This window comes from Oncorhynchus nerka, linkage group LG12 (assembly GCF_034236695.1).
Source record: "Oncorhynchus nerka isolate Pitt River linkage group LG12, Oner_Uvic_2.0, whole genome shotgun sequence".
Taxonomy (NCBI): Eukaryota; Metazoa; Chordata; class Actinopteri; order Salmoniformes; family Salmonidae; genus Oncorhynchus; species Oncorhynchus nerka.
This window is the reverse complement of record NC_088407.1, coordinates 21,877,808-22,016,847: the sequence shown is the minus strand read 5'-3', so window position 1 is coordinate 22,016,847 and position 139,040 is coordinate 21,877,808. Positions and strand designations below refer to the sequence as shown.

Below are 139,040 nucleotides of genomic sequence, written 5' to 3'. Positions count from 1 at the left end.
GATGGCTGGAAGCTTGGCCCCAGTGATGTACTGGGCCGTACGCACTACCCTCTATAGTGTCTTTCAGTTGGAGGCCGAGCAGTTGCCATACCAGGTAGTGATGCAACCAGTCAGGATGCTCTCGATGGTGCAGCTGTAGAACCTTTTGAGGATCTGAGAACTCATGCCAAATCTTTTCAGTCTCCTGAGGGGGAGTAGGTTTTGTCGTGCCCTCTTCACGACTGTCTTGGTGTGCTTGGACCATGTTAGTTTGTTGGTGATGTGGACACCAAGGAACTTGAAGCTCTCAACCTGCTCCACTACAGCCCCGTCGATGAGAATGGGGACATGCTCGGTCATCCTTTTCCTGTCGTCCACAATCATCTCCTTGTCTTGATGTCGTTGAGGGAGAGGTTGTTGTCTTGGCACCACATGGCCAGATCTCTGACTTCCTCCCTATAGGCTTTCTCGTCATTGTCGGTGATTAGGCGTTAATGTTATAAAGTATAATAATGTAGATTATGTAGGTAATATAGAAGTAGGTAATGTAGATGTAGGTCATGTATATAATGTACAGTAGATAATGTAACTATTTGTGTATGCTGAGGCTACAGTGTAAACGTGTGTTTAGTTTACGTCATTCTAGTTTATCTTTGACAGTCTCACAACAAAACATCAGGGTGACATTAACACTCTGATTATGAGTCAAGTTGGCTTGTCTCCAGTACTTGCCCATCTTTCACTGTCTGTCAAACAGAGATGACACATTCTACACCTTCATCCCAAGTTGGCCGAACCGCCTACCCAAAGAGCCCATTGCAACCTAAACTCCTTATACACACAGCCCATCCCACCACTAACACTGAGACTGTCTCTCACGCACGCGCACACACGCACGCACACACACACACACACACACACACACACACACACACACACACACACACACACACACACACACACACACACACACACACACACACACACACACACACACACACACACACACACACACACACACACACACACACACACACACACACACACACACACTATCTCTGCCATGGGGAGGGCCCTTCCCTCCCCTGTATATAAGTGGATGCAGAGGGTCCCCATACAGAGCCAGTAGCAGATTTATGTGTGAGAGAGACACACTCAGCCGACTGAGGAACAATTCTACCAGTCTACTGCAACCTTCCCCTCTTCAACTTCTACAGAGGTGAGTTTAGTATTCACTGGTCACTGCAAGACCTTTAATTCGGCCCGTGTCTCCATCTCTCGATTTTGTTACATACTACAGCACCTTTAAATTTTTTCTAAATGCTAATAAAATCCCATTTTAATGTGGGGACCTGGGGGCTTATGAAAGTCCTAAATGGAATGTTCCAGTTCCAGCATGAGAACAGAGTGCTGGTTTGAATGGTTCCTTATTCCACACCATGATCTGGCTCAGTTTATTCCACACCGTGATCTGGTTCAGTTTATTCCACACTGTGATCTGGTTCAGTTTATTCCACACCGTGATCTGGTTCAGTTTATTCCACACTGTGATCTGGTTCAGTTTATTCCACACCGTGATCTGGTTCAGTTTATTCCACACTGTGATCTGGTTCAGTTTATTCCACACCGTGATCTGGTTCAGTTTATTCCACACTGTGATCTGGTTCAGTTTATTCCACCGTGATCTGGTTCAGTTTATTCCACACTGTGATCTGGTTCAGTTTATTCCACACTGTGATCTGGTTCAGTTTATTCCACACCGTGATCTGGTTCAGTTTATTCCACACTGTGATCTGGTTCAGTTTATTCCACACTGTGATCTGGTTCAGTTTATTCCACACCGTGATCTGGTTCAGTTTATTCCACACTGTGATCTGGTTCAGTTTATTCCACACCGTGATCTGGTTCAGTTTATTCCACACTGTGATCTGGTTCAGTCTATTCCACACTGTGATCTGGTTCAGTTTATTCCACACTGTGATCTGGTTCAGTTTATTCCACACTGTGATCTGGTTCAGTTTATTCCACACTGTGATCTGGTTCAGTTTATTCCACACTGTGATCTGGTTCAGTTTATTCCACACTGTGATCTGGTTCAGTTTATTCCACACTGTGATCTGGTTCAGTGTATTCCACACTGTGATCTGGTTCAGGTTATTCCACACTGTGATCTGGTTCAGTTTATTCCACACTGTGATCTGGTTCAGTTTATTCCACACCGTGATCTGGTTCAGTTTATTCCACACTGTGATCTGGATCAGTTTATTCCACACCGTGATCTGGTTCAGTTTATTCCACACTGTGATCTGGTTCAGTTTATTCCACACTGTGATCTGGTTCAGTTTATTCCACACTGTGATCTGGTTCAGTTTATTCCACACTGTGATCTGGTTCAGTTTATTCCACACCGTGATCTGGTTCAGTTTATTCCACACTGTGATCTGGTTCAGAATCAGGAATATTTGATGCTTCTGCGTCGTTTGTTGTAAAATGCTGTTACACTATTAATGCAGGAGTCACGTTTGCACAAGTGTGTATATTTAATGCATGTACACACCACACTACATACAACTGTATGGGGACATTTTTGTAGTGCAAAGTGGAAGAAATTATATATATATTTTTTATTTTATTTTTTTATTTCACCTTTATTTAACCAGGTATTTAACCATGTAGGCTAGTTGAGAACAAGTTCTCATTTGCAACTGCGACCTGGCCAAGATAAAGCATAGCAGTGTGAACAGACAACACAGAGTTACACATGGAGTAAACAATTAATGTTAGTTTGTTGGTGATGTGGACACCAAGGAACTTGAAGCTCTCAACCTGCTCCACTACAGCCCCGTCGATGAGAATGGGGACATGCTCGGTCATCCTTTTCCTGTCGTCCACAATCATCTCCTTGTCTTGATGTCGTTGAGGGAGAGGTTGTTGTCTTGGCACCACATGGCCAGATCTCTGACTTCCTCCCTATAGGCTTTCTCGTCATTGTCGGTGATTAGGCGTACCACTGTTGTGTCATTGGCAAACTTAAGGATGGTGTTGGAGTCGTGCCTGGATGTGCAGTCATGAGTGAATAGGGAGTACAGGAGGTCACTGAGCACGCACCCCTGTGGGGCCCCCGTGTTGAGGATCAGCGTGGTGGATGTGTTGTCACCTACCCTTACCACCTGGGGTCGGCTCGTCAGGAAGTCCAGCATCCAGTTGCAGAGGGAGGTGTTTAGTCCCAGGGTCCTTAGCGTAGTGATGAGCTTTGAGGGCACTATGGTGTTAAATGCTGAGCTGTAGTCAACGAATAGCATTCTCACATAGGTGTTCCTTTTGTCCAGGTGTGAAAGCGCAGTGTGGAGTGCAATAGAGATTGCATCATCTGTGGATGATCGACTTACAGTATGTGTCTAGAGACTTAATTTACTTCCATGGTTTTGATGTTAGTCCCTATTAGATGGAAGCTTGTGGCTCAATGGAGTTTGAACTAATCCAACATTAGTAACTTTGCACCACTGCTTGTAGTTTATGATGGGGTCTAATAGCTTGTAGTTTATGATGGGCTCGGTCTAATAGCTTGTAGTTTATGATGGGGTCTAATAGCTTGTAGTTTATGATGGGGTCTAATAGCTTGTTGTTTATGATGGGGTCTAATAGCTTGTAGTTTATGATGGGGTCTAATAGCTTGTTGTTTTATGATGGGGTCTAATAGCTTGTTGGTTATGATGGGGTCTAATAGCTTGTTGTTTTATGATGGGGTCTAATAGCTTGTAGTTTATGATGGGGTCTAATAGCTTGTAGTTTATGATGGGGTCTAATAGCTTGTAGTTTATGATGGGGTCTCATAGCTTGTTGTTTTATGATGGGGTCTAATAGCTTGTTGTTTTATGATGGGGTCTAATAGCTTGTAGTTTATGATGGGGTCTAATAGCTTGTTGTTTATGATGGGGTCTAATAGCTTGTAGTTTATGATGGGGTCTAATAGCTTGTAGTTTATGATGGGGTCTAATAGCTTGTTGTTTTATGATGGGGTCTCATAGCTTGTTGTTTTATGATGGGGTCTAATAGCTTGTAGTTTATGATGGGGTCTAATAGCTTGTTGTTTATGATGGGGTCTAATAGCTTGTAGTTTATGATGGGGTCTAATAGCTTGTAGTTTATGATGGGGTCTAATAGCTTGTAGTTTATGATGGGGTCTAATAGCTTGTAGTTTATGATGGGGTCTAATAGCTTGTTGTTTTATGATGGGGTCTAATAGCTTGTTGTTTTATGATGGGATCTAATAGCTTGTTGTTTATGATGGGGTCTTGTAATAGCTTGTTGTTTATGAGGGTTTATGATGGGTCTAATAGCTTGTTTTTATGATGGGGTCTAATAGCTTGTAGTTTATGATGGGGTCTAATAGCTTGTTGTTTATGATGGGGTCTAATAGCTTGTTGTTTTATGATGGGGTCTAATAGCTTGTAGTTTATGATGGGATCTAATAGCTTGTTGTTTTATGATGGGGTCTAATAGCTTGTTGTTTATGATGGGGTCTAATAGCTTGTAGTTTATGATGGGGTCTAATAGCTTGTTGTTTTTATGATGTCTAATAGCTTGTTTTTATGATTGGGTCTAATAGCTTGTAGTTTATGATGGGGTCTAATAGCTTGTAGTTTATGATGGGGTCTAATAGCTTGTAGTTTATGATGGGGTCTAATAGCTTGTAGTTTATGATGGGGTCTAATAGCTTGTAGTTTATGATGGGGTCTAATAGCTTGTAGTTTATGATGGGGTCTAATAGCTTGTAGTTTATGATGGGGTCTAATAGCTTGTTTTATGATGGGGTCTAATAGCTTGTAGTTTATGATGGGGTCTAATAGCTTGTAGTTTATGATGATGGGGTCTAATAGCTTGTTGTTTTAATATGATGGGTCTAATAGCTTGTTGTTTAGTTTATGATTTATGATGGGTCTAATAGCTTGTAGTTTTATGATGGGGTCTAATAGATGGGGTCTTGTAGTTTATGATGGGGTCTAATAGCTTGTAGTTTATGATGGGGTCTAATAGCTTGTAGTTTTATGATGGGGTCTTAGCTTGTTGTTTATGATGGGGTCTAATAGCTTGTAGTTTATGATGGGGTCTAATAGCTTGTATTTATGATGGGTCTAATAGCTTGTTGTTTTATGATGGGGTCTAATTTAGCTTGTAGTTTATGATTGGGTCTAATAGCTTGTTGTTTTATGATGGGGTCTAATAGCTTGTTGTTTTATGATAGGGTCTCATAGCTTGTTGTTTTATGATGGGGTCTAATAGCTTGTAGTTTATGATGGGGTCTAATAGCTTGTTGTTTTATGATAGGGTCTAATAGCTTGTTGTTTTATGATGGGGTCTAATAGCTTGTTGTTTTATGATAGGGTCTCATAGCTTGTTGTTTTATGATGGGGTCTAATAGCTTGTAGTTTATGATTGGGTCTAATAGCTTGTAGTTTATGTTTTATGATTTTATGATGGGGTCTAATAGCTTGTTGTTTTATGATAGGGTCTCATAGCTTGTTGTTTTATGATGGGGTCTAATAGCTTGTTGTTTATGATGGGGTCTAATAGCTTGTAGTTTATGATTGGGTCTAATAGCTTGTTGTTTTATGATGGGGTCTCATAGCTTGTTGTTTTATGATGGGGTCTAATAGCTTGTTGTTTTATGATGGGGTCTAATAGCTTGTTGTTTATGATGGGGTCTAATAGCTTGTAGTTTATGATGGGGTCTAATAGCTTGTAGTTTATGATGGGATCTCATAGCTTGTTGTTTTATGATGGGGTCTCATAGCTTGTTGTTTTATGATGGGGTCTAATAGCTTGTTGTTTTATGATGGGTTTTATGATGGGGTCTAATAGCTTGTAGTTTATGATGGGGTCTAATAGCTTGTTGTTTATGATGGGATGGGGTCTAATAGCTTGTTGTTTATGATGGGGTCTCTTGTAGTTTATGAGCTTGTTGTTTTATGATGGGGTCTAATAGCTTGTTGTTTTATGATGGGGTCTAATAGCTTGTAGTTTATGATGGGGTCTAATAGCTTGTAGTTTATGATGGGGTCTAATAGCTTGTAGTTTATGATGGGGTCTAATAGCTTGTTGTTTATGATGGGGTCTAATAGCTTGTAGTTTATGATGGGGTCTAATAGCTTGTAGTTTATGATGGGGTCTAATAGCTTGTAGTTTATGATGGGGTCTAATAGCTTGTAGTTTATGATGGGGTCTAATAGCTTGTTGTTTTATGATTTAATAGCTTGTTGTTTATGATGGGGTCTAATAGCTTGTTGTTTTTATGATGGGGTCTAATAGCTTGTAGTTTATGATGGGGTCTAATAGCTTGTAGTTTATGATGGGGTCTAATAGCTTGTAGTTTATGATTTATGATTGTTGTTTTATGATCTAATAGCTTGTTGTTTATGATGGGGTCTAATAGCTTGTTGTTTTATGATGGGGTCTAATAATATGCTTGTTTTTTATGATGGGGTCTAATAGCTTGTAGTTTATGATGGGGTCTAATAGCTTGTAGTTTATGATGGGGTCTAATAGCTTGTTGTTTTATGATGGGGTCTAATAGCTTGTTGGTTATGATGGGGTCTAATAGCTTGTTGTTTTATGATGGGGTCTAATAGCTTGTTGTTTATGATGGGGTCTAATAGCTTGTTGTAGTTTATGTTTAATAGCTTGTCTAATAGCTTGTTGTTTTATGATGGGGTCTTGTTGTTTTATAGCTTAGCTTGTTGTTTATGATGGGGTCTAATAGCTTGTTGTTTATGATGGGGTCTAATAGCTTGTTGTTTATGATGGGGTCTAATAGCTTGTTGTTTGGGGTCTAATAGCTTGTATGATGGGGTCTAATAGCTTGTAGTTTATGATGGGTCTAATAGCTTGTAGTTTATGATGGGGTCTAATAGCTTGTTGTTTATGATGGGGTCTAATAGCTTGTTGTTTTATGATGGGGTCTAATAGCTTGTTGTTTATGATGGGGTCTAATAGCTTGTTTTATGATGGGGTCTAATAGCTTGTTTATGATGTTAATAGCTGATTTATGATGGTCTAATAGCTTGTTGTTTTATGATGGGGTCTAATAGCTTGTTGTTTATGATGGGATCTAATAGCTTGTTGTTTATGATGGGGTCTAATAGCTTGTAGTTTATGATGGGGTCTAATAGCTTGTTGTTTTATGATGGGGTCTAATAGCTTGTAGTTTATGATGGGGTCTAATAGCTTGTAGTTTATGATGGGGTCTAATAGCTTGTAGTTTATGATGGGGTCTAATAGCTTGTTGTTTATGATGGGGTCTAATAGTTTAGTTTATGATGGGGTCTAATAGCTTGTAGTTTATGATGGGGTCTAATAGCTTGTAGTTTATGATGGGGTCTAATAGCTTGTAGTTTATGATGGGGTCTAATAGCTTGTAGTTTATGATGGGGTCTAATAGCTTGTTGTTTATGATGGGGTCTAATAGCTTGTAGTTTATGATGGGGTCTAATAGCTTGTAGTTTATGATGGTTTATGTCTAATAGCTTGTTGTTTATGATGGGGTCTAATAGCTTGTTGTTTATGATGGGGTCTAATAGCTTGTAGTTTTTATGATGGGGTCTAATAGCTTGTTGTTTTATGATGGGGTCTAATAGCTTGTTGTTTTATGATGGGGTCTAATAGCTTGTTGTTTATGATGGGGTCTAATAGCTTGTAGTTTATGATGGGGTCTAATAGCTTGTTGTTTTATGATGGGGTCTAATAGCTTGTTGTTTTATGATGGGGTCTCATAGCTTGTTGTTTATGATGGGGTCTAATAGCTTGTTGTTTATGATGGGGTCTAATAGCTTGTTGTTTATGATGGGGTCTAATAGCTTGTTGTTTAATAGCTTGTTGTTTATGATGGGGTCTAATAGCTTGTAGTTTATGATGGGGTCTTGTAATGATAGCTTGTTGTTTTATGATGGGGTCTAATAGCTTGTTGTTTATGATGGGGTCTCATAGCTTGTTGTTTATGATGGGGTCTAATAGCTTGTTGTTTATGATGGGGTCTAATAGCTTGTAGTTTATGATGGGGTCTAATAGCTTGTAGTTTATGATGGGGTCTAATAGCTTGTAGTTTATGATGGGGTCTAATAGCTTGTTGTTTTATGATGGGGTCTAATAGCTTGTTGGTTATGATGGGGTCTAATAGCTTGTTGTTTTATGATGGGGTCTAATAGCTTGTAGTTTATGATGGGATCTAATAGCTTGTTGTTTTATGATGGGGTCTAATAGCTTAGTTGTTTATGATGGGGTCTAATAGCTTGTTGTTTTGATGATGGGGTCTAATAGCTTGTAGTTTATGATGGGGTCTAATATGAGTTTATGATGGGGTCTAATAGCTTGTTGTTTATGATGGGGTCTAATAGCTTGTTGTTTATGATGGGGTCTAATAGCTTGTAGTTTATGATGGGGTCTAATAGCTTGTTGTTTATGATGGGGTCTAATAGCTTGTAGTTTATGATGGGGTCTAATAGCTTGTTGTTTATGATGGGGTCTAATAGCTTGTAGTTTATGATGGGGTCTAATAGCTTGTAGTTTATGATGGTTTTATTGAGTTTATGATGGGGTCTAATAGCTTGTAGTTTATGATGGGGTCTAATAGCTTGTTGTTTTATGATGGGGTCTAATAGCTTGTTGTTTTTATGATGGGGTCTAATAGCTTGTTGTTTATGATGGGGTCTAATAGCTTGTTGTTTTTTATGATGGGGTCTAATAGCTTGTTGTTTAATATGATTTATGGGGTCTAATAGCTTGTAGTTTATGATGGGGTCTAATAGCTTGTTGTTTATGATGGGGTCTAATAGCTTGTTGTTTATGATGGGGTCTAATAGCTTGTTGTTTATGATGGGGTCTAATAGCTTGTTGTTTTATGATGGGGTCTAATAGCTTGTAGTTTATGATGGGGTCTTGTTGTTTTTATGATGATTGTTGTTTATGATGGGGTCTAATAGCTTGTTGTTTATGATGGGGTCTAATAGCTTGTTGTTTATGATGGGGTCTAATAGCTTGTAGTTTATGATGGGGTCTAATAGCTTGTTGTTTATGATGGGGTCTAATAGCTTGTTGTTTATGATGGGGTCTAATAGCTTGTTGTTTATGATGGGGTCTAATAGCTTGTAGTTTATGATGGGGTCTAATAGCTTGTTGTTTATGATGGGGTCTAATAGCTTGTTGTTTATGATGGGGTCTAATAGCTTGTTGTTTATGATGGGGTCTAATAGCTTGTTTTTATGATGGGGTCTAATAGCTTGTTGTTTTATGATGGGGTCTTAGCTTGTAGTTTATGTTTATGGGGGTCTAATAGCTTGTAGTTTATGATGGGGTCTATAGCTTGTTGTTTATGATGGGGTCTAATAGCTTGTAGTTTATGATGGGGTCTAATAGCTTGTAGTTTTATGATGGGGTCTCATAGCTTGTTGTTTTATGATGGGATGGGGTCTAATAGCTTGTAGTTTATGATGGGGTCTAATAGCTTGTAGTTTATGATGGGGTCTAATAGCTTGATTTTATGATGGGTCTAATAGCTTGTAGTTTATGATGGGGTCTAATAGCTTGTTGTTTATGATGGGGTCTAATAGCTTGTAGTTTAGCTTGATGATGGGGTCTAATAGCTTGTTGTTTTATGATGGGGTCTAATAGCTTGTTTTTATGATGGGGTCTAATAGCTTGTATGTTTATGATGGGGTCTAATAGCTTGTTGTTTATGATGGGGTCTAATAGCTTGTTGTTTTATGATGGGGTCTAATAGCTTGTTGTTTTATGATGGGGTCTAATAGCTTGTTGTTTATGATGGGGTCTAATAGCTTGTAGTTTATGATGGGGTCTCATAGCTTGTTGTTTTATGATGGGGTCTAATAGCTTGTTGTTTATGATGGGGTCTAATAGCTTGTTGTTTATGATGGGGTCTAATAGGTAGTTTATGATGGGGTCTAATAGGGTCTAATAGCTTGTAGTTTATGATGGGGTCTAATGCTTGTTTTATGATGGGGTCTAATAGCTTGTTTTATGTTTTATGATTTATGATGGGGTCTAATAGCTTGTTGTTTATGATGGGGTCTAATAGCTTGTAGTTTATGATGGGGTCTAATAGCTTGTTGTTTTATGATGGGGTCTAATAGCTTGTTGTTTTATGATGGTTTAATAGCTTGTTGTTTATGATGGGGTCTAATAGCTTGTTGTTTATGATGGGGTCTAATAGCTTGTTGTTTATGATGGGGTCTAATAGCTTGTAATGATGGGGTCTAATAGCTTGTTGTTTATGATGGGGTCTAATAGCTTGTTGTTTTATGATGGGGTCTAATAGCTTGTTGTTTTATGATGGGGTCTAATAGCTTGTAGTTTATGAGTTCTAATATGTTGTTTTATGGGGTCTAATAGCTTGTAGTTTATGATGGGGTCTAATAGCTTGTTGTTTTATGATTGGGTTTATGATCTAATAGCTTGTTGTTTTATGATGGGGTCTAATAGCTTGTAGTTTATGATGGGGTCTAATAGCTTGTAGTTTATGATGGGGTCTAATAGCTTGTAGTTTATGATGGGGTCTAATAGCTTGTAGTTTATGATGGGGTCTCATAGCTTGTTGTTTATGATGGGGTCTAATAGCTTGTTTATGTTTATGATTTATGGTCTAATAGCTTGTTGTTTATGATGGGGTCTAATAGCTTGTTGTTTATGATGGGGTCTAATAGCTTGTTGTTTATGATGGGGTCTAATAGCTTGTTGTTTTATGATGGGGTCTAATAGCTTGTAGTTTATGATGGGGTCTAATAGCTTGTAGTTTATGATGGGGTCTAATAGCTTGTTGTTTATGATGGGGTCTCATAGCTTGTTGTTTATGATGGGGTCTAATAGCTTGTAGTTTATGATGGGGGTCTAATAGCTTGTAGTTTATGATGGGGTCTAATAGCTTGTTGTTTTATGATGGGGTCTAATAGCTTGTTGTTTATGATTTATGATGGGGTCTAATAGCTTGTAGTTTATGATGGGGTCTAATAGCTTGTAGTTTATGATGGGGTCTAATAGCTTGTTGTTTTATGATGGGGTCTAATAGCTTGTATGATGGGGTCTAATAGCTTGTAGTTTATGATGGGGTCTAATAGCTTGTAGTTTATGATGGGGTCTAATAGCTTGTAGTTTATGATGGGGTCTAATAGCTTGTAGTTTATGATGGGGTCTCATAGCTTGTTGTTTTATGATGGGGTCTAATAGCTTGTAGTTTATGATGGGGTCTAATAGCTTGTAGTTTATGATGGGGTCTAATAGCTTGTATTTAGATGGGGTCTTGCTTGTTTATGATTTAATGATTTATGATGGGGTCTAATAGCTTGTAGTTTATGATGGGGTCTCATAGCTTGTTGTTTTATGATGGGGTCTAATAGCTTGTAGTTTATGATTTGGTCTAATAGCTTGTTGTTTATGATGGGGTCTCATAGCTTGTTGTTTTATGATGGGGTCTAATAGCTTGTTGTTTATGATGGGGTCTAATAGCTTGTTGTTTTATGATGGGGTCTCATAGCTTGTTGTTTTATGATGGGGTCTAATAGCTTGTAGTTTATGATGGGGTCTAATAGCTTGTTGTTTATGATAGGGTCTAATAGCTTGTTGTTTTATGATGGGATCTAATAGCTTGTTGTTTTATGATGGGGTCTAATAGCTTGTAGTTTATGATTGGGTCTAATAGCTTGTTGTTTTATGATGGGGTCTCATAGCTTGTAGTTTATGATTGGGTCTAATAGCTTGTTGTTTTATGATTGGGTCTAATAGCTTGTTGTTTTATGATGGGGTCTAATAGCTTGTAGTTTATGATTGGGTCTAATAGCTTGTTGTTTTATGATTGGGTCTAATAGCTTGTAGTTTATGATGGGGTCTAATAGCTTGTTGTTTATGATAGGGTCTAATAGCTTGTTGTTTTATGATGGGGTCTAATAGCTTGTTGTTTATGATGGGGTCTAATAGCTTGTTGTTTTATGATGGGGTCTCATAGCTTGTTGTTTTATGATGGGGTCTAATAGCTTGTTGTTTATGATGGGGTCTCATAGCTTGTTGTTTTATGATGGGGTCTAATAGCTTGTAGTTTATGATGGGGTCTAATAGCTTGTAGTTTATGATGGGATCTCATAGCTTGTTGTTTTATGATGGGGTCTAATAGCTTGTTGTTTTATGATGGGGTCTAATAGCTTGTTGTTTATGATGGGGTCTAATAGCTTGTAGTTTATGATGGGGTCTAATAGCTTGTTGTTTATGATGGGGTCTAATAGCTTGTAGTTTATGATGGGGTCTAATAGCTTGTAGTTTATGATGGGGTCTAATAGCTTGTAGTTTATGATGGGGTCTAATAGCTTGTAGTTTATGATTTGGTCTAATAGCTTGTTGTTTTATGATGGGGTCTCATAGCTTGTTGTTTTATGATGGGGTCTAATAGCTTGTTGTTTATGATGGGGTCTAATAGCTTGTTGTTTTATGATGGGGTCTCATAGCTTGTTGTTTTATGATGGGGTCTAATAGCTTGTAGTTTATGATGGGGTCTAATAGCTTGTTGTTTATGATAGGGTCTAATAGCTTGTTGTTTTATGATGGGATCTATGATAGCTTGTTGTTTTTTATAGCTTGTTGTTTTATGATGGGGTCTAATAGCTTGTAGTTTATGATGGGGTCTAATAGCTTGTTGTTTTATGATGGGGTCTAATAGCTTGTTGTTTTATGATGGGGTCTAATAGCTTGTAGTTTATGATGGGGTCTAATAGCTTGTTGTTTTATGATGGGGTCTAATAGCTTGTTGTTTATGATGGGGGGTCTAATAGCTTGTAGTTTATGATGGGGTCTAATAGCTTGTTGTTTATGATAGCTTGGTCTAATAGCTTGTAGTTTATGATGGGGTCTAATAGCTTGTTGTTTATGATGGGGTCTAATAGCTTGTTGTTTATGATGGGGTCTAATAGCTTGTTGTTTATGATGGGGTCTAATAGCTTGTTGTTTTATGATGGGGTCTAATAGCTTGTTGTTTTATGATGGGGTCTAATAGCTTGTTGTTTATGATGGGGTCTAATAGCTTGTTGTTTTATGATGGGGTCTAATAGCTTGTTGTTTATGATGGGGTCTAATAGCTTGTAGTTTATGATGGGGTCTAATAGCTTGTAGTTTATGATGGGGTCTAATAGCTTGTTGTTTATGATTGGGTCTAATAGCTTGTTTTATGTTTATATGATGGGGGTCTAATAGCTTGTTGTTTATGATGGGGTCTAATAGCTTGTTGTTTTATGATGGGGTCTAATAGCTTGTTGTTTATGATGGGGTCTAATAGCTTGTAGTTTATGATGGGGTCTCATAGCTTGTTGTTTTATGATGGGGTCTAATAGCTTGTAGTTTATGATGGGGTCTAATAGCTTGTAGTTTATGATGGGGTCTAATAGCTTGTAGTTTATGATGGGGTCTAATAGCTTGTTGTTTTATGTAGTTTATGATGATTGGGTCTCATAGCTTGTTGTTTTATGATGGGGCTCTAATAGCTTGTAGTTTATGATGGGGTCTAATAGCTTGTTGTTTATGATGGGGTCTAATAGCTTGTAGTTTATGATGGGGTCTAATAGCTTGTAGTTTATGATGGGGTCTAATAGCTTGTAGTTTATGATGGGGTCTCATAGCTTGTTGTTTTATGATGGGGTCTAATAGCTTGTAGTTTATGATTTGGTCTAATAGCTTGTTGTTTTATGATGGGGTCTCATAGCTTGTTGTTTTATGATGGGGTCTAATAGCTTGTTGTTTATGATGGGGTCTAATAGCTTGTTGTTTTATGATGGGGTCTCATAGCTTGTTGTTTTATGATGGGGTCTCATAGCTTGTTGTTTTATGATGGGGTCTAATAGCTTGTTGTTTATGATGGGATCTAATAGCTTGTAGTTTATGATGGGGTCTAATAGCTTGTAGTTTATGATGGGGTCTAATAGCTTGTAGTTTATGATGGGGTCTAATAGCTTGTTGTTTATGATAGGGTCTAATAGCTTGTTGTTTTATGATGGGATCTAATAGCTTGTTGTTTTATGATGGGGTCTAATAGCTTGTAGTTTATGATTGGGTCTAATAGCTTGTTGTTTTATGATGGGGTCTCTTGTTGTAGCTTGTTGTTTATGATTCTCATAGCTTGTAGTTTATGATTGGGTCTAATAGCTTGTTGTTTTAATTGGGTCTAATAGCTTGTTGTTTTATGATGGGGTCTAATAGCTTGTAGTTTATGATTGGGTCTAATAGCTTGTTGTTTTTTTGGGTCTATGCTTGTTGTTTATGATGGGGTCTAATAGCTTGTTGTTTATGATAGGGTCTAATAGCTTGTTGTTTTATGATGGGGTCTCATAGCTTGTAGTTTATGATGGGATCTAATAGCTTGTTGTTTTATGATGGGGTCTAATAGCTTGTTGTTTTATGATGGGGTCTCATAGCTTGTTGTTTATGATGGGGTCTAATAGCTTGTAGTTTATGATGGGGTCTCATAGCTTGTTGTTTTATGATGGGGTCTAATAGCTTGTAGTTTATGATTGGGTCTAATAGCTTGTTGTTTATGATGGGGTCTAATAGCTTGTAGTTTATGATGGGGTCTAATAGCTTGTTGTTTTATGATGGGGTCTCATAGCTTGTTGTTTTATGATGGGGTCTAATAGCTTGTTGTTTATGATGGGATCAATAGCTTGTAGTTTATGATGGGGTCTAATAGCTTGTAGTTTATGATGGGGTCTAATAGCTTGTTGTTTATGATGGGGTCTAATAGCTTGTAGTTTATGATGGGGTCTAATAGCTTGTAGTTTATGATGGGGTCTCATAGCTTGTTGTTTTATGATGGGGTCTAATAGCTTGTTGTTTTATGATGGGGTCTAATAGCTTGTAGTTTATGATGGGGTCTAATAGCTTGTTGTTTTATGATGGGGTCTAATAGCTTGTTGTTTTATGATGGGGTCTCATAGCTTGTTGTTTTATGATGGGGTCTAATAGCTTGTTGTTTTATGATTGGGTCTAATAGCTTGTTGTTTATGATGGGGTCTAATAGCTTGTAGTTTATGATGGGGTCTAATAGCTTGTTGTTTATGATGGGGTCTAATAGCTTGTTGTTTTATGATGGGGTCTAATAGCTTGTAGTTTATGATGGGGTCTAATAGCTTGTTGTTTTATGATGGGGTCTAATAGCTTGTTGTTTTATGATTGGGTCTAATAGCTTGTTGTTTTATGATGGGGTCTAATAGCTTGTTGTTTATGATGGGGTCTAATAGCTTGTAGTTTATGATGGGGTCTAATAGCTTGTTGTTTTATGATGGGGTCTAATAGCTTGTTGTTTTCTGATCGGGTCTAATAGCTTGTAGTTTATGATGGGGTCTAATAGCTTGTTGTTTTATGATGGGGTCTAATAGCTTGTTGTTTTATGATCGGGTCTAATAGCTTGTAGTTTATGATGGGGTCTAATAGCTTGTTGTTTTATGATGGGATCTAATAGCTTGTTGTTTTATGATGGGGTCTAATAGCTTGTAGTTTATGATGGGGTCTAATAGCTTGTAGTTTATGATGGGGTCTAATAGCTTGTTGTTTATGATAGGGTCTAATAGCTTGTTGTTTTATGATGGGGTCTAATAGCTTGTAGTTTATGATGGGATCTAATAGCTTGTTGTTTTATGATGGGGTCTAATAGCTTGTTGTTTATGATGGGGTCTAATAGCTTGTTGTTTTATGATGGGGTCTCATAGCTTGTTGTTTATGATGGGGTCTAATAGCTTGTAGTTTATGATGGGGTCTAATAGCTTGTTGTTTATGATGGGGTCTCATAGCTTGTTGTTTTATGATGGGGTCTCATAGCTTGTTGTTTATGATGGGGTCTAATAGCTTGTAGTTTATGATGGGATCTAATAGCTTGTTGTTTATGATGGGATCTAATAGCTTGTTGTTTTATGATGGGGTCTAATAGCTTGTTGTTTATGATGGGGTCTAATAGCTTGTTGTTTTATGATGGGGTCTCATAGCTTGTTGTTTTATGATGGGGTCTAATAGCTTGTTGTTTATGATGGGGTCTAATAGCTTGTTGTTTATGATGGGGTCTAATAGCTTGTAGTTTATGATGGGGTCTCATAGCTTGTTGTTTTATGATGGGGTCTAATAGCTTGTAGTTTATGATGGGGTCTCATAGCTTGTTGTTTTATGATGGGGTCTAATAGCTTGTAGTTTATGATGGGGTCTAATAGCTTGTAGTTTATGATGGGGTCTCATAGCTTGTTGTTTTATGATGGGATCTAATAGCTTGTAGTTTATGATGGGGTCTAATAGCTTGTAGTTTATGATGGGGTCTAATAGCTTGTAGTTTATGATGGGATCTCATAGCTTGTAGTTTATGATGGGGTCTAATAGCTTGTAGTTTATGATGGGGTCTAATAGCTTGTTGTTTATGATGGGATCTAATAGCTTGTAGTTTATGATGGGGTCTAATAGCTTGTAGTTTATGATGGGGTCTAATAGCTTGTTGTTTATTTGATGGGATCTAATAGCTTGTAGTTTATGATGGGGTCTAATAGCTTGTAGTTTATGATGGGGTCTAATAGCTTGTAGTTTATGATGGGGTCTAATAGCTTGTTGTTTATGATGGGGTCTAATAGCTTGTAGTTTATGATGGGGTCTAATAGCTTGTAGTTTATGATGGGATCTAATAGCTTGTAGTTTATGATGGGGTCTAATAGCTTGTAGTTTATGATGGGGTCTAATAGCTTGTAGTTTATGATGGGGTCTAATAGCTTGTAGTTTATGATGGGGTCTAATAGCTTGTAGTTTATGATGGGGTCTAATAGCTTGTAGTTTTATGACTGCTGGACCTGCGCTAAATGCAAAGCCCATTTCGTGAACTGTCAGGTTTGGACTTGTATATAGTTTGTTCATTTATATTATAACCGCCTACTTACTCTTATTACCTCCTACTTGTAAATCTGTTCCATAATATTACTTAAGTTTACCACAAATACTGGCATATTTTTATTGGTACATATTCTTTTTCACTACATGCCCAAATGACCAAAATGACCCACCGCAAATGGAATGTTTTTACTTTTTTTTTTTTATGAATCCAACATGTTGATTCTAAACAAAGAAATGTGATGACATCACTGTTGTCACCCCCAGCTGACACAAAATCAGGGATGATTCAAGTTTAGAATTCCTTGATGGTTAACAACCATTCTTTCGATTTAATTTGTTCAGCTGAACTGCACAGTTTAATGGCACTCAGAATAACACAACGCCAAAACAAACAACACAAAAATGTTTGACTTTGCCAACCGCTTTTTGGAATTGCGCCCTCGTTTTATTTATACAGCACATAAATAAACAACAAGACAAAAACAAACACAGGCTCCTCTCAGTGAAACCACAAAGCATTTCATTCCTAAGTTTGCTGATCTAGTCACTGATATGCAAATATTTTATATATATATATACACACGTGGCTTGTGTTAAAGTTTGCGTGTGTCTCGTCCAGCTCCGTACTCACGTTCACTACAGCTGCCATAACTCAATGTGAAACAGATGGTTGTCGGAACAGTTAATCCCTTAGCATCCACAGTACAACTGTCCTCTCAAAGGGTTAGCTGAATACGAATGGAGTTGTGATATGCTACCATGGATGGAATTCAGGACCGGTGTTCATTAAGCATCTCAGATTGCTGATCTGGGATCAGATCCCCTCCTGCCCATTTAATATTATTCTTTATGAACTTCTGAACTGTTCTGTGGTATATTATAACATTATCACTCTGTCTGTCTGTCTGTCTGCCTGCCTGTGTGTCTGCCTGTCTGTCTGTCCGTCCATCTGAATGTGTCCCAGGCCTGTGAGGTGACATTTCAGCGCTAGTACCATGTCTAACCCGGAGCCCGCAGCCCAGGTGTCCCACCGCGGCCGCAGCGCCGCCCCCATCGCCAGCTCCAATGCAGAGGGGGAGGAGGTGCCTGAGTTCGATTCCTTCGGCATAATTGGACCCCGAGGACCTCCTCCACTCAGGGGTGAGGAGGAGAATGAGCTTGTGTGTGTGTGTGTGTGTGTGTGAGGAGGATAAGGAGGCACTGTGTGTGTGCCCCCTCAGATGTGTGCGGTTTTAAAACAAATACTATAGCCACCTAGCAATTTTATGAAGTTTGCTTTAGCTAGCCCAGATAGGTTCCCAATCTCCTAACTAGCTACCAAGAAGACATTTCAGGCTATCAATCAAGTTAGAGTAGCTAGCTTGTTTAACTATCTTAGCTGGCATGCCTGCTGGCAAGGTTGGTAGACTTTAGAAAAGCAAGCAATAACTAAATGTACTGAACAAGACTCAAATTCCTTTCAATATTTTACCCAGATTTTAGCAGAGATGCAGAAAACCCTTTTCTTTTTTATATATTATATATATATTTTTTTAAAGAACCAGCAGTCAGGAGGACACAGACAGCACAAGAGGTATGCATAGATATGCTGAAATATATACATATTATTTACTTAAAATTAAGCATAACGATTATGGCTCTAGATTACAGGAAAGGGCTGTTTCAGGTGTTTGAAAAATGCAAAATTCTCAAATTTATGGATGTGGGGGGGCATAGCCCCACATTCGGACCACTTCGAACAACACTTCCCACTCTTAATGTGGGGTCTTAATTTGAGTAAATTTGCTACTGCAAGAAAATAATCCTGCAGCAACAGGAAATGTGAATTATGTGGATTATAAATAATTGACATTTTGGAAATTACAAACTTTCAGAAGCCTTTTTAAATCTCAAAAACACTTCAATCGATTACAGGCTTAACTGAATGACAACAAAGATTGAATAGTTTGGGGTATGGCCTCGTCTCCGAGGAAGCATCCTTGGAGCCAGATAATGATAACAGGTTGCCCTATGCTAGTGAATCAACATGAACACTCCCATATAAATACCTGCTATGCTTATGAGGTAACATTATAAACGCTACCACATTTGACATTTCCCACATTGCATCCTGCGTCTGTGTTTCAACTGTATCCCATATAGCCATAAATGTAGGGCCCAGAGTTTTCCATGACCACCTAACTTGACCAGGAAAAACTCAGGGCCCAAGTTATTATGACAAAAGTCAGTAATTCCAGTCTTCTTCAAGTCTCTCCTCTTCCCTTATACACTTATATATTCTCTCCCTCTCTCTCCGCCCCTCCCCTCTATCTCTCTCTCCTGCCCCCCTCTCCCACCCCCTCTATCTCTCCCTCTCCCCATCTCTCTCTCTCCCCCCTCCCCCCCTCACCCCCCTCTCTCCTCCTCTCTCCCCGCCCCGCCCCCTCTCTCTCTCTCTCACCCGTTCTCCCGCCCCCTCGCTCTCACTCCCGCCACCTCTCTCCCGCTCTCCTGCGCCCTTTCTCTCTCTCGCCCATCTCTCTCTCTCTTTCCCATCTCTCTCACTCTCCCTCTCTCCCTCCCTCCCTCCCCTTCTCCCTCCCTCCAGAGTTCTTGGACATCTGGGACGTGAACATGCTGCGGAGGCCAGATGAGGTCAATACGCCACAGCACAGCACACACCTGTATGCCAGTGACCACCTCATCATCCGTAGGGGCCAGGAGTTCCAGCTCAAGGTGACCTTTGACCGTCCTTACAAACCCTCCGATGATCAGTTTGCTGTGGAGTTCGTCATTGGTGAGATAAATAAACCCCCACCTAAAAAGCTTCCCAGAATCAAAAACATCTCACTCTGTATGCATAGTTACTAGTTTAGAAGCGGTTCAAAAGTAATGTCATGAAATAAATATACACTGTTAAATGCTCCTGCAGTTTTTAATCTAACAGTTTGAAACATAATCAAACTAAGGAGGGATTCAACAGTGTGCATGTAGTACTGTATTTATCTTTCTTTCTTGAATCAGTGGTTAGGTCTACCATAGCTCGTCCAGGGTTTACCGTAGCTCTCGTCCAGGGTATACTGTAGCTCTAGTCCAGGGTTTACCGTAGCTCTAGTCCAGGGTGTTACCATAGCTCTCATCCAGGGTTTACCGTAGCTCTAGTCCAGGGTGTTACCGTAGCTCTAGTCCAGGGTGTTACCATAGCTCTAGTCCAGGGTGTTACCATATCTCTAGTCCAGGGTAATACCCTAGCTCTTGTCGAGGGTGTTACCATATCTCTAGTCCAGGGTGTTACCATGGCTCTAGTCCAGGGTGTTACCATGTCTCTAGTACCACATCTCTAGTCCAGGGTGTTACCATAGCTTAATGCGAAGGCTCGGTGTAAGGTGAAGTTGCTGATCTGGGGTCAGTTTTGCATACTCCCCACTAATGGTTAAAGGTCCAAAGCAGCCATTTGTATCTCAATATCAAATCATTTCTGGGTAACAATGAAGTACCATACTATGATTGTTTTCAATTAAAATTGTCAAAAAAATACAAAATAGCTTCTCAGCAAAGAGTAATTTCTCAAACAAGAATTTTGCTAGAACTGTCTGGGAGTGGTCTGAGTGGGGAGGGGAAAACTGAAAATGAGCTGTTATTGGTAGAGAGGTTTGGAACTCTCTTTCTTAGTGGTCTATTAACTCATTTACCACATGGTGATGCTGCCATGGAAAGCCAAAAACCCCATCCCAGCAAAAGAGGCAGAAATGTAAAACATTTTCAAACAGTTCTTACACTAAAAGGACATTATCATAATTTTCACAATTTCACAGTATTATTCCATCCTCATAGCATGGAAATATGTATAAAATGCAATAAAATCTAGTTTTTGACTGAATTGGGCCTTTAAGGTTACAATTGGGGAAGGGGGAGCTGATCCTAGATTAAACTTCACCCCCGGAGCGGAAGTCTCAGTGTTAGCAAGCTAGCAAGACTTGTCATTCCTCTTGTTCCACCAATCCACCAGGGGGCAGTCCCCAGTTCAGTAAGGGCACCTACATCCCCGTGTCTGTGGCCAAGGACCGCCAGAGCCCGTGGGCTGGCCGGGTGGTGGACAGCACCGACAACGTGGTCACAGTGGGCATCACCCCCGCGCCAGACTGCATTGTGGGAAAGTGGCGCACGTACGTGGCGGTGGTGACGCCCTACGGAATCCGCAGGACCAGGAGGGACGAGAGTCGAGACCTCTACGTTCTCTTCAACGCCTGGGCAACAGGTCTGTGATCGACACTGACTGATGACAGCTATTCCACTAGTCTGGTCCCACATCAGTTGTTTGTGCTGATTGATTGATTGATTGATTGATTGATTGATTGACCTCTATCTTGTTTAAAAACATACAGTTGAAGTCGGAAGTTTACATACCCAAATACATTTAAACTCAGTTTTTCACAATTCCTGACATTTAATCCTAATAAAAATTCCCTGTTTTAGGTCAGTTAGGATCACCACTTTATTTTAAGAATGTGAAATGTCAGGATAATAGTAGAGAGAATAATTTATGTCAGATTGTATTTCTTTCATCACCTTCCCTGTGGGCCAGAAGTTTACATACACTCAATTAGTATTTGGTAGCGTTGCCTTTAAATGTTTAACTTGGGTCAAACACAAGCTTCCCACAATACGTTGGGTGAATGTTGGCCAATTCCTCCTGACAGAGCTGATGTAACTGAGTGAGGTTTGTAGGCCTCCTTGCTCACACACGGTTTTTCAGTTCTGCCCACAAATTTTCTATAGGATTGAGGTCAGGGCTTTGTGATGGCCACTCCAATTCCTTGAATTTGTTGTCCTTAAGCCATTTTGCCACAACTTTGAAAGTATGCTTGGGGTGGCAGGTAGCCTAGTGGTTAGAGTGTTGGACTAGTAACCGCAAGATTGAATCCCTGAGCTGACAAGGTAAAAATCTGTTGTTCTGCCCCTGAACAAGGCATTTGACCCACTGTTCCTAGGCCGTCATTGAAAATAAGAATTTGTTCTTTACTGACTTGCCTAGTTAAATAAAGGTAAAATATGCTTGGGGTCATTGTCCATTTGGAAGACCCATTTGTGGCCAAGCTTTAACTTCCTGACTGATGTCTTGAGAGATGTTTCTTCAATATATCCACATAATTTTCTTCCGTCATGATAACATCTATTTTGTGTAGTGCACCAGTCCCTCCTGCAGCAAAGCATCCCCATAACATGATGCTGCCACCCCAGTGCTTCATGGTTGGGATTTTGTTCTTCAGCTTACAAGCCTCCCCCTTTTTCCTCCAAACATAATGATGGTCATTATGGCCAAATAGTTATATTTTTGTTTCATCAGACCGGAGGACATTTCTCCAAAAAGTACGATCTTTGTCTTCATGTGCAGTTGCAAACCGTAGTCTGGCTTTTTTATGGTGGTTTTGGAGCAGTGGCGTCTTTCTTGCTGAGCGGCATTTCAGGTTATGTCGATATAGGACTCATTTTACTGTGGATATAGATACTTTTGTACCCGTTTCCTCCAGCATCTTCACAAGGTCCTTTGCTGTTGTTCTGCGATTGATTTGCATTTTTCGCACCGAAGTACATTCATCTCCAGGAGACAGAACGCATCTCCTTCCTGTGCGGTATGACGGCTGTGGTGTTTATACTTGCGTACTATTGTTTGTACATATGAACGTGGTACCTTCAGGCACTTGGATATTGCTCCCAAGGATGAACCAGACTTGTGGAGGTCTACAATTTCTTTCCTGAGGTATTGGCTGATTTCTTTTGATTTCCCCATGATGTCAAGCAAAGAGGCACTGAGTTTGAAGGTGGGCCTTGATATACATCCAAAGGTACACCTACAATTGACTCAAATTATGTCAATTAGCCTATCAGAAGCTTCTAAAGCTATGACATAATTTTCTGGAATTTTGCCAGTTGTTTAAAGGCACAGTCAACAGTGTATGTAAACTTCTGACCCACTGGAATTGTAATACAGTGAATTATAAGTGAAATAATCTGTCTGTAAACAATTGCTGGAAAAATTACTTGTGTCATGCACAAAGTAGATGTCCTAACCGACTTGCCAAAACTATAGTTTGTTAACAAGAAATTTGTGGAGTGGTTGAAAAACAAGTTTTAATGACTCCAACCTAAGTGCATGTAAACTTCCGACTTCAACTATACATTCTGAACATAGAATTTTGAATTCCATTCTAAAGTTCTGTTTTCCTTCCATCAGGTGATTCTGTGTTCCTGGATGATGCCGATGAGAGGGAGGAGTGTGTTCTCAACGAGGTGGGGGTCATCTACCACGGGGCATATGACGACATGTCTGAGCGGCCCTGGAACTTTGGTCAGGTACACATCATTTTACATTGTTTGGACAATCATTTCAAAACACAATTTCATAGTGTATGTCTGTTAATAAAGCCCAAGAAGCCATGCTGTGTTGTGAATATAGTCACAGATAAATTGGGTTGGTTGGCCCGACGTGTAACAGAGAATTCCCACACATGTTCCACACAAGATGTTTTCCACGCATGTATTACTTTGAATACAAAGACTGACCATCAAATCCTCAGATGCATATTTACAAGTTAATCCTCAGTTTTAAAAGTTGCTTGTTGCAGTTTGACTATGGGGTGCTGGATGCCTGTCTGTTCATCATGGATAAAGCTGCCGTGCCCATCACCAACCGGGGCGACGCCATCAAAGTAGCCCGGAAGGCCTCCGCCATGGTGAGGGTTACGTGGTTACCACCAGTCAATACAATACAGAGAACCAATTCAGATAACATTCTTACAACCTTTTCACATAGTGCAAGTAAAACTCAATGGAGAAATGAAAAAGCCAAATTAGAAGACAGATTTGAACAGAAGAGAGATTTGTACAGAAGAGAGATTTGTACGGAAGAGAGATTTGTACGGACGAGAGAGTTGTACAGAACAGAGATTTGTACTGAAGACAGATTTGTACAGAAGAGAGGGATTCCCTATAAAGGGAATTGGGTGCCATTTCAGACTCAAACTACAGCATATTTACCTCTCTTTCTCACAGCTGAACTCTCATGACGACGATGGGGTGCTGGTGGGGAACTGGAGTGGTGATTACACCTACGGAGTGGCACCCACCTCCTGGACAGGAAGCACTGAGATCCTCCTCAACTACTCCAGCAGCAAGACACCCGTCTGCTACGCCCAGTGCTGGGTCTATGCTGCCGTCTTCAACACCTGTGAGACTCGCAACACCACCGTTCATCCCTTAGTACAGTGTTTTCCAAGACATTCATACTAAGGTATCCTGGTCCAGGGGACCCAAAAGGGGTGCACATTTTTGGTTTTGCAACTAGCACTAACACACCTGATTCTAATCAAAGGCTTGATGATGAGATGATTAGTGGAATCAGCTGTTTTAGTACTCGATCAAAAACTAAAATGTCCACCGCTTTGGGTCCCCAGGACCAGGATTTGGAGACATTGCCTTAGTATGAATGGCTATACCACCCATTATTAGAGGATGAAGAGTGTTAGAATAGGGTCGGGGTTCAGTAGTAGTCTACGGTTTGGAGTGACAAGCTGCTGCTGTTTACTTTATTGTAACAAACATCATTGAAATAACTTATTCCCCTCTTTGATGTGCAGAATTCCTTATATTTCTTTTGTATTTGCTGATGAAATCATTTCCCTTCCCTTCCCACTCTCCAGTCCTGCGCTGTCTGGGCATCCCCGCCAGGGTTGTCACCAACTTCTTCTCTGCCCACGACAACGACGGCAACCTGAAGACTGATGTTATCCTGGATGAGAATGGCAGAATTGACAAGCACCGCACCAAGGACTCCATCTGGTAGAACTGATTCAGAGTGACAGACGACAATTGAAATCATTTGACAATCAGTGTTATTGAATGTAACACCATATTCTGTGTAACAATTGATAGTTTGGAAAATAATCTTGATTTTTAATGCTGGTAACCCGTTGTATAAAAGCAATAATACACTTGAGGCCTTGTGTTATGGCATTTTATCATGGCTGTGGTGGTCTAGCTGCTGCTTTTGCAACAGCTAATGGGGATCCCAATACAATAACATAGCCTCGTGGCTATGACCACATCACAGTCATGATAAAATGTCATAACACACCGCCTCATGTTTTATTGCTTAATTAAGTAGTTCATTACCACGTTTCTGCGCTGAACTAGCTTGAATATTTGCTTAATGAACACTACAACTCCCTTCAGCCAGCATCCCACGTAGTTCAACTTTTTTTTGTTGTGAACTATTGTAAATGGAAGAAAGTAACCCTCCCAAAAAACAACATTTTGGTGAATCGCTCAACACTACTTCATTTGGTAGAACTGATTCAATGACAGACAATGCTTGAAATCACCTTCTGATTTGAATTGACCATTTAAAAACATAATTAATCCACAAGACTACATACACTGCATTTAAAGACTACATACACTGCGTTTAAAGAGTACATACACTGCATTTAAACACTACATACACTGCGTTTAAAGAGTACATACACTGCATTTAAAGACTACATACACTGCGTTTAAAGAGTACATACACTGCGTTTAAAGAGTACATACACTGCATTTAGAGTACATACACTGCATTTAGAGTACATACACTGCATTTAAAGAGTACATACACTGCATTTAAAGACTACATGCACTGCATTTAAAGGCTACATACACTGCATTTACAATCATTGGATGTTACAGTGAAATGATGGGATGGTTATGTTGCCATAGGAACTACCATTGCTGGAACGAGTGCTACATGAGCAGGCCGGACCTTCCTCAAGGGTTTGGGGGCTGGCAGGCTGTGGATGCTACACCCCAGGAGACCAGCGATGGTGAGATGCGCACACACACACACATGCGCGTGTACACTTTTACTGATCTTGCTGACCATGTTTAAGAGGTAGTAACTATGTTATACTGTACTAATACGTATTTGTAATAAAATACCTAATGTGTCTTTCCATAGGGATGTACAGGTGTGGTCCTGCATCTGTCCAGGCCATCAAACACGGACAGATCTGCTTCCCGTTCGATGCACCATTCCTGTTTGCTGAGGTAAAGACTACAACGACGAGCCACCCTAGTGGAGCAGGGCACTAACTGCACAGGACAGTATACAAAATGTTACCCTTACTGACCACTTACCAAGAAAGCTAATTTAAAGATAGAATTAGTGAACTGTTAGTCTAACAGTGAATATACAGTAACTATACATATTTGGGGGGTTATTACTATGGTAATATATATATACAGTGGGGCAAAAAAGTATTTAGTCAGCCACCAATTGTGCAAGTTCTCCCACTTAAAAAGATGAAAGATGCCTGTCATTTTCATCATAGGTACACTTCAACTATGACAGACAAAATGGGAAAAAAAATCCAGAAAATCACATTGTAGGATTTTTAATGACTTTATTTGCAAATTATGGTGGAAAATAAGTATTTGGTCAATAACAAAGGTTTACCTCAATACTTTGTTATATACCCTTTGTTGGCAATGACAGAGGTCAAACGTTTTCTGTAAAAGTCTTCACGAGGTTTTCAAACACTGTTGCTGGTATTTTGGCCTATTCCTCCATGCAGATCTCCTCTAGAGCAGTGATGTTTTGGGGCTGTTCAACTATGTCTGTCATAGTTGAAGTGAACCTATGATGAAAATTACAGGCCTCTCTCATCTTTTTAAGTGGGAGAACTTGCACAATTGGTGGCTGACTAAATACTTTTTTGCCCCACTGTATATATATATGGTAATACATATGGTTATGTATATGGTAATCAATCAATCAAATGTATTTATAAAGGCCGTACATCAGCTGATATATCAAAGTGCTGTACAGAAACCCAGCCTAAAACCCCAAACAGCAAGCAATGCAGGTGTAGAAGCACGGTGGCTAGGAAAAACTCCCTAGAAAGGCCAGAACCTAGGAAGACACCTAGAGAGGAACCAGGCTATGAGGGGTGGCCAGTCCTCTTCTGGCTGTGTCGGGTGGAGATTATAACAGAACGGCCAAGATGTTCAAATGTTCATTAATGACCTGCAGGGTCAAATAATAATAATCACAGTGATTGTCAAGGGTGCAACATATATAGATATATATATGGTTATATATGGTAATACATATGGTTATATTTACATTTAACATTTAAGTCATTTAGCAGACGCTCTTATCCAGAGCGACTTACAAATTGGTGCGTTCACCTTAAGACATCCAGTGGAACAGCCACTTTACAATAGTGCATCTAAATCTTTTAAGGGGGGGTGAGAAGGATTACTTTATCCTATCCTAGGTATTCCTGAAAGAGGTGGGGTTTCAGGTGTCTCCGGAAGGTGGTGATTGACTCCGCTGTCCTGGCGTCGTGAGGGAGTTTGTTCCACCATTGGGGGGCCAGAGCAGCGAACAGTTTTGACTGGGCTGCGCGGGAACTGTACTTCCTCAGTGGTAGGGAGGCGAGCAGGCCAGAGGTGGATGAACGCAGTGCCCTTGTTTGGGTGTAGGGCCTGATCAGAGCCTGGAGGTACTGAGGTGCCGTTCCCCTCACAGCTCCGTAGGCAAGCACCATGGTCTTGTAGAGGATGCGAGCTTCAACTGGAAGCCAGTGGAGAGAGCGGAGGAGCGGGGTGACGTGAGAGAACTTGGGAAGGTTGAACACCAGACGGGCTGCGGCATTCTGGATGAGTTGTAGGGGTTTAATGGCACAGGCAGGGAGCCCAGCCAACAGCGAGTTGCAGTAATCCAGACGGGAGATGACAAGTGCCTGGATTAGGACCTGCGCCGCTTCCTGTGTGAGGCAGGGTCGTACTCTGCGGATGTTGTAGAGCATGAACCTACAAGAACGGGCCACCGCCTTGATGTTAGTTGAGAACGACAGGGTGTTGTCCAGGATCACGCCAAGGTTCTTAGCGCTCTGGGAGGAGGACACAATGGAGTTGTCAACCGTGATGGCGAGATCATGGAACGGGCAGTCCTTCCCGGGAGGAAGAGCAGCTCCGTCTTGCCGAGGTTCAGCTTGAGGTGGTGATCCGTCATCCACACTGATATGTCTGCCAGACATGCAGAGATGCGATTCGCCACCTGGTCATCAGAAGGGGGAAAGGAGAAGATTAATTGTGTGTCGTCTGCATAGCAATGATAGGAGAGACCATGTGAGGTTATGACAGAGCCAAGTGACTTGGTGTATAGCGAGAATAGGAGAGGGCCTAGAACAGAGCCCTGGGGACGCCAGTGGTGAGAGCGCGTGGTGAGGAGACAGATTCTCGCCACGCCACCTGGTAGGAGCGACCTGTCAGGTAGGACGCAATCAAGCGTGGGCCGCGCCGGAGATGCCCAACTCGGAGAGGGTGGAGAGGAGGATCTGATGGTTCACAGTATCGAAGGCAGCCGATAGGTCTAGAAGGATGAGAGCAGAGGAGAGAGAGTTAGCTTTAGCAGTGCGGAGGGCCTCCGTGATACAGAGAAGAGCAGTCTCAGTTGAATGACTAGTCTTGAAACCTGACTGATTTGGATCAAGAAGGTCATTCTGAGAGAGATAGCGGGAGAGCTGGCCAAGGACGGCACGTTCAAGAGTTTTGGAGAGAAAAGAAAGAAGGGATACTGGTCTGTAGTTGTTGACATCGGAGGGATCGAGTGTAGGTTTTTCAGAAGGGGTGCAACTCTCGCTCTCTTGAAGACAGAAGGGACGTAGCCAGCGGTCAGGGATGAGTTGATGAGCGAGGTGAGGTAAGGGAGAAGGTCTCCGGAAATGGTCTGGAGAAGAGAGGAGGGAATAGGGTCAAGCGGGCAGGTTGTTGGGCGGCCGGCCGTCTCAAGACGCAAGATTTCATCTGGAGAGAGAGGGGAGAAAGAGGTCAGAGCACAGGGTAGGGCAGTGTGAGCAGAACCAGCGGTGTCGTTTGACTTAGCAAACGAGGATCGGATGTCGTCGACCTTCTTTTCAAAATGGTTGACGAAGTCATCTGCAGAGAGGGGAGGAGGGGGAGGGGGAGGAGGATTCAGGAGGGAGGAGAAGGTGGCAAAGAGCTTCCTAGGGTTAGAGGCAGATGCTTGGACTTTAGAGTGGTAGAAAGTGGCTTTAGCAGCAGAGACAGAAGAGGAAAATGTAGAGAGGAGGGAGTGAAAGGATGCCAGGTCCGCAGGGAGGCGAGTTTTCCTCCATTTCCGCTCGGCTGCCCGGAGCCCTGTTCTGTGAGCTCGCAATGAGTCGTCGAGCCACGGAGCAGGAGGGGAGGACCGAGACGGCCTGGAGGATAGGGGACATAGAGAATCAAGGGATGCAGAAAGGGAGGAGAGGAGGGTTGAGGAGGCAGAATCAGGAGATAGGTTGGAGAAGGTTTGAGCAGAGGGAAGAGATGATAGGATGGAAGAGGAGAGAGTAGCGGGGAGAGAGAGCGAAGATTGGGACGGCGCGATACCATCCGAGTAGGGGCAGTGTGGGAAGTGTTGGATGAGAGCAAGAGGGAAAAGGATACAAGGTAGTGGTCGGAGACTTGGAGGGGAGTTGCAGTGAGGTTAGTGGAAGAACAGCATCTAGTAAAGATGAGGTCGAGCGTATTGCCTGCCTTGTGAGTAGAGGGGGAAGGTGAGAGGGTGAGGTCAAAAGAGGAGAGGAGTGGAAAGAAGGAGGCAGAGAGGAATGAGTCAAAGGTAGACGTGGGGAGGTTAAAGTCGCCCAGAACTGTGAGAGGTGAGCCGTCCTCAGGAAAGGAGCTTATCAAGGCATCAAGCTCATTGATGAACTCTCCGAGGGAACCTGGAGGGCGATAAATGATAAGGATGTTAAGCTTGAAAGGGCTGGTAACTGTGACAGCATGGAATTCAAAGGAGGCGATAGACAGATGGGTAAGGGGAGAAAGAGAGTTATATAAGTTATATATATATAAGTTATATAATACATATGGTTGTATATATATATATATGGTAATACATATGGTTATATATATGGTAATACATATGGTTATATATATGGTAATACATATGGTTATATATATGGTAATACATATGGTTATATATATGGTAATACATATGGTTATATATATGGTAATACATATGGTTATATATATATGGTAATACATAAGGTTTTATATATATATGGTAATACATATGGTTTTATATATATATATATATATGGTAATACATATGGTTATATATATGGTAATACATTTGGTTATATATATGGAAATGCATATGGTAATATTCAGTGCATTCAAAAAGTATTCAGACCCCTTGACATTTTCCACATTTTGTGATGTTACAGCTGTATTCTACACTGGATTAAATCTGGGGGGTTTCTCATCAATCTGCACACACTACCGCATAATGGGCAAATGTATAAAAAAGCAACAACTGAAATATCACATTTACATAAGTATCCAGACCCTTTACTCAGTACTTTGTTAAACACCTTTGGCAGAGATTACAGCCTTGAGTCTTCTTGGGTATGACACTACAAGCTTGGCACGCCTGTATTTGGGGCTTTCTCACATTCTTCTCTGCAGATCCTCTCAAGCTCTGTCAGGTTGGATGGTGAGGCCTCTGGCTGGGCAACTCAAGGACATTCAGAGACTTCTCCCGAAGCCACTACTGCATTGTCTTGGCTGTGTGCTTAGGGTCGTTGTCCTGTTGGAAGGTGAACCGTTGCCCCGGTCTGAGGTCCTGAGCAAGTTTTCATCAAGGATCTCTCTGTACTTTGCTCCGTTCATCTTTCCCTCGATCCTGTCTCCCAGTCCCTGCCGTTTGAATTTAGATTGTTTTTAAATTGAACCTTTATTTAACTAGGCAAGTCAGTTAAGAACGAAGTCTTATTTTACAATGATGGCCTACCCCGGGTCAAACCTACCCCTAACCTGGACAATGCTGGGCCAATTGTGCACCACCCCACAGCATGATGCTGCCACCACCATGCTTCACCGTAGGGATGGTGTCATGTTTCCTCCAGAAGTGACGCTTGGCATTCAGGCCAAATAGTTAAATCTTGGTTTCATCAGACCAGAGAATCTTGTTTCTCATGGTCTGAGAAGTCATTTAGGTGCCTTTTGGCAAACTCCAAACATACTGTCATGTTCCTTTTACTGAGGAGTGGCTTTCGTCTGGCCATTCTACCGTAAGGCCTGATTGATGGAGTGTTGTAGAGATGGTTGTCCTTCTGGAAGGTTCTCCCATCTCCACAGAGGAACTCTGGAGCTTTGTCAAAGTGACCATCGGGTTCTTGGTCACCTCCCTGACCAATGCCCTTCTTCCCCCGATTGCTGAGTTTGGCCGGGCGGCCAGCTCTAGGAGTCATGGTGGTTCCAAACTTATTCCATTTAAGAATGATGGAGGCCACTGTGCTCTTGGGGACATTCAATGCTGCAGAAACGTTTTGGTACCCTTCCCCAGATCAGTGCCTCGACACAATCCTGTCTCAGAGCTCTAAGGACAATTCCTTTTACCTCATGGCTTGGTTTTTGCTCTGACATGAACTGTCAAATGTGGGACCTTATATAAACAGGTGTGTGCCTTTCCAAATCATGTCCAATCAATTGAATTTACCACAGGTGAACTCTATCAAAAGTTGTAGAAACATCTCAAGGATAATCGATGGAAACAGGATGCACCTGAGCATGCACATGTGATATTTCAGGTTTTTCTGTTTTTGCTTCGTCATTATGGGGTATTCTGTGTAGATTGATGAGGGGAAAAAATATTAAATAGATTTTAGAATAAGGCTGTAACATAACAAAATGTGGAAAAGGGGGTCTGAATATTTTCCGAATGCACTGTATATTACCATATATTACGTTATTACAATAATGACTAAATATATGAGCAAATATATGACTAATTGACTAATGACTGGTTTTACATGATGAATGTGTTCCATTCTTCCTGTTCTGTAGGTGAACAGTGATGTGGTGTTCTACTCACGGAACCCCAGAGACGGAACTCTGGAGCCGGTCAAGGTCAACAGCAGCCATGTTGGCAGGATGGTGGTGACCAAAGTGCCCGGCCAGGATGCTCGCCGTGACATCACTGATCAGTACAAGTTCCCTGAGGGTAGGAGAGGAGGGGTGGAGGGAGGGAGAGTCACAGAGCAAACATTTAAAGCAACGGTTTCCCAGACACAGATTAAACCTAGGACTAGGCTTTGTCTAGGTCCGGGATACCTGCGCAAAAAGTGTCAGTCTTTGTCAGTTCCTGCTTACTCCCGTGTCATAAAAAGTATTAACACCCTGCCATATCTGACTTTCCATCACGGGAATCTTACCCCCGTGGTGGTTAATTTCTTTACTATCAAATGAGGAGAGACAAACTTATCACACAAGTCAGAGTTATACTTAAACTAAATCTTTGTTTACTTATTAATAAGGGAACAAGTCAATACAACGCACACATATAATGTTAATCGATTGAGTGCTATACGTTACTGAAGGCTGGTCGATGAATCATTCGTTGAGAGCCCCGAGACAAATGTACAAAGGTATTTTATAGCCAAGATACACGCTCTTCAGGCTACATGACGAACAACAGATGTATGGAATGGGTCACAAGGTTAAAATTTGTATGAAAGATACTTATAATTCACAGCTTCCCAGCTGCTGCAAAAACAGTTCTCATTGTGTAGAGAGCAAGGTCTGGCCCTGGAGTCATCTCTCCCTGTTACCTTATGGGGCGGCAGGGTAGCCTAGTGGTTAGCGCGTTGGACTAGTAACCGGAAGGTTGCAAGTTCAAACCCCCGAGCTGACAAGGTACAAATCTGTCGTTCTGCCCTTGAACAGGCAGTTAACCCACTGTTCCTAGGCCGTCATTGAAAATAAGAATTTGTTCTTAACTTAACCTCTTACCTCTACCTGGGACGCAAGCTCTGGAAATGCAAATGTGCTACGCTAAATGCTAATAGTATTAGTTAAAACTCAAAAGTTCATTAAAATACACATGCAGGGTATCAAATTAAAGCTACACTCGTTGTGAATCCAGGCAACAAGTCAGATTTTTAAAATGCTTTTCGGCGACAGCATGAGAAGCTATTATCTGATAGCATGCACCAATACACTACAACAGAAAAGCACAGCAGGGGACGTAAACAAAATAATTAGCATTTCGGCGTTACACAAACCGCACAATAAAATAGAAAACAGTCATTACCTTTCACCATCTTCTTTGTTGGCACTCCTAGATGTCCCATAAACACTATTGGGTCTTTATTTCGATTAAATCGGGCCATATAAAGCCAAGATATCGTTATATGTAGACTGTGTGATAAACGAAAAACAGCGATTTCACAACGTAACGTCATTTTTTTAAATTCAAAAAGTAGACGATAAACTTTCACAAAACACTTCGAAATACGTTTGTAATGCTACTTTAGGTATTAGTAAACGTTAATAAGCGATAAAATTCATCCGTAGGCGATGTACATATCATTAGCTGTCGTTTTGGAAAAAATTTCAGGAGAGAGCTCTTCCGGAATGATCTGGGCGGAGACCGGAGGTACGTCGTGCCCCTCTTTCGGTTCAACCAAGAATCAAAGAGGATTAAATTCACAAGATACTCGACTACATGGGGATGCTGTGGGAGTTGAATGCTCGGTTTTATCTAATTCGGCTCACTGTTAACAATTGCTGGAAGTGGCGCAAGGATATTTATTTCCATTTTCTGTGATCAGGTTTTCCTGCGCTTTCCGATGTAACGCACGTTATGTAATAGCCACAGTCGTGATTTAACCAGTTTTAAAAACGTCCGAGGGTTTCCTATACACACACAACCATATGAACGTACTATATTCCTGGCATGAGTAGCAGGGCGCTGAAATGTTGCGCGATTTTTAACAAAATGTTCAAAAAAGTAGAGGGTAGGAGTAAGAGGTTAACTGACTTGCCTAGTTAAATAAAGGTCAAAATAAAAAAATTTAAAAAAATAATAGAACAGAAACATTAACTCATGCTCTGGAATGCGGTATCACCCAAAGACATCGTAAATCTTCCAGACTCCCCTCCTCAGTAGAACACACACAGATCAGTGTTCTAACAACCCCTATTCTGCTGCATAAAACAACCATTTGATGCAATAACAGCATTATAACATAATCTTGTCATTTCTGTTCTGACACCCACTAAAGAAGGTAACAAAATGGAAAAACAAGGGGTTTTGTCTCTTTGCAAATGGGGTACCACCACTCTAGAAACTTCTGTGAGAGGCCTTATACTCTCTCCCTCTTGTCATATCAACAGGTAGTCCCGAGGAGCGCACGGTGCTGGAGAAGGCAGAGGAGTACGGCTGTCATCGTGAGAAGGCCACCCCTCCGGAGGCTGACGTGGAGCTGGACATGCCCCTGATGGAGGTGAGGGTGGGGGATGACTTTGAGCTCAAGCTGGAGTTCAACAACACGAGTGACCAGGCGCGTACCGTGGACGTGTACGTCAGTGGCAATGTGGTGTATTACACTGGAGTCACCAGCTCTGAGTTCCTCTTCAAAACACCTAGAGTGATTCTGGATCCCAAGAAAGGTAGGTGGGTTGAGGAGGGGCTGAGGAAGGTGTGTGTATGTCCGTATGTGTTAACCGCTCTAGGGGGTGTGGGACGCTACCGTTCCACCTGGCCAACATCCAGTGAAATTGCAGAGCGCCAAATTCAAAAACAGAAATACTCATTATAAAAATTCATAAAACATATAAGTGTTATACATCGGTTTAAAGATGAACTTCTTGTTAATCCAAACACGGTGTCAGATTTCAAAAAGGCTTTACAGTGAAAGCATACCATGTGATTATCTGAGAACAGTGCCCAGCAGACAAATCCTTACAAACAGTTACCAGCCAAGTAGAGGAGTTACACAAGTCAGAAATAGTGATAAAATGAATCACTTACCTTTGATGATCTTCATATGTTTGCACTCACATGACTCCCATTTACTCAATAAATGTTCATTTTGTACGATAAAGTCCCTCTTTATATCCAAAAACCTCAGTTTTGTTCACGCATTTTGTTCAGTAATCCACAGGCTCAAAGGCAGTCACAACAGACAGACGAAAAATCCGAAAAGTATCAGTAAAGTTCATAGAAACATGTCAAATTATATTTATAATCAATCCTCAGGTTGTTTTTAGTCATAATAGTCAATAACATTTCAACCGGACAATAGCTTCATCAATATTAAAGGAAAACAAGAAAAAAAACAAGAAAGGCAGGACACTGCAGTGTCCACTCATTCAAAGTGGTTTTACACCCTCATTCTTCAGAATACAAGCCTGAAACAATTTGCTAGAATATGCATATACAGTAATTGACAGCTTAGGATAGAAAACAATATAAAGTTTCCAAAACTGTAAAAATATTGTCTGTGAGTACAACAGAACTGATATTGCAGGCGAAAGCCTGAGAAAAATCCAATCCGGAAGTGACTCATGTTTTGAAAGCTCTGCGTTCCCATGCGTCCCTATTGAGCAGTGAATGGGCTATCAACCAGATTACTTTTTCTCCGTATTCCCCAAGGTGTCTACAGCATTGTGACGTAGTTTTACGCATTTATGTTGAAGAATACCTGTAAGCGGCTACATTGCGCAAGTGGTCACCTGATGGCTCTCAGAGTGATTCTCGCGTAAAATACAGAGGTAGCCATTATTCCAATTGGTCCTACTGAAAAACCAATTGTCCCGGTGGATATATTATCGAATAGATATTTGAAAAACACCTTGAGGATTGATTATAAACAACGTTTGCCATGTTTCTGTCGATATTATGGAGCTAATTTTTAATATCTTTTGGCGTTTTCGTGACTGCAATTTCCAGTCGATTTCTCAGCCAAACGTGAACAACAAACGGAGCTATTTCGCCTACAAAAATAATATTTTTGGAAAAAAGGAACATTGGCAATCTAACTGGGAGTCTCGTGAGTGAAAACATCCAAAGCTCATGAAAGGTAAACGATTTAATTTGATTTATTTTCTGATTTCCGTGACCAAGTTACCTGCTGCTAGCTGGACAAAATGCTATGCAAGGCTATCGATAAACTTACACAAATGCTTGTCTAGCTTTGGCTGTAAAGCATATTTTGAAAAACTGAGATGACAGGGTGATTAACAAAAGGCTAAGCTGTGTCTCAATATATTTCACTTGTGATTTTCATGAATGGGAATATTTTCTAGGAATATTTATGTCCGCGTTATGTGAATTAGTGTCAGTCAATGATTACGCTCCCGGACCCGGGATGGGGAGTCATTAGAGGTTAACCGTTTTGGAAAATGTAGAGTGTTTTCTATCCAAATCTACAAATATATCTAATTATATGCATATCCTAACTTCTGGGCCTGAGTAGCAGGCAGTTTACTTTGGGCACGCTTTACATCCGGAGGTGAAAATAGTGGCCCCTACCCTAGTGAGGTTAAGGGGTGCATGTAAGATCAACATTCTCTACTAGCAGCACGCTAGTTGCTCTGCAATATTTCTTAAGCAGGTGCCCCAGAAAATACATGAAAATTAAAATAAAACTCATGGAGACAAAGCATATCCTAAGTCATCTCTGTGTTTTCCCAGCTGAGAAGCAGGTGATGGAGGTGCGTTCCCAGGACTACATGAGAAAGCTGGTGGAGCAGGCCAACCTCCACTTCATCGCCACCGGGAAGGTCAAGGAGACCGGCCAGATCATCACCAGCATGAGGGTCGTCACCCTACACACCCCCAAACTCTCTGTAGAGGTAGGTAATATAATGCTACATTCCCCAAACTCTCTAGAGGTAGGTCATATAATGCTACATACCCCAAACTCTCTGTAGAGGTAGGTCATATAATGCTACATTCCCCAAACTCTCTAGAGGTAAGTCATATAATGCTACATACCCCAAACTCTCTGTAGAGGTAGATCATTTCCTGCTACATACCCCAAACTCTCTAGAGGTAGGTCATATAATGCTACATACCCCAAACTCTCTGTAGAGGTAGGTCCTATAATGCTACATACCCCAAACTCTCTAGAGGTAGATCATATAATGCTACATTCCCCAAACTCTCTAGAGGTAGGTCATATAATGCTACATACCCCAAACTCTCTGTAGAGGTAGGTAATTTAATGCTACATGGAGCAGGCCAACCTCCACTTCATCGCCACCGGGAAGGTCAAGGAGACCGGCCAGATCATCACCAGCATGAGGGTCGTCACCCTACACACCCCCAAACTCTCTGTAGAGGTAGGTAATATAATGCTACATTCCCCAAACTCTCTAGAGGTAGGTCATATAATGCTACATACCCCAAACTCTCTGTAGAGGTAGATCATATCATGCTACATACCCCAAACTCTCTGTAGAGGTAGGTAATTTAATGCTACATACCCCAAACTCTCTGTAGAGGTAGGTCATTTAATGCTACATACCCCAAACTCTCTAGAGGTAGGTCATATAATGCTACATACCCCAAACTCTCTGTAGAGGTAGATCATTTCCTGCTACATACCCCAAACTCTCTAGAGGTAGGTCATATAATGCTACATACCCCAAACTCTCTGTAGAGGTAGGTCCTATAATGCTACATACCCCAAACTCTCTAGAGGTAGATCATATAATGCTACATTCCCCAAACTCTCTAGAGGTAGGTCATATAATGCTACATACCCCAAACTCTCTGTAGAGGTAGGTAATTTAATGCTACATGGAGCAGGCCAACCTCCACTTCATCGCCACCGGGAAGGTCAAGGAGACCGGCCAGATCATCACCAGCATGAGGGTCGTCACCCTACACACCCCCAAACTCTCTGTAGAGGTAGGTAATATAATGCTACATTCCCCAAACTCTCTAGAGGTAGGTCATATAATGCTACATACCCCAAACTCTCTGTAGAGGTAGATCATATCATGCTACATACCCCAAACTCTCTGTAGAGGTAGGTAATTTAATGCTACATACCCCAAACTCTCTGTAGAGGTAGGTCATTTAATGCTACATACCCCAAACTCTCTGTAGAGGTAGGTCATTTAATGCTACATACCCCAAACTCTCTAGAGATAGGTAATATAATGCTACATACGTCAAACTCTCCATCCAACCAATGTTCAACAATTAATTTATATTGGATTAAATTACATTCAATTAAGAAAATGTATTAATCCACATAGGGGACATTTTTGCTGACAGTCATCTGAGGCTGAGAATTTTTTGTTGTGACCTGACCTGGTTTGATGGACTTTTTCCTGGTCTGGTCACCTGGTGGTAACTTTGTGAACATTGTGGAAAGCACAAAATGAATCAATTTGTACTGTATATAAAGTACACTGGATTTTACAAATATGCTGCATTTCTCGATCCTAGCTGGGTCTTCACGGCTAGGGTCAGGACCGTTCTAAACTGTCATCCGCCTCCCTGTAGGTGTCTGGTCTGGCCAAGGTGAGTGAGGAGATGATGGTGACTGTGGAGTTCACAAACCCATTCAAGTTTAATCTGGAGGATGTGTATGTTCGTGTGGAGGGGCCAGGAGTCATGCCACCCAAGTATAAACATTACAGGTGAGCAGTGTATGTGTGTGTGTTGGTATCTGTGTGTGGGTATCAGTGTGTGTGTGTGTATCTGTGTGTGTGTGTGTGTGTATATCAAATCAAACTTTATTTGTCACATGCGCTGAATACAACAAGTGTAGTCCTTACCATGAAATGCTTAGGTGGTGTACAGAGGCCCATTATCCGCAACCATCAGTCCTGTGTGCCAATGGCACGTTGTGTTGGCTAATCCAAGTTGATCATTTGGAGGCGGCCCATCAGGAAGTCCAGGATCCAGTTGGAGAGGGAGGTGTTTAGTCCCAGGGTCCTTAGCTTACGTGGGTGTGTGTATGTGTGCGCTTGTGTGGGATTGCACTCATGTACTGTATGTATGTTTCTATTCCAGTCTGATCACGGCAGGCTCATCCCTGACGTGGACGGAGGGTTTCACCCCCCGTAGGGCGGGGCCAACAAAGCTGATTGCCAGTCTGGACTGTGCTGCCCTCAGACAGGTGTACGGACAGGCCCAGCTCACCGTCAAGCCCTGAGCAACACAGGAGACAACACATCTACAGCCCTTGTTACAGCCCAACTAGCAACAGTTTAGAGATTAGGGGCTCTATTCAATCCGCATCTCGGAAATTGAGCTTTACTGCGTGATTAAAATTGAAAAGGCAATGTTACCCTTTTAGTGGAGTCTGCAATCACGTTAAACACTGCATGTCGGCTCAATCGGAAATGACCTTATCGCGGAGTCTATATCGCTTTTGTTAACTTTAGTACACTGATCATGTAGCTTCACAAAATATATATATTTTCTAACTCTGCAACATTTACTGTAATTCAATGCAGTTGTTTTGTTTTCACATGACTTCTATAGCCTAGAAGTAAAAAACAACTACATCATACATGTAGCTACTATAACCCATTTACCAACAGTTTAGAGATTGGGTTGCTTTGTTGTTAAATATTAGTGAATGCATCTATGATCATGTTGTTTCACAAAATAGAACTACAGTATTTAATGTAATGACGTTAAGGACAAGTTAAGTGTCATTGTTTTGTTTTTACTTTTGACTTCTAGCACATTTTTTATATCACACAAATAAAATAATACACGATGGTTTGGAAATATTCTGTGCACTTCTATTTGTAAAACAGTGATGTACACATGTAAATGAAGCAACAAAGTGATTCATCATAGTATAAAGTGAAGTTTTATGATGGGAGGCAAAGTGAAAGATCCTTTACAAACTCTAGCAACTAGAAAAACTAAATTAAGAATAGTTGTCCATTATTTTGATCACAATGGATTCTTGCAATTATGAGAAGAAGACTTAAGGTGACCTTCTATGGTGAGTGCCTGTTTATTGTGTTATCCTTCTATGTTCAATCCGAAAGCATATCAAATCAAATCAAATGTATTTATATAGCCCTTCGTACATCAGCTGATATCTCAAAGTGCTGTACAGAAACCCAGCCTAAAACCCCAAACAGCAAGCAATGCAGGTGTAGAAGCACGGTGGCTAGGAAAAACTCCCTAGAAAGGCCAAACCTAGGAAGAAACCTAGAGAGGAACCAGGCTATGTGGGGTGGCCAGTCCTCTTCTGGCTGTGCCAGGTGGAGATTATAACAGAACATGGCCAAGATGTTCAAATGTTCATAAATGACCAGCATGATCGAATAATAATAAGGCAGAACAGTTGAAACTGGAGCAGCAGCACGGTCAGGTGGACTGGGGACAGCAAGGAGTCATCATGTCAGGTAGTCCTGGGTCATGGTCCTAGGGCTCAGGTCCTCCGAGAGAGAGAAAGAAAGAGAGGAGAGAATTAGAGAACGCACACTTAGATTCACACAGGACACCGACACATAAACTACTGCAGCATAAATACTGGAGGCTGAGACAGGAGGGGTCAGGAGACACTGTGGCCCCATCCGAGGACACCCCCGGACAGGGCCAAACAAGAAGGATATAACCCCACCCACTTTGCCAAAGCACAGCCCCCACACCACTAGAGGGATATCTTCAACCACCAATTTACCATCCTGAGACAAGGCTGAGTATAGCCCACAAAGATCTCCGCCATGGCACAACCCAAGGGGGGGCGCCAACCCAGACAGGATGACCACATCAGTGAATCAACCCACTCAGGTGACGCACACCTTCCAGGGACGGCATGAGACAGCCCCAGTAAGCCAGTGACTCAGCCCCTGTAATAGGGTTAGAGGCAGAGAATCCCAGTGGAAAGAGGGGAACCGGCCAGGCAGAGACAGCAAGGGCGGTTCGTTGCTCCAGAGCCATTCCGTTCACCTTCCCACTCCTGGGCCAGACTACACTAAATCATATGACCCACTGAAGAGATGAGTGTTCAGTAAGGACTTAAAGGTTGAGACCAAGTTTGCGTCTCTGACATGGGTAGGCAGGCCGTTCCATAAAAATGGAGCTCTATAGGAGAAAGCCCTGCCTCCAGCTGTTTGCTTAGAAATTCTAGGGACAATAAGGAGGCCTGCATCTTGTGACCGTAGCGTACGTGTAGGTATGTCGGCAGGACCAAATCAGAGAGATAGGTAGGAGCAAGCCCATGTAATGCTTTGTAGGTTAGCAGTAAAACCTTGAAATCAGCCCTTGCTTTGACAGGAAGCCAGTGTAGAGAGGCTAGCACTGGAGTAATATGATCACATTTTTTGGTTCTAGTCAGGATTCTAGCAGCCGTATTTAGCACCAACTGAAGTTTATTTAGTGCTTTATCCGGGTAGCCGGAAAGTAGAGCATTGCAGTAGTCTAACCTAGAAGTGACAAAAGCATGGATTAATTTTTCTGCATCATTTTTGGACAGAAAGTTTCTGATTTTAGCAATGTTACGTAGATGGAAAAAAGCTGTCCTTGAAATGGTCTTGATATGTTCTTCAAAAGAGAGATCAGGGTCCAGAGTAACGCCGAGGTCCTTCACAGTTTTAATTGAGACGACTGTACAACCATTAAGATTAATTGTCAGATTCAACAGAAGATCTCTTTGTTTCTTGGGACCTAGAACAAGCATCTCTGTTTTGTCTGAGTTTAAAAGTAGAAAGTTTGCAGCTATCCACTTCCTTATGTCTGAAACACATGCTTCTAGCGAGGGCAATTTTGGGGCTTCACCATGTTTCATTGAAATGTACAGCTGTGTGTCATCCGCATAGCAGTGAAAGTTAACATTATGTTTTCGAATAACATCCCCAAGAGGTCAAATATATAGTGAAAACAATAGTGTAGCATAGGCTACCTCTGTCGGTTCAAATATTTTTCCACTGTAACAACAAGATGGCGGCGGCATTTTAGACTTTATAAACTACTACTACTTCTACATGGGATTTATATAGCGCTCTTCAAAAACCCAAAGATGCTTTACATTAGTTAAAAAGAAACACAAGAAACACAAAATCTAAACAAAACGTGAAAGTGTGAGTGCATGAGTGAGCGAGTGCGTGTATGCGCATCATCGTGTGTGTGTGTTTTACTGCCACTTTTTTTATCTAGGAAGCCAAGGACACCATAAAACGACAGGCATAGCAACTGATTTTCAATCTGTTGTATCGTGTCCCCAATGTATGAAACAACAATTTAAAAGCTAGCCAAAATATAAACTTAAAATCAGATTTAAATTACAGTATTCTAGAATCTTTAGCTATTCATTGCAACACTTCTAGTTATAAAACAATGATATACTCATGCAAATGCAGATCAAGCAACAAAGTGATTTGTAAAAGTGCAAAGTTCAGTTTTATGATAAAAGCATAAACCTTTACAGCTTCAAGCTACTGTTGCTGTTTTCATAACACAAACCACACATGTTGTGCAGAGGGTTTTGAGAAGCAACGTTATTATGGTGAAATACAGAAAGGACAAAACAGATTTCCTAAATGGAAGAACGATAATCTGATATTTGACAATCATTTGGTATGGTTGAGCTCAAATAAACTGGAAAACTTTACAATGCCTAGTAAGTCTACACGCCCCTTGCATTGTCATCATATTTTGCTGCCTTCAAATTAAATCGAAAATGAGATTAAGTTGGATTTCTTTCCCTACAGATTTACACTACCTTCTCTACATTTTCAAAGTGAAAAAGTTCCAAAGAAATTCTGGTGTGTCTTTGGCATAAAAATATGTGCAATTGTCTCTCTGAAAAATGAAACTATATCCTAGGGTTAGGTTCCGTTCGTTCCATACTGGATTCGAGGCGTCGGGCGAGGGGCCTTCAGTACCTTGTGGAGTGGGAGGGGTATGGTCTGGAGGAGAGATGCTGGGTTCTGGTGGAGGACGTGTTGGACCCTTCATTGCTGTGGGAGTACCACCATCACCGTCCGGATTTCCCTGCACCTCGCCCTCCGGGTCATCCCCGAAGCCGGTGTAGGTGCGCTCCTGAAGCCACGCATCAAGGGAGGGGGGGTACTGTCACGACTCCCGCCGAAGTCCGTCCCTCTCCTTGTTCGGGCGGCGTTCAGCGGTCGACGTCACCGGTCTTCTAGCCATCGCCATTCCACCTTTGTTTTGTCTTGTTTTCCCGCACACCTGGTTTACATCCCCTCATTACTCTACCTGTATATTATCTTCTGTTTCCCCCCATGTCTGTGTGTGGTATTGTTCGTTTGTTACATGTGTGACGCTACAGGCTGGTTGAGGGCCGGGTATTGTTGTACCTATGGTTCTGTATTTTGTACCATTTTGTGTATTTGTGCGCTATCGCTTTTCCCTTAGGCCGGAGTGTTGAGACACAGTTGAATGTGGCTGTTTTTTTCCTCTGCCTAATTAAAGTGTGCTTGTTCACTCATCTCTGCTCTCCTGCACCTGACTTCCTTCGACCAGTTACGCCCATTGTGACACCCCTCCTATCTCTTTTTCTAATAATAACTTTTTTAGGACCCTTTAGGTATGCCCAACAAAATTATAAAAAATATTCGGTAGAATATTGAATTTGGCCTGTACTTACTATAGCCCGTAGAAACGCATTGAATAAACCATTCATAAATTGCAATAAAGACAGTCAACAAAATAAATCAAAAGGTTTTAAATGTCTGTCCTATGTCTAGAAGAAAGAAGAAAGCTCAGGATATATATACATCTTCTTTTTTTTTTACACATATTGAACCCCTCATTTTTATTGGCACAAAACTACCTCCATACTTCCATTCCTTTGTATTGTTTACCATAAGAGGAGTCCCGTGACACTTGTGGGTAGAGCAAACCGGAAAACACCATTGTGTTTGTGAGAGTCTCCCATTTCCACAGTGGGGTGTTTTGTTTGTAGCCCAAATGGTTAGGACACTACAGACAGAAGTTGGCACATCAGCGTTACCGACTTTAGATGAGTCCCATGGGGCTTGTGGGGATCGTAGAGCAAAACGGAGAACACCATCATGTTCGGGAGAGTCTCATCTTTCCATACGGTACAAGCGTTTTTGTGAAAAGACAGATTTTCAGGATATCTCATGATCTGACAAACACTGCTGTAGCTTGGCCACCTTCCAACGCAGAAGAGGGGGCCAACATAGGCAGATGCAGTGGATTGAGACGGAGCCCATGAAAAAAACACACCTCTAGCTTAAACTGACGCGTTTGGATGGGTATGTTTTTATGATGTTACCTAGATTGATGCATGGGTGCGTCAAGACTCTTAAGGATATCTTAAACCCCTGTTCATAAAGGGCTAAAAACAGCAACAATATATGACATATGTTTTTCACAAATCAAGTGCAGTAGCTTGACAAGGGTCTTCACTGTTGAAGCATTCCTTGATTTTGTCTGATATGCTTATGTATTATTTTCTGTTGTGCACGCTCTTCCTCCAGATCAATATCTCTGAGAGCTCTTTGAACTCATTAGGAATTCTTGACGTCTCTGGTTTCCATGGTTATTGCAACTCACCTCTGCTATTTCCTGTATTTGTATTTGGTTGGGAGGAAGGGGATATGAGATTTAGGTCTAAGCATAGTGTGCCCCGTCGGCAACTTTTGAGTAACTCTGTGATGAGAAGAAGACTTAAGGTGACCTTCTATGGTGAGTGCCTGTTTATTGTGTTATCCTTCCATGTTCAATCCAAAAGCATAGGCTACCTCAGTCGGTTCAAATATTTTTCCACTGTAACAACAAGATGGCGGCGGCATTTTAGACTTTATAAACTACTACTACTTCTACATGGGATTTAAAAAAACCTCTCTGCTCTTCAAAAACCCAAAGATGCTTTACATTAGTTAAAAAGAAACACAAGAAACACAAAATCTAAACAAAAAGTGAAAGTGTGAGTGCATGAGTGAGCGAGTGCGTGTATGCGCATCATCGTGTGTGTGTGTTTTACTGCCACTTTTTTATCTAGGAAGCCAAGGACACCATAAAACGACAGGTATAGCAACTGATTTTCAATCTGTTGTATCGTGTCCCCAATGTATGAAACAACAATTTAAAAGCTAGCCAAAATATAAACTTAAAATCAGATTTAAATTACAGTATTCTAGAATCTTTAGCTATTCATTGCAACACTTCTAGTTATAAAACAATGATATACTCATGCAAATGCAGATCAAGCAACAAAGTGATTTGTAAATGTGCAAAGTTCAGTTTTATGATAAAAGCATAAAACTTTACAGCTTCAAGCTACTGTTGCTGTTTTCATAACACAAACCACACATGTTGTGCAGAGGGTTTTGAGAAGCAACGTTATTATGGTGAAATACAGAAAGGACAAAACAGATTTCCTAAATGGAAGAACGATAATCTGATATTTGACAATCATTTGGTATGGTTGAGCTCAAATAAACTGGAAAACTTTACAATGCCTAGTAAGTCTACACGCCCCTTGCATTGTCATCATATTTTGCTGCCTTCAAATTAAATCGAAAAAGAGATTAAGTTGGATTTCTTTCCCTACAGATTTACACTACCTTCTCTACATTTTCAAAGTTCAAAAGTTCAAAAGAAATTCTGGTGTGTCTTTGGCGTAAAAATATGTGCAATTGTCTCTCTGAAAAATGAAACTATATCCTAGGGTTAGGTTTTCAGAAGAATGCAAATTAGGCCAAAAATGTATGTCTTTGTTGTGTTTTCTTTCAGTATAATGTTGTGACTTTAGTCATAAACTGTTCTTTCTGCTACCGCATGGCAAGCAGTACCGGAGCGCCAATTCTAGGTCCAAGAGGCTTCGACTGTTGATGAATGTGACTTTTTTTTATTGATATGGATGTTCGGTTTATGTCCCAGGCTCAATGGCGGTCATGACTATTTATTTAAAAGTAATTTACAACTTACTCTTCAGAGCCATTTGTTGAGTAGCCTACCTGATGGAACGAGAATGGTGTAATTGCGGCCTGCAAATCAGGGTGTTTCCTGCATGTGGGCATTCCTGCAAACCGTCTTCAGACTTAGGTGGGGCTGCTACAGTACAGTAGGTGGTGGTAATGAACCATAACGTTGGATGTCTGTCTAGCTCAAACTCTGATAATGCTTTTTCCCCCGTTTGATCCACATTTTAATCGCATCGTAGACAATCAGGGGAAATACAGAAAATCAAAAGTTCAGGTTTGCGGCCCGGGAGTCCGCACCTTTTTTTGGGGGGGGGGGGGGTTCTGTCACACCCTGTGACTAGGTGGGTACGCTAGTTTTTGTATTGTCTAGGGGTTTTATATTTTCTAGGGTTTTTGTATGTCTAGGGTTTTGTAAGTCTAGGTGATTTGTATGTTTATGGTGGCCTGATATGGTTCCCAATCAGAGGCAGCTGTTTATCGTTGTCTATGATTGGGGATCATATTTAGATAGCCATTTCCCTTTGGTGTTTGTGGGATCTTGTCTATGTGTAGTTGCCTGTCTGCACTATCCATATAGCTTCATGGTTCGGTTTGTCAGTTTGTTCAGTGTTCATTCGTTAATAAAATAGAATGTACACATACCACGCTGCACCTTGGTCTCCTTTGTACGACAAACGTGACATTCACCTTTCATTCAGAATCTAAAATGAACCTAACTGCATCGTCTGGAAACTACGTATTTTTTGGGAGGTTGCTTCAGAACACTAGGTATACAATTATTCAATTGTCAAATGTTGTAAAAATGTCAGGTTCTAGGTCTGGGGTGGGCAGGCAGAGTGAAGCAGAGGCAAACAGCAAAATACTTGTATTTAAAAATGTATATATTTTTTGACAATTCCGTTTCAACACAATTCCGTTCAATTGCTTTGGTTCATAAATATAATTGTCTCTTTTTATTCTAAAAACCACGCTATTTGATATCAGACAAACATCCAAACCCAAACCAGGAAATTAAAAGGGCAGAGGAAGTGATTTGTCCATTTTCTTAAAGGTCTCACTTCAGCTCAAACACACTCCATTAGCCATGTGCTCTCATCAACTGAAGCCGTTACATGCTCAGACAAAACCTGGTATCCTTCTTGAATGTAAACCTTGACATTTTTACTCTTTATAAACATTTAACTCAATATTTATCTTCAGTACTTCATGAATGTAGATTTAAAAATATATATTTCATACAATATTTGATTTGATCTTAACAGACAATTCAAAACAAAACTAGAAATTACTATATCCTCAGTTGTACATGTATGTTTGTGTTGTACACAGTCATCATGCAGTTTCTTATCAACTGAACTATAAAACCAAACCACGCCCTTGGACTTACTAGGCAAGGTAATGTAAGAGACAATGATTATGCAACAACATTTACTGTAACTGCTGTGGGGAAAATATCAGTGGGCAATAGCTGGTTGAATCAACGTTGTTTACACATTTAATTCCCCAAATTTCTATGTGGTGACATTGAATCAACATGGAAAACTGATTAGATTTGCAAGTCATCGACGGCTAGTTGACAACTCAACCAAATGTAATTCAAAACTATAAGGTGAACTGACGTCTGTGCCCAGTGGGTAGGTGCTGTATCACATTTAAAGACACCAAGGAGATAAACAACTATAATTCTAAAGCTTTCTTGACTAACTGTCAATTATTATTTATATTATCTCCCAGGATTAACATAACATGGAGAAGAACAGGATGGCATTGTGATGGATTCAAATACCGGTAGACACTGCAGCAAATAGTGAACACAGTGCTTTTGAAAGCAATGGGAGTCCTACATGGTATCGCAGTGGCTTAAAATGGGATCCGGGTCAAGTGGTAGGTTTCTTTACTTAGTTGCCACCAACATGTTCATTCATTTTTTAAAATATACTTAACCATACTCTGTCCTCGCCATAGCTTCTGATAAAATTCCATTGGTTGAAAATGATGAGTCAAAAGAGGATGGTATGAACTTGTTATATTGTTTAAATCATTAAATTCTTAATCTCTTTAGAAAAAAACATAATAAAAAAATAATCTAACACTATTTTTGGTTTGTCATTACCCTGTCACCAACAGTTGTCCTTTTTGAAAAACTGGATTTTGTGATTATTGGCTACCATGGTGCTGGAAAGAATAAAGCAGGAAATATCATCCTGAACAAAAAGGAATTCAGTTACTGGACATCATGGAGCAAACAAGCTGTGAAGAAAGAGTCCAACTCAGGCAATCATAAAATTACTGTGATCCGCACTCCAGGTTGGTCTGGGAAATTAAGTACGGAGACAAAACAGCAGATTCTAAAATCTGTCCAGTCGTCATTTACAGATGGACCTAACGCTCTCCTCTTGGTTATTAAAATCGGTTGTACAGACTCTCTAGCTATTTTCACAAATGAAGAAGGAAAAAGCATGTTTGAAGAAATGTTCACTGAAAATGTATGGGAAAATATAATAGTGCTGTTCACAAATGAGAAAGGATTGATGAAAGAAAATATGCCTATTGACGAATACATTACTAAACTTAAACTTGACTGGTTGATAGAGAAATGTGAAGGAAGGTATTTTTGTCTTTCCGACATAAATTCATGGAAGGTTCAGAGTAGGGAGCTGATCTACAATTTAGAGGTAAATATAGCTGAGAGCAAAAATGAGAATTTCAACATGGAAGATATTGCCACAGAGAATAAACTGAAGAAAAAGACATCGCTGAAAGAAAACCTTGAAAAGAAGTACAACCAACTTAAATCACATCTGCCAAGCTATAGGAAGAATAAGAAAAAATGTGAATCCATTGAGATTAAGATAGAAAAACTGGAGAAGATCATTAAACAGAAGACTGAAGAAATACAAGAGTTACAGGCTCAAATTGATCAGTTAAGTTCCAAAGTAAAGAAAAAGACAGAAGAGGACAAAGAAACAAAAGAAGAGTTGAAGCAAACAAAAGAAGAGTTGAAGCAAACAAAAGAAGAGTTGAAGCAAACAAAAGAAGAGTTGAAGCAAACAAAAGAAGAGTCGAAGCAAACAAAAGAAGAGTCGAAGCAAACAAAAGAAGAGTTGAAGCAAACAAAAGAAGAGTTGAAGCAAACAAAAGAAACGTTGAAGCAAACACAAGAAACGTTGAAGCAAACACAAGACAAGTTGACATCAACTGAAGAAATGTCCACTAATAGTAAGTATGCTTATTGGTTTGCTATGATGCTGAGGAATGGAGCTTACTCAATTTTAATACCTCCATTCATAAATGTTTACTTAACCCACAACTAAAATCTTGGGTAATTTGGTATTGTTAAAAACAAGAATAGTTTGTACTTGCTTCAGCTGTCCAACATTATTTTTAGGCCCGTGGAAGAAGTTTAGAAGTTGAAATTGCTAGAGGCTAGTGTTGAAACATGTAGGTTAGTGTCATAATAGGAGTAATAAACATATTGTGCTTTACCGTTATGTTGTATTTTTCCAGTGGTGGAAATTGTCATTCTTGAGTAACAGTAAACATACCTTAATAGAAAATGACTCAAGTAAAAGTGAGTCACCCAGTAAAATACTACTTGAGTAAAAGTCTAAAAGTATTTGGTTTTAAATATACTTAATTAAGTATCAAAAGTAAAAAAGCATTTCACATTCCTTATATTAAACAAATCAGATGGCACGATTTTTAAAATGTATTTTATTACGGATAGCCAAGGGCATGCTCCAACACTCAGACATCATTTATAAACAAAGCATATGTGTTTACTGAGTCTGTCAGATAAGAGGCAGTAGAGATGACCAGGATGTTCTCTTGATGTGTGTGAATTGTACCATTGTCCTGTCCTGCTAAGCATTTGGGTGTCAGGGAAAATGTATGGAGGAAAAAGTACATTATTTTCATTGGGAATGTAGTGAAGTAAAAGTAAAAGTTGTCGAAAATATAAATAGTAAAGTACAATACAAATACCCTAAAAACGAGTTAACTAGTACTTTACATTTTTTTTTACCTAAGTACTTTACACCACTGTATTTTTTGAGAAGATTACATCAAATAATACAATACAGTTATTGTACAGGAGGCCTAGTTATACTCAAAAAGTATTTGATGCTGTTATTTTAGTCAAACAAAAACATAATATAGAGTTCAAAATTATAATCCTATATTTCTATCATATTAGGAATCACCAAAAAGGGGAAGTGGCAGAACACACTTCACAACATCTTGTGTGAACTCCTTGAAGATGAATTCAAAAAACTGAAGCACTTTTTGACTGAAATCCCCAGCGGAAAACTGGAACATGCAAAACAACTGGATGTAACAGATATGATGATAAAAGCCTTTGGATTTAATGAATCAATCACAAAAACACGAGACCTCATGAAGAAGATACCACGCAATGACCCAGCTGTGCAAGACATGCTGGAGCCCTTCCTGTCAGCAATAGGAGAAGCATGGTGATTTAAACATAATTAATTAAATACACTACATGCTCGTTGAACATCTCATTACAAAATCATGGGCATTAATATGGAGTTGGTCCCCCCTTTGCTGCTTTAACAGCCTTTACTCTTCTGGGAAGGCTTGCCACTAGATTTTGGAACATTGCTGCAGGGACTTGCTTCCATTCAGCCACGAGACCAATAGTGAGGATGTTGGGCACTAATGTTGGGTGATTAGGCCTGGCTCACAGTCGGCGTTGCAATTCATCCCAAAAGTGTTGAAGTTGAGGTCAAGGCTCTGCGCAGTTCAGTCAAGTTCTTCCACACCAATCTCAACAAACCATTTCTGTACGGACCTCGCTTTGTGTACGGGGGCATTGTCCTGCTGAAACAGGAAAGGGCCTTCCCCAAACTGTTACCACGATGTTGGAAGCACAGGATTGTCTAGAATGTCATTGTAAGCTGTGGTGTTAAGATTTCCCTTCACTGGAACTAAGGGGCCTAGCCTGAACCATGAAAAACAGCTCTAGACAATTATTACTGCTCCACCAAACTTTACAGTTGGCACTATGCATTCGGGCAGGTAGCGTTCTCCTGGCATCCGTCACACTCAGATTTGTCTGTCAGACTGCCAGATGAAGCATGATTCATCACTTCAGAGAACTAATTTCCACTGCTCCAGAGTCCAATGTAGACAAGCTTTACACCACTCCAGCTGACGCTTGGCATTGCACATGGTGATTTTAGGCTTGTGTGTGGCTGCTCTGCCATGGAAACCCATTTCATTAAGCTCCTGACGAACAGTTCTTGTGCTGACGTTGCTTCCAGAGGCAGTTTTGAACTCATAGTGAGTATTGCAACTGAGGACAGATGATTTTTACACACTACGTGCTTCAACAGTTGGCGATCCAGTTCTGTGAGGTTGTGTGGGCTACCACTTTGCAGCTGAGCTGTTGTTGCTCCTAAACATTTCCACTTTACAATAACAGCACTTAGAGTTGACCTCTAGAAGACCAGAAATTTGATGAACTGACTTCTTGGAAATGTGTCATCCTATGTCGGTGCCACGTTGAAAGTCACTGAGCTCTTCAGTACAGGCCATTCTACTGCCAATGTTTGTCTATGGAGATTGCATGGTGGTGTGCTCGATTTTATACACTTGTCAGCAACAGGTGTGGCTGAAATAGCCAAATCCACTAATTTGAGGGGATGTCCACAGACTTTGTAGTGTATGTGCTACTCACTTCAGACTCAGTTCATTATTGGCAACAGTCAATGTCATGGATCTTTGTCATCTTTTCGGTTAGATTTGTTTATAGTCATATATGTAAATGAACCCTTTTCTTGTTAATATTGTAACTATAAGCAATATCAGTTTCCTTTTCCGTATTAAATTTTGATATTGCCCTATTAGCCATTTGATAGTTTTCTAAACACAAAGATGTGTCACTGCTTGTGTATAAGTGTTCCGGAATAACAGGCCAGAGACAAAAAAGAAAATTAGACAAAAAAGAAAAAAAGAAAACAAGTCAAAATGTTATGGATGACTTTGATTTAAGATAAGAAACTCAAGCAACTGTTCAGAGACAATGGTACAATACAATGGTGCCAGGGTTGCCACAGTGGATTGAGGAGAGATGAGGAAAATGAACTCTGACAAAGACATGGAGAAGATCAATTTTCAGATAAGGATCAACTCTGGTGGAGGTCGCTTCAGGGATAAAGACGGTAAGGAGTTCAATTTAATTGTGTGTGTGTGTGTGTGTGTGTGTGTGTGTGTGTGTGTGTGTGTGTGTGTGTGTGTGTGTGTGTGTGAGAGAGAAAAAAAACACTAACTAACCATTACAAACATCATGTTCCTCTCAGCATTATGAGAACCCAATCAAAATCCATCATAAAAGGCATCGGGTAGAAGTAAATTCAAATATAATTTGACATACTGTATATCTTAAATGACTGCGTTTTCAGTCATTTCATTCTATAATCTTGAACTGCTCAATTTGACCTTGTCCAGGGGTGCCTCCAGGGGTCACTGCTGAGGGAGAGGGAGCTGGAAGAGGTGTACACCCGCGTGGCATGGTGCATCCTGGGAAGGTGGGGAGACAAGGAGAGGCTCCCAAGGAGACCATTGACAGGTTGGATGGACAGAGAGGCTGGTGAGCCGTGGTTGTGAGGAGGATGGAGGCGACTACCACTGCTCAGGGTTCGAAACACATCATCAAGCTGAAACACCCGGAGAACCTTGTCGGTGAGGAGCTAAATTATTTAAATCTCTGACCTCTGCTCAATCTTCTTCTCTAAAAGTGCTTTATCACTTCCCACACACACCTTTAGCCATTAGATTATTATTGTCCAAACAAATGTCTAACAGTACTTACAATGTTACTTTGGCAATGGGAAACATAAACATTTTGTCTTTGAGCATTCTGCCGATACAAAATTAAAGCATTTCTTCACACATCCTCTTTATTTTCATACGTCTGGAAGTGTCCATTGACAACTAATGAATCTATTTTGGATTTGTACCAGACTACACAGAGTATCAGAGAGTGAATGAGGGCTTCAGGAAGACTGCCATGTGCTTAAGGTGGGTGAGCTCGCATCAAAGGGATTGGCTCTTCGGTACGGAGCCACACAGTGGAGGTGTCATAATATCCATAAAACCTAGCGGTCAAACAGGGAAATGGTTACAATAGTTTTTCCACTATAGATTTTTCCCAAAGTGATTTTTCCCAAAACTACAAATCCCTGCAAGCTCCTGCACGTCATATCTAGCTGACACCTTTGCTGACAGGTATCATTATTTTGATTGCCGATTTTCTCCATTTATCAGAGTGCCGTCAGGTAGCCTGATTTCAGATGTGTCCATGTAAACAAGATTGTTAGGGAAATCATTTTTCTTGCAAAGCATGTAAACAAACTATTATATTAATCAGACTATTCACAATTATCTCAATATTGTGTGCATGTAACCATACTCAATGTAGATGAAGGGGAGGAAACAGTTTAAAGAAGGATTTTTAAGCATTGAAAAAATTCATAGATGGATTGTGTACAGTATGTGTGCCATTCAGAGAGTGAGAGACACACTTTTTAAGTCCATTTGAACGGGGTATGATAGTGGTATGGTAGTAGGGGGCAGGCGTACCGATTTTGGTCAAGAACTGCAACGCTGCTGGGTTTTTCACGCATAACAGTTCACCATGTGTATCAAGAATGGTCCAACATCCATAGGACATCCAGCCAACTTGAAAACTGTGGGAAGTATTGGAGTCAACATGGGCCAGCATCCCTGTGGAACACTTTCAACACCATTTCAAGTCTATGCCCCACGAATTGAGACTGTTCTGAGGGCAAAAGGGGGTGCAACTCAAAATTAGGAATGTGTTCTTAATGTTTTGTACACAGTATACTAGGTGAAACCATGAAACATGTGACATGTTTATAACCTAAACAACAGTGTTTAAAACTGAAACATTTAGATTTGCCAATAAGTGTTCTCATCTTAAACACAGGCATTTAGGATGTAAAAGATTAAACAGAATAGTCAGCTTGTAACTGCGTTCGTCTGTTGAAGGAAGAGAGTCGACCGAAATGCAGCGTGTTGGTTACTCATGACTTTAATGAATGAAATGCGGTACATGAAATAACTGAAAGACGAAAACAACAAACGGAACGTGAAACTATTACAGCCTATCTGGTGAACACTACACAGAGACAGGAACACTCACCCACGAAATACAAAGCGAAACTGAGGCTACCTAAATACGGTTCCCAATCAGAGACAACGAGAATCACCTGACTCTGATTGAGAATCGCCTCAGGCAGCCAAGCCTATACAACACCCCTAATCAGCCGCGATCCCAAATACTACAACCCCAATACGAAAAACAACATATAAACCCATGTCACACCCTGGCCTACCCAAACATATAACAAAAACACAAAATACAATGACCAAGGCGTGACACAGCTTTTTCCAGTCAGTTTTACAATCAATGCACATTGATTGATTCATTTTGCTTATACTATACAAAGATAAACAACTGACATTTTTCTAAATTAATCCAATCTGTAAGGGGTTGTACTTATTATACCCATTCCTGAGATGGTTGTTCCAATTTAGATGGTTTAGGTAGTCTTGCTTGTGAAGTCCTTCACCATAGCAGTCATTCCAAGTGCAGGCTGTGGGTGATAAAATATTACAATAAATCAAATCAAACGTTATTTGTCACATGCGCCGAATACAACAGGTGTAGACCTTACGGTGAAATGCTTACTTACAAGCCATTAACCAACAATGCAGTTCAAGAAGAGTTAAGAAAAGATTAACCAAATAAACTAAAAGTAAAAAATAATAAAAAGTAACAATAGCATAACAATGTCGAGGCTATTGTAAGGAATTGCTATTTCGTATGCAGGTGACTAAACTTACTGCTAATTACATGGCTACAACTCACAGTAAAAGCCTGTGGGGTCCCCTACAGGATAGCTCCCACATTACACACATAATCTCCCTTTTTTAACCGAACACTGTGCCCGAAGAAGATCCTACGATGACGGACAGACAACTGAGCCAATGGCGGAAGACTACAGACTACAACCAGCTGAACCAATCCGGAGATCCGATCTTCCTAGGGTCAACCTACTTTCTGTGACGTATATAAGGGCTGTGCTGACTGTTTACGCTCTCTGCCTGCTGTTCCAACACGAACTAACGGAAGAGCCGTATTTACGTGTACCAGATATTCTCCCTCTGAAATAAACTGTCGCTTGTCGTACAATTTTAACACCTGGTCTGAATCGATCCTTAACCGGCTCACCCTTCTAATATCCTTTTATCAACACTATACACAGGGGGAACCGGTACTGAGTCAGTGTGCGGGGGTACAGGTTATAGGTAATATATACATGTAGGTAGGGGTGAAGGGACTATGCATGGATAACAAACAGCGAGTAGCAGCAGTGTACAAAACAAATGGAGGGGGTAGGGGGTGGGGTCCATTTAATAGTCTGTTGGCCATTTGATAAATTGTTCAGCGGTCTTATGGCTTGGGGGTAAAAATCAAATCAAATCAAATGTATTTGTCACATACACATGGTTAGCAGATGTTAATGCGAGTGTAGCAAAATGCTTGTGCTTCTAGTGCCGACAATGCAGTAATAACCAACGAGTAATCTAACCTAACAATTCCAAAACTACTACCTTATACACACAAGTGTAAAGGGATAAAGAATATGTACATAAAGATATATGAATGAGTGATGGTACAGAACGGCATAGGCAAGATGCAGTAGATGGTATCGAGTACAGTATATACATATGAGATGAGTAATGTAGGGTATGTAATCAAAGTGGCATAGTTTAAAGTGGCTAGTGATACATGTATTACATAAAGATGCAGTAGATGACAGAGTACAGTATATACATATACATATGAGATGAGTAATGTAGGGTATGTAAACACTATATTAAGTAGCATTGTTTGAAGTGGCTAGTGATATATTTTACATCAATTTCCATTATTAAAGTGGCTGGAGTTGAGTCAGTGTGTTGGCAGCAGCCACTCAATAATAGTGGTGGCTGTTTAACAGTCTGATGGCCTTGAGATAGAAGCTGTTTTTCAGTCTCTCGGTCCCTGCTTTGATGCACCTGTACTGACCTCACCTTCTGGATGATAGCGGGGTGAACAGGCTGTGGCTCGGGTGGTTGTTGTCCTTGATGATCTTTATGGCCTTCCTGTGACATCAGGTGGTGTAGGTGTCCTGGAGGGCAGGTAGTTTGCCCCCGGTGATGCGTTGTGCAGACCTCACTACCCTCTGGAGAGCCTTGCGGTAGTGGGCGGAGCAGTTGCCGTACCAGGCGGTGATACAGCCCAACAGGACGCTCTCGATTGTGCATCTGTAGAAGTTTGTGAGTGCTTTTGGAGACAAGCCGAATTTCCTCAGCCTCCTGAGTTTTAAGAGGCGCTGCTGCGCCTTCTTTACGACGCTGTCTGTGTGGGTGGACCAATTGAGTTTGTCCGTGATGTGTATGCCGAGGAACTTAAAACTTACTACCCTCTCCACTACTGTCCCATCGATGTGGATAGGGGGGTGCTCCCTCTGCTGTTTCCTGAAGTCCACAATCATCTCCTTTGTTTTGTTGACGTTGAGTGTGAGGTTATTTTCCTGACACCACACTCCGAGGGCCCTCACCTCCTCCCTGTAGGCCGTCTCGTCGTTGTTGGTAATCAAGCTACCACTGTAGTGTCGTCCGCAAACTTGATGATTGAGTTGGAGTCGTGCATGGCCACACAGTCGTGGGTGAACAGGGAGTACAGGAGGGCTCAGAACGCACCCTTGTGGGGCCCCAGTGTTGAGGATCAGCGGGGTGGAGATGTTGTTACCTACCCTCACCACCTGAGGACAGCCCGTCAGGAAGTCCAGTACCCAGTTGCACAGGGCGGGGTCGAGACCCAGGGTCTCGAGCTTGATGATGAGCTTGGAGGGTACTATGGTGTTAAATGTTGAGCTGTAGTCGATGAACAGCATTCTCAAATAGGTATTCCTCTTGTCCAGATGGGTTAGGGCAGTGTGCAGTGTGGTTGAGATTGCGTCGTCTATGGACCTAATTGGGCGGTAAGCAAATTGGAGTGGGTCTAGGGTGTCAGGTAGGGTGGAGGTGATATGGTCCTTGACTAGTCTCTCAAAGCACTTCATGATGACGGAAGTGAGTGCTACGGGGCGGTAGTCGTTTAGCTCAGTTACCTTAGCTTTCTTGGGAACAGGGACAATGGTGGCCCTCTTGAAGCATGTGGAACAGCAGACTGGGATAAGTATGATTGAATATGTCCGTAAACACACCAGCCAGCTGGTCTGCGCATGCTCTGAGGACGCGGCTGGGGATGCCGTCTGGGCCTGCAGCCCTGCGAGGGTTAACACGTTTAAATGTTTTACTCACGTCGGCTCCAGTGAAGGAGAGTCCGCAGGTTTTGGTTGCGGGCCGTGTCAGTGGCACTGTATTGTCCTCAAAGCGGGCAAAAAAGTTATTTAGATTGTCTGGGAGCAAGACATCCTGGTCCGTGACGGGGCTGGTTATCTTTTTGTAATCCGTGATTGACTGTAGACCCTGACACATACCTCTTGTGTCTGAGCCGTTGAATTGTGACGGTCATGTTTCCGGTCACCTTGCCCTGGTTAAAAGCAGTGGTTCGCGCTTTCAGTTTCACACGAATGCTGCCATCAATCCACGGTTTCTGGTTTGGGAATGTTTTAATCGTTGCTATGGGAACGACATCGTCAATGCACTTTCTAATGAACTCACTCACCGAATCAGTGTATTCGGCAATGTTGTTGTTGGAAGCAATGCGGAACATATCCCAGTCCACGTTTAAAAAAATTGTTATTTTTATTTATTTTACTAGGCAAGTCAGTTAAGAACAAATTCTTATTTTCAATGACGGCCTAGGAACAGTGGGTTAACTGCCTGTTCAGGGGCAGAACGACAGATTTGTACCTTGTCAGCTCGGGGATTTGAACTTGCAACCTTACGGTTAGTAGTCCAACACTCTAACCACTAGGCTACCCTGCCGCCCCGTGATCAAAGCAGTCTTGAAGCGTGGAATCAGATTGGTCGGACCAGCGTAGAAGATGTTAAGGAGCCTTTTGGTCATAGGTCTGGTGCTCCAGGACCGCTTTCCGTGCAGTATAAGAGAAAACAGTCTATGTCTTGGGTGACTGGAGTCTGACAATTTTATGGGCTTTCCTCTGATTGCAGGAAGCTTGGCCCCAGTGATGTACTGGGCTGTACGCACTACCCTCTGTAGCACCTTATGGTCAGATGCCGAGCAGTTTCTATACCAGGCGGTGATGCAACCGGTCAAAATGCTCTCGATGGTGCAGCTTTTGAGGATATGGGGACCCATGCCAAATCTTTTCAGACTCCTGAGGAGGAAAAGGTTTTGTAATTCCCTCTTCACAACTGTCTTGGTGTGTTTGGACCATGATAGATTGTTGGTGATGTGGACACCAAGGAACTTGAATCTCTCGAACCACTCCACTTCAGCCCCATTGATTTTAATGGGGGCCTGTTCGGCCCGCCTTTTCATTTAGTCCACGATCATCTCCTTTGTCTTGCTTACATTGAGGGAGAGGTTGTTGGCCTGGCACCACACTGACAGGTCTTTGACCTCCTCCCTATAGGCTGTCTCATCGTTCTCGGTGATCAGGCCTACCACTGTTGTGTCGTCAGCAAACTTAATGATGGTGTTGGAGTCGTGTTTGGCCCCGCAGTCGTGGGTGAACAGGGAGTACGGGAGGAGACTAAATACACACCCCTGAGGGGCCCCAGTGTTGAGGATCAGCGTGGCAGACGTGTTGTTGCCTACCCTTACCACCTGCGGGCGGCCCGTCAGGAAGTCCAGGGTCCAGTTGCAGAGGGAGGTGTTTAGTACTAGGGTCCCAATAAGTGATAATGCCAGAGAAGCTGGTGTTTGGAGGATATATTGCCACGGGTGTTAGGCCCGAGATGAAGTCGAGTCAGAAGTGTATGGGTCGGACTCGAGCCCACGTCGACTCTGGTAGCAGGGCACCAAAAAAATGCAACAACTGACAGGTGGTACCAAACGGTTTCAAAACAATCATTAAAAACTACCCAAAACATTAACTTCATCATATTACACTATTCCTGTATCTTTAAATATCCAAGGCTTATCCAAAATAATAATCCAATATGTATAATCCAATACTTATATTAGCAAAACAATTATCAACACATGCAAATTAAAGAATAGTAATTCATATTTGAGCAACGTGCAGTTTTATGGAGGGCAGTGAAAACAAAGATGTTTTACAGACTCTAGCAACTGTTTCTAAGTTCATGATGATACAAACCACAATATGTGTCTGGGAGGATATGAGAAGTCATGTGATTATGGGGAACTACAGAGAGGACACTATAGAAGATGGCTGTGTTTTTTTACTAGAAGATGTTCCCTCTGCTATCATTTTCTCCCCTCCACAAATCTGATAGGACTGGAAATGTAAAAACTAGATGGAGGAAACTAGATGGAGCTGCTTACACCTTACCAGTTGTCTCATATCGGTGAAGAGGACTGAAAGAAGGCAGTAGGAGAGAAAAGCACATGCAGACAACACAGTTTCAAAAGGTTCAACAACAACCACACCCTTCCTTCCTCATAGAGAAAACATTTGAGCTCTGTTTATACATGGTGCTAAGATGTGACCCTTGTCCTGATTGTGCCCACATTTGTAGACTGGTGTACATGATCAAAAAGGCACATTTTGAGATGATTAGGATCAGAACTTCACACATCCTGTATGGGTATCTCACAAGTGTGAATAGGGGGTACTTATATCTGTCCTGTTGTGTAAAATGTACAAGTGTGTGGTGTGAAATGGAAATGTGTTTTTTGCATAACCCACTCCCCCTGAAACACCCTCAGAGAGTTGGGTCACAGCCAGGGATCAGCTATTATTGACATCGACCCTGGAGCAATTAGGGTTAAATGCCTTGCTCAAGGGCAGATTGACAGATTTTTCACCTAGTTGGCTCAGGATTCGAACTTGCATTCAAATGCTCTCACCGGTAGGCTACCTGCCAGCAGACAGATCTGGACAGTGAAACCATTTAAATCATCATTATCCCGCAACTATAAAAACATTGACTGTTGGCACCATTGGCTTATAACATCAATATGTGTTGTAAAATGATTTTAAAGGAATATCTGTCAAATAATTTGCATACAGGGAGTGACAACAAGGATATCTGGTCACAATGCAGACACAGTGGGTGGGTAAGAGACACTTTAATAGCGTGTGTAAACACAGACCTGAAAATGTGGTCTAATTCAGAATGACTAAAAGATCAGGACCAAGGAAGCATAACAGCACCAAGTAAAAGCAAAGCTTTTGGCACAGCTGAATGGATTGAACAGATGACTGTAGAATACCGGATATAAAACATTGCTTTAAAAAACCTCATGAAGTTTTAATGTTCATGTTCTGTTATAGTAGAGGACACTTATCTTCATGAGAAGATGGCTTCACTGTCTGGTGAGTGCCTGTTGATCACCACATAATTAAGTACAACACATTATATATAACTGTCTTTTGGAGAACCGATGCTCTAATGACTGAGGAGTCTTTTCACTCTTCTTGGTTCATTTACAAGCTTAGTTAATAACAAAACTATATCATATTAAGAGAAACGAGCTTAGTTAATAACAAAACTAATCATGTTAAGAGAAAAGAACCAAACCAAAAGTGTTTAAGGATGTTACCCATAGACAATATGCATATAATATAATTATTGAACATAATTATTTAAATAATTATAGAACTTAAACTAAAGCTTACCATAGTCTACTTTCAGTTAGTTTAAACTACTATTGGAACAATTTGTAAAGTTCATCTAACATTGTTCATAAAAAGGCAGAGTGTCGACTCAAATCAACTACACTACTGGTCAAAAGTTTTAGAACACCAACTCATTCAAGGGGTTTTCTTTACTATTTTCTACATTGTAGAATAACAGTGAAGACATTAAAACTATGAAATAACACATATGGAATCATATTACCCATAAAATATATTATATTATAAAATATATTTTATATTTGAGATTCTTCAAATAGCCACTCTTTTCCTTGATGACAGCTTTGCACACTCTTGGAATTCTCTCAACCAGCTTCACCTGGAATGCTTTTCCAACATTCTTGAAAGAGTTCACACATATACTGAGCATTTGTTGGCTACTTTTCCTTTACTCTATAGCCCGACTCATCCCAAACCATCTCAATTTGGTTGAGGTCGGGGGATTGTGGAGGCCAGGTCATCTGATGCAGCACTCCATCACTTTCCTTCATGGTAAAATAGCCCTTACACAACCTGGAAGAATGTTGGGTTATTTTCCTGTTGATAAATGATTGTCCCACTAAGCGCAAACCAGATGGGATGCATTATCACTGCAGAATGCAATGGTAGCCATGCTGGTTAAGAGTGCCTTGAAATCTAAATAAGTCACAGACCGTGTCACCAGCAAAGCACCCCCACACCATAACACCTCCTCCTCCATGCTTTACGGTGGGAAATACACATGCAGAGATCATCCAGAGATCATCCATTCACCCACACCGTCTCAAAAAGACACGGTGGGTGGAACCAAAAATCTCAAATTTGGACTCCAGAAGAAAGGACAGATTTCCAGCGGTCCAATTGCTCGTGTTTCCTGGCCCAAGCAAGTCTCTTCTTATTATTGGTGTCCTTTAGTAGTGGTTTCTTTGCCGCAATTCGACCATGAAGGCCTGATTCACACAGTCTCTTCTGAACAGTTGATGTTGAGATGTGTCTGTTACTTCTGTGAAGCATTTACTTGGGCTGCAATTTCTGAGGCTGGTAACTCGAATGAACTTATCCTCTGCAGCAGAGGTAACTCTGGATCTTGTATTCCTGTGGCGGTCCTCATGAGAGCCGGTTTCATCATAGCACTTGACGGTTTTTGCGACTGCACTTGAATTTCTTGACATTTTTCGTATTGTCTGACCTTTATGTCTTAAAGTAATGATGGACTGTTGTTTCTCTTTCCTTATTTGAGCTGTTCTTGCCATAATATGGACTTGGTCTTTTACCAAATAGGGCTATCTTTAACACAAGTGATTGGCTCAAATACACTAAGAAGGAAAGAAATTCCACAAATTAACTTTTAAGACACACCTGTTAATTGAAATGCATTCCAGGTGACAACCTCATGAAGCTAATTGAGAGAATGCCAAGAGTGTGCAAAGATGTCATCAAGGCAAAGGGTGGCTATTTGAAGAATCTCAAATATAAAATATATTTTGATTTGTTTCACACTTTTTTGGTTACTACATTATTCCATATGTGTTATTTCATAGTTTTGATGTCTTCACTATTATTCTACAATGTAGAAAATAGTTTTTTTTTTAAACAGAAAAACCCTTGAATGAGTAGGTGTTATAAAACTTTTGACCGGTAGTGTATATGTGGTTTGACATGATATTTGATTTCACGTGGCGATTAGTATTCACCTATCACTCCCATTGATTTATTTTAGATAGCAGTGGCTGAACTTGGCTGAAATTTGTAGTGGCTTTTCTAAAGAACTGGACCAAGGACTAGAGTTTCTCCTAGCCCATAGTTGAGGGTGAGAAACCAATTAAGGTTTTAAAATACTGAACTTCCCCTTTATGTCAAAAACTGACCAGGTGAGGTAAGAAACGTAAGAATGGCTAAAGTTACAAATAACATGACGTATATAAGCTTGAAATATAAGCAGTTCTAAAACAATAATATTAAACTGCAAGAAATGGCAGATTGGCAGTCTCCAAACCATGCAGGTTCTGCATCACTTGTGAAAGCCCTCAGGAGTTATATCTAAAGGTTGCCATTTTCCTTGCCTGACCTAACTCCCAATGTGTCTTCTCTCCATAGAATGATATAAAGAGCCCGGCCATTGTCTTCTATCAAATGGAATCTGCCGTAGTTCCTTGGATCTAGTGGATTTTAAACAAGAATCCTATATGACATTGCGGTATGGGAGGCAGACACAGTAAAAATGACATGTTTCAGATCATTACTTGCCCAAAAAAACATGAATTCACATTTCTTTATCAAAATCATTTTTGAATTAATATGAAATAATAAATTACCCTGCATCGCTGTGTCCTCTCCCCAGTCACTGATAAGGTTTCAATAATAAAAAATGAAGAGTTAGATAAAGACGATAGGTTAATCATTTAAGAAATTATAATGCCTATGGTCCCAATTCAATCAATTACAGACAAAGAGTAATGGTACTGTGGATTCATTCTAAATGTTCAAGGAAAACTCCACCCAAAAACTATTTTGGTATTTTTTTCATTAGTCCTTTGTTGACATTGCCCCAAAATGTTTTGCATGTCAGCAATCAAGTTTTCAAGATATGTAACTTTCAAAATACAGAAATCTGGCCCGTATGATGCATTCTCCATCATATGATAGAAATATAAATAGTTAATATAGTGTCATTTTGGAGTCACCTTTATTGTAAATAAGAATACAACGTTTCTGCACACTTCTACATTAATGTGAATGTTATTCCCTCCACTCTGCTCTCATTTTCTCCCTTCACAGATCTGTTAGGACTGGATATGTGAAAGCAATGTGTCGGAAACTAGATGGAGCTATTGCTTACACCTTACCAGTAATCTCAGATCTGTGAAGTGGAGTGAACAAAGGCAAAGTGAAGGGAACATGTCCCTGGAATGAAACGTGCAGCCAAAAGACAAGAGAGAGACCCGAGATGGGTGGTGGAGGGTGAGAGAGAGAGATTTTAACATGGAGGTTTCAACACACCATTCCTTCGACATAGCAGAACACCATTAGACACAGTTGAACAGATTGTGCAGATGCATGTGGAATATCCATCATTGCTTTAGAAAACGTCGTGAAGTTTTGAGTTAATGTTCTGTTATAGTAGAGGATACTTGTCTTCATGAGAAGATGGCTTCATTGTCTGGTGAGTGCCTGTTAATTGTGTTGAACAGATCATTAAATAGAACATATCTTATATAACATTATGGGGTGTTTTCCCAGACAGAGGGTGTTATTTTGTTGTTATATTGTCAACAAAGCAACATGAGAGAATTATTATGTCAAGTTTTCAAACTACTGGTTCTTTCTTTGGGAAGATGTATAAAGATGTATAAAGTGATCTGTGTATTTGAAAAACAGCATAAATACACCAATTTCACTTTTGCATGTAGATTCACTACTGTATAGTTAGTTCTATTTTTAAAGGGATCCACTATGGCTCCAAGCCAAATAACCATTATTTGGTATTATATACAGTAGAGCATTATTGTGTTTAAGAAGATGTAATGTGTGTGATAATTACAATGTAGAGACAGCAGGAGGCTTAAAAGCATTGGGCCAGTAACCAAAAGGTTGCTGGTTAGAATCCCCGAGCCGACTAGGTGAAAAACAGATTTTCTGAAACACAGCCAACACCTGCATGGAACACTGACAATCTAAACATACTTTGTTGACATACTTCAGTACTAGTTGAGTTCAAACTCTAATGGAAAGGATGTATGATGTCTACGAGGACCATCCCAGAGGGAAATCTGAACAAAACTATATATGTAGAGAGAGAGAGAGAGAGAGAGAGATTTCATTTTGGAACATGCAGACACATTACATTTTCAAAAGCCACGCCAATCCTACCTCATAACAGACAACCTTTAGACACAGCTGACCAGATTGTAGCTCACTGTGGAATATCCATCATAAAAATCTAATTCAGTTTTACGTTCACGTTCTGTCATTTCAAATCAAATCAAATCAAATTGTATTTGTCACATACACATGGTTAGCAGATGTTAGTGCGAGTGTAGCGAAATGCTTGTGCTTCTAGTTCCGACAATGCAGTAATAACCAACAAGTAATCTAGCTAACAATTCCAAAACTACTACCTTATAGACACAAGTGTAAGGGGATAAAGAATATGTACATAAGATATATGAATGAGTGATGGTACAGAGCGGCATAGGCAAGATACAGTAGATGGTATTGAGTGCAGTATATACATATGAGATGAGTATGTAAACAAAGTGGCATAGTTAAAGTGGCTAGTGATACATGTATTACATAAGAATGCAGTGGATGATATAGAGTACAGTATATACGTATACATATGAGATGAATAATGTAGGGTATGTAAACATTATATTAGGTAGCATTGTTTAACGTGGCTAGTGATATATTTTACATAATTTCCCATCAATTCCCATTATTAAAGTGGCTGGAGTTGAGTCAGTGTGTTGGCAGCAGCCACTCAATGTTAGTGGTGGCTGTTTAACAGTCTGATGGCCTTGAGATAGAAGCTGTTTTTCAGTCACTCGGTCCCAGCTTTGATGCACCTGTACTGACCTCGCCTTCTGGATGATAGCGGGGTGAACAGGCAGTGGCTCGGGTGGTTGTTGTCCTTGATGATCTTTATGGCCTTCCTGTGACATCGGGTGGTGTAGGTGTCCTGGAGGGCAGGTAGTTTGCCCCCGGTGATGCGTTGTGCAGACCTCACTACCCTCTGGAGAGCCTTACGGTTGTGGGCGGAGCAGTTGCCGTACCAGGCGGTGATACAGCCCGACAGGATGCTCTCGATTGTGCATCTGTAGAAGTTTGTGAGTGCTTTTGGTGACAAGCCTTCTTCACGATGCTGTCTGTGTGGGTGGACCAATTCAGTTTGTCTGTGATGTGTACGCCGATGAACTTAAAACTTACTACCCTCTCCACTACTGTTCCATCGATGTGGATAGGGGGGTGTTCCCTCTGCTGTTTCCTGAAGTCCACAATCATCTCCTTAGTTTTGTTGACGTTGAGTGTGAGGTTATTTTCCTGACACCACACTCCGAGGGCCCTCACCTCCTCCCTGTAGGCCGTCTCGTCGTTGTTGGTAATCAAGCCTACCACTGTTGTGTCGTCCGCAAACTTGATGATTGAGTTGGAGGCGTGCGTGGCCACGCAGTCGTGGGTGAACAGGGAGTACAGGAGAGGGCTCAGAACGCACCCTTGTGGGGCCCCAGTGTTGAGGATCAGTGGGGTGGAGATGTTGTTGCCTACCCTCACCACCTGGGGGCGGCCTGTCAGGAAGTCCAGTACCCAGTTGCACAGGGCGGGGTCGAGACCCAGGGTCTCGAGCTTGATGACGAGCTTGGAGGGCACTATGGTGTTAAATGCCGAGCTGTAGTCGATGAACAGCATTCTCACATAGGTATTCCTCTTGTCCAGATGGGTTAGGGCAGTGTGCAGTGTGGTTGAGATTGCATCGTCTGTGGACCTATTTGGGCGGTAAGCAAATTGGAGTGGGTCTAGGGTGTCAGGTAGGGTGGAGTTGATATGGTCCTTGACTAGTCTCTCAAAGCACTTCATGATGACGGAAGTGAGTGCTACGGGGCGGTAGTCGTTTAGCTCAGCTACATTAGCTTTCTTGGGAACAGGAACAATGGTGGCCCTCTTGAAGCATGTGGGAACAACAGACTGGGATAGGGATTGATTGAATATGTCCGTAAACACACCAGCCAGCTGGTCTGCGCATGCTCTGAGGGCGCGGCTGGGGATGCCGTCTGGGCCTGCAGCCTTGCGAGGGTTGACACGTTTAAATGTTTTCCTCACGTCGGCTGCAGTGAAGGAGAGTCCACATGTTTTAGTTGCGGGCAGTGTCAGTGGCACTGTATTGTCCTCAAAGCGGGCAAAAAAGTTATTTAGTCTGCCTAGGAGCAAGACATCCTGGTCCGTGACGGTGCTGGCTTTCTTTTTGTAATCCGTGATTGACTGTAGACCCTGCTACATACTTCTTGTGTCTGAGCCGTTGAATTGAGATTCTACTTTGTCTCTATACTGACGCTTAGCTTGTTTGATTGCCTTGCGGAGGGAATAGTTACACTGTTTGTATTCGGTCATGTTTCCAGTCACCTTGCCCTGATTAAAAGCAGTGGTTCGCGCTTTCAGTTTCACGCGAATGCTGCCATCAATCCACGGTTTCTGGTTTGGGAATGTTTTAATCGTTGCTATGGGAACAACATCTTCAACGCACGTTCTAATGAACTTGCACACCGAATCAGCGTATTCGTCAATGGTGTCATCTGACGCAATACGAAACATATCCCAGTCCACGTGATGGAAGCAGTCTTGGAGTGTGGAATCAGATTGGTCGGACCAGCGTTGAACAGACCTCAGCGCGGGAGCTTCTTGTTTTAGTTTCTGTCTGTAGGCAGGGATCAGCAAAATGGAGTCGTGGTCAGCTTTTCCGAAAGGAGGGCGGGGCAGGGCCTTATATGCGTCGCAGAAGTTGGAATAGCAATGATCCAAGGTTTTTCCAGCCCTGGTTGCGCAATCGATATGCTGATAAAATTGAGGGAGTCTTGTTTTCAGATTAGCCTTGTTAAAATCCCCAGCTACAATGAATGCAGCCTCCGGATATATGGATTCCAGTTTGCAAAGAGTCAAATAAAGTTTGTTCAGAGCCATCGATGTGTCTGCTTGGGGGGGAATATATACGGCTGTGATTATAATCGAAGAGAATTCCCTTGGTAGATAATGCGGTCTACATTTGATTGTGAGGAATTCTAAATCAGGTGAACAGAAGGACTTGAGTTCCTGTATGTTGTTATGATCACACCACGTCCCGTTAACCATAAAGCATACGCCCCCGCCCCTCTTCTTACCAGAAAGATGTTTGTTTCTGTCGGCGCGATGCGTGGAGAAATCAGCTGGCTGCACCGTCTCCGATAGCGTCTCTCCAGTGAGCCATGTTTCCGTGAAGCAAAGAACGTTACAGTCTCTGATATCCCTCTGGAATTGCTACCCTTGCTCGGATTTCATCAACCTTGTTGTCAAGAGACTGGACATTGGCGATGAGAATGCTAGGGAGTGGTGCACAATGTGCCCGTCTCCGGAGTCTGACCAGAAGACCGCTTCGTTTTCCCCTTTTTCGAAGTCATTTTTTGGGGTCGCCGGCTGGGATCCATTCCGTTGTCCTAGGTGAAAGGCAGAACGCAGGATCCGCTTCGCGAAAGTCATACTCTTGGTCGTACTGATGGTGAGTTGACGCTGCTCTTATGTTCAGTAGTTCTTCTCGACTGTATGTAATGAAACCTAAGATGACCTGGGGTACTAATGTAAGAAATAACACGTAAAAAAACAAAAAACTGCATAGTTTCCTAGGAACGCGAAGCGAGGCAACCATCTCTGTCAGCGCCGGAAGGAGGAGAGGAGAGGATACTGACTTCTAGACTATGGAGTCCTTGACTAGAGGAACTAGGTTTAGATGGTTATCACCTGAGTTTTTTTTTTAGAAGTCTGGGATGGACGACAAATATTTAATTTTCAGAAAGCTGAAAAATAGGCTTTTTATGTGAGCACTGATGCCGCCCTATGATACGTAGTTCCCACTTTGTCAAAGGCAGGGACACTGTCAAGCCCTGACCTTAGTTATCTTTGTTTTCTTTATTATTTTGGTTAGGTCAGGGTGTGACGAGGGTGGTATGTGTGTTTTTGTCCTGTCTAGGGTTTTTTGTATTTCTATGGGGTTTTGTTATGTCTAGGTAAATTTAGGTCTATGGTGAACTGAATTGGTTCCCAATCAGAGGCAGCTGTTTATCGTTGTCTCTGATTGGGGATCCTATTTAGGTTGCCATTTTCCATGTTGGTTTTGTGGGTTATTGTCTATGTGTAGTTGCATGTCAGCACTTGTGTTTATAGCTTCACTTTTGTTATTTTGTTTAGTGTTCTTCGTTTAAATAAAGAAGAATGTATTCATCTCATGCTGCTCCTTGGTCTCCTCGTTATGACGAATGTGACAGACACAAAATAATTATCTTGTCCATTCCCAGCGCCTCTCCAGGGTGCTGTTAGGGAGACACATCTCTGCAGCGCTCCACCAACATAAATCATGTAGCAGATAGAGGACATGGTAGAAAGAGTATGTGGCCTTTTCTGTAGACTACAGGCTGGAGATAAAAATGTATGGCAATGTAATGAGACAAACGTTTTACATCATGCAGGTTTCTGATTAAATAGGCTAACCTAAATGGTGCCCAATCAAATAAAAAATGTGCTGACTTGTTAACAAACAACATATCCTAAAAACAGGACAAAGTAAAATGGACAATATGGAATGGACAATCAGGCTACTCACAACTGCTGTGTAAGAGTATCATCTCATGGGCTAAATTGTCATGATCAGTGGTTTCAAGTTGGTGTCTGTCAATTTTTTACGAGCTGATCATAGTGAAAAATAAAATACTTCTCCATTTCCCGCTGTGTAACACATTGCAAATAGGCTCCTCCTGATAAAGTTAGGTAGCTGATATTTAGAGCTTAATCTTAAAGAGGCTGCGAATTTTCGCAGCTTTTTGTTAAGAATCGCGCAAAATTTCAACGTCCTGCTAGTCATGCCAGGAATATAGTATATGCATATGATTAGTATGTGTGGATAGAAAACACTCTGAAGTTTATAAAACTGGTTAAATCATGTCTGTGACTACAACAGAACGTGTGTAGGAGGCAAAATCCCAAGGAAAACTGTTCACAAAAAAACACACAAAAAATATCACTCCGCCAGTCTCTGTATGTCTATGGCAAGGGAAAATAGATAGCGTCCAGTTTACAGTTCCTACAGCTTCCACACGATGTCGCCAGTCTTGGCAATTGGGTTGAAGTTAATCCTTGGTCAAATGAGAAATAGGCACTTCCTGTCGTCGAGTACACCGGAGGAAGTAATGAAAGGGAGAATATGGACCATGATTTCAAGACTTGCTGCTATTGAATACAGATCGCCCCGTGATCAATTTGATCGATTATTAACGTTTACTAATACCTAAAGTTGGATTACAAAAGTAGTTTGAAGTGTTTTGTCAAAGTTTAGAGGCAACTTTGTTAATTTAAAAAAATGACGTTGCGTTTTGGAAAGCAGTTTTTTCCTGGATCAGACGGGCTTCATAAATGGACATTTTGGGTATACATGGACGGATTTAATAAAAAAAAAAGACCCAATTGTGATGTTTATGGGACATATAGGAGTGCCAACAAAGAAGCTCGTCAAAGGTAATGAATGTTTTATATTTTATTTCTGCGTTTTGTGTAGTGCCGGCTACGCTAATTATTTTGTTTACGTCCCCTTTGGGTATTTCGGGTGTTGCATGCTATCAGATAATAGCTTCTCATGCTTTCGACCGAAAAGCATTTTAAAATTCTGACATGTTGGCTAGATTCACAACGAGTGTAGCTTTAATTGAGTACCCTGCATGTGTGTTTTAATGAAAGTTTGAGTTGTATCGAGTACTATTAGTTGTCACTCTCAAATTTCCGCTGATGTTGATCAATGTACAGGGACAGCAGCCGTAAAAGTCACAGTGATTAGTCACAGGAATCAGGACTAATAAAACCAACACAACAGCCTGTTTTACAAATGGCGGGCCTACAACATGGATGAGAATACATAAAGTTCCAGGTGGCATGGTTGGCTACACCCCAGTAAGCACGCTGACGTCGGTCTGTTTTATTTGTGTCCAGACCGGACATATTTTTTGGGGGTGTTTTACAAATGGTAGGCCTACCACATTGATGGGAATTCCTAAAATTACATTTCACTGTCCTCTGGGGGCTGATTGGTGTCACACTAACACATCTAAAACCAATAATCAACTAATCATGATCTTCAGTTGAGAATGCAATCAGTTTAATCAGCTATGTTGATTAGGGATGGGGAAAAAGTGTGACACCACTCCGGTCCCCGAGGACTGTAGTTGCCCATCCTTGCTATATACCTCAGTAATCACGGACCGACGCTGACGCCTTGTGGACGTCTTCTTTCTGCCCTGTCCGGACTTGTTTTTTGGTGCAATCCCGACCAGCCTTGATTTACACATCCACGGATGTTGTTTTTTGATCCAGTTCAGACCAAATCTGAACCAATCATAGCATCTTTTCAACTTTCATTCAGAACCGAAAATTAACCTGATTTCAACATCTAGAGATTACATTCCTTCACCTTTCACTCTGAACCTAAATTGAACACCTTCAATATCTGGGAAAATACATATTATAGACGTCTTTTCAACATCATTTTGATTGCTCTGACTTTTCTTGTAGGGGAGGCAATATTTGTGTCTGGCCATTCATTGTTTTACACAAACTCTTAGTACAGGCAAGCCATGGATGACACACATGGCTGACCTTGCGACTATAATAAGATGGTTTAGTAAATTCTAGGGTTGCACATAAAACCATCACCCTTACCAAAGAAACATTGAACATTATTTTCAAAGTGTGTACAGGCAGAACAAGAAAGACAGCGGCCGTGTTCGAGAGGATCAAAACCGCAATGAATCAAATTTTGACTGACTACAAATAATAATGAGTCCTTTTTTTATGACGCAAGGAGATTTATAGATTTGGAAAGGGTTTTACATGAACCCAAATAGGTTTTTACCTGGAACCAAAAGGGTTCTACCAGGAAAAGGGTTTGGGAACAGCTGAAAACACTTTTAGGTTCTAGATAGCACCTTTTCTTTAAAACAGTGTACTGCTACGACTACAGTTAACAAAAAGAATAATAATAATAATGGGATTTATATAGTGCTTTTCAAGGACCCAAAGTCGCTTCACATTAGTTTTAAAGAAACGCAAGAAACCAAAAATCTAAACAAAAACAGTGCCCAAATAAACAGAAGAAAAACAGAAAGTGTGAGTGCATGAGTGAGTGTGTGGATATTAGGGGGGTGGGTTATGGGTAGGCCATGGTGAAGAGATGGGTCTTGAGGTGGGACTAAAATAGAGTGATCAAGGGAGTTTCAGAGTCTGCGTGCAACCCTGGAGAAGGCCCTGTTGCCGACGCTCCGGAGCTTGATTCTTGAAATGACAAGGTGGCCTGTAGTGGTAGAACGAAGGAGTGAGTGTACAATCGTTTCTGCTATGTATCATAGATTTTAAAGACGAAAAAGGTCAATCACACGAATCATTTTAAATTGTACCCTTAAGGTTCTCATGAATATAGCAAGAATCCTACGTCACAGTACATATATGATTTGGAGACTATTGGTGCTCCTGAGTAGAATGGACCCCCCTCTTTCTGCAAGACAATGTACAGTGTACAGTGATATATGTACATTTATAAACTGGGAGGTTCGAGGACTGTTTTATCTTCTTCTTGTGTTTCTTTTAAACTAATGCGAAGCGACTTTGGGTCCTTTAAAAGCGATATATATATTGGCTGAATGCCGTATACTACTGGTATGACAAAACATTTATGTTTAATGTTGTCATTATGTTAGTAATGCCCCTCTGGGGTTTGTGGTACATTATATGGCCAATATACCATGGCTAAGTGATGTATCCAGGCAATGCACGTTGCGTCGTGCATCAGTACAGCCCTTAGCCATGGTATATTGTCCATATACCACAACCCTCGGGCCTTAAGTATATTCTATACACACATCTGACTGCATTTCAGCTAATTCTACATATCAAATAAAGGGCTGAAATAATAATGTGTGTAATCTCTGTAGAATTGGGTGTGTAATCTCTATAGATTTGAATAGACTGTTGTCTTTAGTAGAATGAACCCCATTTATATTGTGACACAATGGACAGATAATGTTGTGTAGTTCAATATGAACGGTCTACATGCAGTACATTTTACATCCAGAGCGATTCACAGAAGCAATTATAGTTAAGTGCCTTGCTCAAGGGCACATCAGCAGATTGGTTTGAATCCCCAAGACCACTAGGTGAACAGCAACATTTAATAGCCCATTGCTCTTAACAGCTAGGCTACCCGCCGCCCCGTTCAAATCATGTGTTTGCTATGTATTTTCTAAAGTTGATTATTATACTGTCATTATAATTAGTTTAATAATAAGTAGTAGTTGTAATATTATTATAAACATTTTATTATTATTGTTAGCATCTTAAAAAATATCTAGTAGTCATTACTCTTGATGCTGTTAACAAATTATTTTACCATTTACATTACAGAGAGTTTATTTCAAATGGAAATCGCTGAGGTCACAGCCTTATTCTTTCTTGTTCTTACTGTCCTGACACTAATTCAGTCCAATTCGTGCACTGATAACAACCTATTCTATTATTGAAAATAAAGATTAAATATTAAACTGCAACAAGTGCCAGATTGGCGGTTTTCAAACAACACAGGTTCTGTAGCCCTTGTGAAGCACTGGGGAGAAATATGTCAAAGTTGACATTTTCTTTACATTTAGTTTATGACTAACTCCCAATGTGTCCTCTCTCCATAGTTTGACATAAAGATCCCGGTTGCCATTGTCAACTGTAGTTGCAGTGTTTCCTGTGGATCCAGTGGATTTTAAACAAAAATCTTACATAACATGCAGTATGGGAGCCAAACACAGTAAAACATGTACAGGTACGTCTCAGACAGAACTAGATTTCTGTCATTATTTGCAACCATCAATCAAAACTTTTAATGAAAATAATTGTTGAATTCATATGAAATAATAAATAACCATGTATCTCTGTGTCCTCTCCCAGACACTGATGAGGATCCATTAATTACAAATGAAGAGTTAGATGAAGAGGGTATGTTACTCCTTTAAGAAAGGATCATGCCTGTGGCCCCAATTCACTCAATTACAGACAAATAATAACATACTGCGTATTCACTTAGAATATTAACGTTGTATTTTAGAGACAGGTGTGTTGTTGAGTCAATGGCCAATGTATCCGACATTTGCAGAGGGTGTCGATTTTGATACAAATACTATTTTGATTGAACCTGCAGTGTGGTTTGTCTTTATCTGATTGAATTGGGGCCTAAACCATGCATACTTTCTACTATGTCTAAATCAGCAGATGTTAAATCGTTTCATTATAATCTAGGAATAAACAAATGCTGTGCATGTACTGCATATACAGTTTGCTGTTTGTAGATTTGGAGGAAAAAAATAATGCCATTAGTTATCATACTGTCTGTTATCATATAACTTCACAAAATAAAACCTCACTGTTTTTCTGTTTGTCTTTTCTCTACTAAACCACCACCAGAGGTCCTGTTTAATCGTTTGGATTTTGTGCTTATTGGAGGTAAGGGTGCTGGAAAGAGTACCGTAGGAAACATAATCCTTGACAAGAAGTCCTCTTTCTGGATATTCAGTAATAAACAACGTGTGAAGAAAATAAATCAGAAAATAACTGTGATCCGCACTCCAGACTGGAGTCAGTCTGGACTCTATAACAGTCGAAAGAAGATAAAGCGGCAGATCCAAGACTCTGTTAAGTCATTTAAAGACGGACCTAATGCTGTCCTCTTGGTCATTGAATCCACCTCTAAAGAGTCTAGTTTTAATGTGTGTGAGCAGAATATACTGGAAGATCTGCTTACCAAGAAAGTATGGGATCATACTGTGGTGTTGTTCACAAAAGGGGAAAAACTGGCTGAATTTGACCTCAGTGAGCAGAAAATCCAAAATACATTTGAACATTTGATAAGAAAATGTGGAAACCGGTGTCATGTTCTCTATGAGAACAAGCCACGCAAGCAACAGAACAGGGAGGTGATCAAGACATTAGAGGACATGTCTCTTAAAAACAAATATGAGAATTTCTACGTGGAGCAAGAAGCCACCGATCCTGTAAGGATATCAACCAAGAGGTTGATGAAGAAGATCGCTCTGAAAGGAAACATTTTGAACAAAATTAGAAAACTTTATTCACGTCTTTCAATTGAAAACGGCAGATCCAACGAGTCCCTTCAGAATGAAATCAAAAAACTGCAAGAGATCCTTAAACAGAAGGATGAGGATATAACAAGACTACAGTCTTATCTTAATCAGCATTCAGAGACAGACTTTCTCAGTCTGTCAAATATAGACAGTCAGACACAGACAGACTTTCTTAGTCCGTCAAATAAAGACAGACAGACACAGACAGACTGTCCAGGACTCCCCGAAGAAAACCAACAGAAACATCCCTTGATGGGAGAAGATAGCAATGAGGACACAAAAGTGGAGAGAAAATACTGGATGAATGAGGTGAGGGAGAGGGATATAGAGATAGAACAGTTAAAGACTAAGTTGGGAAAGCAAGCCAGCTATGGTACCATTGCAAAACCAGTGAACATGAATGGGAGACAGGACACAAATGGTAAATTCTTCAAGAAACACAAGTTGGCGTTGGAGGACCGTATGGGATTGTTGCGGCCCATACTTCGGCTTCTCCAGGAGCGAGGGGTTCTGAATGACGAGGAGAGGCAGGAGGTGGACAACAAAACAAACAAGACACTGAAGAACCAGGCCCTGCTGGAAATGGTTTTGTTGAAGGGACCTGGTGCCCAAGAGCAGTTCTACCAGGTACTGAAAGAAGTAGACCCTTTCCTGGTAAATTACCTGGAAGAGAAGACAAGTTGACAAGAGCAGGCTGGTGTGTAGTTAAGGATTCCGACCCCAACCAGAATAGGAGACCACTCTCCAGTTATGTTTGACATTATCTGTGCTGCCTACCAGATTAGGAACCTGTCGATTTCTAATCACTGGGATTTACTGGGATTTACGTGCATTCATTTTACTGGGAATTACATGCATTCAGAGGGGTAAAGCGTTTTTCAAAATATACTGTTCAGAAAGGACAATATTCTTCACATTACATCACAAGTTAATGAATTCTTAGCCTACTCCATGTAAAATGTATCTTTTAACTGTCTTGAATAGGCCCCCAGGTCTCAGGAAAGGTGATGTGACCATGTAAGGCTAACATTTAACAGCCTCTACTACACAGGTGTACTAACTGCACACAACAAGCTCAGGTAAAAGTAAATACGCTGATCAGGAAAGTCTGTGGTTGAAGCTTGACACCCCCTGGTGTCATAGTGGAGGATGGAAATTGTTGGGCTTTGAAAATGATACTTTACACTGTATCATCTTGTGAGCCTCAATCCAAATCACTGCATGTTATAGTTCTGTCACTTCATTTTGTATTTTATTTTATCATGTATTTTCCTACCATAGCCTATTCTGCTGTGTGAAACTAAATGATTTCTCAGTGTTCAATATATCATTATACAGTATATATTGAACCGTTTAGGTATGCCATTTAAAAAACAAACAATTACAGTAAATGTTGGTCAGTTTTGTCACTTTTATATTTTGTTATATTATGTATTTCCTTCCATAGCCTATTCTGCTGTTTGACACTGAATTACTTTTTGTGTGATTAATAAAGCATTATATATTTACTTAATTAACCATTCAGGTATGCAAAAATGATTTTCAATCATTTTGGACTGAACATTTTGGTCAGGGATTATGGGTCATGAACCCATTTTGAATACATGGGTTGGGGTCATTCTGAATTGAAGCAGAGAGGAAGAAGAGAAGCGAGAGGCTCCCCTCCCATTAAAATCTATTCACGCAAGAATACAGCAATAAGTAGACCAAGTAGGGATTTTTTGAATATAGGTCTATGAGAGTGTCGGATTTGGTCATCAGAAAATGGGATTGCTAATTTGCTAAGGGAGTCTTATTTGATGTAATTGAAGTTTCATAATGGTTAGGTTTTTAGAATGTATTGATATAAGTGAACGTACGTGGCATCTGGGCAACTTTAAGAAAACCGGATTTATATCAGAGTTGAGTCTGCTGTTCACACGCATATCTGCCCTATCATTGGCTATAATGTTTCCACCTGATCACTCTTCCTCCTGCCTGCCTTTCCACTGTTGCGACAACAAGAAATCCCATTAAGACCATCTCGTCATTAGCAGTCAATTCAGGATGTGATTTGAATTTCAAATAAAATGGAACAACTTTTGAAATAAATAACCTCTACTTTTCAGTTTCTTGAGAAGTCATTAAAAATAGATACCCTTTTTTCAATATTGAATTGGATTTTCAGTTTACTTCCTGAATTGACTGCCTTCAATTCAAATCGACCCCAACCCAGCTGAATTCAGCCTTCGTCTCTCTCTTTGTGTTTGTCAAAGTGTTCCTTCTGTCTGATTACCCTCCTTGGCTCCCTAAGCAGTAGTAAGTTCAGTATGCATGTAAGTTCAATACCTAAACAGGCCACTAGATATCAGAAAATTGGAATGAGGATCAGATTTCACCAGGACCATCTAAGAGGAAAAAGTGTGTTTCCCTGCACACAGACACACGTGGTGTGTTCCAGTCTGATCACGGCAGGCTCGTCCCTGATGTGGATGGAGCATTTCAATCTCGTAGGGTGGGGGCCCTCTCTGATTCAGCAGGGTTGGGTTAAATGCTTTCCCCACACTTTTTCCCCATTCTGATTGTGTCCATTTTTATACAGGTGTAGAAGATTAAATGACCCATTGTGATCACATCTTTCTGTAATCAGGAACGCATTGTGTCTGGATATCTCTCAAGTGTAGAACGATTTGGACAGCGAAACCATTTAAATCATAATTACCAGCCTTCTAAAAATCATTGACAGGTGGCCCCACTGACTTATGGCATCAATATGTCTTAACCAGACACTGGTTTTGAAGTTTGCAGCCGGGGCTACCTCATCACGTGACCATTAGCGCCAGCTATAAACGAGGCTTCAGACAGGTGTAAGGACAGGCCCAGCTCACTGTCAAGCCTTGAGCAACACAGGAGACAGAACATCTACAGCCCAGTTCAAACCAAGCTGGCAACAGTTTAGAGATCGGGCTTGTTTTGTTGTTTTTGTTATTATACATGGATCATGTAGCTTCACAAAAGAGTCAACATTTTCTAAATATGAGTGTAGTTCAATGTAACCAACAGTTTATAGAATGGGCTTGAACATTAATGCATGGTTCAATATATAATCATGTTGCATTACAATAGATTTACATTTTTAACCACAATATGCAACTTTTATCGATGTTGATGAAAGGTTAAATGTCCTATCTCTTTTGACTTCTATGCAAGACAAATACTTAAATAGTTAACAAAACCAACATATACAGTATATACTTTTTTGTAAATGTCTTGTGAAATCAAATAATTTCTTATTGCTTTATCTTGTATGCCTATTTTGATTTCTGTTCATTAAAATGGATTGATGCATGCTGTCAAAATGATCATTCTCTGACCATACAGTTCTTAGTTAGGAAACTAGCACAGAGCTGCACATCTGCCCTCTTTACACGCCTTGTGGTGAGAGAGTCTCCCTAAAAGTAGTCTGGCTGATACCAAACTCAAAGTCCTCCAGACTCTCTCCTCTCTCTGTGTCATGTGGTCTGCGTGTCAGCCAGGCTAACAGTATTCTCTTTTCCCCTCGAAGTGCCCATCAAAGGCCCTAAACCTAACCCTTATTCTAAACCTAACCCTCATTCTAAACCTAACCATAATTCTAAACCTAACCCTTATTCTAAACCTAACCCTCATTCTAAACCTAACCCTCATTCTAAACCTAACCCTCATTCTAAACCTAATCCTTATTCTAAACCTAACCCTCATTCTAAACCTAACCCTCATTCTAAACCTAACCCTTATTCTAAACCTAACCCTCATTCTAAACCTAACCCTCATTCTAAACCTAACCCTCATTCTAAACCTAACCCTCATTCTAAACCTAATCCTTATTCTAAACCTAACCCTCATTCTAAACCTAACCCTCATTCTAAACCTAACCCTTATTCTAAACCTAACCCTCATTCTAAACCTAACCCTCATTCTAAACCTAACCCTTATTCAAAACCTAATGCTTAATCCTCATTCTAAAAGTAACCTACTCTAACAATATCCTCTTGTCCCCTCTGAGTGAATTTATTTTCTATCTAGAAAATGAGGCATGATGAAAATAAGTGGCAGTTACACAAGTAGCACAGCACTGTCTCTGTCTTCATGAAACATACCCTACAATGTGGCGAGACTGTTGGTCGATGTGTTTCCGTGCACCTGCACAAAGATGATTTGCAGACTTTTGCAGCTATTTCTGTATTAGAAGACGGTAAAAAGCTATTCTAAACCAACTCTGACCACATATTTCTGAGGAACAAGTCTTACATTTGTTTTCTATATAGTGCCAAATAAGGGTTAACTCGTAGCGATGGCAGAACCCTTGTTGGTGCTCTACCATTTTTAAAGGTTCTGTAAAGAGCCATGCTCATAAGGTTCTAAATATAATCTTTATGGCACTATAAAGAACCATTAAAAAAAGGTTCTATATAGCACTAAAAAGGGTTCCGCTATTGTTACAAACCGTTTAGGTGCTATACAGATCTGTTTTTTAGAAGATCATTTAAAGAACCTTTATGGAGGATGGTTCTATAAAGAAATCTACTTGAAGAATCACACAAAGTTTGGCATCGCTGATTTAGGTAACAGTTATAACACCAGGCCTTCGCACAGCTTTAACAAGATCCCATAACTGACCAAAATCATGTTTTAAATATAATGGCATAAATTGGAATAAAACTCTCACTTACGGTTGAACAAAAAGAGCTGTAAGCAAACCACGCCTCAAAATATTGTATCCAGTCGCCACCCCTAGATGTTAATTATCACTAAAAGAGGAAAGAACCCTTTTCTCAACTGCAAAGAACCATTGAAGGACTCAGTCATTGTGGTTCCATATATAACCATATCCCTTACCAAAGAATCAATAAAGAACCCAGTTTTTGTAAAAAATAAATTTAAAAAAAGTGTGCACAGAGATTACTATATATATATATATATATTAGTGAGAGATATAGGGACACATATGGAGAGAGAGATGTTGGCACAAGCAGACAACGCAGCTGGACAGATTTTACACACTACTGTGTAATACCGGTTATAAAACATTGAATTTGGAAAACAGTTTAAAGTTCATGTTCTGTTATAGTAGAGGATACTTGTCTTCATGAGTAGAGGGTGTGCGCGTGTGTGTGTGTGTGTGTGTGTGTGTGTGTGTGTGTGTGTGTGTGTGTGTGTGTGTGTGTGTGTGTGTGTGTGTGTGTGTGTGTGTGTGTGTGTGTGTGTGTGTGTGTGTGTGTGCGGATCCAGCTCACCGTCACAGGTCCAGCTCACTCAGCACCAACAATATTTCCCTATAGGGACATACCTAAGAACCCTGTATGGTTCTACTTAGCACCTTTTTTTTAAGAGTGTAGTTTCTGCCTAGTGTTGGACAGATTAGTCAAAGGTATAACATTTTGGACGGCAGGGGTGCCATCATGCCTGGCGAAAACCAAACACTGCATTCCACAGTAAGAACGTTATACCAACGGTCGAGCATGGTGGTGGTAGGGTGATGCTTTGGGGATGCTTTCCTGCTGTAATAGAAGGAACCATGAATTCTGCGCTGGGTCAGAGAATTCTACAGGAGAATGTCAGGCCATCCGCCCGTGAGCTGAAGCTGAAGTGCAGCTGGGTCATGCAGCAAGACAATGATCCAAAACACACAATCAAGTCATCATGAAAATGTCTAATAAGCAACACTTTTCAAGTTTTGGAATGGCCTGGCCAAAGTCCAGACCTAATCCCAATTGAGATATTGTGGCAGGACTTGAAATGAGCAGTTCATGCTTGAAAACCCACAAATGTCGCTGAGTTAAAGCAGTTCTGCGCGGAAGAGTGGACCAGAATTCCTCCACAGTGATGTGAGAGACTGATCAACAACTAGGAAGAATTTGGTTGCAGCTAAAGGTGGCACAACCAGTTATTGAGTGTAAGGGGGCAATTACTTTTTCACACAGGGGCATTGGGTGTTGCATAACTTTTTTTATGAAACAAATTAAATAAGTATGGAATTGTTGTGTTATCTGTTCACTCAGTTTCCCTTTATATAAGATTAGGTTTTGGTTGAAGATCTGATAACATTCAGTATCAGAAATATGCAAAACTAGAGAAAATTAGAAAGGGGCAAATACTTTTTCACAGCCCTGTATTTCCCACCATAGCCTATTCTGCTGTGACACTGAATGACTTCTTAGTGATCAATAAAGTATCGCTATCAATTCAGGTATGCAAAAATTATCCCTCAAAAATGTGCTATTTTTTTGTTGTTGTTGACTACATTTAGTTAAGTATCAATTATTATAGTACATTTATGACAGGACCATGAACCCAGTCTGAATACAGCTTTGTCTCTCTGTGTTCTACTTATTAGGTTCAGTATTTCATCTGGCTCTTTAATCATCTAAGTGTTCTGTCTGGCTCTGTGTTCTGTTTGTCAGTGTTCCGTCTGGCTCTGTGTTCTGTTTGTCAAAGTGTTCTGTCTGGCTGTGTGTTTTGTTTTGTCAAAGTGTTTTGTCTGTCTGATTGCCCCTTATCTCTGGTCAGTAATAAGTACAACACACATGTATGTCCTATACCCAAATAGTCCACTAGATGTCATAAGAAGTTTAGAATGAGGACCAGATTTACCCAGGACCATCTGAAAGGATTAAGTGTTTCCCTGCACACGCACGCACACACATACAGGCGCGCGCGCACACACAAACAAGTCTGATCCTGGCTGGCTCGTCTCTGATGTGGTGGACAGTGTTTCAAATCAAATCAAATCAAATCAAATTTTATTTGTCACATACACATGGTTAGCAGATGTTAATGCGAGTGTAGCGAAATGCTTGTGCTTCTAGTTCCGACAATGCAGTGATAACCAACAAGTAATCTAACTAACAATTCCAAAACTACTGTCTTATACACAGTGTAAGGGGATAAGGAATATGTACATAAGGATATATGAATGAGTGATGGTACAGAGCAGCATACAGTAGATGGTATCGAGTACAGTATATACATATGAGATGAGTATGTAGACAAAGTAAACAAAGTGGCATAGTTAAAGTGGCTAGTGACATAAGGATGCAGTCGATGATCTAGAGTACAGTATATACGTATGCATATGAGATGAATAATGTAGGGTAAGTAACATTATATAAGGTAGTATTGTTTAAAGTGGCTAGTGATATATTTACATAATTTCCCATCAATTCCCATTATTAAAGTGGCTGGAGTTGGGTCAGTGTCAATGACAGTGTGTTGGCAGCAGCCACTCAATGTTAGTGGTGGCTGTTTAACAGTCTGATGGCCTTGAGATAGAAGCTGTTTTTCAGTCTCTCGGTCCCAGCTTTGATGCACCTGTACTGACCTCGCCTTCTGGATGATAGCGGGGTGAACAGGCAGTGGTTCGGGTGGTTGATGTCCTTGATGATCTTTATGGCCTTCCTGTAACATCGGGTGGTGTAGGTGTCCTGGAGGGCAGGTAGTTTGCCCCCGGTGATGCGTTGTGCAGACCTCACTACCCTCTGGAGAGCCTTACGGTTGAGGGCGGAGCAGTTGCCGTACCAGGCGGTGATACAGCCCGCCAGGATGCTCTCGATTGTGCATCTGTAGAAGTTTGTGAGTGCTTTTGGTGACAAGCCAAATTTCTTCAGCCTCCTGAGGTTGAATAGGCGCTGCTGCGCCTTCTTCACGACGCTGTCAGTGTGAGTGGACCAATTCAGTTTGTCTGTGATGTGTATGCCGAGGAACTTAAAACTTGCTACCCTCTCCACTACTGTTCCATCGATGTGGATAGGGGTGTTCCCTCTGCTGTTTCCTGAAGTCCACAATCATCTCCTTAGTTTTGTTGACGTTGAGTGTGAGGTTATTTTCCTGACACCACACTCAGAGGGCCCTCACCTCCTCCCTGAAGGCCGTCTCGTCGTTGTTGGTAATCAAGCCTACCACTGTTGTGTCGTCCGCAAACTTGATGATTGAGTTGGAGGCGTGCGTGGCCACGCAGTCGTGGGTGAACAGGCAGTACAGGAGAGGGCTCAGAACGCACCCTTGTGGGGCCCCGTGTTGAGGATCAGCGGGGAGGAGATGTTGTTGCCTACCCTCACCACCTGGGGCGGCCCGTCAGGAAGTCCAGTACCCAGTTGCACAGGGGCGGGGTCGAGACCCAGGGTCTCGAGCTTGATGACGAGCTTGGAGGGTACTATGGTGTTGAATGCCGAGCTATAGTCGATGAACAGCATTCTCACATAGGTATTCCTCTTGTCCAGGTGGGTTAGGGCAGTGTGCAGTGTGGTTGAGATTGCATCGTCTGTGGACCTATTTGGGCGGTAAGCAAATTGGAGTGGGTCTAGGGTGTCAGGTAGGGTGGAGGTGATATGGTCCTTGACTAGTCTCTCAAAGCACTTCATGATGACGGAAGTGAGTGCTACGGGCGGTAGTCGTTTAGCTCAGTTACCTTAGCTTTCTTGGGAACAGGAACAATGGTGGCCCTCTTGAAGCATGTGGGAACAGCAGACTGGTATAGGGATTGATTGAATATGTCCGTAAACACACCGGCCAGCTGGTCTGCGCATGCTCTGAGGGCGCGGCTGGGGATGCCGTCTGGGCCTGCAGCCTTGCGAGGGTTAACACGTTTAAATGTCTTACTCACCTCGGCTGCAGTGAAGGAGAGACCGCATGTTTTCGTTGCAGGCCGTGTCAGTGGCACTGTATTGTCCTCAAAGCGGGCAAAAAAGTTATTTAGTCTGCCTGGGAGCAAGACATCCTGGTCCGTGACTGGGCTGGGTTTCTTCTTGTAGTCCGTGATTGACTGTAGACCCTGCCACATGCCTCTTGTGTCTGAGCCATTGAATTGAGATTCCACTTTGTCTCTGTACTGACGCTTAGCTTGTTTAATAGCCTTGCGGAGGGAATAGCTGCATTGTTTATATTCGGACATGTTACCAGACACCTTTCCCTGATTAAAAGCAGTGGTTCGCGCTTTCAGTTTCACGCGAATGCTGCCATCAATCCACGGTTTCTGGTTTGGGAATGTTCTTATCGTTGCTATGGGAACGACATCTTCGACGCACGTTCTAATGAACTCGCACACCGAATCAGCGTATTCGTCAATATTTCCATCTGACGCAATACGAAACATGTCCCAGTCCACGTGATGGAAGCAGTCTTGGAGTGTGGAGTCAGCTTGGTCTGACCAGCGTTGGACAGACCTCAGCGTGGGAGCCTCTTGTTTTAGTTTCTGCCTGTAGGCAGGGATCAGCAAAATGGCGTCGTGGTCAGCTTTTCCGAAAGGGGGGCGGGGCGGGGCCTTATATGCGTCGCGGAAGTTAGAGTATCAATGGTCCAAGGTTTTACCACCCCTGGTTGCGCAATCGATATGCTGATAAAATTTAGGGAGTCTTGTTTTCAGATTAGCTTTGTTAAAATCCCCAGCTACAATGAATGCAGCCTCCGGATAAATGGTTTCCAGTTTGCAAAGAGTTAAATAAAGTTCGTTCAGAGCCATCGATGTGTCTGCTTGGGGGGGGATATATACGGCTGTGATTATAATCGAAGAGAATTCTCTTGGAAGATAATGCGGTCTACATTTGATTGTGAGGAATTCTAAATCAGGTGAACAGAAGGATTTGAGTTCCTGTATGTTTCCTTCATCACACCATGTCTCGTTAGTCATGAGGCATACACCCCCGCCACTCTTCTTACCAGAACGATGTTTGTTTCTGTCGGCGCGATGCGTGGAGAAACCCTTTGGCTGCACCGCATCGGATAGCGTCTTCCCAGTAAGCCATGTTTCCGTGAAGCAGAGAACGTTGCAGTCTCTGATGTCCCTCTGGAATGCTACCCTTGCTCGGATTTCGTCAACCTTGTTGTCAAGAGACTGGACATTGGCAAGAAGAATGCTGGGGAGTGGTGCGTGATGTGCCCTTTTTCGGAGTCTGACCAGAACACCGCCTCGTTTCCCTCTTTTTCGGAGTCGTTTCCTTGGGTCGCTGCATGCGATCCATTCCGTTGTCCTGTTTGTAAGGCAGAACACAGGATCCGCGTCGCGGAAAACATATTCTTGGTCGTACTGATGGTGAGTTGACGCTGATCTTATATTCAGTAGTTCTTCTCGACTGTATGTAATGAAACCTAAGATGACCTGGGGTACTAATGTAAGAAATAACTGCATAACTGTAAGAAAAAACTGCATAGTTTCCTAGGAACGCGAAGCGAGGCGGCCATCTCAGTCGGCGCCGTTGGGACCAACCAAGCTGATGGGCATCCCCGTTTAATGCAAGTTACTGTAACCTCACACGGACGAAAGAGTATCAGAAGAAAGAGTTACCTTCTGCTGCGGTGTACGTGGAAAAATATGCGTTGTGGCGTTGCTTCGTTTCTATTCAGGAGGATCTGCTCTCATTGACTCCGCTTCACAGATCTGATATGACTGGAGGTGTAAAAATGATAATGGAGGTGTGAACGCATGTAAACGTACCCAGTTGTTTCAGATCGGTGAAGGGGAGTGAACAAAGGCAGGGAGAGAGAGAGGTGCGTGCAGACACAATACGCTTTCAAAACCTCTGAAAATCTAAAGAAACACTTTGTTTACATACTTTGCCAATGGTTGAGCTAACCATTCAAAAGGGAAAACAGTATTCTTTGATACTAATCTCTCTCTCTCTCCCCTCTGTCTGTCCAAGAGAAAGAGAGAGAGGGGGGAAGAGGGAGAGCGAGGGGAGTGAGAGAGATATATATATATTATATATTATCTACCTCACTTGCTTTGGCAATGTTAACACATGTTTCCCATGCCAATAAAGCCCTTGAATTGAATTGAGAGAGAGCAAGAGGGAGGGAGGGAGAGGGAGGGGGGAGAGATTTTGGCACCTGCCAACATAACACATGCCGGTTTTTTAAAGGTTAAATGGGTCATCTATGACTGGTGGATCCATTTTTGGACTTTTGAATTAATTATACACTACAGGTCAAAAGTTTTAGAACACCAACTCATTGAAGTATTTTTCTTTATTTTTTACTATGTTCTACATTGTAGAATAATAGTGAAGACATCAAAACTATGAAATAACACATGGAATCATGCAGTAACCAATTATTATATTTGAGATGATTCAAATAGCCACCCTTTGCCTTGATGACAGCTTTGCACACTCTTGGCAATCTCTCAACCAGTTTCATGAGGTAGTCACCTGGAATACATTTCAATTAACAGGTGTTACTTCTTGTGGAATTTCTTTCCTTCTTAATGCGTTTGAGCCAATCAGTTGTGTTGTGACGAGGTAGGGGGGTATACAGAAGATAGCCCTATTTGGTAAAAGACCATGTCCATATTATGGCAAGAACAGCTCAAATAAGCGAAGAGAAACGGCAGTCCATCATTACTTTAAGACATGAGGGTCAGTCAATCTGGAAAATTTCAAGAACTTTGAAAGTTTCTGCAAGTGCAGTTGCAAAAACTATCACTGGCACCATCATGTTGTGGGGGTGCTTTGCTGCAGGAGGGACTGGTGCACTTCACAAAATAGATGGCATCATGGAGGCAGGAAAATTGTGTGGATATATTGAAGCCACATCTCAAGACATCAGTCAGGAAGTTGAAGCTTGGTCGCAAATGGTTCTTCCAAATGAACAATGACCCCAAGCATACTTCCAAAGTTGTGGCAAAATGGCTTAAGGACAACAAAGTCAAGGTACTGGAGTGGCCATCACAAAGCCCTGACCTCAATCCCATAGAAAATGTGTTGTCAGAACTTAAAAAGCGTGTGCAAGCAAGGAGGTCTACAAACCTGACACAGTTACACCAGCTCTGTCAGGAGGAATGGGCCTAAATTCACCAAACTTTTTGAATTGTACGTTGGCTTAGTTAAACAAAAGTGGCTGGCTTCTGGGTTAAGCGGGCAGGTGTTAAGATACACGGTTTGGCGGGTCATGTTTCTGAGGACGCATAAAGCACTAAATAAACTTCAGTTAGTGCTAAATACGGCTGCTAGAATCCTGACTAGAACCAACAAATTTGATCATATTACTCCAGTGCTAGCCTCTCTACACTGGCTTCCTGTCAAAGCAAGGGCTGATTTCAAGGTTTTACTGCTAACCTACAAAGCATTATATGGGCTTGCTCCTACCTATCTCTCTGATTTGGTCCTGCCGTACATACCTACACATACGCTACGGTCACAAGACGCAGGCCTCCTAATTGTCCCTAGAATTTCTAAGCAAACAGCTGGAGGCAGGGCTTTCTCCTATAGAGCTCCATTTTTATGGAACGGTCTGCCTACCCATGTCAGAGACGCAAACTCGGTCTCAACCTTTAAGTCTTTACTGAAGACTCATCTCTTCAGTGGGTCATACGATTGAGTGTAGTCTGGCCCAGGAGTGGGAAGGTGAACGGAAAGGCTCTGGAGCAACGAACCGCCCTTGCTGTCTCTGCCTGTCCGGTTCCCCTCTTTCCACTGGGATTCTCTGCCTCTAACCCTATTACAGGGGCTGAGTCACTGGCTTGCTGGGGCTCTCTCATGCCGTCCCTGGAAGGGGAGCGTCACCTGAGTGGGTTGATTCACTGATGTGGTCATCCTGTCTGGGTTGGTGCCCCCCCTTGGGTTGTGTCATGGCGGAGATCTTTGTGGGCTATACTCAGCCTTGTCTCAGGATGGTAAATTGGTGGTTGAAGATATCCCTCTAGTGGTGTGGGGGCTGTGCTTTGGCAAAGTGGGTGGGGTTATATCCTTCCTGTTTGGCCCTGTCCTCGGATGGGGCCACAGTGTCTCCTGACCCCTCCTGTCTCAGCCTCCAGTATTTATGCTGCAGTAGTTTATGTGTCGGGGGGCTAGGGTTAGTTTGTTATATCTGGAGTACTTCTCCTGTCCTATTCGGTGTCCTGTGTGAATCTAAGTGTGCGTTCTCTAATTCTCTCCTTCTCTCTTTCTTTCTCTCTCTCGGAGGCCCTGAGCCCTAGGACCATGACCCAGGACTACCTGACATGATGACTCCTTGCTGTCCCCAGTCCACCTGACCGTGCTGCTGCTCCAGTTTCAACTGTTCTGCCTTATTATTATTCAATCATGCTGGTCATTTATGAACATTTGAACACCTTGAATGCAATGACCTGTGTCTCTCTGGATGAGAGTGTCTGCTAAATGTCAAGAGAGACTATACACTGCATTGTATAGTTTTGACACTTATATTTTACATGCTATTGTATTACACATTTTCCTACCATAGGCTCTTCTGCTGTGTGCCACTTAGTGATCAATAATGTATTACTTGAAAATATCTGTATATTCAGGTATGCCATAAAATATATAAATGATTACAAACTTCTATGAAATAAAAATATGAACCCAGATGAGCCCAGTCAGTCAGTCTGTTCTGTCTCTCTGCATTCTACTTGTTTGATTCAGTATTCCATCTGGCTCTGACCGTGTCTGTGTTCTGTCTGGCTCTGTGTTCCGTCCGGCTCTGTGTTTCTTCCGGCTCTGTGTTCCGTCCGGCTCTGTGTTCCGTCCGGCTCTGTGTTCCGTCCGGCTCTGTGTTCCGTCCGGCTCTGTGTTCCGTCCGGCTCTGTGTTCCGTCCGGCTCTGTGTTTCTTCCGGCTCTGTGTTCCGTCCGGCTCTGTGTTCCTTCCGGCTCTGTGTTCCGTCCGGCTCTGTGTTCCGTCCGGCTCTGTGTTCCGTCCGGCTCTGTGTTCCGTCCGGCTCTGTATTCCATAGCGGTTAAGAGTGTTGGACCAGTAACAAAGAGGTTGCTTGTTTGGATCCCAGAGGCAAGTTGGTGAAAAATCTGTCGACGTGCCCTTGAGCAAAGCACACAACCCTAATTGCTTCTGTGAGTCGCTCTGGATGAGAGTGGTTGTCAAATGTAAGTTAAATAGGCCAACAGATGTCATAAGAAGTGTTGTGGTAATTCACTACTGAGAGACTTTCATTTCTTCAAACAATCTTTATTTAATATCGATTAATTATTGCAATAATGAAACCATCTACACCACACTCCAAAGTGTGTTGCCGAGTGCTTAACTGATATCGAAAAAACAGATCTTATATGGGCCCTAAAAAATGCTTAGTCAGTAATTTCTACCCTTCCCATATGCCACTTTGGTCCATCTCCTGGTTACCTGCACGGGGTGTTGTTGTAAGGCTGTTTGACTGGCGGCAGAGAAGTCAGACGCAGGAGAGAAATTACTGTTTCCAACGGCGCAGTTTATTTACCACAAAAAAATAAAAGTCTAAATGGGTAACAACCCGACGCACACCAGTACAGACGTACACATACAATAAAACAATCACCGACAAGAACATGAGGGGAAACAGAGGGTTAAATACACATGCAATTGATGGGATTGGAACCAGGGGTGATGGAAGACATGACAAAACCAATGGAAAATGAAACATGGATCAGCGATGGCTAGAAGGTCGGTGACGTCGACCGTTGAACACCGCCCGAACAAGGAGAGGGAACAACTTCGGTTGTGACAGTTGTTTTACTTCCAACCCGGGCTTAGTTTCCCAGATGCCAGGAAGATGACAAGGCATTGTTCTAAACTCTTCCAAGCTATCTCAGTGACACCCACCACATCTTGTGTATGGAATGCCAGCTTGAGGTTTTTTGCCTAGCCATCACTTAACTCAGAAAGGGAGAGAGAGAGTCCTAAGAACCTTACTCTATTTCATAAAACAACCATTTGGAGCATAAATATAACAATTTTGTAATCATACTACCACATAAGATTGGAATGAGGACCAGATTCCACCAGGATCATCTGAGAGGAACACGTCTGTTTCCCTGTGTTACGAATCCCTTTTGGCCCGACAGTCTAGGTGGGGGGGGGGGGGGTAATGAGACCCGTAACATAAACACAGTAATGGGGGGAGCAGCAAAAGGGGCTGAGCTGGACCCAAGAAAAGAAATAGCAAGTATCAAAAACACCCTAAGCTAGACTAGCCTACCTCACCAACAGCTAACTAACTAACCAAAAATACAGTGGGTGGTCCGCCCAGTTCTAACTAGTGTTTTTATATAAAGTATTCCTACGGGTAATGTATGCCCATGGGCATCTTGTCTTGGTTCCCCCTTTTCCCACCATCAAAACACCATAACAAAAACAATTCTCACAGGTGGGGACAAAGTGATATGGAGGTGCTAAAACAAACAAGAGAACTACCGAGAGACATAGAGATATTGAGCTCCAGTGGAAACATGGGACAGGGTTTTTAAACCAAGGGAAAGGGGCTGTGATAGGGTAATGGAGTAGGAGGTGTGTCTTCTGATTGATGATTGATTGGTGACTGATTGGGGAGTGATGATTGCCATCTGTGAGGAGAGAATGAGAGAAAAGAACACACAGTATACACACACACACAACCGTAGAATAACACCCTTATCAGTTTGGCAACTATTATTGAGTCACAGGGACAGCCAATGGATTGTTCTCACAGGCCACACACAAATTACTTTTTTTTTTTAAACAAAACATTGTTTTATGTCAGGGCATTATTTTACTAAGTACATCATTTACATCATAGCTGTCACGACTTCCGCCGAAGTTGTTCCCTCTCCTTGCTCGGGCGGTGTTCGGTGGTCGACGTCACTGATCTTCTAGCCATCGCTGATCCATTTTTCATTTTCCATTGGTTCCACTCCCATCAATTACAAGTTGTGTATTTAACCCTCTGTATCCCCTCATGTCCTTGTCGGTGATTGTTTATTGTAAGTGTATGTGTACGTCTGTACTGGTGTGCGTCGGGTTATGTTGCCCATTGACTTTTATTTAGATGTTTTCCGGTATTTTTATTATTGTAAATAAACTGTGCCGTTGGAAACACAGTTATTTCTCTCCTGCGTCTGACTTCTCTGCCGCCAGTCAAACACCCTTACAACAGCACCCTTACAACAGCACACTTACAACAACACCCTTACAACAGTACCCTTACAACAGCACCCTTACAACAGCACCCTTACAACAGCACCCTTACAACAGCACCCTTAGTCCAGCTGGTTCAGAAGTGTTTTGAAGTTCACACTGGGCTCACACTGGTTGAATCAACACTGTTTCCAAGTAATTTCAATGAAATTACATTGTTGTCTCTGTCCAGTGAGTTGCAACAAATCTCATCCCTCAGACACTGAAATTCAGTCCTGAATGACCAAAGCAGTCTGAGTAGTACCAGTCGGTTTAGCTTTGAAGCCTTTATCATTCATTCATAATCTTTGGAGTTTAATGTTGTCTTAACAGACTGGTATCCAGACTATGAGCAATGACTCTGACACCTTGTTTTTTTATATTTCGTATTATTTGATCATAGCATCCAGTCCTCTCAATTAAGGCTGTTTCTTTTGTACTGCCTAATGTGTGTGTATGTGTGTGTGTGCGTGCGTGCGTGCGTGTGTGCGTGCGTCTAGAAGGTATGTAAACTCTTTTCAAGCTAATTTTGGGTGAAATTCTCAAGAAGAGGCCTGCTGTCCAGAAACTTTTTACTTGGCAGACTTTTACTGCTTTCCTTCTACTCTGGTATGTGGTCTCTTTAGTCACTTTCACTGAGACCTTATACGATGTCTGTCGATGCAGCAGACAGACACTAAACTGGAGTCAAGGAGAACAACTCAGAAAAGACAAACCGTTGAACTCAAATTCACTTCAACTGAAGAAGAAGAAGTCTGCAGCTGGCTTACTGATATACCTTCTGATACAACAGCCACACTGCAACTTTTTTATTTATTTAACCTTTATTTAACCAGGTAGGCAAGTTGAGAACAATTTCTCATTTACAACTGCGACCTGGCCAAGATAAAGCAAAGCAGTTCGACACATATAACAACACAGAGTTACACATGGAATAAACAAACGTACAGTCAATAATACAGTAGAAAAATAAGTCTATATACAATGTGAGCAAATGAGGTGAGATAAGGGAGGTAAAGGCAATAAATAGGCCATGGTGGCAATGTAAATACAATATAGCAATTAAAACACTGGAATGGTAGATTTGACAGTAGATGAGTGTGCAAAGTAGAAATACTGGGGTGCAAAGGAGCAAAATAAATAAATACAGTAGGTGAAGTGGTAGTTGTTTGGGCTATTTATAGATGGGCTATGTACAGGTGCAGTGATATGTGAGCTGCTCTGACAGCTGGTGATTAAATCTAGTGAGGGAGATAAGTGTTTCCAGGTTAAGAGATTTTTGTAGTTCATTCCAATCATTGGCAGCAGAGAACTGGAAGGAGAGGCGGCCAAAGGAGGAATTGGCTTTGGGGGTGACAAGTGAGATATACCTGCTGGAACGCGTGCTATGGGTGGGTGCAGCTATGGTGACCAGTGAGCAGAGATAAGGCGGAACTTTACCTAGCAGGGTCTTGTAGATGACCTGGAACTATGTTTGGCGACGAGTATGAAGCGAGGGCCAGCCAACGAGAGCATACAGGTCGCAGTGGTGGGTAGTATATGGGGCTTTGGTGACAAAACGGATGGCACTGTGATAGACTGCATCCAATTAGTTAAGTAGGGTGTTTGAGGCTATTTTGTAAATGACATCGCCAAAGTCGAGGATCAGTAAGATGATCAGTTTTACGAGGGTATGTTTGGCAGCATGAGTGAAAGATGCTTTGTTGTGAAATAGGAAGCCAATTCTAGATTTATCTTTGGACTGGAGATGTTTTATGTGAGTCTGGAAGGAGAGTTTACAGTCTAACCAGACACCTAGGTATTTGTAGTTGTCCACATATTCTAAGTTAGAACCGTCTAGAGTAGTGATGCTGAATGGGCGAGCAGGTGCAGGCAGCGATCGGTTGAAGAGCATGCATTTAGTTTTACTTGTATGTGGAGTCTCCTGGTTACCTGCACGGGGTGTTGTTGTAAGGGTGTTTGACTGGCGGCAGAGAAGTCAGACGCAGGAGAGAAATTACTGTTTCCAACGGCGCAGTTTATTTACCACAAAAAAATAAAAGTCTAAATGGGTAACAACCCGACGCACACCAGTACAGACGTACACATACAATAAAACAATCACCGACAAGAACATGAGGGGAAACAGAGGGTTAAATACACATGCAATTGATGGGATTGGAACCAGGGGTGATGGAAGACATGACAAAACCAATGGAAAATGAAAAATGGATCAGCGATGGCTAGAAGGTCGGTGACGTCGACCGTTGAACACCGCCCGAACAAGGAGAGGGAACAACTTCGGTTGTGACAGTTGTTTTACTTCCAACCCGGGCTTAGTTTCCCAGATGCCAGGAAGATGACAAGGCATTGTTCTAAACTCTTCCAAGCTATCTCAGTGACACCCACCACATCTTGTGTATGGAATGCCAGCTTGAGGTTTTTTGCCTAGCCATCACTTAACTCAGAAAGGGAGAGAGAGAGTCCTAAGAACCTTACTCTATTTCATAAAACAACCATTTGGAGCATAAATATAACAATTTTGTAATCATACTACCACGTAAGATTGGAATGAGGACCAGATTTCACCAGGATCATCTGAGAGGAACACGTCTGTTTCCCTGTGTTACGAATCCCTTTTGGCCCGACTGTCTAGGTGGGGGGTAATGAGACCCGTAACATAAACACAGTAATGGGGGGAGCAGCAAAAGGGGCTGAGCTGGACCCAAGAAAAGAAATAGCAAGTATCAAAAAACACCCTAAGCTAGACTAGCCTACCTCACCAACAGCTAACTAACTAACCAAAAATACAGTGGGTGGTCCGCCCAGTTCTAACTAGTGTTTTTATATAAAGTATTCCTACGGGTAATGTATGCCCATGGGCATCTTGTCTTGGTTCCCCCTTTTCCCACCATCAAAACACCATAACAAAAACAATTCTCACAGGTGGGGACAAAGTGATATGGAGGTGCTAAAACAAACAAGAGAACTACCGAGAGACATAGAGATATTGAGCTCCAGTGGAAACATGGGACAGGGTTTTTAAACCAAGGGAAAGGGGCTGTGATAGGGTAATGGAGTAGGAGGTGTGTCTTCTGATTGATGATTGATTGGTGACTGATTGGGGAGTGATGATTGCCATCTGTGAGGAGAGAAGGAGAGAAAAGAACACACAGGATACACACACACACAACCCTAGAATAACACCCTTATCAGTTTGGCAACTCTGAGGACATTCTTAAGCCAACATGTACATGTGCCTCATCCATGCGAGACAATAGTGGGGGATAATCCTTCTAATGCAAGACTAATACCCCATTTGTTCTTGGAAATGAGGTGAAATCTCAGCATTATTCATAGATATTGTTTGAGTCACAGGCAGGATCTGAACTCAGGTCTCCCAAACCAACGTCTTTTCTGTTAGCCCAATAGAAAATCCCCCCTTGGGAATCGCATCTGCTACAGTAACACAGAGAAATAATTGAAAGTGGCACTACTTTGAACTGAACTGAGTTGAACTGAGTTGCTATTTATTGAGTCACAGGGACAGCCAATGGATTGTTCTCACAGGCCACACACAAATTACTTTTTTTTTTAAACAAAACATTGTTTTATGTCAGGGCATTATTTTACTATGTACATCATTTACATCATAGCTGTCCCGACTTCCGCCGAAGTTGTTCCCTCTCCTTGCTCGGGCGGTGTTCGGTGGTCGACGTCACTGATCTTCTAGCCATCGCTGATCCATTTTTCATTTTCCATTGGTTCCACTCCCATCAATTACAAGTTGTGTATTTAACCCTCTGTATCCCCTCATGTCCTTGTCGGTGATTGTTTATTGTAAGTGTATGTGTACGTCTGTACTGGTGTGCGTCGGGTTATGTTGCCCATTGACTTTTATTTTGATGTTTTCCGTGTTTTTATTTTTGTAAATAAACTGTGCCGTTGGAAACACAGTTATTTCTCTCCTGCGTCTGACTTCTCTGCCGCCAGTCAAACACACTTACAACAGCACCCTTACAACAGCACCCTTACAACAGCACCCTTAGTCCAGCTGGTTCAGAAGTGTTTTGAAGTTCACACTGGGCTCACACTGGTTGAATCAACACTGTTTCCAAGTAATTTCAATGAAATGACATTGTTGTCTCTGTCCAGTGAGTTGCAACAAATCTCATCCCTCAGACACTGAAATTCAGTCCTGAATGACCAAAGCAGTCTGAGTAGTACCAGTCGGTTTACCTTTGAAGCCTTTATCATTCATTCATAATCTTTGGAGTTTAATGTTGTCTTAACAGACTGACATCCAGACTATGAGCAATGACTCTGACACCTTGTTTTTTCATATTTCGTATTATTTGATCATAGCATCCCGTCCTCTCAATTAAGGCTGTTTCTTTTGTACTGCCTAATGTGTGTGTATGTGTGTGCGTGCGTGCGTGTGTGCATGCGTGCATGAGTCTAGAGGGTATGTAAACTCTTTTCAAACTAATTTTGGGTGAAATTCTCAAGAAGAGGCCTGCTGTCCAAAAACATTTTACTTGGCAGACTTTTATCGCTTTCCTTCTACTCTGGTATGTGGTCTCTCGAGTTACTTTCACTGAGACCTTATACGATGTCTGTCGATGCAGCAGACAGACACTAAACTGGAGTCAAGGAGAACAACTCAGAAAAGACAAACCGTTGAACTCAAATTCACTTCAACTGAAGAAGAAGAAGTCTGCAGCTGGCTTACTGATATACCTTCTGATACAACAGCCACACTGCAACTTTTTTTATTTATTTAACCTTTATTTAACCAGGTAGGCAAGTTGAGAACAATTTCTCATTTACAACTGCGACCTGGCCAAGATAAATCAAAGCAGTTCGACACATATAACAACACAGAGTTACACATGGAATAAACAAACGTACAGTCAATGATACAGTATAAAATAAGTCTATATACAATGTGAGCAAATGAGGTGAGATAAGGGAGGTAAAGGTAATAAATAGGCCATGGTGGCAAAGTAAATACAATATAGCAATTAAAACACTGGAATGGTAGATTTGACAGTAGATGAGTGTGCAAAGTAGAAATACTGGGGTGCAAAGGAGCAAAATAAATAAATACAGTAGGTGAAGTGGTAGTTGTTTGGGCTATTTATAGATGGGCTATGTACATGTGCAGTAATCTGTGAGCTGCTCTGACAGCTGGTGATTAAAGCTAGTGAGGGAGATAAGTGTTTCCAGGTTAAGAGATTTTTGTAGTTCATTCCAATCATTGGCAGCAGAGAACTGGAAGGAGAGGCGGCCAAAGGAGGAATTGGCTTTGGGGGTGACAAGTGAGATATACCTGCTGGAACGCGTGCTATGGGTGGGTGCAGCTATGGTGACCAGTGAGCAGAGATAAGGCGGAACTTTACCTAGCAGGGTCTTGTAGATGACCTGGAACCAGTGTGTTTGGCGACGAGTATGAAGCGAGGGCCAGCCAACGAGAGCATACAGGTCGCAGTGGTGGGTAGTATATGGGGCTTTGGTGACAAAACGGATGGCACTGTGATAGACTGCATCCAATTTGTTGAGTAGTGTGTTTGAGGCTATTTTGTAAATGACATCGCCAAAGTCGAGGATCGGTAAGATGGTCAGTTTTACAAGGGTATGTTTGGCAGCATGAGTGAAAGATGCTTTGTTGTGAAATAGGAAGCCAATTCTAGATTTATCTTTGGATTGGAGATGTTTTATGTGAGTCTGGAAGGAGAGTTTACAGTCTAACCAGACACCTAGGTATTTGTAGTTGTCCACATATTCTAAGTCAGAACCGTCTAGAGTAGTGATGCTGGATGGTCGGGCAGGTGCAGGCAGCGATCGGTTGAAGAGCATGCATTTAGTTTTACTTGTATTTAAGAGCAGTTGGAGGCCACGGAAGGAGAGCTGTATGGCATTGAAGCTCGTCTGGAGGGTGTGTCCAAAGAAGCGCCAGAGTATACAGAATGGTGTCATCTGCGTAGAGTTGGATCAGAGACTCACCACCAGCAAGAGCGACATAATTGATATATACAGTGAAGAGAGTCAGCCCAAGAATTGAACCCTGTGGCACCCCCATAGAGACTGCCAAAGGCCCGGACAACATGCCCTCAGATTTGACACACTGAACTCTGTCGGAGAAGTAGTTGGTGAACCAGGTGAAGCAATCATTTGAGAAACCAAGGCTGTTGAGTCTGCCAATGAGGGTGTGGTGATTGACAGAGTCGAAAGCTTCGGCCAGGTCAATGAATACGGCTGCACAGTATTGTTTCTTATCGATGGCGGTTAAGATATCATTGAGAACCTTGAGCATGGCTGAGGTGCACCCATGACCAGCTCTGAAACCAGATTGCATAGCGGAGAAGGTACGGTGTGATTTGAAATGGTCGGTGATCTGTTTGTTAACTTGGCTTTCGAAGACCTTAGATAGGCAGGGTAGGATAGATATTGGTCTGTAGCAGTCTTTGGGAAACTCAGATGACAGGAAAGAGAGGTTGAAAAGGCTAGTAATAGGGGTTGCAACAATTTCGGCAGAACATTTTAGAAAGAAAGGGTCCCGATTGTCTAGCCCGGCTGATTTGTGGGCGTCCAGATTTTGCAGCTCTTTCAGAACATCAGCTGATTGGATTTGGGAGAAGGAGAAGTGGGGAAGGCTTGGGCGAGCTGCTGTGGGGGGTGCAGTGCTGTTGACCGGGGTAGGGGTGGCCAGGTGGAAAGCATGGCCAGCCGTAGAAAAATGCTTATTGAAATTCTCAATTATAGTGGATTTATCGGTGGTGACAGAGTTTCCTATCCTTAGTGCAGTGGGCAGCTGGGAGGAGGTGCTCTTATTCTCCATGGACTTTACAATGTCCCAGAACTTTTTTGAGTTTGTGTTGCAGGAAGCAAATTTCTGTTTGAAAAAGCTAGCCTTGGCTTTTCTAACTACCTGTGTATATTGGTTTCTAACTTCCCTAAAAAGTTACATTTAACAGGGGCTGTTCGATGCTAATGCAGAACGCCACAGGATGTTTTGTGTTGGTCAAGGGCAGTCAGGTCTGGAGACAACCAAGGAATGCATTTTTTTTTAAATAACCAGGCATCCTCTACTGACGGGATGAGGTCGATATCCTTCCAGGATACCCGGGCCAGGTCGATTAGAAAGACCTGCTCGCTGAAATGTTTCAGGGAGCGTTTGATCGTGATGAGTGGAGGTCATTTGACCGCAGACCCATTACGGATGCAGGCAATGAGGCAGTGATCGCTGAGATCTTGGTTGAAAACAGCAGAGGTGTATTTAGAGGGAAAATTGGTTAGGATGATATCTATGAGGGTGCCCGTGTTTACGCATTGGCGTTGTACCTGGTAGTTTCATTGATAATTTGTGTGAGATTGAGGGCATTAAGCTTAGATTCTAGGGTGGCCGGAGTGTTAAGCATGTTACAGTTTAGGTCACCTAGCAGCATGAGCTCTGAAGATAGATGGGGGGCAATCAGTTCACATATAGTATCCAGAGTACAGCTGGGGGCAGAGGGTGGTCTATAGCAGCAACGGTGAGAGACTTGTTTTTAGAGAGGTGGATTTTTAAAAGTAGAAGTTTAAATTGTTTGGGTGCAGACCTGGATAATAGGACAGAACTCTGCAGGCTATCTCTGCAGTAGATTGCAACACCGCCCCCTTTGGCCGTTCTATCTTGTCTGAAAATGTTGTAGTTAGGGATGGAGATTTCAGATTTATTGGTGGTCTTCCTAAGCCAGGATTCAGACACGGCTAAGACAGAGTTGGCAGAGTGTGCTAAAGCAGTGAATAAAACAAACTTAGGGAGGCTTCTAATGTTAACATGCATGAAACCAAGGCTTTTACGGTTACAGAAGTCAAAAGAGAACGCCTGGGGAATAGGAGTGGAGATAGGCACTGCAGGGCCTGGATTCACCTCTACATCGCCAGAAGAACAGAGGAGGAGTAGGATAAAGGTATGGGTAAAAGCCATGAGAATTGGACATCTAGGACGTCCGGAACAGAGAGTAAAAGGAGCAGGTTTCTGGGAGCGATAAAATAGATTCAAGTTATAGTGTACAGACAAAGATATGGTAGGATGTGAAAACAGTGGAGGTAAACCTAGGCATTGAGTGATGATGAAAGAGATATTGTCTCTAGAAACATCATTGAAACCAGGTGATGTCATCGCATGTGTGGGTGGTGGAACTGAAGGTTTGGATAAGGTATAATGAGCAGGGTTAGAAGCTCTACAGTGAAATGTCTTCACAATTATTCTGCAATGTAGAAAATAGTACAAATAAAGAAAAACCCTTGTTCTGAAACCTTTAACCGGTACTGTATGTTATTAATTTCTTGCAATTTCCACTAAAACGTTAAGGCCGGGTTTCAATCCGTATAACATTGTCAATAATGCGTCTTTCAAAGGCAATGTTATCTTGTTGGCTGAGATCAAATTTAAGGTACAGTAAACGCTGCAGATGTCAGCTCAATTGGAAATTACCTTTAAATGTCAAGCTCACTCACTGTAACATGGTTTCAGATTGAATCCCGCCTAAAACTAGATAAGGAAAATGTTGATGAATGGAGAGGGAGACTAAGGTGTTTTGTTTAATTTCCTCTTTAATTCTCTACAGGGAGAACTATACAAGATCATTTGTGCCACTGTCCTACAGTACATACAGGGGGGGCGAATATCAGTTTAATCAGGAAACGGACCTATCACCCTCCTCGCTCACACTGCTCTAAGGAACAACTCATGTGAGTTACTGTACTATACAGTGCTGTACTGTACCTTAAAACCTCTTGAAGCTAGGGGGCACTATTTTTATTTTGGGAAAAATAACGTTCCCAAAGTAAATGGCCTATTTCTCAGGACCAGATGCTAGAATATGCATATAATTCGGTGTATTGTTTACTGACTGCTTGAGAGTGTATATCATTTTGATCACTTTGTTTATGATTTGAGAGCAGTTTGATTTTGAACACAGGTAAAACTGTTTTGAGGCGAATGTTTCATTTTGCAAGAGGAGTCAGAGGTTATGTAAATAGTGCATGAAGATGAGGTTTTGTGTTTAATGTTTTCAGGAAATGGAGCAAGGTTTCAGAAATTGTGTTTTAGCAATTGAGAAAAACTGTAATAAATGGAAAGCACAATGTTCAGGGCCAAACAATTTGTCCATTGTACAGTATACAGCCTACAATGCACTGTACTACAGTATCCATTCTCAGACTTTCTCCTTCCCACCTTCAACAACCTGTTTGCTCTCTGAACTGGCTTATATTGGTTTGACGCAACATTTGAAACAGGTTAAATCAATTTTGAGTGGTTGTGTTCAATCAATGACATGTCTTCTCTATTTGTATTTGATTGTTGCCACTTGTGTTTACCAGTATGGATGACATGTGCATTAGAGTGCAGAATGTGTTTTGAAAATGAAAATGTGTTTAGAGTTTTGCTGAAAAGTCTAAGTGAGATCTGCAAATTGTGTTTTACCATGTGAAATGGTTTAAGGTTTGACAACAGACTGCATAATTAGCTAAATGAGTCCAGGCAACTGAGAACTTTGTTCAGCCAATGGGTTTTAGTGTTTTAGCAATTGAGAAAAACTGTAATACAATGACAACAGGTCCCTAGTGGACCAACACAATATGACATGTGTTACACAAGATCATATTGTGTTGGTGTTCTCTGTGTGATCGTCTCTTTCGTTCACGGGTGTACGTCTCTGATTGTCCACAAGATGTCACAATGTCCGTTCTCTTAGTTGTCTGTTTCCTTGCCCTTGTCCTGTAAGAGTGGTCTTCTGAAGACGGCTAATCAGCCGTGTAGATGGTCCCAGCGTGGGAATGAAAGCAGTGTAGCCAAACAATTACTTGAAGAGAATAACCGGGTGGTCCTGCTTGAATTCACCTTTTTGGATACAGATACAGCTACTCAACCATAGCATAGTTAAGAGTTTCCTATGACTTCTTCAACCTTGTGTTGCATTTTGGGGTCGTGACTAATAGTAGACCTTGGCTGCAGCTCGTGGTCTTCTAGTCTCATGTGATAATTCTTAACTCAAATGCTTTATGCCCTCGGGGAAAGAGGGGCATTTACGTCATTCTGACACGCTCTCTGGGCTCCCTGAGGCATGGCTGGTTACGAGGCAAGGTATCAGAATTTACTATGATCTCGTTTAGATAACTAAAATCAAAGTCTTATCGTCACAAAAACATTATCTTTAATCTGGATATTTTCTACACAACATAAAGTATGTAAACATCATATACACATGATGAAAGCTCTTCTATGTTTTCAACATAACACCTTCATTCAACTTTTAATGACATCACCAAGTCAACATGAACCGTCCACATTCAATATCTTACCATTACCAATATTTAGATGTTGAAATATATTGTCCCCGTGTCCATTGTTTAATGTTCTACTATTGAGCGGTAACTCTTCATGAGACAAAGAGATTCCGATCCTCCAACTAGGTATTATAAAAACCCTATGTCACAATGCTGTAGACACCTTCGGGAATACGGAGAAATAGTAATCTGGTTGATAGCCCATTCACTGCTCAATAGGGACACATTGGAACGCAACGCTTTCAAAACATGAGGCACTTCCGGATTGGATTTTTCTCAGGCTTTCGCCTGCAACATCAGTTCTGTAGTACTCACAGACAATATTTTTACAGTTTTGGAAACTTTAGAGTGTTTTCTATCCTAAGCTGTCAATTATATGCATATTCTAGCATCTTGTCCTGACAAAATATCCCGTTTACTATGGGAACGTTTTTTTTTCAAAAATGAAAATACTTCCCCCTAGTCACAAAAGGTTAAGCAAGGGGACACGTCTGGCACTGCAGTGTGTTACTGATGGTAGGCTTTGTTACTTTGGTCCCAGCTCTCTGCAGGTCATTCACTAGGTCCCCCCGTGTGATTCTGGGATTTTTGCTCACCCTTCTTGTGATCATTTTGACCCCACGGGGTGAGATCTTGCGTGGAGCCCCAGATCGAGGGAGATTATCCGTGGTCTTGTATGTCTTCCATTTCCTAATAATTGCTCCCACAGTTGATTTCTTCAAACCAAGCTGCTTACCTATTCAGTCTTCCCAGCCTGGTGCAGGTCTACAATTTTGTTTCTGGTGTCCTTTGACAGATCTTTGGTCTTGGCCATAGTGGAGTTTGGAGTGTGACTGTTTGAGGTTGTGGTCAGGTGTCTTTTATACTGATAACAAGTTCAAACAGGTGCCATTAATACCAGCAGCGAGTGGAGGACAGAGGAGCTTCTTAACTTCTTACGTTGAGCCATCCCGGATCCGGTATCGTGACTACAGCCTCAAGCTCATTACCATAACGCAACGTTAACTATTCATGAAAATCGCAAATGAAATGAAATTAATCTATTTGCTCTCAAGCTTAGCCTTTTGTTAACAACACTGTCATCTCAGATTTTCAAAATATGCTTCTCAACCATTGCAAAACAAGCATTTGTGTAACAGTATTGATTGCTAGCGTAGCATTTAGCGTTAGCATTCAGCAGGCAACATTTTCACAAAAAACAGAAAAGGATTCAAATAAAATCATTTACCTTTAAAGAACTTCAGATGTTTTCAATGAGACTCTCAGTTAGATAGCAAATGTTCCGTTTTTACAAAAAATATTATTTGTGTTGACAAATCGGTCCGTTTTCTGCGTCACGTTTAGCTACGAAAAAAACCTGTATCCAGGATTGTGTAAATCTATCTGCAAGCTCATTAGCATAACACAACGTTAACTATTCATGAAAATCGTAAATGAAATGAAATGAATCTATTTGCTCTCAAGCTTAGCCTTTTGTTAACAACACTGTCATCTCAGATTTTCAAAATATGCTTTTGAACCATAGCTAAACAAGCATTTGTGTAACAGTATTGATAGCCTAGCATAGGATTTATGCCTGGCTTTCAGCATGCAACATTTTCACAAAAACCAGAAAAGGATTCAAATAAAATCATTTACCTTTGAAGAACTTCAGATGTTTTCAATGAGGAGACTCTCAGTTAGATAGCAAATGTTCCGTTTTTACAAAAAATATTATTTGTGTTGACAAATCGGTCCGTTTTCTTCATCATTCTTCATCACGTTTGGGTAAGAAAAAAACGAAAATTAAGTCATTAAAACGCGAACTTTTTTCCAAATTAACTCCATAATATCGACAGAAACATGGCAAACCGATGTTTAGAATCAATCCTCAAGGTGTTTTTCACATATCTATCGACGATAAAATCCTTCGTGGCAGTTGACTTTCTCTTCTGAAGAAATGGAACGCGCATGGACCTACAGATTACGCAATAATTTCGACACAGGACACCGGGCGGGACACCAGGTAAATGTAGTCTCTTATGGTCAATATTCCAATGATATGCCTACAAACACGTCACAATGCTGCAGACACCTTGGAGAAACGACACACAGGGCAGGCTCATTCCTGGCGCATTGACAGCCATATAAGGAGACATTGGAACACAGCGCCTTCAGAATCTGGGGCATTTCCTGTATGAAACTTCATCTTGGTTTCGCCTGTAGCATTAGTTCTGGGGCACTCACAGATAATATATTTGCAGTTTTGGAAACGTCAGAGTTTTGTCTTTCCAAGGCTGTCAATCACATGCATAGTCGAGCATCTTTTCGTGACAAAATATTGCGCTTAAAACGGGCACGTCTTTTTATCCAATAATGACATAGCGCCCCCATAGGTTGAAGAGGTTAAAGAAGAAGTTACAGGTCTGTGAGAGCCAGAAATCTTGCTTGTTTGTAGGTGACCAAATACTTATTTTCCACCATAATTTGCAAGTAAAATCGTTAAAAATCCTACAATGTGATTTTCTGATTTTTTTTCTCATTTTGTCTGTCATAGTTGAAATGTACCTATGATGAAAATAACGGGCCTCTCTCATATTCTTAAGTGGGAGAACTTGCACAATTGGTGGCTGACTAAATACTTTTTTGCCCCACTGTATTTGGGCGGTAAGCAAATTGGAGTGGGTCTAGGGTGTCAGGTAGGGTGGCGGTGATATGGTCCTTGACTAGTCTCTCAAAGCACTTCATGATGACGGAAGTAAGTGCTACGGGGCGGTAGTCGTTTAGCTCAGTTACCTTAGCTTTCTTGGGAACAGGGACAATGGTGGCCCTCTTGAAGCATGTGGGAACAGCAGACTGGGATAGGGATTGATTGAATATGTCCGTAAACACACCAGCCAGCTTGTCTGCGCATGCTCTGAGGGCGCGGCTGGGGATGTCGTCTGGGCCTGCAGCCTTGCGAGGGTTAACACGTTTAAATGTTTTACTCACGTCGGCTGCAGTGAAGGAGAGTCTGCAGGTTTTGGTTGCGGGCCGTGTCAATGGCAATGTATTGTCCTCAAAGCGGGCAAAAAAGTTATTTAGTCTGCCTGGGAGCAAGACATCCTGGTCCGAGACGGAGTTGGTTTTCTTTTTGTAATCCGTGATTGACTGTAGACCCTTCCACATACCTCTTGTGTCTGAGCCGTTGAATTGTGACTCTACTTTGTCTCTATACTGACGCTTAGCTTGTTTGATTGCCTTGTGGAGGGAATAGCTACACTGTTTGTATTTGGTCATGTTTCCGGTCACCTTTCCCTGGTTAAAAGCAGTGGTTCGTGCTTTCAGTTTCACTCGAATGTTCCCATCAATCCACGGTTTCTGGTTTGGGAATGTTTTAATCGTTGCTATGGGAACGACATCATCAATGCACTTTCTAATGAACTCGCTCAACGAATCAGCATATTCGTCAATGTTGTTGTTTGACGCAATGCGGAACATATCCCAGTCCACGTGACCGAAGCAGTCTTGAAGCGTGGAATCAGATTGGTCGGACCAGCGTTGAACAGACCTGAGCACGGGAGCTTCTGGTTTTAGTTTCTGTCTGTAGGCAGGGAGAAAACAAAAGGGAGTCGTGGTCAGCTTTTCCGAAAGGAGGGCGGGGGAGGGCCTTATATGCGTCGCGGAAGTTAGAATAGCAATGATCCAAGGTTTTACCAGCCCTGGTTGTGCAATCGATATGCTGATACAATTTAGGGAGTCTTGTTTTCAGATTAGCCTTGTTAAAATCCCCAGCTACAATGAATGCAGCCTCAGGATATGTGGTTTCCAGTTTGCAAAGAGTCAAATAAAGTTCGTTCAGGGCCATCGATGTGTCTGCTTGGGGGGGAATATATATGGCTGTGATGATAATCGAAGAGAATTCCCTTGGTAGATAATGCGGTCGACATTTGATTGTGAGGAATTCTAAATCAGGTGAACAGAAGGACTTGAGTTCCTGTATGTTGTTATGATCACACCACGTCTCGTTAATCATAAGGCATACGCCCCCACCCCTCTTCTTACCAGAAAGATGTTTGTTTCTGTCGGCGCGATGCGTGGAGAAACCAGCTGGCTGCACCGATTCCATTAGCGTTTTTCGAGTGAGCCATGTTTCCGTGAAGCAAAGACCGTTACAGTCTCTGATGTCCCTCTGGAATGCTACCCTTGCTCGGATTTCATCAACCTTGTTGTCAAGAGACTGGACATTGGCGAGTAGTATGCTAGGGAGTGGTGCGCGATGTGCCCGTTTCCGGAGTCTGACCAGAAGACCGCTTCGTTTCCCTCTTTTACGACGTCTTTGTTTTGGGTCGCAGGCTGGGATCCATTCCGTTGTCCTGGGTGAAAGGCAGAACACAGGATCCGCTTCGGGAAAGTCATATTCCTGGTCGTACTGATGGTGAGTTGACGTTGCTCTTATATTCAGTAGTTCTTCCCGACTGTATTTAATGAAACCTAAGATTACCTGGGGTACCAATGTAAGAAATAACACACAAAAAAAATAAATTCTGCATAGTTTCCTAGGAACGCGAAGTGAGGCGGCCATCTCTGTCGGCGCCTGAGTAAATTTTAACTATAGACCAAGTCAAAGTGTACAAATATTTGGGAGTGCTGGCTGATGACAAGCTGAGCTTCACTATTCATGTGGATAGGTTTTTATTACCGGAATAAGGCTTTTATTTCCCTGGAGGCGAGGAAGGAGCTGGTACGATGTACATTACTGGTGGTTGCAGATTTGAGTAAATATATATATATAAATATATATATATATATATATATATATATATATATATGCAGGCCTCAACCACTACACTGAGTGTACTTGATTCAGTATATCATGCAGCCCTCAGGTTCATTACCAATCAAAAACCCATCATTATGATCTCTACGGACCTTGCGTAGGCTTAAACACTGGTTTATAAGGCCATACTGGGTAAAATGCCACTTTATCTCTGTTATTTTTAAAATCAGGTCAGTAAATAAATATAAATTGCTGTCCCATTCTCATTTGCTTTAACAGTACCAAGAATTAGAACAGGTCATGGTAGAAATAGTTTTAGTTACTCAGCTTCATGGTCCTGGGACTCTCTCCTGAACATTTAAAAATGTGATGATGTAGTCACATTGATGGAGTTTAAACACTTGATCAATGTAAATATCATAGAAGACTGTAATTGTCATTAGGACAGCTGTTTTTTAGTTATGATATTCCTGTTTTTTTGACTGATATATAATTGTTGCACTGAATGTGTGCTTTGTTTAATGTTGTGTTAGTGTATGTAAGTTATTTTGTCTGAAACTGTATTCCCCCTGCTGCTGTTGGACCAGGTCTCTCTTGAAAAATAGATTTTATCTCAATGAAAAAAACCTGTATAAATAAAGGTTAAATAAATGTAAAAAAAATAAGTGTCTTCGATGCATCAGGGCATAGATTTTACAAGTGTCAATGAACAAGAGTGTTTCCCTGCACACAGACACACACAAACAAACGAACACACACTTCCCTAACATAAGACCCTTGTCAGTTTGGCAGCTCTGAAGACTTTGTTAAGCCATCAAGGACAAGCATCTCAACCATGCTTGAAAGTAGTGGGTGGTTGAGTAATGCTTCCAATGAAAGACTAATAACCAATTTGTCCTTGCAAATAAGAAATATCAGTGTTATCCATAGGTATTGTTTGAATCACTGTCACGACTTCCACCGAAGTCGGTTCCTCTCCTTGTTCGGGCGGCGTTCGGCGGTCAACTTCACCGGTCTTCTAGCCATTGCCGATCCACCTTTCATTTTACATTTGTTTTGTCTTGTTTTCCCACACACCTGGTTTACATTTCCCTCATTACTTGTTGTGTATTTAACCGTCTGTTCCCCCCCCCCATGTCTGTGTGTGAAATTGTTTATTGTCAAGGTTGGCACGCTTCCGGCTGGTTGGCGCCAGGTTTTGTTTTATTACCAGTGGTTTGTGGCAGCCGGTACTTGGTACTTAGGTTTTTGTACTTTGTGCTGCCTCACTTGTTCGTTGGACATTTGTTTTGTGAAGCGGTTGCGTTCTGTGCAAATGATTGCCTTAGTAAAGTGCTTTGTCCACTCTCTGCTCTCCCGTGCCTGACTTCTAGGCACCAGCTACACCCACCCATTGACAGTCACAGGGATGTCACTGGCGGGATTTGAACCCAGGTCTCTCACAGAAGAAGCCAACGTCTTAATTGTTAGCCCAATAGGAAATTCATTATTAGGAATCACATCTGCTCAGTAACACAGTGAAATAATTTAGTGTTATAACACTCTTCCTTTCATTGACCTGAGTTGCTATTTATTGAGTCACAGTGACAGTCAGTGGATTTTCCTCGCAAGGCACACACACACAGACTGATAAATTACCCTCATTATAGTTTGTTTTGGGAGTGTTTAAACAAACCATGATTTAATAATGCCAGGGCTTTTCTTTCCCACATGGTGGAATGTAGATATTTAAATTACAACACACTGGTTCAGAAGTGTTTAGAAGTAGAGAACAGCGTTGCAACATCCCTCTGAAACTCAAGGAAATTCAATGACTCCTGAATGTTTTATACATTTTTTAAATTTAACTAGGCAAGTCAGTTAAGAATGAATTTAAGTCAGTTAAGAATGAATTCTTATTTTACAATGATGGCCTACCCCTGCCAAACCCTCACCTAGCCCGAAGGACACTGGGCCAATTGTGCGCCGCCCTTTGGGACTCCCAATCACGGCCGGTTGTGATACAGACTGGGATCGAACCGGAGTCTGTAGTGATGCCTCTAGCACTGAAATGCAGTGCCTTAGACCGCTGCGCCACTCGAGAGCAAAAGTAGTCTAAGTAGTACCAGTCTGTTGAGCTTTAAAGCCTCTGTCATTCCATTCCTTGCTACTCTTATTCATCTGATAATATTTGGAGTGTTAGCTAAACATCTGGCATCCAGACTACGACCAATGACTTAGACTCCCTGGCACATTGCTACTGGACGTGTGACTGGGTTACGCTCGCCTCTTGGAGGAGGGAACGCAACACCCTGCAACACTGAACTCCACCTGGAGTGAAACAGGTATGTGACTGTAGGTGTGGGTAAGGATGACAGAGGCAGAGAATATTACCGTTAACAGGGAATTTATTCTTCCTTCACACGGTAATTTGGGGGAAAGGGGCTGGACAGAACCAAAGCAAAGAAAGTAAAAGTTAAAGAGCCCCCTCTCCTACCTTACCTACCTATCCACGACTGACTTATTCTTAACGCCACCTGGCGCACTAACCAAAATACAGGGGATGGTCTGCCCAGGTCTTACCTAGTGTGCATAGACAGAGTACATACTACGGGTATATGTATGCCCGCAGGCCTCTTGTCTAAACACCCCCAAGGTGCCTTCCCCTTCAGGAACAAAAACAGAATAATTACTAACTTAAAGTGAACAATTTCAATAATCACAAACAGTCCTTTTGGCATACACATAACTCAGCAGGACCAGCTACAAAATACTTTACAACAATTTTACCAGACCAGCAACCAACACAGCACATACATACCAAGAAGCTTACTTTCCTAACAAAGGGACACTGGCTTTTATCCAGCTGCAGAAGGAGTTTGTCATTGAAAACAGCTGAAAACAACCCATCTAGAGGCCGCCACCATGCTTTTTGCTCATGGCCTATGAAGGAATTTCCAATTAAACCGCTCTTCCATGTTCTGCAGAAGAAGTGATGGATATTGGTTTCTGTCGTACCTGTATCAGCGATATAATGAAATTACTGGAACGACAGTGACAAGACTTGGATAGTTTCTATGAGCGATTTGATCAGAAATAAAATGAACTGGGAATGGCAGAACGCAAAACTCATAGTAAACAGCCTATCAGAGTAGAGAGGGGGTGAATCTACTACAACATACTGGACAATATCAATGTTCAGATGTGAGCCAGGTTTTACCACCTTGGTGAACATAATTTCCTTGGCTTAATGGACTGCAAAAATTTGAAACAATGTCACAGAAGTGCAACACCAACAAACGAGAGCCTTTCAAAATATGCCATGTACTTAAGGCTGGTCTTGTCAGATTGTAGAGTTAACAAATGGTACAAGACAAATCACCTGGACAGCTCCTCAGCATTTAGTTCTAGCATGACCTGACACAGACAGTGTCTGAGGCGGTACAGGGCTCAATAGAAAGTGCCTTCCCATCCTCAGACCTCAACACACGACACTGGTTCAGTGTCCATACAGGATGGATGGAAGGTGTCTCATAAAAAGGTGATTCTAACAATGAAAAGTGGTGAGTTTTTTGTGAAATTATCTGGTAGAGAAGGGCTGCTGTTCAGACATGCATGTGGGAGGGGAGAAGAGGAGAGACAAGTGGGTGAACACTTATTTTCCCAGATGCAAGACTTGGCTTGCTTCCCGTTCCCGTGGTCTTTCGAGTCACTTCCATAGAGCTCAGACCATATAAGATGTCTCTTACCACGATACAGCAGACAGAATCTAAACTGGAGGCGGGAAGAGCAACTCAGCAAAGAAAACTGTTGAACTCAGAAATTCACTGCAACTGAAGAAGAAAAAGAAGAAAACTGCAGCTGGCTTACCTTCTGATACAACAGCCACACTGCAACTACAGTCTACAGAGTCAAGATCATCATGAATACTGCAATGACTGTTATTGTTCTTCTGGTCTGCTCAGACGTCATCTACATGATACAAGGTAACTGCCTTAAAAATCTGTCTGTAGAACTTTTGATGACAATTAGTATTATGTTTTAATATTTTGTAGAAAATTAAACATATCTAACTATAGAATTGTGGACTATGGGTGTGAACTACACTACCGGTCAAAGGTTTCAGAACACCTTCTCATTCAAGGGTTTTTCTTTATTTGTACTATTTTCTACATTGTAGAATAATAGTGAAGACATCAACACTATGAAATGACACACATGGAATCATGTAGTAGCCAAAAAAGTGTTAAACAAATCAAAATGTACTTTATATTTGAGATTCTTCAAAGTAGCCACCCTTTGCCTTGATAACAGCTTTACACACTCTTGGTATTCTCTCAACCAGCTTCACCTGGAATGCTTTTCCAACAGTCTTGAAGGAGTTCCCATATATGCTGAGCACTTGTTGGCTGCTTTTCCTTCACTCTGCGGTCCGACTCATCCCAAACCATCTCAATTTGGTTTAGGTCGGGGGATTGTGGAGGCAAGGTCATCTGATGCAGCACTCCATAACTCTCCTTCTTGGTCAAATAGCCCTTACACAGCCTGGAGGGTCATTGTCCTGTTGAAAAACAAATATAGTCCCACTCATCCCAAACCAGATGGGATGGCATATCGCTGCAGAATGCTGTGGTAGCCATGCTGGTTATGAGTGCATTGAATTCTAAATAAATCACAGACAGTGTCACCAGCAATGCACACCCACACCATAATGCCTCCTCCTCCATGCTATACAGTGGGAAATACACATGCAGAGATCATCCGTTCACCCACACCAAAGCCTCTCAAAGACACAGCGGTTGGATCTAAAAATCTCCATTTGGACTCCAGACCAAAGGACAGATGTCCACCAGTCTAATGTCCATTGGTCGTGTTTCTTGGCCCAAGCAAGTCTCTTCTTATTATTGGTGTCCTTGAGTAGTGTTTTCTTTGCAGCAATTCGACCATGAAGGCCTAATTCACACAGTCTCCTCTGAACAGTTGATGTTGAGATGTGTCTGTTACTTGGAACTCTGTGAAGCATTTATTTGGGCTGCAATTTCTGAGGCTGGTAACTCTAATGAACTTATCCTCTGCAGCAGAGGTAACTCTGGGTCTTCCTTTCCTGTGGCGGTCCTCATGACAGCCAGTTTCATCATAGCGCTTGATGATTCTTGCGACTGCACTTGAAGAAACTTTAAAAGTTCTTGAAATGTTCCGTATTGACTGACCTTCACGTCTTAAAGTAATGATGGACTGTCATTTCTCTTTGCTTCTTTGAGCTGTTCTTGCCATACTTGGTCTTTTACCAAATAGGGCTATCTTCTGTATACACCCACCCTACCTTTTCACAACTGATTGGCTCAAACGCATTAAGAAGGAAAATAATTCCACAAATTAACTTTTAAGGCACACCTGTTAATTTAAATGCATTCCAGGTGACCACCTCATGAAGCTGGTTGAGAGAATGCCAAGAGTGTGTAAAGCTGTCATCAAGGCAAATGGTGACTATTTGAAGAATCTCAAATATAAAATATATTTTGATTTGTTTAACACTTTTTTGGTTACTACGTGATTCCATATGTGTTTTTACAATGTTGAAAATAATAAAATAAAGAAAAACCCTTGAATGAGTAGGTGTTCTTAAACTTTTGATCAGTAGTGCATGTTATCAATTTCTTGCAATAGCCACTAAAACGTCAAGGCCGGGTTTCAATCCGTATAACATCGTCGATAACATTGCCTTTAAAAGGTACATTATCTCTTTGGCTGAGATCAGCAAATGTTGTGCAGTAAATGTTGCAGATGTCTGCTCATTTAGAAATTACTTTTAAATGTCAAGATTGCTGTAACATGGTTTCAGAGTGAATCCATACTAAAGCTGGTATAGGAAATTGTTGATAAAGGAGGAGGGAGACTAAAGTGTTTTGTTTGACATTCTCTTTAATTCTCTACAGGGAGAACTATACAAGATCCTCGGTGCCGGTGTCCTACAGTACATACAGGGGGGGTGAATATCAGTTTAATCAGGAAACGGACCTATTACCCTCCTCGCTCACACTGCTCTAAGGAAGAACTCATGTGAGTTACTGTACTATACAGTGCTGTACAGTCATGTAATGTACTGTACTTACAGAAAATGAAATGCACACTCTCCAAATATATATTTAAATGATCAATTCAATTTGATTAAAAAATCTCTCTCCCCCCACAATTTTTCTTTCCCCCCCCCCCCCTCTCTATCAATCAGTGTCACACTGAAATCCGGAGGTTTGCTCTGTCTCGACCCAAATGGGAGCTTTGCCAAAAAACTGATTAAAAGACAGACCAAAGTGTAAGTTTATATATGTATTGTATTGCACAAGCTATGTTAGTCAGAATTCTGTTATTCTTTATAAGTTATTTTTGTGAATTTAGTTGTTCAATATTAGCAGTTCAATATTAGTATTAGTATAAATAAAAAATATTTTGTACACTATATATATATATATATACATATATATAAAAACTCTGTTTACTGTTTCTATGTGTGCTATTGGCTTAAGGAACATGGGCCATACATTTTCCCTGAATTAAATATGGTTTGAAGTACAGTATCTGCTCTACCATGTAACTCAAAGGGTTAATCAGCACACCTTCTTCTCTCCTACAGAAATCAACAGCGTCAGAATCAACGTTCCACTGAGACTCTCTCCCCACATACCACCACTAGCACTTGATCACTCTTTGTCTGGCACTGGAGGCTGTGCCAACCTGCAACCCCTCTACTGGCTTGCCTCTGAAGCGGGGTTGGCCCAGGTCGAGCCAAGAATGGGAGACCGTAACCAGAACGACTGGTGTTGGAGCACCAGTAGTGGGCACTGTTTCCTCTGGTCCAAAGAGACATAAATCCTTTCCTGCATTGAAATTACCCACTGGCCTAATGGGTGGAATGTAATTCATATGTTTCATAATTTCATAATTAATTAATGTACATATGTTTTTGTTGTTGCCGAAAATCCGGTGTTTCTATGTGAAACAGTTTTGTTATATTTCAGTCTTCTGTGGTGTATATTGTTAGGTTCTAAATGAACCTAGTAAAACTCTCTTGACGGTTAGTAAAGCTTAAACCAAGTTTATTCGCCCATTGGGTCAATACAGCTGCTTCAGACAAAATACATATTCACACAAGCACTGATATTTAACCCTTTCTCCTATGCTGAGTCTCCTCCTACACATCTGAATAGCCAATACATCTCTGTTGCTAGACAGAACCTTTGTGATACCTGTTCTTCCTCACTTCATCTGACCTGACCTCTAACCCAAAGTGCTCACTCCTCTTATCAGTGCTGCCACATGTGATCGTTTTCCCTGCACTCAGCACATTCCAAGCTTAATTGCACCCACCGTATGCCTTCCTCCTACAGATAACCATGAACTTCTGATGTAGACCCTCTCCAGACCATATCACTCAATATTTTAATAGGATACCTGATAATTAACCCTATTTCAACTTTTAGGAGTCAGAACCCAGAATCCATCAATATAAAGTAAAATATTTGCGTGCAAACTCAAAATGATATACATTTCAACTATTTCTGACATGATACAGGTGTCTTCTTTTTTAAGCCCATAACCATGTGTGTGAAGTATATACTTTTGTTTCAAATGTGGATTTGTTTAAGACTACCAAGAAACAATCTGTATGACCCTGATATATCCCCACTGAAGTAAAAGGTTTAAATCAATGCGTCAGGACAGTGATGGGGACACTGCCCTACGAAGAGTGCCATCCTTTTATATATCTTTATGAATGTTTATATATACAGTATAGGAATAATATAATAGTATTGTTGATATAAAACCTGTCTTTGAGGTATTTATTTTCAAAGGAATTTCATAAGTTTCTTGTCTGTATACAAAAGGTGTTTTAAAAATCAATAAAACAAACAATAATAGGACATAGATTAGTTAGTTGATCAAATAATGGATGTACACATATCACACCTTGATCACTGCACAATGATTGTATTCTTGGACAAATGTACTCTATTTAATACAACTTTTAACGAAACAGTATACCTGTTCTGCCAAGTCTGTCTCCGTGCCAAACCAGACCATAGCATCAGCTCTCATACCCTATATGCCGTGCTCTACTGTACCAGACTGTAACATATCATATATACACTGAGTGTACAAAACATCAGGAATTCCTGCTCTTTCCATGACATAGACTGACCAGGTAAATCCAGGTGAAAGCTATGATCCCTTATTGATGTCACCTGTAAAAATCCACTTCATTCAGTGTAGATGAAGGGGAGGAGACAGACTAATGGAGGATTTTTAAGCTTTTTCGACAATTGAGACATGGATAATGTATGTGTGCCATTCAGAGGGTAAACGGGCAAGACAAAATATTTAAGTGCCTTTGAACAGGGGGGTATGGTAGTAGGTGCCAGGATCACTGGTTTGTGTCAAGAACTGCAATGCTGCTCGGTTTTAAATGGGCTAGCATCCCTGTGAAACGCTTTCGACACCTTGTAGTCCATGCCCCAACAAATTGAGGCTGTTCTGAGGGCCAACTCAATATTATGAATGTGTTCCTAATGTTTTTTACACTCTGTGTATATGTCTTGCTTGGAAAAACCAACAACCATAAGTCCACAACACACGTCCATCACCACCCACAGTTCAACAACGAGGCCACCCCTGAGCTATACAGACAAATAAACACAACCTGACTCAGTTACAGTACATTAACCATCCTGACAACTGAACCTCATTTTCAAGCTTCCGGAAGTGTGATCTAAGTTGGAGAAAAAATACACTAGTACACCAGAGTACATATAATATCTGCATAAGTGCAATGCAATTACTAGGTGTTACACAGGATTTTGCTAGTTAAAAGGAAGTGTATCTTGATGGGTACTTACTTGTTATTATAGTGTAACGATAGCAGGTGGTGGAAAAAGTACCCAATTGTCATACTTGAGTAAAAGTAATGATACCTTAGTAGAAAATGACTGAAGTAAAACTGAATGTCACCCAGTAAAACACTCCTTGAATAAAAGTTCAAATGTATTTGGTTTTAAATATACAATAGTTCAGTGTCAAAAGTCAAATCCTTTCACATTCCTTATTAACCAAATCAGACGGCACGATTTTCTTGTTTTTAAAATGTATGGATAGCCAGGGGCACACTCCAACACTCAGATTACAACATTAAGACAAAAAACATTTACATTTGTTTGGAAAAAACAGAAGGATGAATAAACATGTGGATAGAGTCCATTCCCTAATTTACAATTCCATAATTTACATAATTTACTAACGAAGCAACTGTGTTTAGTGAGTCCACCAGATCAGAGGCAGTAGGGATGACCAGGGATGTTGTCTTGACAATGTGTGAATTTGACCACTTTCCTGTCCTGCTAAGCATTTGAAATGTAATGTGCACTTTTGGCTGTCAGGGAACATGTATGGAGTACAAAGTAAATCATTTTCTTTAGAACTGTAGTGGTGTCACGATCGTCGTAATGATGAGACCAAGGCGCAGCGTGCATAGAGTTCCACATACTTTTAATAAAGAGAAACTCACTGAACAAACAAATAAAGAACAACGAACGAAACGTAAAGCTATACAACTAGTGCAGACAGGCAACTAAACATAGACAAGATCCCACAACTAACAATGGGGAAATGGCTACCTAAATATGATCCCCAATCAGAGACAATGATAAACAGCTGTCTCTGGGAACCATATCAGGCCAACATAGACATACAAACACCTAGATGACCCACCCTAGCCACAGGGAGAAACAGCTTACTATGGGCAGATCGTGGGGTTAAAGTAAAAGTTGTCAAAAATATACAACACCAGTCAAAACTTCCTCCTCATTCAAGGTTTTATTAAATGTTGTACTACTTTCTACATTGAAGAATAATAGTCAAGTCATCAAAACTATGAAATAACACATGTCAAATACATTTTATATTCGAGATTCTTCAAAGAAGCCACCCTTTGCATTTCAATAAACAGGTGTGCCTTGTTAAAAGTTCATTTGTGGAATTTCTTTCCTTCTTAATATGTTTGAGCCAATCAGTTGTGTTGTGACAAGGTAGGGGTGGAATTTAGAAGATAGCCCTATTTGGTAAAATACCATTTAATGGCAACAACAGCTCAAATAAGCAAAGAGAAACGACAGTCCATCATTACTTTAAGACATGGAGGTCAGTCAATACGGAACATTTCAAGAACTTTGAAAGTTTCTTCAAGTGCAGTTGCAAAAACCATCAAGCGCTATGATGAAACTGGTTCTCATGAGGACCGCCACAGGAAAGGAAGACCAAGAGTTACCTCTGCTGCAGAGGATAAATTAATTAGAGTTACCAGCCTCAGAAATTGCAGCCCAAATAAATGCTTCACAGAGTAACAGACACATCTCAACATCAACTGTTCTGTGTGAATCAGGCCTTCACGGTCAAATTACTGCCACTGTGTCTTCCTATTGTCTCGGCCTATACATCACAGTGTCAAGGCATACAGTATGAACTAACAGGTTATAGAGCAAACAACACAATTATCATAACACATAGGCTGTAATTACCTGGCTTGGTTTCTACAGTGATTTTACCCACGCACCGCTACTGATTTTAGAAACGTAAGAAATAGGATAAGGTTGTCAGGATGGGTAATGTACTGTATAAGTACACAATCATTACAAATAAGTTCCCCACAAGATACACTTAATTTACCTAGCTAAATCCTGTGTAAAAAGTAGTTACTACATTGTACTTAGCAAACATTTTTCATGACTCTCCTGGTCGAGGATCCAAGGCCTCACTCAGATCAGCTTGGCAAATGGCTGATGATAGCAATATAAAGAACAATTCAACTATTTTTGTTAAGATAGGAATGTGATTTTGGTTTTCTAACGAGATAATGTTTTCCATGTAATTTACACATTAACTAAGCCACACACCGGATGTGGACAGAAGAGTGCTTAAAAGGACTCATTAAGAATGAACATATTCAGACCAGCAGACGTGAAGCGTGAGCTAAACGTTACAAATGGTTGAAACGCTAAAACCAAAAAAGTTTAGCTGTGGCTACACGGCTTAAAAAGGTTAGAACTTTGAATATCCACACGAGGTGAAGAAAATAAAGATCCGACCGTAATATTGCCAGTCTGCAGCTGGTCCTAGAACTTTGACTAAAGACACGAGGTGGGAAGGAAGAAAATCCCATCTCAGACAACCATTGGTGCATCTGAATATCTGTTCTATTTGAACACTCCACTACAAGACGAAGTCAACTACAAAGAAGAACATTGTGACCTCTGGTGGACAACCAGAGTGTTACACCCATTGCACCATTCCCCATAGAATGATTTATTGGTTTCAACAGAGAGATGACGAACAAAGACATCGACGCATAAATAAACTCAGCAAAAAAAGTAATGTCCTCTCTCTGTCAACTCTGTTTATTTTCAGCAAACTTAACATGTGTAAATATTTGTATGAACATAACAAGATTCAACAACTGAGACATAAACTGAACAAGTTCCACAGACATGTGACTAACAGAAATTGATTAATGTGTCTCTGAACAAAGGGGGGGTCAAAATCAAACGTAACAGTCAGTATCTGGTGTGGCCACCAGCTGCATTAAGTACTGCAGTGCAAGTTCCCAGACATTTCTGGGGGGAATGGCCCTAGCCCTCACCCTCCAATCCATCAGGTCCCAATGCTCAATGGGATTGAGATATGGGCTGTTCGCTGGCCATGGCAGAACACTGACATTCCTGTCTTGATGGAAATTACGCACAGAATGAGCAGTATGGCAGGTGTCACTGTCACGCTGGAGGGTCATGTCAGGACGAGCCTGCAGGAAAGGTACCACATGAGGGAGGAGGATGTCTTCCCTGTAACGCACAGCATTGAGATTGCCTGACAACAAGCTCAGTCCGATGATGATGTGACACACCGCCCCAGACCATGACGGACCCTCCAACTCCAAATCAATCCCGCTCCAGAGTACAGGCCTCGGTGTAACGCTTGTTAGAACCAAAACAAGGACCCCTTAAAAGTATGTGTTACCAAATGGCCCTTCAACTTGACTGAGATAAATGTCCTTTAAATCTTGTCCAGGACAGGAGACCAATGATGGAAAGCTACTGAAGTGGACGCAGAGTTGCAGTGAAGCTGGATAGACAGTTTAAAAACTGTTCAGAGTTTGGCTTGAATAAAGGATTGTATTTCTCTTAACTATTGCTGATTAGAGTTGGAGCTATTGTGATGGTGTGTCCATTAAAATACAAAGAAGAGGTTGAATTCAACAAGTGATAAAAGGCAAGTGTAAGGAATTTTCAACAGAAAGCTACAGGTAACTGCCAAAATAAAGGAAACACCTACATAAAGTGTCTTCAATGCACCGTGGCATGGATTCTACAATTGTCAAGGAACAAATGTTTGTTCTTAACTGACTAGCCCAGTTAAATTAAATAAAAGAAATAAAAGAAAATCAATTTGGCAACTTTCTTAAGCCAAAAAGCACAAGCGCCTCATCCATGCTTGAAAGTAGGGTGGTTTAGCAACGCTTCCAAAAAAGACTAACAACCAATTTGTCATTGGAAAAATTAAGAAGTTACCAGCGCTATTCATAGATATCGCTGGAGTCACAGGGATGTCAAAGGTTGGATTTTAACCCAGGTCTTCCACAGAAGAAGCCAACGTCTTAGTTGTTAGCCCAATGGGACATTCCTTATTAGGAATCACATCTGCTACAGTAATACAGAGAAATAATTTAAAGTGGCAATACTCTTCCCATCAATGAACTGAGTTGTTATTTATTAAGTCAAAGAGGCAGTCAGTGGATTGTCCTCGGAAGACACACACACACGCACGCATGCACGCACGCACACACACACACACACAAACAAACAGACAAATTACCTTAATTTTAGTTTGTTTTGGGAGGGTTTAGTAGTGTAGAACAGTGTTGCAACATATCTCCTCAGTCTGAAACTCAATGAAATTCAATGAGTCCTGAATGACCAAAGCAGTCTGAGTAGTACCAGTCTGTTTGGCTTAAGAGCCTTTATCATTCCTTTCCCTGCCACTATGTGTCATATGATCATCTTTGAAGTGTAATGTTGGCTAAACAGACTGGCATCCAGACTATGACCAATGACTCCGACTCCCTGGCACACTGCTACTGGATGTGTGAGTGTGTGTGTGGTGTGAGTGTGTGTGTTTTTCTGAGGGGGGTGAAAGGTTGACATGTAAGCTCCTTTCAAGTAGTTCAGTGCTGTGACATGTGGTCAGAAGTGCCTACCCTGTAAAAATGAATGTTCATTTTTCTACAATAAGCCGCCTCTAATGTTGTTTTGGAGAATTTAGCAGTATGTCCAACTGCCCTCACATCCGCAGACAACCTGTATGGTGTTGTGTTGGTGAGCGGTTTGATGATGTCAACGTTGTGAACAGAGTGCCCCATGGTGGCGGTGGAGTTATGGATTGGGCAGGCATAAGCTACGGACAACAAACACAATTGCATTTTATCGATGGCAAATTGAATGCACAGATATACCGTGACGAGATCCTGAGGCCCATTGTATGACTCATTTTTAAAGGTATAGTATATGTGAACATCAGATGTATATCTGTATTCCCAGTCATGTGAAATCCATAGATTAAGGCCTAATGAATTTATTTCAATTGATTTCAATTGACTGCATTTCTTATATGAACTTTTGTTGAGTATATGTGGAACTATTACATGCCTTAGCTGAAAAAAATGAACAGTTAAACAACCCATCCAGAGGCCGCCACCGTTCTTTTTGCTCATGGCCTATGACGGAATTTTCAATTAAACCGCTCTTCCATGTTCTGCAGAAGAAGTGATGACGGCTTTCTGCCGTACCTGTATCAGCGATATAATTAAATTACCGGAATGGCAGTGACAAGACTTCGATAGTTTCTATGAGCGAGTTGATCAGAAATACAATGAACTGGGCCTGGCAGAACACGAAACTCGTAGTAAACTGACGATCAGTTTAGAGAGGGGGAGAATCTACTACAACATACTGGACAATATCAATGTTCAGATGAGAGCCAGGTTTTACCACCTTGGTGAACTTCATTTCCTTGGCTTAATGGACTGCAAAAAAAAATACAACAATGTCACAGAAGTGCAACACCAACAAACGAGAGCCTTTCAAAATATGCCATGTCAGATTGTAGAGTTAACAAATGGTACAATACCAATCACCTGGACAGCTGCTCATCTTTTGGTTCCAGCATGACCTGACACAGACTGTCACTGAGGCAGGACATGGCTCACTAGAAACGCACATCACTGGTTCAGTGTCCAAAAGGAATGGAAGGTGTCTCATAAAAAGGGGATTCTGACAATGAAAAATGGTGAGTTTTTTGTGAAATTCTCTGGTAAGGAAGGGCTGCTGTTCTGATATGCGTTAAGTGGGAGAGCAGGGGAGGGGATGGGACATAAGTGAGTGAACACTTGTTTTCCCAGAAGCAAGACTTGGCTTGCTTCCCCTCAACTCTGGAATGTGGTCTCTCGAGTCACTTTCACAGAGCTCAGACCATATAAGATGTCTCTTACCATGATGCAGCAGACAGAATCTAAACTGGAGACGAGAAGAACAACTCAGCAAAGAAAACTGTTGAACTCAGAAATTCCCTGCAACTGAAGAAGAAGAAGAAGACTGCAGCTGGCTTACTGGTCTACCTTCTGATACAACAGCCACACTGCAACTACAGTCTACAGAGTCAAGATCATCATGAATACTGCAATGACTGTTATCGTTCTTCTGGTGTGCTCAGACATCATCTACATGATACAAGGTAACTGGCTTAAAAATCTGTCCGTAGAACTTTTGATGACAATTAGTATTATTTAGTAGAACGTTGAACTTATACTGAGTGTACAAAACATTAAGGACATGTAGGAAGCTTTGGAGTCAAAATAGGCCAGCGTCCCTGTGGAACACTTTTGACACCAATTCCTGACAAATTGAGGATGTTCTGAGGGAAAAAAGGGGTGGGTGCAACTCAATATTAGGAATGTTTCCTTAATGTTTTGTACACTCAGTGTATATCTAACAATATAATTGTGGACTACGGGTGTGAACTAGTTTTATTAATTTCTTGCAATTTACAATTAAACTTTAAGTCCGGCATTCAATCTGTATAACATTCTCGATAATGCGCCTTTTAAAGGCAATGTTACCTCGTTGGATGCGATCATATTTATGGTACATTAAAAGCTCAAATGGAAATTACCTTTGAATGTCAAGCTCACTGTAACATGGTCTCAGATTGAAACCCGCCTAAAACTAGATTAGGAAAATGTTGATGAAGAGACTAAGGTGTTTTGTTTGACTTTCTGTTTTTTCTCTACAGGGAGAGGTATACAATATCCTCGATGCCGCTGTCCTAAAGTACACGCAGGGGGGGTGAATATCAGTTTAATCAGGAAACTGACCTATTACCGTCCTCGCTCACACTGCTCTAAGGAAGAAGTCATGTGAGTTTTTATACCATACTGTGCCGTACTGTACTGTAATGTAAGAAAATTAGATGCACGCTTTCCAAATATATTTCAATTATTCATTTAATTAAACATCTCCCTCCCTCCCACCGACTCTTTTTCTTTTTCACCCCCACCCCCCACCCCTTCTCTCTCTCTCTCTCTCTCTCTCTCTCTCTGTCTGTCTCGCTATCAGTGTCACACTGAAAACCAGGGGTTCGCTCTGTCTCGACCCAAATGGGAATTTTGCCAAAACACTGATTGAAAGACAAATCAAAGTGTGAGTTTATGGATGTTTTATTGCACAGGCTATTTTATGAAGTCAGAATGATGTTATTATTTGGAGTGATGGTTGCTGATAATAGACCTCTGTAAGCCTATGTAGATATACCATTCAAAATCATCCGTTTCCAGCTACAATAGTCATTTACAACATTAACAATGTCTACACTGTACTGTCTACACTGTGCTTGTCTTTCAAAAACAAAGACATTTCTAAGTGACCACAAACTTTTGAACTTTTAAATACATATATTTATCATTTTTATTTCATTTGATATATTGGGCTCCTGAGTGGCGCAGCGGTCTAAGGCACTGCATCTCAGTGCTTGAGGCATCACTACAGACACCCAGGTTCAATTCCAGGCTGTATAGGGAGTCCCATTAGCTACTCATAATTGTCCCAGAGTAATCTGGATTTGGCCAGTGTAAGCCGCCACTGTGAATAAGAATTTGTTCTTAACTGACTTGCCTAGTTAGATAATGTCATCTATGTGTGCCATATAGATCATGGGCCATTTACCTGAACACTTGAGTATATGAGGGATACAAAGAATATTGAAAGCAGGTGCTTCCACACAGGTGTGGTTCCTGAGCAATTCCTAAGCAATTAACATCCCGTCATGCATAAAAATGCAGGGCAGGTCCAGTTATTTTGGCTACCATGGTTATTCACCCATAGGATGACAATGCTCCCCATCACAGGGCATGACTGGTCACTGAACGGTTTGATGAGCATGAAAACGATGTAAACCTTATGCCCTGGCCGTCTCAGTCACTAGATCTCAACTCAATTGAACACTTATGGGAGATTCTGGAGCGTCGCCTGAGACAGTGTTTTCACCACCATCACTTGTAGAATTTATCTCAAGGCGCGTTGAAGCTGTTCTGGCTCGCAGTGGCCCAACGCCCCATTAAGAGAAAACAATGTTGTTGTTTCCTTTATTTTGTCAGTTACCTGTATTTTCCTCTAAATAAATATGGTTTGAAGCTTCACAGGATAGGGTACAGTATCGATTCTTCCATAAATATATTCTTCCATGAAGCTTAAGAGTACACTCTCTATTCAGAAGAAAATGTATGCTTCCATAAAGCTTAACAGAGTACAGGATCTATTCAGCCATAAATATAGTCTGCCATGAAGCTTATGTATTCTAACATGTATCTCAGAGGGTTAATCAGCACACCTTCTCTCCTACAGAAATCAACAGTGTCAGAATCAACGTTCCATTGAGACTCTCTCCCCACATACCACCACTAGCACTTGATCACTCTTTGTCTGGCACTGGAAGCTGTGCCACCCTGCAACCCCTCTGCTGGCTTGCAACACCAAGTGGTGTTGGAGTGCCAGTAGGGGGCACTGTTCCCTCTGGTCCAAAGAGACTTCAATCAATGAGTCAGGACAGTGATAGGGACACTGCCCTACAAAGGGTATTATTTATTTGTATATATTTTTATGTTTTATGTATACAGTATAGACATTAAGGAAGAACATAATAGTATTGTTGATATAAAACCTGTCTTTGATATATTTATTGTCATGTATTTAATTTTTCAAATAAAACAAACAATAATAAGACATAGATGACTTGTTTTCTGAACAATTTTCTCAACAATTAGTTGTTTGTGTACTTAATGGATATACACATCACACCTTGAGCATTGCACTAGAATTGTATTGTTGGTCAAAATTTCATTTAACTTGTAATGAAACAGTATACCTGTTCTGCCAAGTCTGTCTCTATGCCAAACCAGACCATAGCGTCAACTCTCATACCCTATACGACATGCTCTACCAGACTGGACCATATCATATATACACTGAGTGTACAAAATTTCAGGAATTCCTGCTCTTTCCATGATATGGTAGTAAGTGCCAGGCGCACCGGTTTGTGTCAAGAACTGCAATTCTGCTGGGTTTTACATGGGCCAGCACCCCTGTGGAATGCTAGTGTAGATATACATTGCTGGGGAAAACCTACAATCACAAGTCCATCACCACCCACAGCACAACCGTGAGGCCAACACGGATGTTCTCGTGATAAATGTGTGAATTGGACCACTTTCTTATTCTACTTAGCATTCAAAATGTAATGAGTACTTTTGGGTGTCAGGGAACATGTATGGAGTAAAAAGTAAATGATTTTCTTTAGAACTGTAGTGGGGTTAAAGTAAAAGTTGTCAAAAATATACAGTACCAGTCAAAACTGGACACACCTCCTCATTCAAGGGTTTTTCTTTATTTGTACTATTTTATACTTTGTAGAATAATTGTGAAGACATCAAAACTATGAAATAACACATATGGAGTGATGTAGTAACCAAAAAGTGTTAAATAAATAAATAAATATTTTATATTTAATATTCTTTAAAGTAGCCACCCTTTACCTAGATGACAACTTTGCACACTCTTGGCTTTCTCTCAGCCAGCTTCATGAGGTAGTCACCTGGAATGCATTTCAATTAACAGTTGTGTCATGTTAAAAGTTAATTTGTTGAATTTCTTTCCATCTTAATACATTTGAGCTAATCAGTTGTGTTGTGACAAGGTAGGGGTATCAGGTTTGAAGGTAAGACCCAGATGCAGACTGTGTCAGAGTTACAATGTATATTACAGCAACAGGGCAGGCAAACGACAGGTCAAGGCAGGCAGATGTCAGTAATCCAGAGGTGGGGCAAAGGTACAGCATGGCAGGCAGGCTCAGGGTCAGGGGCAGGCAGAGTGGTCAGGCATGCGGGCTCAGAGACAGGACAGGCAAGGGTCAAAATCAGGAGGGCGAGAAAAAGAGAGACTGGGAAAAGCAGGAGCTGACACAAAAATGCTAGTTGACTTCGCAAACAAGACTAACTGGCAACAGACAAACAGAGAACACCGGTATAAATACACAGGGGATAATGGGGAAGATGGGCGACACCTAGAGGGGGTGCAAATGATAAGTTCATTAGAGTTACCAGCCTCAGACATCGCAGCTCAAATAAATGCTTCACAGAGTTTAAGAAACAGAAACATCTCAACATAAACTGTTCGGAGGAGACTGTGTGAATCAGGCCTTCATGGTCAAATTGCTGCCACTGTGTCTTCCTATTGTCTCGGCCTTAGGCCTATACATCACAGTGTCAAGGCATATGAACAAACAGGTTATAGAGCAAACAACGCAATGATCACAACACATAGGTTGTAATATGGCTTTTTTTAACCTGGCTTGTCTTCCACAGTGATTCTACCCACACACTGCTACGCTTTTAGAAACGTAAAATATAGGATAAGGTTGTCAGGATGGGTAATGTACTGAATAAGTACACAATCATTACAAATAAGTACCCTGCAAGAAACACTTCATTTTATAGCTAAATCCTGTGCAATTTAACAAATTAACCCATATGGTATGTTTTATTTTGGGGATAAGTGATAGCAACAACATTGACTGGAGATATATTTTGAACAGTGCACATTCATTGTTAAGTAATTAGAGCCTATTGAGCATAGGCTGTAATCTTTCAGACACCCAGTGCATCCACAAAGGATCCCAACCTTTGTCACAGTTTTTAATTCATTGGCTGAAGCTGAGAAGAAGCATCACAATAAGATGGTGAGTTTAGTGGTAACCTGCCCATTTGTAACACGTGAATTTGTTGTTACACTTTTTTAATTAATTAGTGACTTTTTAAAATGACTACATTACATGTTGTTATTACACTGTAACTATGAGTTGTTCAAGTAAACTACAATACTTGTTACAGTGTAATTACACATGTTACTACACCGTAACAATGACCCCTTTAAAGTAAGTGATACCAAATGGCCCTTCAACTTGACTCAGATAAATGGCCCTTAAATCTTGTCTAGGACAGGAGACCAATGATGTAATGCTACTGAAGTGGACGCAGAGTTGCAGTGAAGCTGGATAGACAGTTTAAAAACTGTTCAGAGTTTGGCTTGAATAAATGACTGTATTTCTCTTAACTATTGCTGGTTAGAGTTGGAGCTATTGTGATGGTGTGTCCATTAAAATACAAAGAGGAGGTTGCATTTAACAAGTGATAAAGGACAAGTGTGAGGAATTTTCCTACAGATACTGAAGCTACAGGTAACTGCCAAAATAAATGCATGGTATATTCAAATGTCAGGCATGATACTAATCATGTCATTGCTTCATTGGATGGACATACTATAGACCAAGTCAAAGTGTACACATATTTGGAAGTGTGGGTTGATGACATGCTGAGCTTCACTATTCATGTGGATAACTTTAATGAAGCTCAAGATGAAAATAGGTTTTTATTACCGGCATAAGGCTTGTTTTTCTCTGGAGGTTAGGAAGGAGCTGGTACGATGTACATTACTGGCGGTTACAGATTTTAGTGATGTTATATATATGCAGGCCTCAGCCACTACACTGAGTGTACTTGACTCAGTATATCATGCAGCCCTCAGGTTCATTAACAGTGAAAAACGTCTAACACATCATTGTGATCTCTACAGAGCCGTTGGCTGGTGTCAACGGGTGTATAGAGGCGAAGTCAGGTGAAGGAGAGTAGATTGATGTAAACAGGCGCACTTGTCACGTTCTGACCTTAGTTCTTTTGCTATGTCTTTGTTTTAGTATGGTCAGGGCGTGATTTGGGTGGGTTGTCTATGTTCCTTTTTCTATGTTTTGGAATTTCTGTGTTTGGCCTGGTATGGTTCTCAATCAGAGGCAGCAGTTCATCATTGTCCCTGATTGAGAACCATATTTAGGTAGCCTGGTTTCACTTTTGAGTTGTGGGTGATTATTCTCCGTGTTAGTGTTTGTTACCACACGGGACCGTTTCGTTTGTTTTCACTTTGTTATTTTGTATTTTGTAGTGTTCAGTTTGTCTTATTAAAATGGACACCTACCACGCTGCAAATTGGTCCGACCTCTCTTACTCCTCATCAGAGGAAGACGACGAACGTTACAGCACTTTTATTTTAGTAGCAAAAAAGAGAGCAGTACATAAATCAAATGCGCTCAAAACACGGAACATAAAAAAACTAAGCGCGTAATAAAACACCACAAAAACATGAAACAATTACACACAAAACATGATGGGAAGCAGAGGGTTAAATACAAGTAGATTGTTTGGGGAAATGAAAACCAGGTGTGTATGGAAACAAGACAAGACAAATGGATATATGAAAAATGGCGCGGCGTTGGCTGGAAAGCCGGTGACGTCGATCGCAGAACGCCAATCCGAACAAGGAGAGGAGCCGACATCGGCGGAAGTCGTGACAGCTGGTCGTCATTGACCTTGCGTAGGCTTTAACACTGGAACACACTGATTTAAAAGCCATCAGGGGTAAAATGGCACTTTATTCTTTTTTAATCAGGCCAGTAAATAAATATAAATTACGGTCCCATTCTCATTTGCTTTAACAGTACCAAGAATTAGAACAGGTCATGGTAGAAATAGTTTTAGTTCTTCAGCTTCATGGTCCTGGGACTCTCTAAACACTTGATCAATGTAAATATCATAGAAGACTGTAATTGTCTTTAGGACAGCTGTTTTTTAGTTATGATATCCCTGTTGTTTTGACGTAATATATAATTGTTGCACTGTATGTGTGCTTTGTTTAATGTTGTTTTAGTGTATGTAAGTTGTTTTGTCTGAAACTTTATTCCCCCTGATGCTGTTGAACCAGGTCTCCCTTTATCTCAATGAGAAAAACCTGTATAAATAAAGGTTAAATAAATGTAAAAATAAAATAAAAAGGAAGGACCAACATAAAGTGTTTTGAAGTGTCTTCAATGCATCAGGGCATAGATTCTACAAGTGTCAATGAACAAGAGTGTTTCCCTGCACACAGACACACAAACAAACGAACACACACTTCCCTAACATAAGACCCTTATCAGTTTGGCAGCTCTGAAGACTTTGTTAATTAAAACCAGTTAAGCATTAGGGGGGCGCTATTAAATTTTTTGGATGAAAAACGTTCCCGTTTTAAACAAGATATTTTGTCACGAAAAGATGCTCGACTATGCACATAATTGACAGCTTTGGATAGAAAACACTCTGACGTTTCCAAAACTGCAAAGATATTGTCTGTGAGTACAACAGAACTGATGTTACAGGCGAAACCCAGATAAAAATCCAACCAGGAAGTGACGCATTTTTTGATACCTCCTCATGCCAATGACTCCTTATATGGCTGTGAATGAGGTACGAATGAGCTTACGTTTTCCACAAGGTGTCTACAGCATTGTGACGTCTTTTTACGCATTTCCATTGAAGAATAGCCGTAAGGGACCATATATAGCACGTGGTCACATGGTGTCTCCCGCAGAAAATCTTGCGTAAAATACTGAGGTAGCCATTTTTCCAATCGCTTCTTATGAGAAACCAATTGCCTCGACGGATATATTATCGAATATATATGTTAAAAACACCTTGAGGATGGATCCTAAACAACGTTTGCCGTGTTTCTGTTGATATTATGGAGCTAATTTTGAAAAAAGTTCAGCGTTGTAGTGGTAGCATTTTCCGGTCGATTTCTCAGCCAAGCATGATGAACAAACGGGAGCTATTTCACCTACAAAAATAATCTTTTTCGAAAAAAGGAACATTTGCTATCTAACTGGGAGTCTCCTGAGTGAAAGCATCCGAAGTTATTCAAAGGTAAATGATTTAATTTGGTTGCTTTTCTTATTTTCGTGAAAATGTTGCCTGCTGCCAGCAGAGCCTAGCATAGCACTATGCCATGATAAACTTACACAAATGCTTGTCTAGCGTTGGCTGTAACGCATATTTTGAAAATCTGAGATGACAGTGTGATTAACAAAAGGCTAAACTTGTGTTTGAATGTATTTCATTTGCAATTTTCATGAATAGGAAAAGTTTCTAGGGGTATTTATGTCCGCTGCGTTATGCTAATTCGTTTGAGGCTATGATTACGCTCCCGGATCCGGGATTGCTAGTCGCAAGATTATTAAGCCATCAAGGACAAGCATCTCAACCATGCTTGAAAGTAGTGGGTGGTTTAGTAATGCTTCCAATGAAAGACTAATAACCTATTTGTCCTTGGAAATAAGAAATATCAGTGTTATCCATAGGTATTGGCAGCAGTATTGTTTGAGTCACAGAGATGTCACTGGCGGGATTTGAACCCAGGTCTCCCACAGAATAAGCTAACATCTTAATTGTTAGCCCAATAGGAAATATCTTATTATGAATCGCATCTGCTACAGTAACACAGAGAAATCATTTAAAATGTTAATACTCTTCCATTCATTGAACTGAGTTGGTATTTATTGAGTCACAGGGACAGTCAGTGGATTTTCCTCGCAAGGCCACACACACACAGACTGATAAATTACTTAAATTTTAGGTTGTTGGGGAGTGTTTAAACAAACCATGATTTAATAATGCCAGGGCTTTTCTTTCCCACATGGTGGAATGTGGATATTTAAAACATAGCACCCTTTGTGCAGCTGATTCATAAGTGTTTAGAAGTAGAGAACAGTGTTGCAACATATCTCCTCCCTCTGAAACACACTGAAATTCAATGACTCCAGAATTGTTTATTTAACCTTTATTTAATTATGTCATGCCCTGATCTGTTTCACCTGTTGGTGTCTCCTGTTTTTCCCCTTTAGTCCCCAGTGTATTTGTCCCAGTGTTTCCTGTCTCTCTGTGCCAGTTCGTCTTGTTTGCCAAGCAACCAGCTCCAATTTTTCCTAGTCTGTTTTTTCTCTAGCCCTCCTGGTTTTTACCCTTGCCTGTCCTGACGTCGAAGCCGCCTGCCTGATCACTCTGCCTGTTCTGACCTCGAGCCTGCCAATCGCCTGGTACTGTTTGAATTCTCGCCTGTCCCCGACCTGCCTTTTGCCTACCCCTTTTGATATAATAAATATTGGAGTTCAACCATCTGCCTTTGGGTCTTGCCTTGTGCCCTTATGAACTAGGCAAGTCAGTTAAGAACAAATTCTTATTTTACAATGACGCCCTACCCCGGCCAAACCCTCACCTAACCCGTATGACACTGGGACAATTGTGCGCCGCCCTATGGGACTCCCAATCACAGCCGGTTGTGATACAGCCTGGTATCGAACCAGAGTCTGTAGTGACGCCGCTAGCACTGAAATATAGTGCTTTAGACCTCTGTGCCACTCTCAAATTGTATTAAGGCACAGAGATACCGTGACGAGATCCTGAGGCTAATTGTGAGACCCATTTTTTTAAGGCATCTGTCTCGTTGTGTAAATGATTGGAGACAGGCGCAGGAAGACATAGTAGGGGGTTTTAATACTTCACCCAAAAATACAACATACCATGAAAAGGCACAGGGACGAAGCACAAAACAAACACGTATACAAAAACACAGGGATGTAACCCAAATAAAACAGTGAGGGTAAACCTCTAATAAATAAACAGGACACGTAGTAACAATTGCACAATACACACAGCTTGAAAGCCGAAACAACAAAGCATAGGTACTCAGTAGGCCAACAGACATGGGAACAATGACCGACCAAGACAATGCTGAACAGAGGGCAAATATATACACTTACTAATCAGGGCTTCCAGAACTGGTGCATAGAATGAGCAGCAGAACATGGGGGAACTGTATTCCCAGTCATGTCAAATCCATAGATTAAGGCCTAATAATTGATTTCAGTTGACTGCATTTCTTATATGAACTGTAACAGTAAAATCTTTGAATTTGTTGTATGTCTCGTAAATATTTTTGTTAGACTATTACATGCCTTTGCTGAATATTTTTTTTACAGTTAAACAACCCATCTAGAGGCCGCCACCGTTCCTTTTGCTCATGGCCTATGAAGGCATTTTCAATTAAACCGCTCTTCCATGTTCTGCAAAAGTGATGGATATTGGTTTCTGCCGTACCTGTATCAGCGACAGAATGAAATTACTGGAACGACAGTGACAAGACTTGGATAGTTTCTATGAGCGATTTGATCAGAAATACAATGAACTGGGAATGGCAGAACGCAAAACTCGTAGTAAACAGCCGATCAGTTTAGAGAGGGGGAGAATCTACTACAACATACTGGACAATATCAATGTTCAGATGTTAGCCAGGTTTTACCACCTTGGTGAACTTCATTTCCTTGGCTTAATGGACTGCAAAAAAAATCACAAAAGTTCAACACCAGTAAACGAGAGCCGTTCAAAATATGACATGTACTTAAGGCTGGTCTTGTCGGAGTGTACAGTTCACAAATGGTACAAGACAAATCACCTGGGCAGCTCCTCAGCTTTTTGTTCCAGCATGACCTGACACAGTGTCTGAGGCGGTACAGGGCTCAATAGAAAGTGCCTTCCCATCCTCAGACCTCAACACACATCACTGGTTCAGTGTCCATACAGGATGGAAGGAAGGTGTCTCATAAAAAGGAGATTCTAACAATGAAAAGTGGTGAGTTTTTTGTGAAATTCTCTGGTAGAGAAGGGCTTCTGTTCAGACATGCATTATGTGGGAGGGGAGAAGAGGGGAGGCGGGTGGGTGGGTGGGTGAACACTAATGTTACCAGATGCAAGACTTGGCGTGCTTCCCCTCAACTTTGGTATGTGGTCTTTCGAGTCACTTTCACAGAGCTCAGACCATATAATATGTCTCTTACCATGATAAAGCAGACAGAATCTAAACTGGAGAAGAGAAGAGCAACTCAGCCAAGAAAACTGTTGAACTCAGAAATTCACTGCAACTGAAGAAGAAAAAGAAGAAAACTGCAGCTGGCCTACCTTCTGATACAACAGCCACACTGCAACTACAGTCTACAGAGTCAAGATCATCATGAATACTGCAATGACTGTTATCGTTCTTCTGGTGTGCTCAGACGTTATCTACATGATACAAGGTAACTGGCTTAAAAATCTGTCTGTAGAACTTTTGATAACAATTAGTATTATGTTTTAGTATTTAGTAGAACGTTGAACTTATACTGAGTGTACAAAACATTAAGGACACGTAGGAACCTTTGGAGTCAAAATAGGCCAGCGTCCCCGTGGAACACTTTCAACACCACTTCCTGAATGAATGTAGAGGGAGACTAAAGTGTTTGTTTGACTTTCTGTTTTTCTCTACAGGGAGAGGTATACAATATCCTCGATGCCGCTGTCCTAAAGTACACGCAGGGGGGGTGAATATCAGTTTAATCAGGAAACTGACCTATTACCGTCCTCGCTCACACTGCTCTAAGGAAGAAGTCATGTGAGTTTTTATACCATACTGTGCCGTACTGTACTGTAATGTAAGAAAATTAGATGCACGCTTTCCAAATATATTTCAATTATTAATTTAATTAAACATCTCCCCCCCCCACCCCACCCCTTCTCTCTCTCTCTCTCTCTCTCTCTCTTTGTCTCGCTATCAGTGTCACACTGAAAACCAGGGGTTCGCTCTGTCTCTACCCAAATGGGAATTTTGCCAAAACACTGATTGAAAGATAAATCAAAGTGTGAGTTTATGGATGTTTTATTGCACAGGCTATTTTATGAAGTCAGAATGATGTTATTATTTGGAGTGATGGTTGCTGATAATAGACCTCTGTAAGCCTATGTAGATATACCATTCAAAATCATCCGTTTCCAGCTACAATAGTCATTTTCCAAGATGGCATAGCAGTTCAGACGTCTTTTGTCCTCGTCTTGTCGTGTCGTGTATATATATATATATTTACAACTTTTTTTTCACATACATTTTATTTTTATTTTCCATCAACTCATCTTCAATACACTCTCCTGCAACCTGCCTCACCAATTGATATGTATAAATACGTATTATTTACCTCAAATCTGCAATCAAATCTGCAATCCTCCAAGAAGCTAGCCAGAAACTCCAAGAAGCTAGCCAGAAGCTAATCAGAAGCTAGTTAGCTTCTTTACTGGCAACTCGTTCGTATTCAGCTAACCACGGTTTGTGGTCATTAGCTATCCTTTAACTCGAAAATCTATCGCCAGTTTTGTACGGCGCGGCTCGGAACGGAACATACCGGACCGATTTTTTTTTCTCTCCATGTCCCTGGATTTCAACTGCTCTCTGGACATTCACTCCCGGATCTCACAGCTAGCTGGCTGCTATCCGTGTGTCTATCTGCTTTCGTCGATTCCGGAGCAAACATCAATTACTCCGGAGCTAGCGAGCTCCGTCAACCACTCCTGAGCTCCGTCAATCACTCCTGGGCTGCAGTCACCTATCCGGACCCGTTTTACTGCCTACACGGAGCCCCTCCGGGCCTTCACAACTGGACTGCCGACGTTATCTACCCGAAGGAGATCCGGCTGGCTCCTCCGTCGCGACGTTACCTGAATGCCCATCTGCGGCCTGCTAACCGTTAGCTGTCTTACCGGATGCTCTCAGAATAGACAATCGGACAATTTATTTATTTTTATTATTAACATGTTTCTTCTTGGGCCTCTATAACTATATCTATTGTTTTTATTTTTTGTTGTTGTGTGATTTGGACTAATCCCCTCTACAACACGGAACTCCACTAATCTACTGACGGAACGCAAGAGGTGGCTAACAACAGACCTCCATCCTATGCTAGCTTGCTACCGATGTCCTGGCTAGCTGTCTAAATCGCCGTGACCCCCAAACCAACCTCTCCACTCCCTGGACCCTTTTGATCACTCGACTAAGGATGCCTCTCCTTAATGTCAATATGTCTTGTCCATTGCTGTTCTGGTTAGTGTTTATTGGCTTATTTCACTGTAGAGCCTCTAGTCCTGCTCACTATACCTTATCCAACTTATTAGTTCCACCACCCACACATGCAATGACATCTCCTGGTTTCAATGATGTTTCTAGAGACAATATCTCTCTCTTCATCACTCAATACCTAGGTTTACCTCCACTGTACTCACATCCTACCATACCTTTGTCTGTACATTATACCTTGATGCTATTTTATCGCCCCCAGAAACCTCCTTTTACTCTCTGTTCCAGACGTTCTAGACGACCAATTCTTATTGCTTTTAGCCGTACCCTTATTCTTCTCCTCCTATGTTCCTCTGGCGATGTAGAGGTGAATCCAGGCCCTGCAGTGCCTAGCTCCACTCCTATTCCCCAGGCGCTCTCTTTTGATGACTTCTGTAACCGTAATAGCCTTGGTTTCATGCATGTTAACATTAGAAGCCTCCTCCCTAAGTTTGTTCTTTTCACTGCTTTAGCACACTCTGCCAACCCGGATGTTCTAGCTGTGTCTGAATCCTGGCTTAGGAAGACCACCAAAAATTCAGAAATTTTAATTCCAAACTACAACATTTTCAGACAAGATAGAACTGCTAAAGGGGGCGGTGTTGCAATCTACTGCAAAGATAGCCTGCAGAGTTCTGTCCTACTATCCAGGTCTGTACCCAAACAATTTGAACTTCTACTTTTAAAAATCCACCTCTCTAAAAACAAGTCTCTCACCGTTGCCGCCTGCTATAGACCACCCTCTGCTCCCAGCTGTGCTCTGGACACCATATGTGAACTGATTGCCCCCATCTATCTTCAGAGCTCGTGCTGCTAGGCGACCTAAACTGGAACATGCTTAACACCCCAGCCATCCTACAATCTAAACTTGATGCCCTCAATCTCACACAAATTATCAATGAACCTACCAGGTACCCCCAAAGCCTTAAACACGGGCACCCTCATAGATATCATCCTAACCAACTTCCCCTCTAAATACACCTCTGCTGTCTTCAACCAAGATCTCAGCGATCACTGCCTCATTGCCTGCATCCGTAATGGGTCAGCGGTCAAACGACCTCCACTCATCACTGTAAAACGCTCCCTGAAACACTTCAGCGAGCAGGCCTTTCTAATCGACCTGGCCGGGTGTCCTGGAAGGATATTGATCTCATCCCGTCAGTAGAGGATGCCTGGATATTTTTTAAAAATGCCTTCCTAACAATGTTAAATAAACATGCCCCATTCAAGAAAATTAGAACCAGGAACAGATATAGCCCTTGGTTCTCCCCAGACCTGACTGCCCTTAACCAACACAAAAACATCCTATGGCGTTCTGCATTAGCATCGAACAGCCCCGTGATATGCAGCTGTTCAGGGAAGCTAGAAACCGTTATACACAGGCAGTTAGAAAAGCCAAGGCTAGCTTTTTCAAGCAGAAATTTGCTTCCTGCAACACTAACTCTAAAAAGTTCTGGGACACTGTAAAGTCCATGGAGAATAAGAACACCTCCTCCCAGCTGCCCACTGCACTGAAGATAGGAAACACTGTCACCACTGATAAATCCACCATAATTGAGAATTTCAATAAGCATTTTTCTACGGCTGGCCATGCTTTCCACCTGGCAACTCCTACCCCGGTCAACAGCACTGCACCCCCAACAGCAACTCGCCCAAGCCTTCCCCATTTCTCCTTCTCCCAAATCCATTCAGCTGAAGTTCTGAAAGAGCTGAAAAATCTGGACCCCTACAAATCAGCCGGGCTAGACAATCTGGACCCTTTCTTTCTAAAATTATCTGCCGAAATTGTTGCCACCCCTATTACTAGCCTGTTCAACCTCTCTTTCGTGTCATCTGAGATTCCCAAAGATTGGAAAGCAGCTGCGGTCATCCCCCTCTTCAAAGGGGGGGACACTCTTGACCCAAACTGCTACAGACCTATATCTATCCTACCATGCCTTTCTAAGGTCTTCGAAAGCCAAGTCAACAAACAGATTACCGACCATTTCGAATCTCACCATACCTTCTCTGCTATGCAATCTGGTTTCAGAGCTGGTCATGGGTGCACCTCAGCCACGCTCAAGGTCCTAAACGATATCTTAACCGCCATCGATAAGAAACATTACTGTGCAGCCGTATTCATTGATCTGGCCAAGGCTTTCGACTCTGTCAACCACCACATCCTTATCGGCAGACTCGACAGCCTTGGTTTCTCAAATGATTGCCTCGCCTGGTTCACCAACTACTTCTCTGATAGAGTTCAGTGTGTCAAATCGGAGGGTCTGCTGTCCGGACCTCTGGCAGTCTCTATGGGGGTGCCACAGGGTTCAATTCTTGGACCGACTCTCTTCTCTGTATACATCAATGAGGTCGCTCTTGCTGCTGGTGAGTCTCTGATCCACCTCTACGCAGACGACACCATTCTGTATACTTCCGGCCCTTCTTTGGACACTGTGTTAACAACCCTCCAGGCAAGCTTCAATGCCATACAACTCTCCTTCCGTGGCCTCCAATTGCTCTTAAATACAAGTAAAACTAAATGCATGCTCTTCAACCGATCGCTACCTGCACCTACCCGCCTGTCCAACATCACTACTCTGGACGGCTCTGACTTAGAATACGTGGACAACTACAAATACTTAGGTGTCTGGTTAGACTGTAAACTCTCCTTCCAGACCCATATCAAACATCTCCAATCCAAAGTTAAATCTAGAATTGGCTTCCTATTTCGCAACAAAGCATCCTTCACTCATGCTGCCAAACATACCCTTGTAAAATTGACCATCCTACCAATCCTCGACTTTGGCGATGTCATTTACAAAATAGCCTCCAATACCCTACTCAACAAATTGGATGCAGTCTATCACAGTGCTATCCGTTTTGTCACCAAAGCCCCATATACTACCCACCATTGCGACCTGTACGCTCTCGTTGGCTGGCCCTCGCTTCATACTCGTCGCCAAACCCACTGGCTCCATGTCATCTACAAGACCCTGCTAGGTAAAGTCCCCCTTATCTCAGCTCGCTGGTCACCATAGCATCTCCCACCTGTAGCACACGCTCCAGCAGGTATATCTCTCTAGTCACCCCCAAAACCAATTCTTTCTTTGGCCGCCTCTCCTTCCAGTTCTCTGCTGCCAATGACTGGAACGAACTACAAAAATCTCTTAAATTGGAAACACTTATCTCCCTCACTAGCTTTAAGCACCAACTGTCAGAGCATCTTACAGATTACTGCACCTGTACATAGCCCACCTATAATTTAGCCCAAACAACTACCTCTTTCCCAACTGTATTTAATTTATTTATTTATTTTGCTCCTTTGCACCCCATTATTTTTATTTCTACTTTGCACATTCTTCCATTGCAATACTACCATTCCAGTGTTTTACTTGCTATATTGTATTTACTTTGCCACCATGGCCTTTTTTGCCTTTACCTCCCTTCTCACCTAATTTGCTCACATTGTATATAGACTTGTTTTTTTTTGTTGTTTTTTTTTACTGTATTATTGACTGTATGTTTGTTTTACTCCATGTGTAACTCTGTGTCGTTGTATGTGTCGAACTGCTTTGCTTTATCTTGGCCAGGTCGCAATTGTAAATGAGAACTTGTTCTCAACTTGCTTACCTGGTTAAATAAAGGTGAAATAAATAAAAATAAAAAAATTTTTTACAACATTAACAATGTCTACACTGTACTGTCTACACACTGTGCTTGTCTTTCAAAAACAAACCCATTTCTAAGTGACCACAAACTTTTGAATGGTGGAGTACATATATTTATCATTTTTATTTCATTTGATATATTGGGCTCCTGAGTGGTGCAGCGGTCTAAGGCACTGCATCTCAGTGCTTGAGGCGTCACTACAGACACCCTGGTTCGATTCCATTCTGTATCACAACCGGCCGTGATTGGGAGTCCCATAGGGCTACTCATAATTGTCCCAGAGTCATCCGGATTTGGCCAGTGTAAGCTGCCACTGTGAATAAGAATTGGTTCTTAACTGACTTGCCTAGTTAGATAATGTCATCTATGTGTGCCATATAGATCATGGGCCATTTACCAGTACACCTGAACACTTGAGTATATGAGGGATGCAAAGAATATTGAAAGCAGGTGCTTCCACACAGGTGTGGTTCCTGAGCAATTCCTAAGCAATTAACATCCCGTCATGCATAAAAATGCGGGGCAGGTCCAGTTATTTTGGCTACCATGGTTATTCACCCATAGGATGACAATGCCCCCCATCACAGGGCATGACTGGTCACTGAACGGTTTGATGAGCATGAAAACGATGTAAACCATATGCCCTGGCCGTCTCAGTCACTAGATCTCAACTCAATTGAACACTTATGGGAGATTCTGGAGCGGCGCCTGAGACAGTGTTTTCACCACCATCAACAAAACACCACTCGTGTAATAAGGATGTTGCATCCCTCCAATAGAGTTCCAGACACTTGTAGAATTGATCTCAAGGCGCGTTGAAGCTGTTCTGGCTCGCAGTGGCCCAACGCCCCATTAAGAGAAAACAATGTTGTTGTTTCCTTTATTTTGTCAGTTACCTGTATTTTCCTCTAAATAAATATGGTTTGAAGCTTCACAGGGTAGGGTACAGTATCGATTCTTCCATAAATATATTCGTCCATGAAGCTTAACAGAGTACACTCTCTATTCAGAACAAAATGCATGCTTCCATAAAGCTTAACAGAGTACACTCTCTATTCTGAAGAAAATGTATTCTTCCATGAAAGCTTAACAGAGTACAGGATCTATTCAGCCATAAATATAGTCTGCCATGAAGCTTATGTATTCTAACATGTATCTCAGAGGGTTAATCAGCACACCTTCTCTCCTACAGAAATCAACAGCGTCAGAATCAACGTTCCATTGAGACTCTCTCCCCACATACCACCACTAGCACTTGATCACTCTTTGTCTGGCACTGGAGGCTGTGCCAACCTGCAACCCCTCTGCTGGCTTGTCTTTGAAGTGGGGTTGGCCCCAGTCAAGTCTTGAATTGGTGATCGTAACCAGAACAAGTGGTGTTGGAGTGACAGTAGGGGCCACTGTTTCCTCTGGTCCAAAGAGACTTCAATCAATGAGTCAGGACAGTGATGGGGACACTGACCTAGAAAGTGGCTGTCCTTTTAATGTGTTTATTATATGTAGGTATTTATATTTTATATTTATACAGCATAGACCTGAAGGAATAATGTAATAGTATTGTTGATATAAAACCTGTATTTGATATATTTATTGTCATGTATTCTTTTTTCAAATAAAGCAAACATTTATGGGACATAGATTACTTGTTTTCTCAACAATCTGCTCAAAAATTAGTTGTATGTGTACTTAATCAAAAAATTGATATATATATATAGAGGAGGGGGTGTGATGATTTAGATTAAAGAACATATCCGATGTAAACAAACTGAGTGGTCATGTGATAATGAACTAGAATGTATCGGCCTGAACGTTACACTGTCTCCCCAAATGTCTTTTACCCTCATTGGAATGTATAGGCCACCTTCCACCAAAAGTGTGTTTTTTGATCAGTTTAATACCATGCTTAGGGAATGTGATTTTGGGAAAGAGGTCATCTTAATGGGAGATTTTAACATTAATTATGAAGACAAGTGTTGTAGGAAAACGCTCAAACGGATCACTAATACCTTTGACCTTACACAGCTAGTTAAAGGGCCAACCAGGGTGACTTGTTGCTCTAAAACACAGATTGATTTGGTGTTCAGTAATAAACCAGAGAGAGTGACTAAATCATTCAATATGGTTACTGGGCTGTCTGATCATAATCTGACACTTATAGCCAGAAAGCTGTCTAAGAGCAGGTTTAACCTCTCTACTGTTAGAAAGCCGGATCAACTCAGAATACCTAAGAGTGAATTAAACTATTTTGAAAAAGCAATTAAGGGAATAAACTGGAATGATCTCTTGTCCTATACAGACGTGGAAGCTGATAGTCAGGTTTTTCTATCCACAATCCAGACTACAATAAATGGCTTCCTAAAGAAAATCAAATCCAAACCTGGCCAAAAGAGCACTCTTCCTTGGCTAAATGGAGAAATCTGGAAATTGATGAAAGAACGAGATTATGCTCTAAAAATAGCCCTAAAATCTAAATTAGAGCATGACAGACGTAGGTTTACCATGTTGAGAAATAAGGTGATAAAAGAAATCAGACAGGCCAAGGCAAACTTTTTTATTAACATAATTGGTGAAGCAAAGGGAAATTCTAAATTGATATGGGAGAATCTAAAAAAGTTAACAGGGAAAGACCATAGTAACACTGCAAAAAGACTAGAAATCATGGTGAATAACAATCTAACACAGGATGCAGTTGAAATAGCAACAGCC

At 41.4% G+C, this 139,040-nt stretch overlaps 3 protein-coding genes and 3 long non-coding RNA genes across 9 annotated transcripts; all 6 read left to right on the top strand.

Annotated features, from left to right (window-relative positions):
* The first annotated feature begins 17,873 nt into the window (after positions 1-17,873).
* LOC115139057 (coagulation factor XIII A chain-like) lies at positions 17,874-39,426 on the top strand. The gene is made up of 14 exons (XM_029676231.2): positions 17,874-18,018; positions 19,466-19,654; positions 20,867-21,115; positions 23,093-23,211; positions 23,484-23,591; positions 23,911-24,085; positions 24,558-24,696; positions 25,612-25,715; positions 25,850-25,938; positions 31,756-31,912; positions 34,087-34,362; positions 36,389-36,549; positions 38,213-38,349; positions 38,726-39,426. Exons 1-14 carry the CDS (start codon positions 17,874-17,876, stop codon positions 38,865-38,867), a joined length of 2,190 nt encoding a protein of 729 aa, XP_029532091.2. The 3' UTR covers positions 38,868-39,426.
* Positions 39,427-39,643: 217 nt separating this feature from the next.
* LOC135574165 (uncharacterized) lies at positions 39,644-43,130 on the top strand. The gene is made up of 2 exons (XR_010465191.1): positions 39,644-39,674; positions 42,506-43,130. It is a non-coding gene; the product is annotated as an uncharacterized LOC135574165 (long non-coding RNA).
* Positions 43,131-44,239: 1,109 nt separating this feature from the next.
* LOC135574296 (uncharacterized) lies at positions 44,240-48,394 on the top strand. Its single transcript, XR_010465290.1, has 4 exons — positions 44,240-44,356; positions 47,332-47,481; positions 47,563-47,610; positions 47,725-48,394. It is a non-coding gene; the product is annotated as an uncharacterized LOC135574296 (long non-coding RNA).
* Positions 48,395-48,913: 519 nt separating this feature from the next.
* On the top strand, positions 48,914-87,638 carry LOC115138876 (uncharacterized). Of its 4 annotated transcripts, none has more exons than XR_010465289.1 (6): positions 48,914-52,302; positions 52,584-52,641; positions 72,869-72,996; positions 73,122-73,169; positions 73,635-73,673; positions 87,223-87,638. XR_010465289.1 is itself a non-coding variant. In XM_065025400.1 (6 exons), exons 4-6 carry the CDS (start codon positions 72,966-72,968, stop codon positions 74,993-74,995), a joined length of 1,440 nt encoding a protein of 479 aa, XP_064881472.1. In that variant the 5' UTR covers positions 48,914-51,782; positions 52,069-52,302; positions 52,584-52,641; positions 72,869-72,965; the 3' UTR covers positions 74,996-77,638. The 4 variants fall into 4 exon arrangements, 3 of the variants coding, with proteins under 3 accessions (XP_064881472.1, XP_064881474.1, XP_064881473.1); XM_065025400.1 differs by lacking the exon at positions 87,223-87,638 and having other exon boundaries at positions 48,914-51,782; positions 52,069-52,302; positions 73,635-77,638; XM_065025402.1 differs by lacking the exons at positions 48,914-52,302; positions 52,584-52,641; positions 87,223-87,638 and adding exons at positions 59,495-60,110; positions 62,508-62,607 and having other exon boundaries at positions 73,635-77,638.
* A 21,266-nt stretch (positions 87,639-108,904) lies between these two features.
* Positions 108,905-114,252, top strand: LOC115138875 (growth-regulated alpha protein-like). Its single transcript, XM_029676069.2, has 4 exons — positions 108,905-109,199; positions 111,150-111,273; positions 111,443-111,526; positions 111,845-114,252. Exons 1-4 carry the CDS (start codon positions 109,136-109,138, stop codon positions 111,909-111,911), a joined length of 339 nt encoding a protein of 112 aa, XP_029531929.1. The 5' UTR covers positions 108,905-109,135; the 3' UTR covers positions 111,912-114,252.
* Positions 114,253-130,532: 16,280 nt separating this feature from the next.
* LOC115138874 (uncharacterized) lies at positions 130,533-138,070 on the top strand. The gene is made up of 4 exons (XR_003865008.2): positions 130,533-130,845; positions 131,075-131,198; positions 131,362-131,445; positions 137,527-138,070. It is a non-coding gene; the product is annotated as an uncharacterized LOC115138874 (long non-coding RNA).
* Positions 138,071-139,040: the final 970 nt, after the last annotated feature.

What these genes read in the sequence shown, in the direction of transcription:
- LOC115138876 (XM_065025400.1), top strand. Translation starts at nt 72,966, where the DNA reads ATGGGAGCCAAACACAGTAAAACATGTACAG. An exon ending in ACACAGTAAAACATGTACAG is followed by an intron (nt 72,997 to 73,121) that starts GTACGTCTCAGA and finishes GTCCTCTCCCAG; the next exon opens with ACACTGATGAGGATCCATTA. An exon ending in TGAAGAGTTAGATGAAGAGG is followed by an intron (nt 73,170 to 73,634) that starts GTATGTTACTCC and finishes AACCACCACCAG; the next exon opens with AGGTCCTGTTTAATCGTTTG.
- LOC115139057 (XM_029676231.2), top strand. Translation starts at nt 17,874, where the DNA reads ATGTCTAACCCGGAGCCCGCAGCCCAGGTGTCCCACCGCGGCCGCAGC. An exon ending in CGCACCAAGGACTCCATCTG is followed by an intron (nt 24,697 to 25,611) that starts GTAGAACTGATT and finishes ATGTTGCCATAG; the next exon opens with GAACTACCATTGCTGGAACG. An exon ending in CACCATTCCTGTTTGCTGAG is followed by an intron (nt 25,939 to 31,755) that starts GTAAAGACTACA and finishes CCTGTTCTGTAG; the next exon opens with GTGAACAGTGATGTGGTGTT.
- LOC115138875 (XM_029676069.2), top strand. Translation starts at nt 109,136, where the DNA reads ATGAATACTGCAATGACTGTTATTGTTCTTCTGGTCTGCTCAGACGTC. An exon ending in TGCTCTAAGGAAGAACTCAT is followed by an intron (nt 111,274 to 111,442) that starts GTGAGTTACTGT and finishes TCTATCAATCAG; the next exon opens with TGTCACACTGAAATCCGGAG. An exon ending in ATTAAAAGACAGACCAAAGT is followed by an intron (nt 111,527 to 111,844) that starts GTAAGTTTATAT and finishes TCTCTCCTACAG; the next exon opens with AAATCAACAGCGTCAGAATC.